Raw genomic sequence first — 129,548 nt, 5'->3', positions numbered from 1 at the left:
ACACTAAAGGCTGGGACCATCTCTCAAGTGCAGCACCGAGCTCTCACTCTAACAGGACTGACACTGACCCAGAAACACACAGTTTGCAGTCAATTTTATTTCACTGTTGTGTGTCTTTTCAAGTGTGATGTGTATGTTGAAGTTAAATGTGTTGGCCGGTCAGATTTCAGCCCAGACATAATTTTTTTCCTGTCCCTTGCGGCTCAGCTGTAGCTGTGACAAGGGATGTGATGGACAGATGAACAGATGTTCACTAAAGATATTACTAAAACTATTACTAAAATTGATTAGTTGCTAATTGAGTTTTGGTTGTTGAGGATATAACTGCTGTTTTGCAGGTTTGTCCAATGCTACATTGCTGTAATATCTGTGGCAGAGCTGAAAATAAGCCAGCTAGAGGATTAAGTTGCATATTTAAGTTTTCATTTTGTAACTTCAGAGTCAAATCTGCTATTTTTTCACGAGGGTAAATTGCGGATAAAGCATTGTATTGAACTGCTTTTGGAAAAACAATAATTAAAGAGCAGCCCTGCCGTTATATTGCACTGCTTTGTCTCAGTTATGGAGATATTCCATTTAAGTTTGCTTTGATCATAATTTACGTCGTAAGTACAACTTCAAGAAAGTTTTTTAATAAAGAAAAGATGGGCTTATTGAATTGCAGATGCGATTGGTTGATAGTTCTCAAAATCAGAACGACCTGGGAGCCGAACTGATCCATTCAGCGACCACATGGAACACCATTTTCTAATGCTTGTTTTATTATACACAAAAGTAAGTTGTTTGTATTGATTGCACTGTTTGACTGCAGCATTTCATTTCAAAAACAGCCTGCGCCTTTCTATTATTGAAACCCTTTCAATAGCAATTTACATGTATTTATCCCTTTTTTTGTCCACATGTGACTGTAGCGTGATGTGATGGATGAGACCTTCTGCATCTCTCTCTGTTTTGCCTTATCAAGCTTGTGGACTGTGGAGTTCTTGGTGAAGGACTCCATTAACATAAACTAATGACCGGCTTGATCCACAATGCAGAGCTCCTTAAAAGCATATATGAAGTTTGAATTATTCGAGTTACTTCAACTTCAATTTTAAATTTTTAATCATCAGACTTTTCTTCAAACTTGAAGTCTTTTGACTTGGAATGATCAGTCGGATAAATGAACTGTGCAGAGTTTGATCAACTCATTCAAATACATTTCTAAAGAAATAAGATCCTCATATCAGCATACTTAGATACATTGATTTAAGAGAACTTCAGGTACACTGAGCTGTTGTACTAAAAGTGTTAGCTGTCAGAATGAGAAGCCGTCGAGGCCAAAAATGCCCACCTCTCTTGGTAACCACCAAGCAACAAACAGGCAATGAGAGACTTTCACACAACAACATGAACTATCATTTTAAAAACCAACCACAGAACAGTCAGTTGAACAGTCCATTTACCTTTAGTTGTCTACTCACACAACAGGTATGGTTAACTTGGATGAAGTCATTTCAAAGCAGCCAACCTGGGAGAGCATCTGCTTGCTGCATGACACAGGGATTTCCAGACCCTGATTTGGCTGGAGTTTCTGTGGTGAATAATTGGCTTGTTATTTTCCCTGTCTGGGCCTCTACATCTGTGGATGAAGTATTTTCAGCTTTCTGTTCTTTTGCATAGAAATGAATTCAAAAGTACCAGCAAGTGGTAAGATTTTCTTGAAATCTGTGTTCCGTCAATATTTAGTTCTGTAAACCTACATGCAACAACCTCCTCTTACATGTTAGGAAGGGATCGCTCAGTCATCATGGACATGAGTGAATACCTACAGTGACCTATAACTCTCTGAACTTACATATGTACATGTGAGTACATAAACAACATACCCTTGAATGTCTTACAATCGTGCTGAAATAATTCACTGCTTCCTCAAATCCTTTTTCTTTTACATCGGCTTCTGATCTTTCATCTTCTTGTTATTCACAAATAGCAACTGCTGAAATATTTCCCTCCGAGATCCACTCAACACTCATCTTTACAGCAAAGCACTAAACTTCAGGTCAAAGCTCCGCAGGGTGCCTTTTAAGATGATGCTCAGACTCTTCAGAACAGAAAGTATTTTTCCCTGCCAGTCTGTTTAATCATCTGGCTAATCCCAGCAGAAACAGTTGAGCTTACGTACCTCTACAGCTCCGGCTGCGATGATTTTTAGAGGAGCCTGACATAATGCAAGAAGTCAGAAGCTGCTCAAGGCCCAAAAAGCCACTGCAGTCTCTGGTCCCTGTTTATGTAAACACTGTTGTAAGAAAAGAAAGGACGTTATTGCACACACACACTCACAGTACCCCGGTATTTACTCGAGCAAACATGGTGTCCTTGCCCACGCCCAAAGGAAATTGTGTGTGTATGTGTGTGTCTTTAGTCTCCAGAGTTCCTACATCTTGTCTCCTCTCTTCCTCCTTGCTGCTTCCCTCAGAGCCCCCATGGGGGCTGCTTAGCCTCCCCTTTTGGTCTCCCCCGTCTTTATTTACTTCAGCCTTCCCTCACTCTCCACAGATCACTCTTCAGGGGGAAGCAGACGTCTCCTCCTCCTCCTCCTTCTCCTCCTCCTCTTCCTTCTACTCTCTGCTCACACATTCCTCCTCTCCCTCCGGGTCCTCGGGCTCCCTGTAGACGTCCGTCCTCTCCCGTCTCCCTCTCCTCTCTTCGTCCTAGAGTCGCCGCTAATCCAGTCCCATTTCTTTTCTATATCACTTTGTTTTTCTTCCCGCTTCAGCTGAGCTCTGGTGAGTCACCAACCTTTGTCCAAGCCTGCGGGTGTGGGACTGTCCAGCCTACACACGCACACACACAAACACAATACTATGTCACGCAAACATTGAAGCACCAGCAGATTACTCATCCTGCCTCTGCCTGGCTACAGCCTGGAAATCCTCACTTCAAGTCTTCACATCATGTTAGGAGGAAAAGTTTCAAAAGGCTGTTCACACATATCACCTACAGAAAGCCGTGTAATTGAGGAGACGTCTCAGAGGTGGGGCCTCTGGGATTAATGTCAAATTTAGCAGAGGCATTAATGAAACGTGTTTGTAGCCACCGTGTTTGATGGCTCCGTGTTTCAAGCTTGTACATAACATTTCTTTGATACGTTTCATCAGGCTTTGGCTTTTATTCTGGTGAATCCTGCATCATTCCTTGGACATGCAGCATTGTCACTTAATTTTCGGTCCTCCTCGTCGCACAGTGGAGACGTCAGCAGCTCGCAACACCAGCAGAGACAGATGCCTTTTGTGCGTCTTTGTGTACACATTCATGCTTGTGGTGTGATGAATGTACTCGCTGCATAGTTAGTGAAGTACATGAGCCACCTCTGAGTCCAAAGCCGGAAGACGAGCTGAGCAGCAGCGATTAATCATGCAGCCTTTTGCACGGCTGCAGTGAAGATCTAACACTGTGCTTGCATGCTTACTCACACTCAAACACACACACACACACACACACTCATACACACTTCTGTGAGTAGTGTGGTTGCACTTCTCACAGCTGCAGCAGGCGCTCGGCTGCCTGTCTGGCCGGTCCAACAACAGCCGAAGGACAGATGGGCTCAGCACGGCACTCAATGTAAGTCTGCAGGATACACTCCTGAACACACACCGGACTGCCTGTAAAGCCAGTATGATACACATGGATGGACAAAAAATATGATGCCTAATGCACACACCTACCGTCTTGTATACTATAATACAACACAATACAGTACAATACAACACATGTATTTATTCCTGTTTTTTCAATAGCTTGTTGTGTGTAACCACATTTTGAACATTTTGAAAACTGCAATGCAAATAAACGTTATCGTTACTGTTTTATTTAAATTTGATGTTGAAGTCTTATCCATAAGTAATACACGTAGGTGTACTGATAAGGGCATGATGACATGAACTGGCTCCAACTCAAAGACAACAAGAAACTGTGATGAGTGATTGTGAGAAGACATTGTTTAAAATTAAAATTTCACAAAACCAAAAAGTTTGGAGCGGCTGCGCTTAACACTCACACATCTTGACGTCTCTCATGATTGACGGAAAACCGGTTTATTCAGCCAAGAATCCCTGTGATCACAACTGCTTTACAAGAAAATTACATTCATGCACTTTTACACAAGTAATGTAAAATAAGCATGTCCTACATCCCATTGCTGCGCCTCTCTTTGTCCCCCATTCACTGAAATCTGCCCATATTTTTCTTCTTTGTTATGTTTTATGTTTTTAGTGAGTGGGTGTGATTTAATGGGCACTGCTTTACGTTTTCCAAGGCCATTAGCTTGTTGTTTGCCTGTACGAGTGGGTGAGATATAAACCTGGCAGAGGGGTTTGGTGAATCTTTGCTAATGGCCTTCAATCAAGGTGAGTCGTAGTTATTTAAAGCTCAGGGCGGTGAAGCTGTAGTAAAATTACTGGTTCTTAGAGCTCAGGATATTTGTTTTTCGTGTGCTGATACAGCTTGATGGTCATTTTTGATGAATATCCTGTTAAAGTTTACTCGCTCAGTGTTGATGAAGGTTTCTTCCTGTTTTCCTTGTTTTCTGACTCACTTTAAAAGGCTATTGAAACTTGTTATTTTTAAAACCTGACAGAATGTGCTGCTGATTAGTATTCCACTTAATATGACTCACTTTTGTAGCCACCATTGTGATTGTTATCTACTGTAGTCGCTGCCTGAAGTGGCAGTGTACCAGTGGCAAACACTGCAAGATTAATGTCGTAAGGGGGAATATTTCAATAATAGCACAAACGGCTGCGGACTCAAACATCACCAGTTTATTCAGACAGCACTGTATTTCTGCACAGATAACAGTTCATGTTACCCTTACGTTTGTATATCTCTTCTGCCTTCCACACAGCAGACATCAAAATCCAATTTTAAAGGCCATATAAAATATTCCACCCTTTACGCATTATGAAACAATGTAATTCGCTCTTGTCTCTTATCGTGGTATCTCTGATCAGTAAGTGCAAGGGCCTGTTAAAGCACCAAGAGTTTGTGTTTTTTAAGCTTCCTGCAGGTGTGAAGCAAGTATCCAAATTATTTAAAAACACATTGATCGAAGTATCAAAAGTAATCCCTCTCGCTCTGAAGCCTGAGACTTCCACGGGTGGACTTCCTGTCGGTCATATATAACATTTTATGTAGAAAAAAATAATTTTTCAGAAATATTACATCTACAGAGCTTGGAGAAAGGTGCAAAACAAAAGCATTCATTTTCCTGAAAGATGCCGAAAGAAAGCTGGGAATCAGACTTAAATCGACTCTTCTTAGGACCTTGAAAAACATTGTTAACATTATATACATTAATGATTGTCAATCAATAATGTTCTGTTTATCTCTTTGTTAGAATTATGACCGTTGGTTCCAGCCTTTAACAAGGTTAGTGTGTGCACATTCTCTTGAGCCACAGTGGATTGTTTCGTAACTTGTTGGTTAAGAGAGTATGACGTACTCTCCATCTCAGAAACCAATGCAGAAATAGCAGACAGTGAGGCAAACACACTTAACATTAGCCATGGTACAATTGCTGCTGACTTGTTAATGCATGCCACTAGGCTACATGTTATTAGAGGCCCAGTGTAATATGCAACAAAATTTAATATAACATATGTTTAATGGCCAAATGGCATTATATTGTATATGTTGTTGGATGACTATGAAATGTTATCAATAAAATCATTACAAGAGTGAAAAAAGTAGTGAAGCTCACTAAGTAAGAGCCGTCACTTGAAAACCGCACTTACATGAGTGTACTAAACTGCTTGAGACAGCTGCCTGAGTACCACAGCGTTTGAATCACAAGACCGTGACTGTGATTTCTCCCCATTTTTTTTTTTTTTGTAACTCAGCCTCTCACACCCCCGCAGAGAAAGCGAGGGTAAGCAGTACTTTCAATTTGACAAATGACTGTAGAGTCCTATAGAGTTGATGTACAGCCTTTTCAACCTGCACAGTAGGCAGGTACATTTCCTTCATGTTTTATGTATAACGTATTTATCAACACACACCCCCTCAATACTTGTGCAGAAACCCTTAAAAATATTCAGCCGGAGAAAGCCTCTGGTACCCTGAGCGGACTTGATTTCACCGCTGCCCTCAGGTACTGAGCACGACCTGCTGATTATTACTGTGCTGTGGTGTTAATGTTGAGCTTCTACACAGCTTTTACCTTAAGCCAGCCAAGGAAATGGTTGAGGGGATAATGACATTCATGAAGGTCACTATACTACAGGCTGTTGCAGTACAGCAGTTTGGGCTTAAAAAATGTATTAACCAGTGGGCAATTTTCAGCTTGTGTAACAAAAAAATGAATTTTTCTCCATTTCAATGTTTCGCTCGACGGCCTGAAAAGTGACACTGCTCGTGTTAAGAGACCGCACATGTGGCTGCGGCACAGATAACAATCCAGCACAGGAGAGCTCCATTGTGGCTTTTGAGGATAGCAACACAGACTGTAGATGGGATGAAACGTGGCTCCATTTTCACCTGGATATGACACTCGTGCACCGCCTCGGGCTCCGATTTACGCTCTGTTAAAAAGAGCCAGTAAAATGCAAAAGATGTGTGAGGATGCCTAGAGCGAGAGTGGAAGTCTCCCCCTCCATGTCGCCGTCTGAGCACATTAAAGAGTAAAATGGGAGTCCTTGCACTTTAGTTAAGAATGAATGGGCTGGGAAAAAATGCCCAGTCTGCTTAAAACTGTAACATATCTCTACATCTCTTCAGTTCAGACTTGAAATGGTAATGTGAGATTGCTGACTGCTCTGGTATGCTGTGATTTATTTTGAGTGGTCGACTATAGCGTTAATATAGTGTACGCTTTTGTTTTCTTTGCCTGTGCTGGCTAACGGTGTTTTGGGAAAATAATTCAGCATTAATATACGGACACAATAAAAAACACAAATGGCTTAAAGGTTAAAAAACATCCACTTGGAAGTTTGCATCTAAACATATAAGCTGCACCCTGTAATGGATTTTTAAATATCCGATCTAATAAAGCTTATCAGAGATGTAAACCAACGGTAAACGTAATGTTTTGGCTCGAGTCCCACAGAGATTTAAAGAGCAAAGGCTTCTTTCTACACTGAATAAGAAATGAACTACAGTCCACCTGTCAATGATTTATAAAGGATTTAACCTTGGTCCTGAAGGGTTTATTAATACAGAGATCCAAGACTTGAGCTTGCTTGGGGGGGTATTTTGCAATGAATGATCCGCAGTACAACCTAAAGATATGAGCAAAAGTCATAACACAACATCTGGATAATATATCAACCAATCAATTCTTAAGAAAAGGGAATTTCACACTACAGACACCATTGAAATGTAATCATGACCAACCATTTGTGACTCCTCATTTATCTTTTCCTGCCAAAGTGTAACTACTATTTAACACAGTTGTATAAACAACCTTTATTTCATCTTTGTGTTTGAGTTTGGATTATTCTGAATTTGACTTACAGGAACTTGTTTCAAATAGCACATGAACTGGATGTACATTAATGTGTAAAAATACTATATTATTACACCATAATTGTGCTTTTTTGATTAATAAGGTGGATTGGTTCCACTGTTATTAGAGATCAACATGTCTCTGAGGTGAATACTTTGAGTATTGGATCAGGTCATTTTTTGTTTGTGTTGAACAGCACAAGGATATCATGTTAATCTTATCCTTGTACAGAGGGCAGTACCTGCTCTTCCTCTCTCATCTCCATCACCTTCTCTCTTCCTTTTTTCTCTCAGTCTCATCTTGTCCATCTTGTATCTCTTCCCTTTCCAAATCTTGTGAGCTTTCACCAATGGAGTCTTTGTTTTCATCTGTCCCAGTGAAGAAAGTGAACGCAGGGTCAATTCATATTTCATATTTAAATGTCAACAGCCCCCGATAACTTTGCAATAAAAGTACAAATATCTTTCATAAGGCACCACATTTTAACATGAATTTCAAACTATGAATTGAAAGAAAAGCATATAAACTTTTGTTAAAGTTTATCTGTCTACCATCAAATGGATTTAATTAATATTAGGGGCTAGAATTCACAAGCGGATGATGGATGGCTACTGTTTACCTTAGCAAGACTGCACGGGAGCCATTCGTCAGATGATGTCTGGAGATTAATGGCATGGAACTACAGGTGACACATGACAGTGAACAGATGAGCAAGTCTGTACTCTTGGTGTACAATGTGTTTGCAGCACCAAAGTAAAGTTCCTTTCAGGCATTCATTACATGACTTTTATTATTCCTCTGAAAAAATAGACCTTGTGACCTCCATGTTTGCTAAAGCCATTTAGACTCGTTTAATTTCACCCACTTTTAATTAAGTTCAAGGTAAAAGACATGAAATCTTAAATTCATGTAAAGAAATTGGGTCTTAAAAAACTTCTGTAAAATGTTAGCTAGATCAAAAGACACACCTGTTATATTTGGATGTATATTATCCTGGGGGTTTTGGATGGTTATACTGTACACCTGCCATTTTAGAGATTATCAGCCTACTGATGTGCATGTGTTTAAATGTCTTTTCATTTTTCAAACAGTCTGATATGACAAAGATCCAAGTGAGTGAGCATCACAATACCAATACTGATGTCCTTCTATGACATGTCTATATGCCCCATGCACGTTAAGTTATCCTTGCAATCACAGGAGACGTGTTCACATCAGCCTCCAATTCAAGATGCAAATAAATCCAAATCCCTAAAATGAATGAATGAATAATTGCATCAATAAATAAAATGTTTGTTTCACTGCTCACAGTTTACTATTTCGGCTCACTCTCACCACAGCAGGCAACTACTTTCAGAGCTAAATGCTTGAAAACCAATCTGTGTGGTCTCTGCCCAACACTGAACAAGAAAATGTGATAGACTAGCCGGTCAAGGAAGTGAGGCCTTAAGCTGCTAAATGAAATAGCCAGAGATTATTTGTGTCTGCTGACACTGCGAGACCAAATGTCCCACAATTTAACTATGAAGGGCTTATGTGTCCTAAAACAGCAGTTGCTAGCTAAATAAGACTTTATCTATTAGGCTATCTTAAGCTTATCAACCATTTATCCAATACTTTAAGTTACCCGTCAACCATTTATTAATTCATTTAAAATGACTATCAATCATTTATCAATTAGCCTACTTTTAAGCTTAGTATTCCAATCATTTTTCAATGACTATTAAAGAGGCTATCAAACATTCATCTAGGCATATTATTTAAGCTAACTATCATCCATTAGTCCATTTATTCATTACTTTGAAGCTAGCTGTCAACCTATCCATTAGCTACTTTCCTCTAGCTAACAACCATTTATCCATTAGGCTTCTTAAAGCAAATGATCACATATTTAATTATTTATTCACTTTCTTAGCTATCTAGCTTATCAACCATCTATCAGTTAGCCTACTTTTAAGCTTAGTATTCCAATCATTTATCAATGACTATTAAAGAGGCTATCAAACATTCATCTAGGCATATTATTTAAGCTAACCATCATCCATTAGTCCATTTATTCATTACTTCAAAGCTAGCTGTCAACCTACCCATTAGCTACTTTCCTCTAGCTAACAACCATTTATCCATTAGGCTTCTTAAAGCTAATTATCACACATTTAATTATTTATTTACTTTCTGAGCTATCTAGCTTATCAACCATTTATCTAGTAAACTATAAACCATTTACAAATTAGCATACTTTTAGCTAACTATTTCAGCTTAGACTTCAGCTATCTCAACCATATAACCAGCCGAAAATCACCCCCAGGAGTTCATTGAGATGATTGCAGACCTCAAACGAAAAGAAATACTGAACTCCACACAACTTGACGTGCTGTTACAATAAACAACAGTTTGCTAACCACATCATCAATATGTAAGTCCGGCTTTATTGCTTGTTGCTCGCCACAGGTGGCCAAAAATCAATGAAAGACGGTTAAATAAATAAATAAATAAACCACCGATTGAGGAGTAAATTCATAAATGATTAAAAAGGAGTTAGCAGGCTAAAGTCAACAAGGAATTGCCTGTTAGCATCTGAAATGAAAATGTTTGTGGAAAAAATATTAGCCTTTATAAAAAAGGCTGAATTCTTGTTTGACTTAGGATATCAGAAAAAGAATAAATGGGGAGGAACTCAGGTAAAAAGGGTAAAACAGCTACCAATGATTGTATAAATACTGAATTCATTTACATATTTGTCCATATGTGTATTCTAGTGTGTCTTATTTATACAACTTGTGGATTATTCCATACAGTGTGTCCCTGCGGAGTGGTGTGAGTGTATAGCCCTGCCACCTGAAGGCTGATTTTTTTTTTTTTGTAGGGAGAGAAAGTCGACTGGCTGTTTTCCCAACAGGACGTGAATGCAGCACAGAAACAGCCCGTGCAGGAGAGAGAGAGAGAGAGACAGAGAGAGAGAGAGAGAGAGAGAGAGAGAGAGAGCGCGAGGCAACAGTGCAGATGAGCCCCAATGAGCAGCAGCCGGGTCCTCTTTCAAAAACACACACACACACACACTGACACACACCACGCTCCACATCACACACACACTCTCACACACAAATGCCTGGACACTCATACACATGCCATCCAATAACGAGAGCACCATCAGTTCGAGCTGCCTGCCGCCGCCGGTGGCAGCCCTCACCGCTTCTCCGAGACACAAAGCTGGGAGCCCGCTGGGAGAGGAGCTCCTTGTGCCCGTCTAGCACGGAGGAGGAGGAGAGGGGAGCGGAGAGCCCGGGACTCCATTCAGGAGGCGGAAGATAATTCAGCAGCAGAGACAGAGAGGAGGAGGAGAGGAGAGGTGAGTGAATGCGGTCCAGTCCAGCTGCTGCTGCTGTTGCCGCTCCTGCTACTCCTGCTGCTGCTGGAAGAGGAGGAAGAAGAAGAAAAGGAGGAGGAGGAAGAGGAGGAAGCTCATTGGCTGGAGAGGCTTGAGGAGCAACACAATTCTGCACAGAGCCAGGAAGAGCAGACGGCCACCGGTGAGCAGAGCACCTTGCAGATGTGGAGGGAGCACTGTGCAAGTTCTAGTCCTGGGTGAGCCCAACTTCCCACCACACACACACACACACACACACACACACACACACACACACTGATCCGGTGGTCCACTGGATCTGCTCGCCTGACACTTTTACACACCTCGCTGTGACCCACATTGGCGTTAACCTTTTTCTCGTGTGTTCCTTCCCCCTCCACTGCCTTTCATCCAGTTTGCTCTCTGTCTTGTATTCTTTAAGCAGATGACCTGATGAGCGAGAGATTCTCCCTGTGATCACTGTGACACTAGTTTATCCCCCTCAGCCTCCTCTCACACTGTTATGGTGCAGTCCCGGCTGATCGATTTGCTCTCTAACTCAGACGGACACCGGGACTCATTATTTCTCACGCTGGGCTGTGCTTTTTTTTTCTATTGTCATCCTTGAGATAGTGTGTTTGTGTATCCATGCAAGCACAGCCACTATGTGTGTGTCTGTGTGTGTGTGTGTGTGTGTGTGTGTTTGTCCATGGTCACCACTTCTCAATTAGGTTTTTAATGATCTAAACATGGGGTATAAAGGAGAAGGCAGCCTTTGGTCGATCCCTGCAGTCATCTCAGCGTGAGGCGCTCGGTGCCTGTCGTCGGTGTGACACATCTAAACCTGAGTGTTTGCTCAGCCCTCTCCCTGCTCTGTTTCGACGCCTTTATTGTGGCTCTGTTCCGCTCTTAGTGCAGATCTACGAATAAGTAAGGTCTGAATGCAGTTTTGCTGTGATCTCGTTCCTCGTCTGTCCTAAGAGTATTTTTTTGGTCACAATACCTACAAAAACATGCAACAAAGGGAAACTATAACTGAGATGCAGTTGAAAAATGGTTACACACTTGCTGTGCTCTTAATGATGTCCACAACAGTGATGGGTGTTTCTTTTAGAGCATTCTGTGCCTTTATTAGAAAGTTAACAGGAGAAATTTACGGGAAAGGAGGGTAGAGAGCAACATGCAACAGAGGTACCTGTTTAAGACACTCGTTCATGGGGCACTCACACCCTTGGAGATGTGTGCCAATGTCACCGCTGGATGTTCAGTGTTACACCAATCTCAATTTGAATTTTTCACCGACGGTACATTTGTGTAAATAAAATCTCATGGCAGACTGAGGGTTTCACAAAAAAAAATGCGTCTCATGGGGACCTAGATGGATCTAGATGTAGTTCTTTTGGAGCAGATGTTGTTCAGGAAGAGGAGCGGGTCGTCCATTAATTTCAGGGTTGGTTCAATTCAATCCCCAGCTCCTTTTGTCATGTTTAAGCGCCCGTACGCAACTGAATCGAAAAATCTTTCATCGGTGCGCGTGAGATGATTAATCACATTGTTATCATGGCAGCAATATGACCACGACCGAGATTGAAATTTCTTTTTTAAAATTTAGTCCAGGCTCCAGGGTGTCACTGTTTTGGTCGGACATTTTCATTGGTCACACCGGTGCGCCTGAAATTAAGCAGTTCTGATATAAAAAAAATATTAAAAAATGAAAGAATAAAAAAAAAACAAGCAGCCTGTAAATATTCTTTGAGATTCTCACAGTTTCTTGTTGGGTGAACTGTAATTTCAATGAAGAAACAACACTTGTACAACAATTTTTCTAATGTGTTAAGAGCATTAAATTATGTGCTTGGTCACCTAAATGAGGCGCACCAGTGCAACCAGAGTAGAAAAGTTGGTCTGGAGTCCTATCAGATGGAGCCCTGGATACATGGACCATGTTTTAATTTACATTTACATTTAGCAGACGTAAGCTGCTAGACCCAGCTAATATTTGTTTATCACAAGATGTATCGCCAAGACTGTAGATCTTATCATATCGCACAGCCCTAATATGGATATATATGTGCTCATCATCATCAGATCTATATTAAGCGAGGGATTGCATATTAGTTGTCTCAGACCACATGCCGTTGTGGTCTCATGGATTCAAACCTGCTTGGTGAGAGCACAGCAGCCGTTAATGTCTAAAAATCAAGATAGAACCAGCACTGAAGTGAACGCAATTATACAACAGCACTTAATGGTACCCGAGGTGCCACTTAGCCTCCCTGTTTGGCAGATTTATGTGTCAGTAATGAAATGTCTGCTGACAGGCCTATGTGGTCCTCGGAGTGCATTGTTGAATCAGGCCTGTTAGTCTTGTCCATTACGACGCCTACACTTACCTTCTCATTTTGATCCTTTCTGCTGCACATAAAGCTGTCAGCCGTGCTCAATAGTGACATTACCTCAGCTTAACACTGCCAATGCCCGGCCTCATTGTTTTCAACTCCGGAGTATTTACGAGGGCAGTAAAGCAGAGATGCGTCCGCTGTCAGCAAGATGAGGGCATCGCTGCTCTTACGGGGAGAGAGGAGGGAAGAGGAGAGGAAGGAGGTATGAGGTGGTAAAGGAGCGCAGGAGGAAAAAGGGAGAGAGTGCCCCTGTGAGAGGCCGTCTGATACCTGCAGGCGCGCTGATGTCAGCTGTCGCCGTAAAGATGTCCAGCTGGAACGATCATCAGCCCGCATGTACTGGCCGTCCTCCCACTCACCGGCTACTGTAATGCCATTATAGATGGTCAGATTGGGTTGTAACCTTAATGCAGAGCTTAGAGAGCATCTGGGCCTTACAAGTCACTTATTTACAAACACGATTGCTTCATTGGATGTGGTGACAATAGAGGCTGGCTGACCTCGTTACCTCAGAGCAGTGCTTTTCCCTCTTTTTCGTCAGAGGGAGTGACAACGGCCTGTAAGATGAAGTCCTCATCGACACAGCTGGCCACGTGAAAAACAAGTTCATTTGAATTTTAAAAATAAAAGTTGATTATACACGATTTTATGATACAGTTTTCAGCGGTTATGTTGGTTTAGGTTCGCCCTTCTATCACTACAACTTTTTACCAGAAGTTGTAGCGATTTCAAACTTTGATTGCTCTAAAATATCAACCAATTAATGTGTCACTTTCAGCTGATATTCAACCATTCATACATTTGGCTTCTTCTAGTTATTTCAACAATCTAGCCATTGTTTTCACTAACAGTTTCCGCTATATCAACTAGGACGCTGGCTAACCAATGCAGCTAACTGTTTCAAACAATAATCTATTATTTTAAGCCAACTACCAACTCTTTATCTATTACTTTTAGCAAAAAATTTCAACCATTTATTCATTAGGCTACTTTTAGCTATTTGAACAATTTACCAATGACTTTTGGCCAGCTAGCCTACTTAAATTGAGCCTATTCATTACGTTTAGTTGAGTATTACAACATTTTTTTCTAGCTAACTATTTTGCCTAACTATTTCCACCATTAATCCATTGCTTTTAGCTAACAATATCAGCTATTTCAACCACTGGCCTGTATCAAGTAGGCCTACTTTAAGCCAGCTAGCCTATTTTAACCATTCATTGCGTTTAGCTAAGTATTTCAACCATTGCTTTAAGCAAACAGCCACTGTTTATTTGTTTAAGCCAATTTCAGCTAACCATTTAAACCATTTACCCATTAGACTACTTTTAGCCGTCTAACCATTTATCAATGACTTTAAAGCTAACTAGCCTTCTTCAATTTAGCCTATCCATTACGTTAAGATAAGTATTTCAACCACTTATTCAGCTAACTAATTTAACAAACAATTTCAACCGTTAGTTTTACTTATTCAAACCCCATTACTTTGAGGGAACTGCTTCTCTGACTGCTTGCTAACTAGCCTAGTTTTCATGTACTCAGTTGGAACATGACAACATATATAGCTAACTCAAAACGGCGATGTATACATTTTTAATCTCATCACAGTTGTTGTTTAATCCAATAATCTGAGCCACTCCACAATCTTAATCCCAGGGCACTGCAGTAGTCGACCCTGTAATGCCCTTACAGACGTTCAGATTGGGTTGTATCCTTAATGCAGGGCTTACAGAGCATCTGGGCCTTTCAAGCCATTTATTTACAAACATGACTGCTTCATTTGACATTTGTGGGGACGACGGAGGCTGGCTGACCTCGTTACCTTCCAGCACTGGTTTTTCACAATCTTAACCCCCGGCAGCTGCCGAAGTACACCGTCTGGTTCAAGCACCTCTCATTCGCAATCACTGCCTTTTGAGAAAAAAAGGACCTCAATCTGCAAAAAAGTAATTTAGTATTACTTAGTGAAATTAGACTCAAGTATGTTTTTCCAGGGCTTAATATAAGAGTTATTATTCAAATCGTGCCGTTGACCTGTGAAAATTAGGCTGAGGCTCTCAACAAATTAGTAAGGCAGTGCAGTCATGAAGCGCTGCACACTGCAGTTTGTCACCGTAGTGTCATTTATTTAGAAGACTCTAATGGAGCCACGGGCAACTACAGGGCTTTTGTTATGTTTTTTATGAAACCAACAGGATCAAAGCCAAAGCGATCCATCAACGGGAGCACAGCAGAGCAATGAAACTGCTCTGATGTTGAGGAGTCAATATATCCTCGCTGAATATGTTTTTGCTTTTTGAAGATGATGCAATTTATGCCAGTGCTCTCTGAGAAAATGTATTTGTCCATAATTTAGAACTATATTAGCTCCCATAAATTTCCAGTTGCGGAGTCTATTTATACATTGTAAGACTGAGTACACGCACTGCCGTAATGCTACAGTATCATCCAGCACAGGCGCCAGGATGGCTTTCATAGGCTTTTCTAATCCATTTCTTTCGGTTTCTGAATGCTTTCCCCAAGTTCATTCTTTCTCGATGTTTGTAGAAGCCACCCCTCAACAAAATTGGCCCATTTAAGCCGGTGATAGGCCCTGTGCGACTTTTACTGGACTGGCTCAGGAAGACTGAGGCCACGGCACAGATGAGATACAGAGAGGAAGCGGAGGGGTGAGATAAACAGTTTTTTTGCTTTTTGGATGCTGCATATTTTATGTTTTTTTCCGAGGTCTCTGGATGAAAGAATGTGTGATGAGGTGGCCGTAGTGTTACGTAAGTACTAAAAAGGGAAGCCAAGGGATCTCATGAGCGTGGGTAGGCAGTGCATCCACACTTAAGAGCAGTTCAGAGGCTTCACTGCATCTTTTGCTTCATATCTATTTGAAAGATCAACAATTAAAACCTTTCGGGAGTGATTGGTGGTGTTGGAAGCGGTGTGTGTTTGAGTGTAACAGACAGCAAAAATGTCTCCCGCTGCCGAGTTGTGTTATGAGATGAAGCGCGGGGTATTTGAGGAGTTTATATACTTGTTGCTCTCTACGGCTCATTTCATTTTATGTATTTCTATTGCTACTGGCAGCTCGAAGCGCTGCGACTGGCCAGCCATAAAACAATCCTGCCCAGTGTGGATCGACCATCATGACTGAGATTGCGGAGGAAAAATGGAGTTTGAGGCCCCTGTCTGCGCTCTCACAGGGAGGTGCCATCCCTACCAGCATCAGACATGATCTAAACGCGAGGCCAAGGTTTATACACCTTGTTAGTGCTGACTCCAGTAGTTAAATGACTGATTTCGACTGAAGTGGGCTACAGATTCTAATGAATAATCTATTTCAATCAACACAAACGAAGCAAAACAGAATGTCCGTCTTCTCCCTCTGAGGGTTCACATGAGACACTCAGCTCTGCTGCCTCACATGCTACTATGTTTACATTCACAACCTTCCCCTGTAAACCACGGAAGAGGAAATCAAGTTACTCAGAGACAAAGAGTCATGCAGAAGTAACTTAAATATTGCACATAAACAATGATAATTAAAGCACCTGTAAGCGTTGTCAACGTTTTAGCTAACTTCCTGTCCGTTTTGCAGTTAGCGATCCTTTCCCTCTTCGCTACGTCGCCACAATTGCACAACTCCTTTCTTTTTCTTCGAGGCAGCTCTCTTTGCCTCTTTGTTCTCTTCAAACGTTTTTCATCGCTTGGCCTGGTGCCATTGCTGGTGTTGGACCAGAACCTGCTCTCTGTGTGTTCCCCCCAGCAGACACGACCACCTCTGTGTGGCGTTCTCTGTCCTGATTGGATAAAGTGGACGGGGATACCAGACGTGGACAGAGATGTGGGTAGCTGACCGAACACTCATTGATTGCTGATGGAATATACAATTATATAAAAACTTATTTAAGTCAAAATGCGTCCCTCACAGCAGCTTTAATACTTAAATAGATGTAAACAACAGTGAAATAATAACTCATTAAGAAATAATAGTAAAAAATGGAATCTTGTCGCAGTCCAAAATATTTTTGTTGTGTACATTTCAATCACACTGATAATAAATTAGTACAGCTAACTTAAACCAAAGATGTAATGTTTGGTAACTAGGCAGAGCCAGACTGATATATTGGTTTGCTGATATTACTGTACATGTTGCAACTGATTTTAAACAATAACGTTTATTGTAAAACTGAAAAAGCAAAATCCTGCCACCATTACAGTTCTTTGTCACAAGTGTTTGGTAACCACATATTAGGGATCATTGCAAAACATGTTTGTGTATCGTGCCACACTGTATATCGATATCAGAATTTTTCCCTCCCTAATGTCGAGTGTCAGCATCAACCCCAAAAATCCTTTATATATCTAGGTCACAATAACAGTTATGTATTATGTATAATTCTTATACATCATTTTGGATTATCCATCGGAATTTATAGGAAATAATCAATTTACAAAAGGGATGATTCAAACTGATGATGATCAATATCAGCAGATGTTGATCGTTCAATCATACGTCTTCTCCAAAGCTGAAACAGTCCCCAAAAAAACACTAAAATACGGTCTTCCAAAAAGCCGTGTTCATGACTCAACAGGACTTAACAAACTCAGTAAACCTCCAGGGAACTTTCCTGCCATGTCACCACTACTCTAAGCTTTAGATACAGACAGTATTCATGCAGTGGCATCGCTCGCTGTGATCGCCTATTGAACTGGAAGCGAGAGGAGGCAGATAACGAGAGGAAAGGGCATTTGTACCGCAGTGTATCCGTTACATGCAGCACATCTCTCTTCAGCCCAGGTGATCCCTGCAGCATCCAGAGTTTATAGTCACTATCTTAATGCATTAAAAATAACAAACTGTCTTCAAAGTCTTGAAGCGGCTTCAGCAAAATCTATACACCATGATTAAATTAGATGTGACCTTTCCTGTCTTCAGTACTTTGAAAGGTATAATCACCGAGCACTAAAGGGCACCTGGTTGTTGGGGAGCTGTTTGTCGTCTCCCTCTCCATTGGGGATTCTTTGGCTTTATGTTTTTAAAACCACTAATTTATCTATTTCATCCATAACCCTCACACCATTAAGTGGGCTTACATTCTGTCAAAACTGTGGCTCATGTTTTAAAAAACGAATGCCTAAGTGCTTCGATTGAACTTGTGGCTAAAATTGTAAATTTAGACGAACGTTCAATCACTTGTTTACTTCCTATAGTCCAGTGGTAGATTCCAGAGATATTATTACTTCATGCCTGCAATCCTATCAGTCCTTCCAGCTCTGTTATTAACTACATTTGCAGCAGCTGAGCCGTGCAGACTCTGCATTCTGCACTTTGAACCGCCATGAAGAACCAGCTGCGTCCTGTGGGCCGGCTCATGTTACACACATCTTTCATGCCATCTCGCCATGGGCCCCGCGCGTGAGATAGCTCTTTAATCAGCTCTCTTCAATTATGTACTTGTAAGAAAAAAGATTAGATGAACGTATGACATGCAGTGTGCGCTTCACCATTTTTTTTCTTCACCTCAGCCCTGAAACATCGAACTCCTTCGTGGCCTTCAGAAAAAGGAACATTCTGGGATTTGATTAAAATACCTAATTAAGTTTGGTGCCCGTAACTGTGCGCTCACACACACACACACACACACACACACACACACAACACAATACTAGCCTCTCCTAATTGATTCCTAAGTGCTTGACGCATTTTTCTGTCATAATGTCCCCTCAGTCCTGAACCTACTAATGACTCCGGCTCTAATGAGAACTTTACGTGTGGGTGTGGTCAGACGCACTTAACTCTGTGCAAGGGTATTAAGCGCTGGATTAATTAATCATTCATCAAATGAGTCCCGTAGTCCACAGCGGTTAACAGCGTGTTCCACTCAGCTGAGCGCCGAAGCAGTCAGTCGGCCGTGCGCGGGGTGATGATGATGCATTTAGATCGAGATTAATGTGATTAGTTGTCCTCACAAGATCTACATCCGTGTGTTTTGTTTACGGAGCCCTCTCAAGTGATGTCTGCCTTGCTTTTTCCTCTACTCTCATTAAGAAATTGGTCTTTGAACCTCGCGGACCTATTTTAAATGTCCCAGTGAGCCGTCAGTATAAATGAAGATTAAAACATTCATGCCTTTTTGCATCTTCATATCAGTCCGTAACCCCAAACGCCCCTCTGTCTCTACTCTGTGGATCACACCGTGAGAACCAAAGCTGCCTTTTATGAATTACTCAGCCATTGAGCGTAAATCAGATAATCAGTTGATCACATCATTTTCCTGAAGTGGAGATCAGTAGAACTGAGAACTGCTCAGTCAGGCTGCTCTCTCAGTTTGTCTTCGCTTGATCTACCCTGTGTGTTTGTCGCTTGATGTGCTGCATTTCTGTCCTCTGTGCAAAGCTTGGATGTGTGCTTTGTGGCTTGTTTGTTTCGCGGAAGAAAAGAGGCATGAAACAGGAGGGCGAGAGCTGGGATTTAGACCCCGTCCAGGTGTCATTCCAAGTCAGCGATCTTTGCTGTTCAGAGCAATACTTCACCATTAACCAGATAACGGCTCATTTGTTTGTTTTCTGGAATTAGATGAGAGGAATATTTAGTATCACTCATGTCTGTATGGTGAATACTTACGTTTTTTTAAATAAAATTAGATGTTAGAAGTGTTGTTTTTATTATTACATATGTCTGATGGTCACCTTATACACTAGCATCTGACAATGACAAAAAAAGCTGGCGACTCAACCACCAATCAAACGCTTTCTCTAATGTTTATGATGCTTTCATAACCAGTTTTCACTAAAGATGCAACTCAATAACTTAATTCACTGAGTCGTGTGAAACTGGATCATTTTCACATATTCTATGGTTTTCCCCTTGACGACCTCCAGCTGCTCTGCCTCAACACTAGGTGATTAACGGTGTTTTTCTCATGAACAGAGAGCTTTACTTGTTGCTAAAGTAGCCACTAACTGCTGACAACTGTAGCTCTTAGCAAGTTAGCTCGGTTAGCCGTGCCACTAGCAGTCTTAATAGCTGACTCAGCTAAGGAGGTCAAAAAAACATGGACAAGAAGACAACTTCCATGCTGTATTCCCTGTATTCCCACCAACCTAATGGCGGGACAGCGATGCACATACGAAACAAGTGAAAATACAGAAAACTGCAAACACCAATCAATATCCACTAAAAGTCCCTCCCTGGCTTACTGTTCTACAGGAATCATGTAAATATGCAGATATAACATTTCACTCTGCCAGGGAACTTTAAGCTACAGCCAGCAGCAGGTTAATTTAGCTTATCTTAGTAAAAACAGGGAAACGCTTGCCTTCCTCTTTCCAAAAATATAAAAAAATCTGCCTGACAGCAGCTCTTATGCTCACTAACTGATACATATCATCTTGTTTGTTTGACACGTAAAAACACCAGAGTGTAAAAAAATAATTGCAGTCATCGCAGTGTGTTCTGTGCGGGATGATTTCTCCTATTAGTCACACATGTTCGGCCGACTGTTGCGCTACTTGTTTTCTCCAGCAACAGCTGATGGGCTTACATGAGGCTGCTGCTTAACTCTGACTAGCTAACTGCTACAAGCTAATTGCATGCTGGAGATAATTTGCATAATCATTTCAGATTTTGATCACCAGAGGGATTACATTCTTTCCCCCCTAATATACTCACTAATGATACGGAGGTCCACCGAGGTCAGTCCTGTCCCGTTATAATAACTGTGTTCATTAGTGCTTTTGAGCTTGTGGCTTGAAGGTGTTAAGACCATCTGCCTGCTGACAAAACGTGTAACACATGACTTCATTATGGAGATCTTAATTTGAGCTGGGATGCTTTTTTTAAGTGACCTTTTAGTTTTGATGAGAAACGGACATGATTTCACATGCTGGGTATCTCCCTTTGTTTGATATGTACCAAAAAAAAAAAATAACGAACTTGGCAGTTGATGAAAATTAAAGATGATGTCGGTAATGATTTCAATTTCAGAGAATTATAGAGGAAATCTAATTGTGTAAGTTTGGTTTGAGATCGCGGGACTAAAATCTGGAGGCGTTTTTGATGTGTTTGTGTACATGGCGTTTGAGAAGTGGTCTTTTCATGCAGCCCCAAAGAGCGCACAACAAATTTCTTTTAGGCAAAAGCCTTTTTCCAGTTTGAAAACACTATCAAAGCCTGCAAGAAAAATCCTCTCTTCTGCTTTGTTTTTGCATCATTTCAACCAATAACTCTGCAGCTGTATGAGTCCATATGTAAGCATGACAGATGGGTGTGATGAGATTGTGTTCAACAGACTGTGGTTCCTCTTCCTCCCTCGCCTTCTTCCTCTCATCTTCCTCTCTCCGTCTCTCTGTGTGTTTGGGAACATACAGATTGGGTTTGCCTGTCAGAAGTGTTTGATCAAACGTAGTCTGCGGAGGATTCTTACTTTGAACCGACCCGCATCTGTGGCGAGTTTCCATTCTGTTGTTTGGGGCATTATAGAGGCTATACTCTGCTCGCAAAGTAGCTGGAATAGTCTTTGTTCTCGACCCATTTTTATATGTGGGGGCGGGTTGCATGCTGTGACTGAAAATAAAGGGTTGTGTTTGTCAGAATAGATCACAATCTGTGGATCTACATGTCTATGAATATCGCTGCGTGCCACTGTGGGCACGCATATGTACATAAACACGTCTGGGTCTATTTACCGCCCTCCTGTCATATCCCTTCTGTTTGACAGGTGTACTTCCTGATTTGTGCCATTTGCCACACTTTGAGGTAAAGAGGATGATCCGCTTCTGGACATCAGGGGAACGTTATGAATTTATCATGGGAGCCGGTAAAGAGGCGTTGAGACAGCGTTGCATGAGGCTCCACTCGTCTTCACAAGCCTGTCACTGGTTAGGGATGAATTATTCATCCTTTCTTGATTTTTTTTTCTTCGAGAAACATTGATCACAGAATCAGTGATCGCCTCGATCTGCAACGACAGTCGGCCTGTATTACAGCGCGCTGTCAGAACCGCCTCATCGCTTTCAAAGGCAACCCTGCCAGCTTTCTTTATGCCTCTGTCCCATATAGTGTACACCCGTGGCTTTCTTTCAAAGAATTCTTTTTACCCTCCTGCTGCCTCTGGCTTTTGTCTCACGTTGAGGCGTCTCATCAGAACCACTTTCATTGGATCTCTCGACTGACTTGGTGTGGGGAAGGCAGCGCCTGGGTGTCACAGTAAACAGTTTCAAAAGAGCCCTTGAATAATTTGTGCACCAGGATGTAGCTGTGGTTGTGTCTGTTTGCATGGACGAGGCTTTCCTTTTTTTTTTTCTTCTGGTGCGGTGCAGTGTGTGTTTCTTACTCCATCCAGCATGCTGTTTCATCCCACTACATCCGATGCTGGGTTCCTGTGTGATGTCAGAACAGATCTATGTATGAAGTGCTGGCAGGGCCCAATTATTCTGTGCCCATAGCTGTACCTAGAGACGTTAAAGAGGCCCCTTCGCTGGCCATGGTGTTGTGCTCCGCCTCAGACTTGGTTGGTCAGATGGTGTGGTGATCCCCTTCAAGGACACTTATTGCCCATCGTCTACTCTTGTTTGCCTGAAGTTCTTCTGGCGTTTCTCCTTTAATTCAGAGACTGAACATCTGAGATGACTCTGTGAAGAGCAGAGGGAGCATGTGCCTCCTCATCCCTCTCCTCCTCTTGTAGGCCATTGGGGAATGCAGCTGAGTCGCCATCTCCTCCCTCTCTTCATCCTAAATCTGCTCCAGCTCCTCCTTCCTCCACCTTCCCTATGTTTTCTTTCACTAAGCCTTCCTTCCTCACAGACGCTGACAACCTGTGTCACTCGCCAAGGTTCACTTTTAACTCCCTGTGGAGCGTCAGCTGAGACTGTGCATGTGTGTCAGTTTTTATGCGTTTAGGACAATTTATGTGTGCATGTGTGATTTTTTTTTTTCTTTTACGGTCAGCTTGCATGTCCTTTATTAGGCGCGCCTATTAATCAAAGTTGTTGCGCGGACAGCAGCAGCACACTCGTTGATGGAATCTCTCTTTCTCTCTCGAGTTGAGATTACGCCAGAAAGATAAAAGAGAGTGTGGCTGTCAACCACCCATCCAAGGACACACACACACACACACACACACGGTTACAGTCTATGTTCCTCTGAAGTGCCTCACTTTCCACAAATCCATTTCTAAGGCTCTCTTCCTTCCATGGCTCTGTCAAAATGTATAATCCCTCATCACCTTCCCTAAGCCATCTCACATCTCTGCTTTCTGTTTTCATCTGTCATTCTTCTTTTGCTTCTATTTATAACTTTTTTTGTGCGTCTGATAAGTGCTTGAAGGCATTTCCATTTCCTTTGGTAATTTTTCCTTATTTTGTCGACTCCTTTGTATATTTATTGGTCGGCACCTTTGTGCGCGCTCCTCGCCCCTGCCCACTGCCTCCTCTTCTCAAGCGCTTGACTTCTTTTAACAATGAGCTCATTGTTTCATTAGCTAATCTCTCAGAAGACATGGCACAGATACGAGAGCTACTACTTCTCCAATTTCTGCTCATAGCTATAAACAAACATGCCTCATTATTTAAGCAGCACAAAAGGGAAAATGAGGGAACGAGCACATTAACGGTTTTTACAAATGAATGATTATCTCCGCAGGTTTCTCGCAGTCATTTTCTGTGAATGCACAGCACTGAACGTGATATTGATGACTGAAGATTAATCAACAATTAGCTGCTGTGGTGTGCCGTGAGACTGTTTCTGTGTCTGCGCGCCGTGCGAGCAGATTCAGTGCCAGCGTTGTTGCTTGAGATCCTATAATTGCCTCGGAATTCTTCCTGTAATTAACACTCTTGGATAATTACGCCTCAATCCCAGACCTCGCTATTCTCACATTATTAGGCTCAGAGCGGCGAAAAGGAAGGCATGCACATGAGCATGCAGACACAGAGCGGGATTAGACCGTTTTACTACTCCCCTCATTGATGTGAAGGCTGTGAGTTTCTTTAGAAAATAAAGAGATTCCAGCGTTTCCGTTCGTCCCACTGGTTTGCTTCTTGCAAATGTGGTCGCATTTTTAGCCGAGGCTGTTTGCGACAGTCAGCCGTCCCCAATTCCGAGCTCGCTGTCTTGGGCTGCAGCGAGATTAAAGCTGAGTAGAGAAGAGAAGGGGAAGTGGACCGGGCAGTGTGGCAGTTCCCAACGGCACAGGATTAGAGGGTGGGACAGTGAAGTAGGACATACAAACAGGCTCAGCTGAAATATGGACAGCAGACCATAACATAGACAGAGCTGGATGGCCCAGTACATTTCATCAGGATGTCATTATGCTGTAATCCCAGGCAGGCCACTGTGCTGGCTGCATGTGTGTCAGACAGGGATCGTTATTCGTCAGGGACACTTGTGGATACAGCTATTATCACCTTGATTCAGAATCACAACACTTTGATCACAGATGTGGCCTATTTTATTTTGAAATTGTTTTTTTTTTTTTGCTGCAAGATCACTTGTGTCAGTAATGAGATTCCAAAACGAAGAGTCTAAGTCAATGTTTGTCTGCATTTTAGGAAACAGAGTCAGAACAAAGCTGTGAGGGATCTCGGTATCCTGAAACATTTCGGCAATCTGTGTTTTGTTTTTCAAACTCTGATTATATTGTTTGTATTCATCATAGAAATACGAGGAAAGCCAAGTGAGAGCCGACTCTTCAAAATGGTAATGTGTGACGGAGTTTGAAGCTTTTTGTCAGGTGTAAATTGTCTTTGAAGAAGCAACATTGACAAAGCCTTTCAGCTGCGGCTTTCCATACTTTAACAAGAGGCGAAAACATATTCAAAACACCATTTTTGTTTTTGTTTCTTGAGATTCAAATTCAGATAATCCAATGATTTTTCCACAATATTCTATACATGTACAATGCAGACAAAGGGCAGTGGCCGTGAATGTCAAAAACACAATGCATTTTTTAGAAAACAACATTTCTTAAAAGCCAACAATCCCGAGAACACACTGTTTCAAAAAATACACCACGTGTTTTACAAAACACAGTGATATCTCTGCCATTGCACTGCCATCATAGATGAGGCAAGAGACAGTCCAGCAGTTAGATGCCAACACATGAAGAGGATCAGAGGCAAAAGCCAGCTGTCATTAGCATCATATCCATACAGGCATCTCAACTGAAATGTAACTTGGTCTTGAGGAGGGAAATTCTTGGTACAGATTTCCATGAATATTGATCTCGGCTCCCATTAACACAGGGACAGACTACATGTGTAAAACGGCCTCGAGGTTGTGAACCCTAATTTTAAAGCAGATGGACGTTTTAAGCTGCTGAGAGATTGGATGGTGAAAAAGCCTTTCAGAACTTCTCAGATGTGAAGAGATTTAATGCGGCTAACTACATGAAATTACACGATACACGATAAGAACGCGGCAGCATGATTCTTCGCTCCCCCAGTGAAAACGATCAGCCTGTGCAGCTCAGAGTCAGTGAAGACAGATGAAGATGAGGGGGGTGAAGGAGAGGTCAGATATGTCAGCCAGCATCATGTTACAGCAGAGAGGGACCGAAAAAGCCAGCATCAAATTTCAAATGTACACTCATGACGTGCTTTAATGCCTTATTTCACATTGTGCAACCTCAGCGTCTTGACCAATTGACACAAAATGTGATTAGCATATCTGCAAGCAGCTGATGAGGCACGTGTTGCAGGAAAGTACAGTTGCAGTGTATTTATCCTGTGTTTACTTTTTCTACCAGGCTATCTTTAACCAAAGTGAAGTGTCTACCTCACTCTGACTTGGATCTTAAAGGAAAAGTTTGACATTTTGGGACATTTTTGCAGACAGTGTGAATAAATAGAAGCTATTGCCAAATTAAATGTCCACAGAAAGAAATTCATTCACAATATATAAATTTAAATGACATAGTAACACCTAATTTTAAAATTAAACACATTTAAACGAGAGGTTAAATAAGCTGTGAAGCTAACGGCAGCTAAAGTTAGCAGCACATAGCGGTTGTTGATGTGCTGCCCCCTATAGGTTTGGAGTGGGAGTTCAACAGGTGGCCAGTTCTTACTTATTGGACCTTTTTTTAATTAATCACTATAAGAATTCAAGTAATGTTTATACCATCCACACATCACAGAAATTACTGTCACGTCTGTTTGATATAAATGACGCTAACGTCAGCAACCAGTTAGATTAGCATAAGGACTGGAAACAAGGAAACAGTCAAATAAAATAAAAAGGTGTAATACATCAAAGTTTCATGGTTCAACTATGTTATCTTTGGATCGAGTTAGAATAGTTGTTTCACTTTGTTTGCAGTCTTTGTGCAAGGCTAAGCTAGCAAAATGAAGAAAAAAAGCAAATGCACATATTTCTCAAAATGTCAAGCGGTTCCTTTACATTTTAAGTGCAAGTGTATAACCCTGTCTCATCTTGTGTCATCCATTGGGCAATGTCCTTTGTAGATCCTCCACGTCCGCCGTCTTCAGTTTTACTGTTTCCTCCCCCTCTTCAGGTCACTCCGGTGTCATAACTATGGGCGGCCACTCTGTTGCAGGGCCAGCCAACACCCCTGACAACCAAAGTCACCTCCACAGTTTACAGTATGTGTTGTCAGTAGACAAGCTGTGCGTGTTTCAGCGCAGACATTTCTGTGAACTTCTGTACTTGTGAACATGTGCTTTGAAGGTGAAAAGCCTCTGCAGATCCCCTTTAAATGTGTCCGTTTTTTTGTATCTGATGTTTCGTCTTCTTTCGTGAACTTCTTTTAACTTTTTAGAAGTCTTATAACGTTGTCTATTTCAGTTGAGTTGAGTTTAGCGAGCGTGGTCTTTGGGCTGTCTTGTCTGTCATCATCAGTCGTCTTGAATTACTGTAGCTGTACTCCAGAACTGTCAACATCAACCAGCTAGAGGCATTCTGTGTCCCATGAGCGACTAACATTTTCAGCTTTGGTTATGTTCACGCTTCAGATCTGATTTGAAATATGGCGACTGAATTGATTTGTTTCTTTGAACTTGTCACAGATGCAGCTACAACCAAAGACACATTTCTTGTGTATTAGATCCACTACTCACAAAAAGATTATCTAAATGGATGATTAAATAAGTAATAAAAACAAATCTATCTTTTGTGATGGATCCTTCTGAATTGTTTGCCGGCAATGAGTGAAAAAGGAGTTACGTCACTGAGAAGTTGGAGGTGCAACCCTTCATCAGAACTCGTTCAAATACTCCCACAAACTAAAAAAAAAAACTACTCCCTGATATATTTACAACTGATCTGATTACCATTTTTTTGCTTTGAAGATGCATTTTAATAATTAATAGCGGCGCTAAACCCACTAAAAAGGTTGCATTTCCTGTGACTAACCTGCTTCAAAATAAGAGTCAACTTGTGTTTGTCCTGTGAAGCTGCAGTAGTAGGAAATGTTCCGTTGTCATTAGCAATAAATTAATCCAGCACTGTACAGATAGTTTGCATCTTTTCTTCTATAAAGTATACCAGGTAGCATCGGTGTTGCCACAAACTTTTGCTTTGGTGGGAAAATTGCTTCACCAGCAAGACTGGTAAAGTTAGCAACCAGCTTGTGAACATTTTTTAGATTACAACTAATGAGACAAATATTTCATTCGGGAGTTGGTAGAGACCAAAAAACAAAGCTAAAGGTGGAGTTAATAGTCCTGTCATCCATCAGATCAGGCCAGATACACAATCAAAAATGAATGATAGCACTCTGTATCTGTTTTACATCACTTTAAAATGGTGATATGTCGTGTTCACAGCTCAGTTCCACTGCGTCCAAAATTACTTTATTTCAGGTTTAAGCTTCAGTAGTTATCCCTGTGTTTTCCATTTGGTTTGGTGAGTGCACTCACTAGAGGACTGAGCAGTTTGACTCTCTTGTGGTCATGCGGCCGAGAGTTTAAATGGCTCCAATTGGAGAAAAACCGACATGTGAGCTATAAAAGCCTTTGCTAGCTATGCTTGGACAGTCTCCAATTAGGCTTTTGACGGTTCATGTAAGACCGACAGTGACTCAGTCAGCTGGTCTCCCTCTTGAGCATTGCGGATGGACAGCTGTAGGATCTAATATGATGTGAAATACGCTGACTCCCAGCTATCTGCTCCATCTGTCTTCCCGCTCATAACAAGTACCGCTCTCACCTGGGACCTTCAGCAGTAGGGAGGCGGATCTGCCCACTTCCATCAGCGCCTTTCAGAGACCTCTCTTCCTGGTTTATTACGCAGACAGAACCTTCTCCACCTCGTTGCTGTCGAGCAACGAATTATGAATAGATGTGAATCCAGCAGCAGCGCCGCGCAGGCCTCAGGATTGCTTTCAATTTGCACCACGCTCCACTTGCTCCCTCGCAGACTCGTGCTGCTAGTTAGAATTCTTTCTCAAGGGACCGTGAGGGCAGTATTAGATTGCCGCCTGAAACTCTAACTTCGCCAATCACGTAAGACATTTGAGAAATGAATCTCTATAGAAACTCAGTGCTTGTATATAGTTACACGATGAGCGCTGTGGTTGACTCCGACATGAGTGGGATCGCCGCTTACGCGTAGATAACATTTCTCACTTTCCTCTGGAAGGGACGGGGAAGGCACAGCGTGACCCCTCTCAGATACGCGTTGACTCCAGATAACTGGTTGTAATTGGCCTGGTTGATGAGCAAGCAGCAGGCAGTGAAAGGGAAGTAGAAAGGACAGGGATCCTCTTAATGAAGCCAATGAGAAGGACATGGACTGCCTGCAGGCTTCAAGAAGGATTAGAGCAGGCTCCAGCAGATTTAGGCTTATGATGCTTCAACCTTGAGGGGCTGGAAAAGGACAAGGACAAGTGTCGGAGTCAGAATTCACAATGAGAGTTTACGTCTTTCACAATCTATCTGATACGTGCGATACTCTTGTTTGTGCCCTCCTCTGATCTTGAGCTGCTCTCCATGCAGAGATGTTGGTAAACAGAAGGATTTTTCTGAAGGTCAGTGTCCCCAAGAGACTAACCTTTAAATACAACTCACACACATTCATCCGCAGATTGAGGACAGTGTGTGAATATGCATGCCTCGCTCTTTCTGCATCTCTGTGCGTTCATCCGTTTCCACATGTAGATTGGAACACATAAATCTCTGTGTGTTTTTCGGCGAGTGTCTGTGTGTGTGATGATGCGAAGCGTGTGATGCCGGCCTAATATGTCCCATCTCTGCCTCTCTGGACGTGGCAGCGAGTGTGAGAGCGACGGCGAGTCGAGCCACTTGGCATGAAAAGAGCCTGGGCTGGAGTGATGGCTGGTGACATGGCAGGCAGGCCAGCCAGGCGGGAAATAGATGCCAGCGGAGATACTGATCATGCTCACCTCCACCTCTTGATGACTTTGTATTTCTGGCACTTGTCTCCGTGCCATCTATCTGAGTGTAAACTGCAAAGTGCTTTTTTGGTGTGGATAAACAGATGTAGTTATGCACTTATGGGATAAATTATTGTAAATCGAGGGGTCACAGTCATATTCAGGGCTCCTCTGTGTTTAGGGATTAAAGTTGGCTGCTAACGCAGAAGCTAGTCGTTTAAGCTTGTGAAAATGATTCTTATTAAGAATCTGACAATGCTGACATGACATAGCATTCATGCATAGATAGAAAATCACTTCTCTACGGGTAATTGTGTTTGAGACTGGAGTCTGCTTCTTGATTTATTACCTCTTACTTTTGTACGGGAAATCTGCGCTGCGCTGATTACCCAGTATTTGCTTATAATGCCGTGAGCACTGGGGCCGGATGATGAATTGTCATTATTTGTACCAATTTACAGCTGCAGGGGTTTACTGTGTCTGAACTAATTGGGGAGGAGGGAAAACACCAGAGGTTCTCTGTGTTAAATTGCCCCCAGTTCTCTTTCAGAAGCATAATGTAAATAAAAGAGAGAATTATACAGTTATGGGCTGAACAGGTGCCATGCGTACTGAAGCAATCAAGGCTGAGGAGTTGACAACCAGCCATTTGCTCCAAAGTTATGAGAGTCACACAGAAATGGATGTTTCCAAGTCATTACATTCAGTATTTGATCAGGGGGCTTTCAAGGACACAAACCTCAGTTGAATGATCCCTGACGACTTTACAGTGATTTTTGTTACCCTATCAATGTATCAGTAGTTGCCAGACGCAGTCAGGGCAGCGCCCGAATAACAAATTCTATTTTATTTCCCTTATTTTTCAAAAAACAGTCCCAATAGATTTGGAGAAGGAAAAATGAACATTTTGATCTGTTCGCTGAGCACAAACAATCCGTCCGTTCTGCCAATTTGCCAATTAGGTCTAGTCTTTCCTGGTGGTCTGTCACTTCTCATCCCTGCTGAAGTCGTGCCAGTAGCTTCAGAGGCTGCCGGGGGGAGGGAGACTGCTGGTTGACTGACACACTGATCACGGGGGCTTAAAGAGAGGATAGCCATTTAATAGGCTAGCTGCCAGTGGCAGCTTGTCCTCATGGCAAGCTGGATGAACAGGCAGACGAGTGGCTGACCGGTCGTCGTTCCACTATGACACCCATATCGCTGTGACCATAAGCGAAGGACAGCGAAGCCACAAGTGTTCTCAGATGACTTCATATCACCATTATTTTTTGTTGTCGTTTCGTGCCAAAATGTCATGGTGTTATTTAAAAGAAGTGACACAGACACTTCTGAAATGACTGAGAGATAATTGCTGTTTAAAAGGGACAGCAGGCGTCGCTTAGAGTTAGATAACAAGATGGCTTCCACTCTCGTGTTTGTCTTTTAATGTCATGGCTGTCAGTACTTAATCACTTCGAAAGAACAACTATAGATGAGTCCGGGCAGATGAAAATACACAATTAAAAGCAGCTAGAAATAAGCTTTTGAAGTTTTTTTTTTTTTTGTAACGTTTTTCTAGGTGTTCTTTTCCAGACAGCAGTTTGTTAACATTTAGAGTAACATCAAGACATTGGACATTTTAGCTACTGGAAGGAGGGTAGCTTATTTTTATTTTTTTACTGTAAGGTAGTTGGCAACAGATACATCAACTGTGTTTGGGTGTGCGATTTGTGTTTGTATTCAACTCAGTCTCTGAATAACCTCAGAACTCACCGGAAGCTTCACGTCTTTCTGTGAAATCCAGAGTCCGGCTCGCTGTTTCCAGTCTCTTGGCAAAAAGGGAATAAGAGTTTTTTATTTCATAATGTTGAACTATGCCTTTAAGTTACCTGCTCAACTGGTTCTGATTGTATTGACTTTATACATTCAGTAAGATTTGAGCCTGAATGTGACTTCTGGGCGTAACCTTGTGCTTTCTCTCACAGCAAAAGACAAACTATTGTGGACCTAACGGAAAAGCATTCAGTTCTATAATATCTAATACTTGATGCGAATCACTAATGTATGAAATTGGATTTTTTAATCATCATTAGTCTATTTACTGTGAGCTCTCAAGTCTCATGAGGCCTCAAAATAAATAAGCAAGGGATAAATAAGTCGGCCACCCACGTAATAGGCCTAAATTGATGGAGCACAGTAATGGATTACTGTTACAAAACGTTGCTAATGAAAATGTGTTGGGTCATGTGCCGATATAACACACTGCTCAGGGCTCCAGAGCCTAGACTGGCACCACCAAGAGTGTATGTGCGTTTGTGTGTTTGTGTGTGTGTGTATGTGACTGGGGGAAAAAGTGTCATCCTGCATTACAGTGACAGCCAGTGGCCCCTGAAAGAGTGGCATCGAACTTAATGTTCTTTTGAGCCACAGATCTGGTTGTATTAACTCAAACCGACCGTGTCAGGATTGGTTGTAACTGTGTGGGCGTGTTTGTGTAGAACCCCCCCCATACTAGTTTCAACCTTCAGCTGTGAACATGCCTCTGTACAAAGTGATAAATCAGTAACCAGCTCAGACCCTGTCCTCACAGTGACTTAACAAAAGCTATTACAGACCCGACTGGTCTGTTCTCTGATATGACTCAGACCGGATGATTTGGATGATGAAGAAACATGGAAGAATAAAAACTGAACAGTATTGTAATCTGTACTTTGAAGTTTTCATTCAGATTACGTGCACAGACATAATATAAGCAGCCATAAGAGTAAGCTCCCACTACACTACTTCATATTTGCGATGTAATGAGAGGATATAATTTTACCGTCAGGCCAAAGTTTCGTAAAAAGAAAGTGTTTTAACTTTCTCTTCCTTTCATTCAACCATGTGCAGTGTGTATTTTATTTTATTTATTTACTTACTTTCCCAAATGGAAACACGTCTCAGACACAGTGCATTCTGGTCTGATCTAGTTACTGTTATTGGAGAAAGTGGTAGCCTCTGTAATGATTCGGCAGCTCAGTGTTCATTTAGTATCGATACTGGATGGCGGGTCTAACGCCTTGCTCTCTTATTCCAAACGAACTGAGAGATGAAATGTACTGGTGTAATTTAATGTAAGGCCTCTTCTAAGAGAACAAAATGAATTTGAGGATTTTTCTGCAATTGGACCTAGCATCAAACTTCTGATGCAGTTTTGATTCAGTTTGACTCAAGATGATGCAAAGATTAAAGGATAAGTTCAGCCAACGATGAAAACTCAGTTATTAGCTACTCACCCCGATGCCGATGCAAAGTCAGGTGATGTGTCGGAGCAAGCAAAATGTTTCTGGTGCTTCACAGGAAAACAGTGTTGCGGCATTTTCCTAAACACCTGAAGAACAAAGAGCTACTTTCGAGTCTCAGAAACAAAACAGCAGTCATTCAATGCTGCTTTAGATACAATTTTGTTGACACAGCGACACATGAAATTGTTATAAGCCTCAAGCCTTCATTTGGCTAACTGTGTATTTGGAGGCCTGCAGGACCAAGTAATTGCTGATATTGATCGTCTCCACGCCAGGCAAATCGGTCAGTCAGTGTAGTGTAAGGATCATAATCCAATGTGTCTAGTAATGTTCTGATGATACGTGCCGCGTGCAGGTCCATCTAAGGCTTTAAAGTATTCACATTCCTCCATTCTCAACTATTCTCCGCCGGTGTTCTTCACTTCCTTCATCGGGATCATGTGGCTGCAAACAAGCTATTAAAATGTATATTGAAATTGTCCTTGTATAATGCATTCACATTCATTAGTGTGATTAATGACCTCATTAGTGCAGATGGTATATTTAGAATATGATGGAGATTATCGCCTCTTTTTCATGTTTGTCTTTTTTGTCTTTAAAAAGGACAAATTAAAAGGTGACAGGAGTGTATTATGTCTAAACAATGGAGGTCAGGTCTGTCACTTATGAATGGAGAGAGGCAGGTAGCGTCTTTATGTCTCAGACCTCGGCTGAAACTTAGACACGCCACGAAAGTTAGGCTTTATGCTGCAAAGTCGTTTTGTCTCCATCAGTCATGCAGTTAGGAGAGTATCATGTGATTGTCCCTCTTTGTCTTTGTATATGCGGCTGCAGCTCCAGGTAAGGTCAAAGTCTCCGTGTCAGTGGGACATGACCATGCAGAATAACATCCTCAATTATTTAGCTCCTGTTCCGTAGGAGGCTTTACGTCCATAAGCCCTGAAACAGTTCTCTCTCATTAAATATTCAGGGCACATGGCAAGACACATTTCTTAATCACCCCTTTTGTGTCCTTTGGTTTCACTGTTGCTGCTTTGCATAGGAGAGAAGTGCAATTTAAGAATCTCACTGTAATCCATTATTATAATTAAAATCCCATTTGGCACTCTTTAACTAGTATTTCATATCAATCTGCATGCCCTGCTAAGGTGTAATGGCAAATTCTGTCATATCTGATCACTCCACTGCGGCAGTTTCTATTCTGCAGGGCCCCCAGGGACAAATCCACATTAAATAAGTGGACTGTTTGCACACAATGCCCCTCATCCATCTTCAGACTGCTGCTGTCACCTCAGTGTGGTCAAATACTTACACATATACAGTATGCTCATGTTATTACACACTCCTTCCTCCTTCCCAACTGCACATTCTCACAGCACAGGTGTTCTCACTCCATGCCAGCAACCCCAGCTTTCTCTTCTCCACCCAGAGATGGGTGTCCTTGCCTGTGGTGGATGGCATGGCCCTGCCGGTGATAACGATCCATCAAGCAAGGTGGAAGTTAAACGGAACAAGCAACTCAGTCTTTTCTTTCTCTCTCTCTCTCCCTCTCTCTCTCTCTCTCATCAGGTGAGCGTGAATGTGTGTAATGGCCTGTGTGAGTATGTGTGTGTTACCTGGACCGTGCACTGCCAGGGGCGTCAGGGTCTCCGTACACGGATTGATAGATACTGGTGACGGCATCCCCCGGTGTAAATGAGTAATGTGTGCTGTCTCTGGTGGACACACATACCACAAACACAAACACACACACATGCAGAGAGAGAGCGAGAGAGTGTGTGTGTGCTTATGTAAAGCACAATGAGTGGGCATGGTAGAAATGAGTGTGAGTGCAGCCATTTGAGGAGTTTTTATGGATGTTATGCTCTGGCCTGCGCAGCCTTTTCTGGAGAGCGCTCGGCTACACCTACGCACTCTCAAACATGCTTCCTGCTCATTTGTCAGCTGTGTCCTACACCTGCAGCATGATTATCCGTCTCACCATCGTCTCTGCTGCGGTTGATTTTTCCAGGCCTTTACATGCTGTACATAACACACACACACATTTATACAGATCTATATATTCTACGTTCTGTCGAGCCATACACACTGAGGTTCTTGTGACGTCTCTTTCCATAATGTTAATGAACAAGTCTGTGGATATTTTATTTTTTTAAAATAATTAAATCAATCAATAAGTATCTGTGTATCCAAAGCCCTATATAGCTTATCCCATTGTGCAATAGAGCTCCATTGTTGTCCTGACACTATAAAAAGCATATCATTGAGCCCTATTGTTGCACTGGCTGACATATTTTTTCCCTTATGATTAACATGGGTACTGTGGTATATTTTAAATCCATCCCACACACACACACACCGACCTGCCGCTGTCAATACTGACTAAAGCACAAAATGTGTACTGATCCTCAGCTGCAAATAGATCCTGACAAATGCACCGTTTGCTCCTGTGTGAGTAACATTTGTTACAAAACGACAGTGCGAAGCTGGTTTTCATTAAAAAAATGTTTAAAGCATGTACAGTAGGCGTTTGCACACAGGCCGTCTTTCCACAAACACTTTGGCCGCACCCAGTCAAATCGAGCTGAGTGCTGATTTGCTATTCCATCACCAGTTTTACTGCGCCAAGTTGAGGCCAGACACGCCGGCAATGGACCTGCTCTGGAATAGGGCATAGAAAGGCCCACCCAACTTCCAAGTGGGCTGCGGTAAAGTCTTGTGACTGCAGCCAACCCATAACAAGCACCCACCCCCTCGAATCAATACTCACCTCATGTCTGTGCAGGAAACCTGAGAGAAAGACATTTTTAAAAGTCTGTGTGTTCGGCTCTCAGTACTTTTTTAGCGTCTAACCGGCGTCTTTAGTTCTGCTTGTCCGGTTTGTTCTTTCAAATATCTGCTGTGCTTTACTGTTCACTTTCTGCCGTTGCAGGAGTCATGTTTAGTTACTGCTGTGAAAACACAATGTTTAAATGTAACTCTGCCTTATAATTAAAGCTTTCAAATTACCACATAATGGGGGGCTTTGATTATGAAAAGGTTATAGTAAATGAAATGTGTTTGTAACTTAATTAGTGGAGCCGCTTCGATAGTACTGCGAGGATCAGGACAAGCGTATCATTGGTTTGAGATACACCTTCAAGCAGGCCGCCCAGTAGCAGTGGAAAAATACAAAAACGAGTGTTATGGGGAACAAATCAGGAACACAGAAGACACACAAGGACTGGGCAACAGACGAAGAAGGTGAGCAGGAAAAGGGGTGGGAAAAAAGACAAAGACAGGAAGTGGAAAGTAAAAACATGACACCTGAGGATATAGTCTACAAAATAAAACAGGCAGTGACAAAACCTAAAGCCAACAGACTATGACATTGCCTCAAGTGTGAAAGCAAGGCGAGTAAGATTAAATTTGAATATTAACATTAGTCTTTGTTGCTATTTGTCAACTGTTGATTGATTGAAAGCAATGCATTGGGGCAGGAAAAAAATGTTACCAGTAACTCTTGTGTAGCTGCAGCCCATCTTGTGAATCACCACTCACTCACATACACACACACCAGCTGACACCATTTTCGGCTTATTACAGAAACCTCATGCATACATTAATGGGGTATCTTCGTGTTTAATGTGTAGGATTCAGCCAAGCATCAGCAATGTCCTCTATCTGATCCGGTCCTAATGTCCTCATGTTGAAACATGCGGGGGCTTCACGATCTATTGTTTTGAATAGCAGAGGACAGTGTTTGCATAAGGCCCATTAGCTTAATTTGCTGTCTTTCAGGCCCTAATGGCTTCTGTTTAAACAAAAAGACACTGTAGAGGAGGTGAGGGTGAAGTAAAGGTAGTCTCAGAAATAAATTATGCAGCAGTTTGAGCAGGAAGAGGTGGCGAGAAGAGGGCCAGAGAGGTGGCAGTGCATCTCACTGAACCCCCCTTGCCCCTGCAGCTTTACAGCCCACTCCGTCATCTAAATATGGCTCTGTTGCTATATAACCTACACTTGGCTTTTTTTTTTTTTCTTCTCACACTTGTCTCGCTCCCTCCCTAACTCACCGCAGTGCTTGGATGGTAATTGGGCAGCGGTCAGAGAGCACATGAATTCCGGGTCACCTGCTCTGCCATCTGTACTTCACAGAGTCTGAGCTCAGGAGGAGCCTCGCTGACTGAAGCTGTACAGAGAGGGCAACCTAATGAGGACTGGGTGACTAATCATGGGTGATTGCTAATGGTTGTATTCCAATTGCAATTACGAAAACATCAACATTATCATTTTTTAATTTTGTAGCATAAAGACCAGAAATAAAAGCAAGGCAATTGAAGAAGGCTACCAGCCTTCAGCCACACGTGCTGCTCTGTGTGACTATACTTGGGAACAGAGTAACACTTTATGATAGCATAACATTGGCATGCTACAGTAACATCCATACAATGACAATGCTAACACGCTAATGTTTAACACTGTTAGCCGTGTTAACAATGTTGTGGCGTGTTAGATAAGCCTTTGTTAACAGTGTTCAAGATGGCTGATTGTTAGGGGACCCTGGGGCCGTATATGAGAAAGTCTGATATTGGTGTTTAATAATAAAGATTAAAGATGAGTTGAATGCAAAAATAGTTTTGGGTCGGGTTAGGATCATGGCTCTGCTACTTAGTATTACTCTTGCAAAGGTATTTCCAGATGAGACGGGAAATTCAGGAACAAGAACAGTGCAGAATGGAGAAATGTGAAACACCAAAGCTAGTGGCACTAAGCAGCTGTTATAGAAACGATCAGAAAGAGAAGACCTCAACAGCAGTTCTGTAAGTGTTTTAAATGACAATTTAAGAACATCATATTCTGAGTCGTTTCTATAAGCTTGGGACTACAGACTGCTTACTGTGTACTGAATATTTGATTCTGGCTTTTTCATGATCCAGCTGTCAGGTCATGTGCACACAAGCAATGAAAACAAAATAATGTTTTAGCTGTGAGAGTTCTTTAAAAATGCAGAATTATAGCGTTCCTAAATGTTAAATGGAAATCTATTTGTGAGACCAGAGAGGATTTCTGCACTGTGGCTTTTATAAAGCCAGAAACATCCCCTCCGTCAGTGTTTGAATGCTACATGACGTGTCGGCTAAAATTTGTATCACAATGTAAGTGTGAGCGGCAGCTTCGAGCATCACAAGAGCAGCCAACAACAGTGTGAAGCCATCTTTGATTTGTGCTTGAGTTCTGCCTTTCACTGTCATGACAGCAGTGTTTGAGTCTCTCTCTGTCATACCTACTGACAGATTCAGACGTTTTTACCTCCAAAACAGGGGGCACAGAAACTTATGTTGAATATGTAAAAATTAGCCACTTTTCCTTTGATAAAAGTATCCGTGCCCTTTTGATAAAAATTCAGCTGTCACATTTAGAGAGGTCTATAGTGCAACCATTAGAGACACTGTCTTTGCTCAAGTGCCTTTTTCACAGCAGGCATTTTGACAGGTCACAGCCTCCACTGGAAAAGGTCTATTAGCCTCCCAGCTCAATACAATCTGGTTCTGTGCCTTTTAAGTAAAAGAACTTTTACATTTTCATGCACTCGGAGGCCACAACAAACTTGCTGACGATCCTGGCCGTGTCTCTTTAAGCCCTTTGGCTTTTACAAAGTCATTACGTAAACGATTTTTCAGTCTGTTGACAGCTGAGAAGTCCAAATATATAAAGCTGGTGTGGCTGAAAGCAGAAGACTCTTAACAGAGGAGCAAGAAAAAAAATACATGTTTCAATTCAATTCACTCCCATGTGTGTAAATATTGAGGTATTTCCAGAATAGAACATTACTTCAGGCAGTCAAGCTTTTTTTTTTCAAACAGAAAATACTGGATGAGCAAATGTTGCCTGGCAACCAAAATTACAAGATAAAGAAAACTACCTCTCTCCTAATGTTACTGGACGAGTGCAAAGTCTGTTCTGACAGTGATTTCATATATAATTAATCTGTTAGACAATGACAGACATTAGCCGTCTGTCTTTTCTCACAGTTTTTGGCAGGTAAGAGGAAATAACGGCTGAAACAGACACATTAGGCAGAGTTAAGGCACAAAATAATGCCTGAAATAATACAGCAGCTCCGTAACGATCTATGAAATGCATGAAAACACCAATATTAACTGATGAGCTAATGAGCAAAATGAACAGCAGCTGTGTATGCAGGTGGCTGATACAGAGACGTTCTGGCGAGGTCAGCACACGGAGGCGGGGATGGAAGTGGAGTTTGAAGCAGGATATGCTGTCGAAGCTGATCGAGGCATTTGAGTTTATATCAGAGCTGCATATTGATTCTGCCTGGAAGACATAGCTGGTGTAGTTCGGTCTGGTGAACATCCTCTGACTTTTCTTTTTACATAACTGAACTTTACTGAATGTTACACTCTGCCAGGAACATCATGTTTATCAGATGAACCAGTGAACAAACGCAGGAGCAATGATGAGACAAGAGGGGTAAATGCAGGACTTAGAAAGGCTCTGAATGCAGAAGAGACACAAGGAGGTTAGACAGAAGAGCTTAAAAGAGGGAAACATATTGTCTAATGATGCTTGTCCACAGGGGCATTTTTTGGACCTGTTGACACGCAACGCTTCCCAGCTTTGCACCCTTTGCCAACACAGGCTACACCCTCTGACAACCACGCAAACACTTGCCGGCTGCACACGATTCGACAAACACCATTTTGGTCCGTCTGCTTCCTGATTTCAAACCAATCCAACATGGCTTGTTTGGAAACTAGGCCTGCACGATATGAGGAAAATCTGCAATGTGCGATAACACTGTTCAATATTGCGATGACGATATAGTTTGCGATAAACAAACAAATATTGAAGTTTGCATATTATTAACTATACAGTTAATGATGGCTAACGTTAGTTTTGAATTGTTCGTGTAGGTCTTTATGGTTGTATTGCAGGTGGTGATGGAGGTTGGTTGTGTTTCCTCTAGAAGTTGCAACAACTGCTCGGCATGTTCTACTTAGTACCTGTGTGTGTAACACGTCGTCTCTCCTGAATCCAAAACAAGTCCATATAGCAGAAGTGCTGTTTCTTTTCACCACCAGGTCTTCGTCGACCACATTTTCATCGCTTTTCTCTCCTCCCTCAGCCATCATAACCTGGCAATCACCACCAAACTGATGCCAATTAATTTTGTCAGGGTAGCTAATGGCTAGCTTTGGGTTTGTTCTGAATTGCTTACTATTTTGTTTCCACTTTAAGTATGTACTTCAGCTGCCCTTACAAAGTACATACTATTGCAGAAGCATACAATTGGGACACACTAATTTGTCATGACAGTTCGCCTTGAACTTTGACCCTCTTGGTTTTTCTTATTTTACTGAAATAGTTATCTGAAATGTGTTTCTGACAACATTTTATACTAGATATAAGCCATGCTGTTGGTGAATTTGTCTCATTTTGATTTGACAGACTTTTTATAGCGTTTCAGGAGATCCAGTGGAACTGTGCTGGATGCCCCTGATTTGCGTAAAGTAGCCAGAGCAGGCCACGTGAAGCCTCATCTCTCAAAGCACGACGCAACCAGAATGCATGGGAAGGATCATGTGGACAGGTATCATAAAAGAACAGTATTTCAACGTAAAAAACATAAAATAACTAAACCAAGACATAGGATCATGTGTACACCCGCAAGAATTTGTCTTTTTAGAAGCGCAAATGAAACATGAGGACTTTGTGAAACTGTTGGAGTCTCTTCCTGTATCCTGTCACCTGCATCAGCTGAAGGTCAGCGGGGAAGAGCACACAGAGTTGTGCTCCTGCTGCGTAATCAGAGATTACAGACGTTATTTTTGACTGCAGCGTACTAGCAGGTAACAGTAGCCTCTTGGACAGCAGCTCTGTGTGGAGCTGCCGGGGGGGAGATCACGCTGTATACAGTAGAGTGCACACTACTCTATCCACCTGCTGTTGACCTGTGGTGCAGTAGCTGCCCGGGGGGGCTCTGGGCTCATTAGCGAGTGACTGCTACAGATACTGGTTTCAGTAAGCCAGCCACGTGACTGACGTTTTTAAATGTGGGGTGGAGGAAGTTTGTGGTTTTCTGTTTCAGTCGCTGGCCCCCCTGATGATAATGGAGGGAAAAAAGCCTAAACTGTTAACGCTACAATTTTATATAGGTGGCTGACGTGCTGATGTGGATGAAATGTCACAACATGAAAAGGCTTGACATAAGTCTACATGCTTCTCAGGGTGGAAGGTTGAAGTCCTTGAAACCGTCCTTGAGAGTCTATCAAAATATCGATCTAACTTGACCTTATCCGAGATTATTAGTGCATGACTTTGCTGATATTGAAAATTCACTGTCAGGTGTCAAGGCATCTTAAAATCTAGCTGCACTGTGCGAATGTCTCGGAGATGGCGGGGGGTGAAATTTTGCTCCGGTGCAACTACAAGACAACTACACAGCTCCCTCACACAACTAAATAAAGAGAAATGTCCCACAAAGCATCGTTACATGACCAAACAAAAGTAATGTAGTAACGGTCTTTGGCGACTTATATGAGGAAAAAAATTTGCAGATATACGTGGAGAAGCATCTGTCCTCCCGCCTGTTGTATGGATCATTCCATTTCTGGCCGAAAAACAGCGTCCGTCAACGGCAAAAAACCTTGACTCACCAAGGGTTTGTGTTGAAAAAAATCACTGCGAAAGTCAACCCCATCATGACGTGTACCGTCACACCTCCTTAGGAGCCGCAGCGCCGGCTTTCTGTGTGAATTACACAGCGGTTCGACTTTAAGGTGGAGATGCTTGGCTCTGTGTGAACAACCAACGGCGGAGAATGCGGCGTCTCTGTGCGAAAGGGGCTAGTGCCTCAGCTGCCACATTTTGTCATTTATAAAGCCTGAACTGAAACCTGCAGGCTGCCTCTGGGTGCAGAAAGAGCTCTTGCTTTTACCATCGGGCCTTGTTAGACCTTCAGTGACCGGCTGTGAAAGGTGTCAGGCTACTGTGTCTATCATTGTGTCCTTTGTGATACTTCTAATGAGTTTGTAAAAGTCAGACATTTTTATATTTAGTGTCTCTAAGTGATTTTTAACAATGTTCTCCTCATTTGAAGCCTGTCTGCTATCAGACAGTTCTGCTCACATTTTCAGACAGTTAATTTAATTCAGTGGCAGTTCGGCTAATGGGAATATTCATCTCTGAGCCAGGGTGAATCATAAATTAGAACATGTGTAGAGGTGAGGTACATTAAAGGAGCTGTTAAATCATATGTAACAGAAGCAGGTGGGAGTTTAAAACCCTTTAACACTGTTAGTCTTCCTCCATATACCAAAACGCCTCCAATCTTGTGACTTACTTTTGATAGTGGGGGTTTAGTGTATGACTATATGCATTTCTGATGGGTTTTTCTCTAGTGTGTTTATTGTATTTTTTTCCAAATGTAGACCAACAGTGCCACAGAAGCCGCCAATTTGCTCGTCCTTTTGGCGGCTCGGTCCGCGGTTTTAGACAGAGGCCGGCAAATTGGGAGTCTGTTTTGGTCCGCTGATTTTCCGCCTCGGAGGGTACACTTATTTCCTCCTCGCCTGCTATCTAAAAATGAGGCAGAAATGTGCCGGCCTCTGCGTGAGGTGGGCGGAGGTGTCAATGACCTGCACTGTTGTGCGACCCACAGCCGGGGAGTTGTAAAACCAAGAAACAGCTGATCACAGCAGTCAGTCCATCATTTAATCCGCGGACATTAAGATGAGCAACTGGACAGCTGTTGAGATCCAGGAGATGCTAGCGTCTCCTCGGTCTCTGTAGCTGTTTGGTTGTGTTAGCTTGTTGTTGTGTTGGCAAGCTAAGACCGGTTGCTACTTTCAAATTAAAAGCCCCCCGCTAAGAACCCAGTTCTAAACTCCAATGTGGTGCAATGTAAAGCTCTTATTTTGAAGACAAATTCGTTGTCAACTGTTCACAGCCGAACTTCGAGCTTCATGTCACTTCACATGTTTACACCTACCTCAGAGGCGGCTTTTGGAAAAGGAGGAATATTATTATTAATAATATTAATATTATTTTTCTATAAAGATAGGCCGGCACATTGCTGCCCTTACCTTGGAGCAAATGTGCTGCCTTTTCTATCTAAAAAGGGCTAGAGTTGTGTATTGTCTGATTCATGGGTGTTTTTAAATCAGTGGCTTTAATGGTTCAGGTGTGATTCACAGTTTGTTGAGTGCTGTCAGTTTGTAGTGTGACCTCAGGTTAGTGTTGACTCCACTGACATCTTTGAAGGTGATCTAAGATGCAGTACCGCTAACAGCCACTAGATGTTGACACTTAAATTACACTAATGTGTATCATGATGGCGATTTTGGAAATTTGATGGTCTCATTAATATCATAGGACGACCTTCACTCAGCTGTCATGGAAGTCTTTTTGTGTTTTCTCAAGACTGAACCTTCACACTACATTTTTTTTAGCATTGCTCTGTTATTGCTAGGAGACCTCAACTGCTTTTTACCTTGGAAGACCCAAAATTTGAATTAATGTTTCCCATTGACTCAAACTAGAGAATGAACAATTGACCACAATTCTTCACATTAATGTGGACAGGAACATAACATGAATTAAAATACCACATTTTATGGAATTATGGGCATGGGAATTATTGTTTAATTTTTCCTGATTGCAAGTGAAGTGAAGAGGAGGAGGAAAATGTTTTGTCCAGATTTTGTTGATCCTCCTGTCTGTCTGTCTGTGACCTGTGGATCAGCAGGTGCGCAAAATGTTTGACTTTGAAAAATAAAATGATGTGACGTTTTTGCTGGGAAGCATTTTCCCTGACATCTGGAGCATATGATCTGTATACTGGGGCCTACAATACTTGGGTTATCCAAAAATAACAGGTTTATGATTTTGATATTGCACTTAGCTATATTGTGAATTTGATAATATTTTAATTTATTGTGCATCTCTATGTCTATTGTAATATGCATGTCTAGTTAGCACACCCATGTAATTTTAGTGACATAACCAGGCCATACTGGAGGTCAGGGACCTCCTGATGTGCGAACCAGTGACAATCCCAGGAGTCAGGACCTTTTTAAAGCGCTGCAGGCCTCACCACTCAATTATACTGATGATGTAGAATATGTTTTTCAGAGTTACTTTCCATCTCACTAGTTGGTATTTCACAATGGGCTTATAAAGGGATTACCATTCTGCTGCCAACATCTAGCAGCAGACGGAGGGGTGGTGAGAGAGGAATTGTGCATGTGTGTGTGTGTGTGTGTGTGTGTGTGTGTGTGTGTCCTTGTGTGTCATATGAAACCCATAGGCAGGTCAGGCTAGGCGGGCTCCTCTCATGATAAGCCTCATGCCTCAGAGACTTATGCAGATGATGTGATGGACCGACTTATTGTGATGCACTGAGTCGTAGCCTTCTGCTATGGTGAGTGACCTTGTCAGGCGTTCACTCCAAGACACTGTATACTGGATATACTGTGCTACATGTCTGTCGATTAGATTGCTCATATTTTATTTAACCTGTTTACAAGCTGGTACTTTCTTCTACAGAAGAGTAGAAGTCAGTATTCTGCGTCACACTGTATAAATGGACCATTTTGTGGTGCTGTTGGCCGTTAAAGGCTTCTGAGAGCCGGCAATTGTTTTCCTTTTTCATGCATTTTAAGATGTCTCACATGAGCTCTTATGAATACAGTAGATTTTCAATTTCCCCGTTTCCCTCTTTTCATTTACAATGCATGAAATGGCTAAACACCAAAACAACCATCAGATATTAAATTGACTCATAAGCTATTAGGGGGCTTTTCTGTGTGTTTGCTGGCATATCATTTTAAAACCTGGCTGTCTGCGAGGCAAAGGCGACCATTGCAAATCAAACTGTTTCAGCTGAGTACAGACCTAGTCCTCGGAGGATTATCTTGGAGCTAGCTTTAATTTCACTACTGTGCCGGGTCAATTAGAGTTTGTAATTGTAATTCCACTCATTTAGAGTGTTTGATCTCAGCTGTTGAAGGGGAATTGGGTTTCATTAATTTGTCTCACTGTCTGTTTCTTTGTCTCTCCCGCATGTTCTCCGCCCCCTTCCCTTCGCTTTGCTTCTCCCCATTCTGTCTCTTTTCTCAGGTGTCTGGCCCGGTGATTCAACCCCAGAACGGAGCAGGAGGAAGCAGCAGAAATGGGGGTGAGCCTGGGCCAGGATGTCAGTTGGCTCCTGCCGTTCCTGTTTTTGCTGCTGATGATCACGGTATCACCTGCCCAGGGTCAGACATGTCCCCAGCGTTGTGAGTGCATTACAAAACTGAAGACTGTGTCATGTTATGGCAAACGTCTGTCCACACTGCCAGACGGCATCCCAGCAGACACCAAGATCCTCGACCTGAGTGGGAATAAACTTCGCTGGGTGGAACATGGCGACCTGCTTCCATATCAACGTCTTGAAAAGCTGGACCTGAGTGAGAACATGATCAGCGTCCTGGAACCGAATGCTTTTTCTAGTCTCCAGAACCTGCAGTCGCTTTCGCTGAGGGGTAACCAATTGAAACTGGTCCCCATGGGGGCTTTCTCACGTCTCTCCAACCTAACGTCATTGGACCTCAGTGGGAATAAGATTGTGATTCTTTTGGACTTTACTTTCCAAGACCTGAAAAGTCTGAAAAACCTGGAAGTTGGAGACAATGATTTGGTTTATATTTCCAACAAGGCCTTTCTGGGTCTCGTGGGTCTGAGGGAGCTGACCATCGAGAGGTGCAATCTGACCTCTGTGTCCAGCCAGTCTTTGTCTTACCTGCATAACCTGGTGACTCTGCGGCTCCGCTACCTCAGTATCTCTGCCTTAGAGGACCAGAACTTCCGTAAGCTTGGAAACCTTAGAGGGCTCGAGATCGATCACTGGCCCTTCTTAGAGTACATTTCCCCTCACAGCCTGCAGGGTCTGAACTTATCTTGGCTCTCGATCACACACACCAACATCACCTCCGTGCCCACCTCTGCCCTCCGCAGCCTGGCTCACCTCACTAGCCTCAACCTCTCCTACAACCCTATCTCTGTGTTGGAGTCCTGGGCGCTGCGGGACCTTGTTAGGCTGAAGGAGCTACACCTTGTCAGCACAAATCTGGCAGTAGTGCAGCCATATGCGCTGGGTGGTCTGAGGCAAATTCGCCTTCTTAACCTCTCCACAAACAGCCTGGTGACCCTGGAAGAGGGGGCCTTCCAGTCCGTCAACACTCTGGAGACGCTGCGTTTGGATGGGAACCCTCTGGCCTGTGACTGCCGTCTGCTATGGATTCTTCAGCGCAGGAAGACCCTTAATTTTGACGGCGCTTCCCCAGTGTGCATGACGCCCGTCGAGGTTCAAGGACGGGCCCTGAATGCTTTCTCTGACTCGGCTCTCTTTGATCACTTTACTTGCCAGAAGCCCAAAATCCGCAACAGGAAACTGCAGCAGATATCCGCCCGCGAGGGGCAGGTTGTGTCATTCATATGCAGAGCAGAAGGTGAGCCGACACCGGTGATTTTCTGGATCTCTCCTCAACGCCGCCGCATCACTACGAAGAGCAGCGGCCGCCTGACTGTGTTACCAGAGGGCACGTTAGAAATACGGTATGCCCAGGTAACAGATAGTGGAACCTACATCTGCATAGCGAGCAATGCCGGTGGGAATGACACCTATTTCGCCACACTTACAGTTAGTGGGCTGCCACTGGATGCAGCCCTCATGGCCAACCGCACTTACTATGCTGGGGACCTTAATGACACGAATCTGAATGACACCAGAGTCTTCTTGAAGTTTACTCTGGACCTCAAGACCATCCTCATATCCACAGCGATGGGCTGTATCATGTTCCTGGGGGTGGTCCTCTTCTGTTTCATCCTGCTGTTTGTGTGGAGTCGAGGGAGAGGGCAGCACAAGAACAATTTCTCAGTGGAGTATTCCTTCAGAAAGGTGGATGGACCTGCTGCCAGTGGAGGACAGGGTGGGGCACGCAAGTTCAACATGAAAATGATTTGATCATTAGGATCTGTTTCTGTCATTAGTACTCTTTCCCTGATACTGTTTACAAGCAGTGAGGACATAAAGGGAGGAGACACTGGAGTGGACGTTTGTGCTTGCTGAACATTAAATACAACTATTGTCAGACATTTTATTGACACAAGGTTTTGTTAATGAAACTACTGTACAGAAGAGAAAAAGAGAAACTTGTATGGATTTGTTATGTTTCTATCGCTTTGTTGTGTGTTCACATTGTTGTGCAGAGCAGAGCCGGATAATAGATGTCTCTAAATGTTACATAGACTGTTAAAAGACCAAGCAACAGAAGCACTCAGAGTCCCGCCAGTCTTTAACCTCGACAAAGCTCTTGCCAACTCCATCCTTCTACACTACAAGGAACTCTGTCCTCTTCAAGTGTAAAGGACTTCACCTCTCTGCTCCGTCCGAGGTGATTCAAGCTCTCTATCTCCAAACTCATGAATACATTATAAACAGGGTGGTGCTCAATGAATGCCAAGGACTTGCCAATATGTATTTGAGTAGTTCCAGCTATATACTGCATATTTAGCCTATTTACAGTCAGGACTTTGGAGCACTTACCACCCAAATATACAGTAGAAGCTCTGTTGTTTTGTTGATGGTAGATTTGCACAGAATATAGCCTACATACAGACACCTAGAGACTACTCTCTGCAACACTGCCAATTTGACCATAAAGCACCATGTAGTATCAGTGCCGCGGTATAGAGACATTACCCCCATTGGATACCACTTAAAGTTGGTCAAAGCCGTTTTAATCACAAATGGGACTCCGCAGGTTAAGCTACAATTAAAGGACCCAACGCACATTTCTGTGGTGACGGATGAGGCCATGCAGATGTGCACTTGCTAGTTAGTAGGGATAAGCGAGTACACAATCGTCTTTATCGGTTTGATCTGCTCAATCATAGAGATGCACCGATCGACCGGCCTGGAACCAGCCGATCAGTGTCAGATATGTCTGATTCTGTGCCGGTCACATTTACGCCACACCGCTCGCCCCCCATGAGACTGTCAGCCTGAGCTGAAAGAAAGAAACAAAAACAAATCTTATACACCCAAAATACGTGCACTGTTTTTTTTTTTCAGCTCAGTGTGGAGGTTTGCGGTTTGCCGTCATTTACAGTTGCTCTTTCCAACGCCTAACTCCCCTTTATCGTTTCACTGTGGGAGTGGAGTCCAAACAGACGAGGAGCGGAGCAGAGACAGGAACTTTACTGGAGTTGCCAGTTCCAGCTGTTTTCTTTTGGGAAAGTAAAACATTGTAGACAATTTGTGAATTGCAAATTAACTGAAGCAAGCTTTTTTTCCCGCTCACATGTCATTAGCAACTCATTAAAGAAAGACTCCTTCCATTTTGGACTTTTACAATCCCTGATATATCAATATACACTGCTTTAATCCTTATAATAGGGACCTAAATACAAATACTATGCCTACTACTAACACTACTAATACAAGTGAATTTTCCATTAAAAATGGTGACAAAATATGTCTGTGTATGCTGTTAATTATAGTCCTTTGAAATAAAGAAAATTGGAATCAGCAGGTTAGACTTTGATAGAATCGGTGCATCTCTACTGAATTGTCTGTATCCGTACCTGTACTCTAAAACTGGGACAGGTAAGTGACCTTTAAATTGCTTAATTTAAGCCTGAAATTGATCTGGATTGATCTGTAGTTGCTTTTACTCATTATGTATTAGATAAATATGTACAGAACAGCCTCAGAGTTGAGCTGTGGATCCCAAGAGTGAGATAACTATTTACGTTATGTTATTTTATAAATGAATAAACTTCAGTCAGCTTGCCAATAAGGATTTTTCTTCCTTACAATATTAAATAGCATCATCTGTACCGAATACTTGTTCAGGCGAATACTCGCTCTTCCCTACTAGTTAGGTTTTCCCATTGTTGTCTATTCAGTACACACTGTACAGGACATGAACCTTCTTGATCTGAAAGAAGCTGTGTGTAAAAGACGAGTGCATGTACACAGTTGGATGCTTACTTTGAATATAGCATATTATTTGTAAATTGAACATTTGTTGGGGTGCATTTATCCCACAGTTGAATAGATGACAATGTATAGGTAGGATAAACACTGTATAAGATGTATTATATATTTTGTAATCACTTACATTGAAATCCTCGTGGTTGTTTATAGTACTGTTGAGTGAGTTTTTTCTTTTTTTCTGTTCTGCTGTGATTCTATTGTTAAAGACTCTTTTTCAAACCAATAATATCCAGCCTGGAGCTTTTACAGTTCTCACCTTATCATGACATCAGCCACACATTGCACTGAGATGCCTGCTCGCTCATGGAAATCATGACGGGCGTTCACATCAGGCTTCAGTTCACTTGCCTATTTTTGGCTGTAAGGTGACAGTAGGGAGGCTTGGCTGACCAGCGGGGGGAAAGAGTTAAGTGGGTTCTCATCAGACCTCAAATGTGTTTGAGACACGCAGGGAAAAATGCTAATATGATAAAGACCTTGCAGACTGGAACAAAGGTCATAATAAAGTGAGCTAGAGAGGAGAAGGGGTGGAGGTGTTCTAGGACGACACTAACAATATAATACACATGGGTGGACTAAAACCAACATTACATAGCTGTATAACATTTTGTAGAAGTGATTAAATGATATGACTAATTCAGCATTTAGATTATCAATTACTTACACTGCAAAACTCAAAACTTATATTTGTCTAATTTCCAGTAAAAAATGTCATTGCATGTAATATAAAAATATATAATGTAAATAAAACACATAATCACCTAAAAAGTAACATCAGTGAAATAAATCAGACTTTTTTTATATACTTATTCCAATTGTTCTATTGGCAGAGTTTCTGTTTTACTTATTACAACAACAAACACCTTGTAGGTATTGTTTTGTTTTTTGTTTTTTTTTTTTACATATTTTTGAAGTGGATTTTTATTTTCCAGGTCTACAGTCTTCTAGAGACTGTGGAGTGTTTTACCATGACTAAAGGTGTTTCTGTTGTCCTTAGAACAAACAAACAGAAAGAAAACACAGTTATCTTAAGGTTTATCTCTTTAATCTGTGGGTCTAGCCTGGGGAACACCAACAGTTAGAAAACAGCTCTCCCTGTGTCGCTTCAACGATGCCTGCGATAACAGTGTTATTCTGCCGCCCTCTGTTGGCTATAGATGAACTGTGATGTGCTGAATTTATACACACGGATGGGATGTAACCTCCCAAACCTTCAGATTTACAGAAAGCAATTTAATCCATTTCGCCCCAAAGGCAAAATGAGAAGTTGATGGAGGGCTGACCTGGTTTCAGTGGTACTGGCAGTGAAATTCATTCTTAAATGACTCTTTAACTTTACATTGCGCAACACATTTTACGGACTTTATAACTCACTATGGAATTATTAATACTTAGCTGTGAATATGTCAATGGACTGATTTGACACCTTCCTCTCTGCATTTTAGAAATGTAAACAATCAATGGTATTTTTCATTTTCCTTCACAGAACCCATCCTGTAAATATGGAAACCATTGTGTCTGCAAATTGTGCTAGACTGTTTTGTATTGTATTGTTTTGTTTTATATAAAAATGAAGCACACCGTTTATAAAGCATGCTATATTATCTGCTACAATGATGTCTTGTTCCCTGTCCCATTTTTTATAGCAGTCATCTGGTCACTCGACACTTACAAAAGTCTGAGAAGGCGACTGAGAGTCTACAATAAACCTGTGACCCCGTCACTGTGAAATGTTGTGTTGAAAATGTTATTCTGAAATGTTTCCCACTGGGGTTTTCCATTTTATTTGTTTAAACCAATCCCATTAAAGCAGACAAATGTGTCTATCCACACAACCCATACAGATATACTGTGTAGAACAAAATGTGCTTGTCTCATTTCACCTTACTTGATGATAAAAGGTACTGCATATGCTGTTTCAAGAGCTTCATTATTGATCATTTTCTAGGCATTCATCGTAACACAGGTTATAAAATAGAGGCAAATTTTATGAGCGGATAAAAAAGCTTTGCATTCTCACTTAAATGTGTTGTTTGTTTGTCATACTGTCATAAGTTTTCTTCATCCCGACTGCTGAATCATTTATGACAAAAACTGAACTGAAGCTCACATAAGAAATAGAGAGCAAAGGAAGATGCTCAGCACCACGTATGTTTAAATTGATAGACCTCTTAAAATCCCCTTACACTCAAAAATGTCTATCACTTAGTGTTACTTCACTTGGGTGTTCGACCTTCGCTGTGCAGACTGATGATTGTCACTGTTTGACAATACAGCAGAACACTTTTTTATAGTCATCTGCTAAAGGGGAGGGGGGTTTTTTATGTTCTCAACTTAAAGCTGCTGGAAATGTTGTCATCGCTTTAGCTAACATCCTGTGTGTTGCACAGAAAGCAATCTCCTCCCTCCTCTCTACGTCGCCACATGAGCACTAGCAGCCACTTCAGATTTGATCTACAAGCATGATTTTCTTTCATCACATTCAAAGCCAATTAGTCATCTAATAAGCGTTTCTCCAAACCATGTTGACACTTTACAATTCTTTTTGTTGTTTTGTCAGGTTCGATTTTCAATTTCCTTCAACGCAGTGCTTATGGTCTGTTTGGGTCTAGGCACAAAAGACATCATGCATTGGCTAACCTGGTTTTGCTGCAGCACACGACTGGAAAATGTCCTGACATCTCAGCGAAAGACCGTGTTCATCTGTCCTGAACAGTGATTTCTCGTTTGGTGGGTCAGCTCATGTCCCTCTCACCATCCCCTTCAGCCATGAAGGTCATGAAGTCGGCCATGTGCTAGGCGATATGACACATATTGTAGAAATGTTAATACAATACGAGTAAAATGTTCAGATTAAGGGTAAACGTGGTTTCGCAGATATGCGCTATGCCAACACTTTCATCCAAGGATTATGGTCATCACTCAGAGAAACTTGATATTATTGATTTGCAGTGACACAAGAAGTTTCAAACGATACCAAGAAAATGTCTCCTCAAAAGGTTACAGAAGCAACAGCCCCCCTTCGCTGTGACGGTCATGTATTCACACCTGTTTTGTGTGTGTTCACACCCCATGCGCTTGGTAGTGACTCATTGAATCATGACACCATAGCACTGCGTCCATGGTTTTGGCACCTCTGAGCTCTTAAATAGGCTTCTATGTCTTCTTATACTTTTGTATGTGGGCACGCTGGGATGTCAGTTGTAATGGAAGCATTTGTTATGATTCTTCACTCATTTACACTTGCTATTTTTACCCCTCTGTTTGCCGATAGAGAAAGATACCTATTCCCGTTCACCCATAATGGGCAAATATCTGAGCAAGAATTTCCTGAGAGCTGTCACAATGTGGGTAACAAGTGAGTGACTAAGAGGCTGAGTTGGTTTCTCGTCTACCTCCGACTGTTTTGCTCACTGCGTTCTTGTGATGAATCATGGTTACAGGTAATGCATTAGGAGGGATTTGCTCATTTTCTATGCATTCATCAAAACACAGAAAATAAGTAAAATTAAATAATTATATTTTGTGGCCAGTTAAAAACTGATTTGCATTCACACTCTGATACGAGGCAATGCAAATTTTGTATTTTTTTTTTTTAAATAGGAGAAATACAAAAGCAAAACCACTCACAAACTAGAACCTGGGGGAACACGGGCAGGAATCCAGAAACACGAGGACAGGGAACACAAGGAGCGTGCTGAGACACTCGGAAACAAAACAGAAAACCAACAGAGAGAGGGACAGACACAGATTTAATACAAACTAAACTAATGAGGTGCAGGTAGAGAGACACTGGAAACAGGGAAGTGCCATCAAGGCTGATGTGAGACAGGTGTGTGTGTGTGGGGGGGGAATCAGGCTCACGCAGGAACACAGGAGGGAAAGAGAACACTGGAAACACAGGTGAGGAGGAGGTTGAAAATGACAAGACGCAAGAGGACGTAACAACAAGATGTGGCAGCAAACAACTAACCAACCACCAAAACCATGATGTAGCCTTGGCTTTAGTGATCCTCCTGCTGGTGATGCAGGAGTATTGCAATTTGTGAAACTAGAGCGTCCAAGTCCGCGGTGCATGACGACACACTCCCAAGCTGTGTGTTTGGCTTTGTATGTTCACTGAGTAACCTTTTCGTCCATCCTGACTAAACCCACATTTGTGCAGGTGCAGTAAGTTTAAGTTTAAAATGAGATTTAAAGATCAAAGGTGCCTTTAAAGATTCTTAAAGAAATATTATGGATTTTTTTTTTTACCTTAAATAACAGCTACAAAATCATGTTGATACAGTGTTTTGTAAGAGGGTGAGTTCCCTTATCACTTGTTGCTGCACTAAATACCTTCAGTGAGAGGGTAGGATCGCAGCGCTACATACATGTTTACTTCAACATACAAGTTTTCAAAACAACATTGTTATGATGCAATGAGTTTTGTTTGTAGTTAGCACCTACATTACGTCCGACGAACTGCTATGACCTGGAATTTGTATTTACAACAGTGGTGATGCACTCAGAAACTGTGGGGGGCGCCAAATCGCACAAAGTTTACATTCCTACACAATGTTGCTTTAAAACCTTGCGTAAGGTTTTTCATGCTCAACATCCGTCATGAACGTAAGCACATTGTCAGAAATGATCTTAAGATGAAGTACAAATCTAATTTTTTAATAAATTACGCCTCAGTTTCTACCATTTGCATCAAAGTGAGCCCTTTAAACAAAACGCAGTTCAAAGTGGAATTAGATGCGATTTATTCTTTCAGTTTGTGAGTGCACCTCGAAGTAATACACCTCAAACTCCTTCCTACTTTGTCTAGAGGTGACTGTGACCGTCTGGTTGACATGTCTCAGATGAGCCACCGAAAGATGTGTCACCAACCAAACACTAGACACCAACATCACACTGTGAAATGACATCATTAACCAGTCAGATGGTTTTTATTTATTGAAAAAAAGGAATTTCTGTTACTTGGAGTAGACGGAGGTGTAAAGTGCTCAGTGCTCTGTGACTGTCCTCTCAAGTGTCTCTTTCATTTGGTTAACAGAGGAAGTGATGACAAAATGCACCCTAATGCAGAGAGACTAAACTTCTGCTTCACCAAAGCTATTTCCAGATATAACATGGGAACACTGATGAGTGACTTGATGATGCAATGCAGTGTGTGCGTGCATCAGTGTCTATAAGGTGTATGCATGTGGGTAGAGAACAGACATTTTGTGTTGCCCTGGTATTGAAAATTGTTGGTCGAAAAAGAATTGTAGTGATGATGAAAAGTCACTGAACAAACGACTGACCTAACAGGAACATTCGCACCTGCTTTCATTATTGCGTGTTGTGCCTGCAGATTAGACAATACGCTGCAACCCATGACTTACAGAGAAATTTGTTTTTCTCTGCCTCTGGTTGGGGTGTACATAATAACCAGGTAGTTTCAGTTTTGTTTTTAGTCCACTCCTTTTCATCACTTTGTCACTCAAGTTACATAAGATGAAGCTATAGGTCAGGTTTACCTACCTCTCATCAAGATTCAAGTATTCCAGGATAAAAATGACTGGGCTGTCATGAACTTAGACCACACCAAAGAACGGTGTGAGTAATTCAAAACAGTAGTTCTGGTAGTAACTGGTAACATGCAGCCTTACTGTGCCAGGATAAAAATGACTGGACTGTCATGAACTTAGATGTAATGTGAAAAGAGGAAAATAGGCTAGACCTGTTGAAGCCAGGCAATAGGCAAAAGCACATTTGACGATGACCATTTATGGCTGTAATATTCATATCTGATAGTAGATGAGTATTTTTCACCAGTAACAAGAAACAATAAGGAACATAATGCTAAGGGCTCATTGCTCTGGGCAATATAATCCTTAGGGAGTGTGTCTAAACTGCAATTTCCAGAATTTGTTAAAAAACTAAAAAGGGATATTAACTGGTTGAATTAACTATGAATTTGAAGTCTGCACATGGAGGCACAGGGGGACAGAGATATGACCATGGCCTATGCTAGGCCTTATTTATGGTTACATACTGTAAGGCTATTTATTCTCACAGCTAACACAACCACACATATTTGTGTGGGTGGCTTTCACTTTTATCAAAAGAATATCTCAACATGACATCTGTACTTTTACTCAGTTAAGACTTTTGGCTATACAACACTTAGATAATAAGTATAATACCACTGTTGGTTAAAGTATCCAAAAGTCACATTCAAGCAGTAAAATTCAGCAAAGTAAGGAGCAACTATAGAAGTCAAATACATGTAGCATGTTAAAAAACATGACATTTGCCTCCAAAAATATACAACTGCCTGATAACTGTACGTACAGTACCCGAGTAAACATACTGTATGATACACACTGCATGAAGATCCCCACACCATTTTAGTCTTCTTATCTTAAGATAGAAAACATTTTAACCAGTAAAGAGAAATGCCATATTCCTACAGTAGTTTGCTTAATGACAGCAAATATTTGTGCTGGAAGACTGCCAGCTGAGCAAAGTTAATGAAACTCAAATACACTGTTTAAACGTTTTTGGATGCTGAGTGCTTCAGGCTTGTTGTAAAAGAGGATACCTACCTTTGACGTAGGGTTGATCCATTTAAGCGAGAGGAATATATTCAGTGTGTAGGCTAACAGACACAGAAAAGGACAGTTAATAGTGTAAATGCGCCACCTGCGGCCGCGTTGATTACCGTTGGGTACTTCCGGTTTGGCCGCATGCCGTGGGTGTGCTGGAAGCCGCGGGGTGGGTCTCGTCCGTGTGGCCGCACTGACTTCTGCTGCCGGTCGGTCGCGGCACTTGGGAGGACGAAGCTGACCTCCTTTCAGCACACCCTCTACAAGTAGCTTTTTGCTTCCAGGTGAATATGTAAGTATTCATGCCAAAAGAAGAAGTACTATTCTTAGACAAAGCAGCTTGTAAGTTTAAGCAGCAGGTTCTTTCAGTTAAATAGGAAAAAAAATGGAAGAATTCACAGAAATGTACCAGTAGCTAACTAAGTTTTTTTTCGGTCTTTTCAAATGTTGACAGTAAAAAACCCAGCACAACTTGTCTCCTTAACACATACATAAGTAACGTTAAACATCTCTCTGATATTATTAAAACAACACATTTTTTCACAAACTTACATATAAGATTAATGACAGAGTTTTGTCAGGAGCTTGCTAACCTGCTCTAGTTTTAGCAGGATAACAGTTAGCACGGTGAAATATGGAATGCTAACTGTTTTTAAATGACAAAACATGAAGAATTCATTGTCATTTCACTGAAAACTGCACAGCAGAGAGCGTTAAAGGCAAGAGGACAATTATACTGAATTTAGTGGCTTAATAAAAATCATTAGCTATCCAGCTGTTAATGTTAATGGTGTTCCTATGGTTACCTGCCCAGCCTTACAACCACCTATAACTTCAGTGTCAACTATATAAAATGAACTTAATCAAGGGCACAATTTATTATTTCTAATAGGGTTGCGCAATCAATCATAATACAATTGAAATATAATTGAAATAGCAATATGGCCAAGTGCAATATCCAAATTGCAGAAGCTGCAATTTTTTGATGAAGGTAAAATGTGTGACTAAACATCATTATAATGAAGTACTGTGGTGCCTCAAAACTTGGTGAACCTCAAAGATGTCACATAGTTTGTTTTTTTGTTTTGCTTTTCAGTGAAAAGGAAAATTGTGATACATATTGTAAAAATAATCACAGTATGATTTTTTTTTTTCTTACCATATACTGCAGCACTAATTTCTAAATTACAAATAATTCACGTGGGCTTAATGCTTTTGCACCATGCATTTGAAAAAATAACCCTAAAATGTTATAGGCTCTGCATAATCCCATTGTTAGTAATCAAATTGTTATTAGATTGTTCAAATTGTGTTATCCGACAGGAATAAGTAAAAGCAAATTAGCAATGGCTTTCTAAGAATTTAATTGTTTTTGAAGTTGTCTGTAGCCGTTTTTAAACAGCCTATCCGCATTATCTCCGGAGCGGTGGTTCGCCAATTCTCCGCCTTCGCTGCGGCTCCTAAAGAGGCGTGACGGTACACGTCATGTTGATGACGTCGTGTTTTCCCTGTTAATCCAAAATCCGCGGACAGTTTATAATCATATGAATGCTGTTATAATGTGTAGTGATTGAGATCCTGACCCACCAAACATCCTGGAAAGTGACGGAGTTAAGTTTTTCGCGCTAAATTACATAATTATACATAATCACTATCAGTAAACAGGACGCTGTCTGACTCTGGCACTTGCGGGACGGAGGCTGTTTTCTGGGGGAATTGCTCCCTGAAGTCTCGGTCAGGAGAGCTGACGGTCGCGGTGATTTATTTTCATCCCAAACACTAGGTGAGTTAAAGTTTTTTGCCGGTGACAAACGCTGTTTTTTTAAGCAGAAATGTGAGGAAGAGTCAGGAGGACAGGTGGAGGACGGACAGGAGGGCAGACGCTTCTGTACAGCTGTTGTAGGCCTATTTGTTTTCCTCATATAAGTTGCCAAAGACAGTTACAGTTACTACGTTACTTTTGTTCTGTCTTGTAACGTTGCTTTGTGGGGCAATTCTCTGTATTATTTGAGTGAAGGACCTGTGTAGTTATCAGACTGTCAGACAGACACGCCCTCGCTCCGCGCCGCCGGATTATCCGTTCACACTGGGACGGCTCACCAATAATGCGGCCCTGATACTACCTCCGCATCTAAAACTTTCACACAGAGGCGGGTGCGGAGAATTGGCGCAGGATCCCCGCATGCAAACAGCAGTGTGAAAGAGGCTACTGTCTCTGATGTCCATGAATTTGCTTTTGAGCACTTCCTAACTAGCTGGTAGTAGTTGCCTTATCGGCCATGTTTAACAGCCACAGCTGCTGATAAGTTATTAAATTCCTGGCCATAAAAACAAAGGTTTATATCACAAAACCACTTAATCAGTAGTCAGCTGCTGCCTAGGTTCTGTGTCTGCTTTGACTGTTTCTTTGAGTTTGTCTTTGTGCAAGCCCGACTGGCTGTTTGCCTGCACAGCAGCGATGTTGCCGTCAGCGCTGTCAGGCAAAGAGCCAGCAACCTGCTGTAGCCTTGGGTGCTGCTGACTCACAATTACATCGAACAAAACAACAGATGCCGACAGAAGGAAGACAGTCGTAAGATGCCTTTTCTGTTTCCTAATCAAATGGTTTTACTTCTCTCTGGACCAAAGACCTTTATTTTGGAGTACTGTAGCCCACAAGCCTTATCATCCCAGGCCACGTTATTGTAGGCGTTGGCCTCTGTATTGGGACACAACTTTTATCTCCTCCAGTGTTGAGAAAGCAACTAACATTGTGATTTAAACAATGGTTATGGAGGAAGAGTGGAGTGATATTTGTTTTACCTTTGTGACTGTGGGCCATGCATGGTTTCAGATTTTTTTTTCTTTCAAAAGAAACTTGAGAACTTTTTTGCAATTCTAAAATGTATATTTTTTTATTCTTTTAAGATATATTCGACACAATGACACACCCAGACTAACTAGCATATTGGAAAAAACATTGTGGTCACAAGAAGGAGGAAGGTGACTTTCTGCCCACACTGGAAAAACAAAATAAATTCATCATCATAATGCACTGTTTCCATTCAGAGGGAGGTTGTCGCCAACAGTTTGTTATGTATTCTCCTTAAAACAGAACTGCATTTCACTGGATGAAAAAGTAGGGAAATACTTGATTCTACTGATTCTACATTAATCTAGTTAAGGCTATATTTGCTGGTTAACAGATGTACATTAGCACCAAAAAATGTTTATCATTGAAAAAAAAAATACAATCTATTTACCATACACAGTATAAAGATGGATGATGTGGCAGCTCCCCAGAAGTGAAGCTGAAATATCCGGATAGCCCCGTGATGACTGGCTAAATATAGGTCAGTTTATGAAAAGTGCTGAAAGTTGATACCGCCTTTCTAATGCCCAATCATTACTGTACATAGTCTGAATCCAAACGACCTCGCCAGCACAATATGACTGTGCTCCTATCAGAATATTTGGCCTTAATGTTCGACAGTTAAAGGAACTGGATACACATCCTCCATCTTTATGTGTGCCTATTATACAAACTGACAGCAGACACACATCTAGTTCTCTCACAGTTGTGGTCCACATTCATACATGTAAAAACAATAGTTCATATTTTTAAGTAAGCAGTCCTCAGAAGTGACAATGCTGAGCTGAGATCAGTCAGTACTATTATCTCATACACAACCCACATCTGCTGAACTTTGACATACTGAAGTAAGTAGACACAGAGAAGAGCTGAAGTAACTTGAGAGGTCTATTTTTGTGTCACAGCAGGGCGTGCTGTGAACATGTATTGACAGCCCAGTCGCTTCAGTCTGTGTGCAAATAACACTACTATAGGTATAACCTTTACATCTTCCAACTTTCGGTACAGGTGATCAGTCCCTCCCATTAAGTTTTGTGGAAAACAGCTGCTTCCAAAAACCATGCATAAAATGTCAGGTGGTTTAAAGCGTGAGAAGCCGTACCATGAGTCAGACCAGCACAGAACTTTCACCCACATGAAACCAAAGTCAGAATTGACTGAACTGACTAGAACCTACAGGTTTCTAAAGAACCTTTGTGAAGCTCTTTGTTTTGGTTTTGGTTGCCACCAACTTGGAAGTGCCAGACTCTGGCTAACTCCTGCCTAATCCAAAGTTTGATGAAGAGGTTGAGCTGAGATGGACCGAAGGAGGCCTGGTTGCTGACAGCTAGCTAGACAGCTAGTGGCTAGCTGTCAGTCACCGCTCCCACAGTCTTATTTATGTATAATTTTAAACTTTAATTTTAAGTTTAATGAAAATTCACCCCTCGTACAGTTGTCCTGCATGGGGAAATTAACTATAGAGTCAAACTGTTTTTCATACCAGGCTCTAAATATGTTTCTTTCTACTGGGAAGTTGGTCATTGCATTATTGGGGTCTTATTGGGATTGATTCACTTCTGGAGCCAGCCGCAAGTGGTCATTTAAGGAACAGTACTTCTTTTGGCACTTCTGCGTTGGCTTAATTTATTCAGCTCCAGAGGTTGCCGCTTGATTACTTGACTATGGATCTGCTCTCCACAGAACTTAATGAAAATTACTGCTACATCACCTGCATGCTTGGCATATGCACTGACCACAATTTGAAAGCATAAAGTTGTGTTATTTGTCCGAAGATTGATGAGACAGGGGTTTAAATGATTTCTATTCAAATTCTTATGAAACTTTTCAAAATGTTCTTCATTCACAAAATGTGGAGAGTGTGGAGGTTTTCACACCCTGTACTCCTTAACATTGCTTTTTTGAACACAGCATATACCATTAATTCACAAATATTGAGTGTCAGAAAGATATTTGACAGTACATAATGAGATATGACTGTTCCTCAGTCAATCTAACAACTCTACAGTCGATACACACCTCTATCAGTCTGATATGTATTCTTTTTGTGGAGGATAGCTTCTGTGTCCTCTGGAAGGGATTTTCTGAGGTGCAGCAGAGCAGGAGAGGAACGACACCCCCGGGACCTGCTGCTCCTCCTCCTCATCTGAGGCGAGTCTCGTAGGAATGGGCTTCAGTAGGGGAACTCCAAGACAGGATGACTGGGTCGGCAGGAGATTTGGAGGGAGGATAAGGGGAGTGAGGAAGCCAGAGCCAGTAGTACCAGCTGTGTTAATATATGAATAGCCTTTCATGGCATGGAGGGCATAAGCAGGGACTAAAAGAGGGTGTGATGGTTGGTGGCTTGGCATAAAAGAAGAGTCTCTATCACCCCTGGAGTAGTCCCTGTGCAGGGACGGATGGTGTGTGCTCATGGCAGTGATAGGATGGGTGCTGCTGTGGACATGATGTTGCAGGTGATTACTCTGGTGTGAAGTATAGGCCACAGGGTGCATCAGGCCATATTGCAGCTTGATGGCCATTAATTCAGCACTAAGTCTCTTATTTTCTTCTCTCAGGGCCATGAGGTGAGTCTCCAACACGTAGTCATTCATCCTTCTCTTCTCACGTGACCGTTTGGCAGCCTCGTTGTTCTTGCGGCGTTTCTCCCAGTAGAGGGCATCCTTCTTCTCATCAGGTATGAACTTCCTTTTGCGCCGGTTTCCCTTGGGTGCCTGATCATTTTCCACTTGCAAAATATCGCTGTCTTGGCCTGAATGATAAGGTGACGACAAGGACTCCATGGTAGAGGAAAATGAGTAACAACAAACAGAAGCTTGAAATCGTGAGTAGTGGAGGAGGGCTTTAAGTAATATAGGTACTTCCTTCTTGTATAATGGTAACCTTGTCTGATTTGGGTTTGACTTCGCCTTGTCTTGGTTGTCGTCACCGAAAGCAGTTTCTGTGTCTGTGACACTGTACAGCTAACAGTCTTTTGACATGTGACTTCCAAGGTCCACAGCTGTCACCTAGAGGGGGAAAACATACAAAAGGTCACCAAGAGATCATTTTAATATCAAGAAGTTTATTCCTTACTTACGAACAGCAATACTTCAGCAACTGAGTTATTGTTTAAAGGTGCAATATGTGTATGTGTGTAATATATGTATACATAATATTCATAACTATAAGTTCATTGGTTTATAATAACCTGAAACTAAGAAACATTGTGGTTTTGTTTGCTTGGAAAGAGCCTTTTATATCTGCAAAGAGAGTGGGTCATCTTCCACAGAGTTCCCCCCATTGCACCACCATGTTTTCTGCAGTATCCAAACCAACTTTATTTGTTAAGCACTTTAAAACAACCAAAGTTGACCAAAGTGCTGTACAGAAGAATAAGTAAAACATCATAAATAAAAGACATAACAGCTCACATGAGGCACAAAATTACATATAAATTACAATAATACATTTAAAGACATAAAACATGAGTAAAAATAATAGCCACACAATTAAAGCAATCAAAATAAGAAATGAAATCAAGTAGATAGTCGACATCTTACTAGGTGTCAAAGGCCATGAAGAAGAGATGGGTTTTAAGAAGTGATTTGAAAACCGACAAGGAAGAGGCCTGTTTAACGTGCAGTGGCAGATCGTTCCATAATTTAGGAGCCGACACAGCAAAAGCACGGTCCCCTCTGATCTTCCGCTTAGGCCCCCTTAGATTTAGGCCCACTCATGAGCAGCTGATCATCTGACCTGAGAGAGCGGACGGGTATCAGCCCAGATATAAGCCCATATAAGTAGCCCAGAACAGACAAACACTGACTCCAAAGAGGGCCTTTTGCTTTTTTATTGGCCACCATAGTTGAGCGTGAGATGAGAGGTGGTCATTGCAAACTGCAGCGTCAACAGTAGAGGCCACTGACTACTATACACTGGACCTTTAAGGTATTCGTAAAAATGTTATTGGATTGCTCTGTGATGATAAATTCAATCTACCTTGATTTGTCAGTTTGTATTGCTTATGTGATTGTGTTATCAATGTTAAAGCCTATACTGTCCAAGGAGTAACCAGTAACAGCCAGCTAAAGTTGCACATATTTGTTTCTTTCTCCACAAAGCTGCAGAGGTTACGACAGTGCACAAAACTTTGTCTCCAGCACTCAGACCCTCCTACTTCATCTCACCTCACCTCACCTCCCTCCTGTCTAGACCACATGAGAAAATGTGACGGGAAACATTAAGCAGACAAAGAAGAATGTGGGCTTCCGTGTTTGATCATCAATATGCTGTTGTAAAGTCAATTTACAATGATGAAATAGCCACTGTACTGATCTGCACTACGAGTTTGTGCACATTATCTAACAGATTGGTTTAGAACTTAAACTTTTAACCATCCAGTTTTTGCTAAATAAATAAAAAATAATTGTAAAAATGAACAGAAAATGTCTCGATATCGCAAACTGCATTTTGCACAAGCTTTTCAAGTTCAGTTTAGTGGAGGGGTGATTACTTGAGCTCATCATATAGAAATTGTTGACTGTACATACACCTGTTCAACATCGACACAGACTCACTTTCTTGGGCATTATAAAAGATTCTGTAACTGAGTTTTAGGTCTGACATAGCTTTGTGTTTCTCACTTTATCTCTCCCATCTACCTCTTTGATGGACCCGGTCACCACTTCCCCCTTCTACTTCTCTTTTATCTACCTGCTCTACTTCGATCTTTTTCTTCTAAGAAAAAGCAGGCAGTAAAGGTTTGTCCATTTCGTTGTAAAGTGCAGAAGGCAAATTCAATATTTTGAATAACCATTCTGAGAGGAATCTTTAATATAGTCTCTTTCGTTCACGTGGGTTTGTGGGTGGTTTCATGGGAAGCGCTGCAAGAAGGATGAGCATTGTGATGAAACCACAACCAGCCCTGTGTGCGTGCAGCCATACGCAGCAACACACCCAAGTTCACACATACATTGAGCGTGCACATGACTTTTAACTTATTAATCTTTCCCCCACACTGTGGCCAATATCATTATGCTAGCAGTTACATGTGACACCTCATAAAAGAGCTGCACAATGAACTGTAACTCACACATTTCACACATGAGGGAGTGAAGCACTCTGTTTAGCACAAACCATTACTTTACAGTCTACTACCTCACAAATGATCATGCAATGTCCTGTTCACTTGTACGTTTTTTTGTTTTCATTTCTATTCTACGCACTGAAAGCAGCTTCTCAGTATATTCTCTGACCATGCAGTCGTATTTAACGTGCCAGTCGAAATAAGCCAGAGCCATCAAACAAAAGTTTCAAAGGGACCCTGTGTGCTGTGGTGAGAAGGCACATGAGTTTAAAAATATTCAAGCGTGTGCCCAGTGAGAACGTAGACGGGAAACCCTTGTTTGTTTGTGTGAGAATGTGCACACCTGCATACTGTGTGTGTGTGTGTGTGTGTATGTGTGAGACACAAAGACAAAGCTGTGTATACTCTGCACAAGCAAGGTCCAAAAAAGGCAACAGCAGGAAGAGAGAAAACAATAATCATATAGGGAGACAGAGAGAGAGAAAATAAAAAAAGAAGAGAGTTCCTGCGTGAAATCTCTCTTGAGGCCGAGCCTGCTCAGTCCTCTGCGGCACATTTGCACCTGTTTCTTATTGACTAATTATAGCCAGCCCGCTTTTTAGTAAGGAACTCTCAAACTTCTTCTTTTGGTCTCTATCCGTTTTCTCATACCTCTACCATCTGCTGCTGTGTTGCTGTGCGCCCTGCCAGCCATTGTTAAAATAACTACCCTTAGGAGGACAAATTGGTCAGTCAGTTTTCAGCTCAATGTACTATGCTCATGTCTCTTGTAAACTGCCAGTGAGGAAGTTTGAGTAAATGAATGCTCTCTTGGGAGAATAAAGACTTTGCCACAGTTCTTGGCCTGAATTTTCCGTTAACGCATAGATTCCTTGAAGATCAGTACTAATAACTCTAGCACCATATTTCCTTGTTTTCTCGTTATATATTGTAAGTGGAAAGCACCATAAAACATAACATTAACCATTTGTAATGGCTGATTATGCATGGAAATTAATCTGTAAACAACGTATTTATGGCATCATCAAAAGAGGAAGCAAGTATGTATTCTCACGGTACTAAGCTGTCAGTGTCATCGTTATCTTTTATTTAGGTCTAAACTGTGTTTTACCATCATTGAATGTACTGCATACACAGTGTTTAACTTTGAGATCATGTGGAAGATTCTTCTACCTATAAACTTATACACTGTGGGAGGGGTTATATGCTTTATTTTTTGGATTCCTCTGGATTTGCTCTTAAACCCGTCAAGATTAGATGTGATGTACTGAGAGCGTTTGATGATAACTTATCTGTCAGACAGGTGTGAGGAGGGTTGTTGAATTTCAACTAAGCCAAAATCCTTGAAATAGCACATAATTCAAGCTTTTTAGAGACTATAGAACAAGAACCATTTCTTTCAGTTCACACACTGCAGCCAACACAGTAATCAACAAAAGACATAAAAACTGTTTCTCATGTGGTGTTTCCAGCACATCACAATGTTGATTGTGTGTATTATGCAACCAGGACCAAATATATCATTCAATTAATCGCTTTTATTATTAGTTCTAATTGCACAGCAATAACTACCACCATACTTTGTGTTGTTTTTAACGTACAGTATTGTATATGTGTGGTTGTGTGTGTGTGTGTGTGTGTGTGTGTGTGTGTGTGTGTGTGTTTGTGTGCGCGCATACATATGCGTACGTATACTGTATGTGTGTGTTTGTGTTTGTATAATAGGGCTGCAATTAATGATTATTTTCATTATTCAATTAACCTGCCAATTATTTTCACAATTATTTTCATTATTTTCATGTTAGACTATAGAATTTGAAAAAATGCTCATCACAATTTCCCAGAGCCTAAAGGAAAAGCCTCAAAGACTCCAGCAAACCAGCAAATGTTTGACATTATTGCTTGAAATTACTGAACTTATTTATTGATTATCTCCGACATAGTGGCAACAAAAACTGGACATTAACAGCTTTATAAAGTATTTATTGCAGCACTGTTCTACTCGACAGCATGGAGCCATTTCTACTTCTAGGATGTAGATAGTCTGGGTAGATGTCGAAAAACTCGAAAACTTTCTTTTATCATAAAGCCTTCTTAATCTCTTTGTTGTTTTTGTTTCCCAGCTCTATGTTTTGCACTTTCTATGTTTTGACATTTGTAATGCCAGCTTTGTCTGCATTGCACTTTACCTTGTTGTTTTTATCGTCATTTTTACCTGTCATCCAGTGTTTTTATCTCTTGTCTGTAAAGCATTTGGAAATTTGTTAAGAAAAGTGCTATACAAATAAAGTTTATTATATTATATTATTATATGTTACATTTTCACATTTTCGCCATGACCTTGGTAAATGGTTTCCTACTTCTTTCTAGATATGCTTCCATACCCTAATTGAGTATAACATTATTTTAATTAGATATATATCTAAAAGATTCAGTTACTCAACACCTACTTTGGCAAATTTGTACATATAAAAAATACAAATATTTTACATAGTAAGGACATTTACAACGGAAACACACCATGTACCAAAGTGCCACTCTAAATTATCTTGCAGATATTTACGAGGCGCTAACACTTCCTCTTCCTCAAACAATTCTTGACAGTTAATAGAGTACCATTTTCTGATAATATATTCTAAGTGAATTGATTTAGATTTATAAGCCCAGTCCCTTAATCCTGTATTTGAACACATGAAAAAGAATGACATCAAAAGTTTACAGAGTTGATCCTAGATTTAAATTTTAAAAACCATCAACCGTTTGGCGACCCGAACCCTCCCCTACACTGAATCTATTCGGTCTTTACACAGAGTCCAAACAGCTTTATATGTGAAAATGAGCTTGAGGCCTTACCTTTAACAGTTGGATGTAGGAAGTCCTCCGCCACAGAGGTGCCAAAGACCTAATTTAAAGATTTCTCACCCTCACTGGGTGTTTATATATAATAAAGAGCAGGGGGCTCTCCTTTGAGTATGCGTCATGAGATCGATGCACATATCAGCAGAGGGGGGCTGAAGAAGTCTGTCAGTCCTGCCCTCTCACCTCCCTCTGTCGTTGCTTTCTGTCACTCTTGATGTGTTGTTTGCTTGTCTTGAACTTGGACTGTCCACCTCTGCTGTCACATGGAAAGTGTCTGACTGGCCCCCTTGATCTCAATAGTGTTGTGGTGTCGGTGGCTTGCCCACACAGGGTTCTTGTTTGTCTGATGTTGCTGTTAAACAGACATATAGCCTGTATTGCCTTGTATGCTAGAGTTGAGAGCAGTTAGCTGATGCCTCCTTTTAGAAAACATGTAACAGCAGCAGTAGTAGTACTAGTATTAGTATTAAAGTCACATAGTTAAGAAATAGTGATGTGTCTTTGAAAGGAGTAAACTGACTTAGATAAATCTTTGACACCTCAGATTCACAGAAAGAAGAGAGGTGCTTGTCACTCGAAGTAGATGTCAAAATTGCGACTACATATCCTCACACTGATCTGCTTTTTGCAATAATCTGTAGAACAGCTTGTTGTCCATCATAAGTGGACAAATTAACTTTGAAATAAGAAATTATAACTCATACTTTTATTGTTGCTGTAAATTCTTATCTCACCCCTCGTTTCTATGTATAGACATGTCACAAGTAGAGAAGTGAGAATTTTGCTTCCTGTTGTGATGTGCTTAAGCCATTCATTAAAAAAAGAATATACCAGAGGTCCATGTGGACACCAAAATGCTTTGTAGCTTGTTGTACAGCCGAGAACACCTAACATGCATGTCTACCAAAGTCATTTTAAAGCTCAAGCTCAAAGCTCTTTTGTGTATGTTCAGACCTCTTTTCAGTCTAAATGTCAGTTGTGTCTGTGCGATGGACTAAACTGTAACAAAGTCCTCTTGTCGAAAACTAGAAAGTCTATTAATAAACAATCAAACTAAGCATGATGTGACATTAAGCAAAGTAGAAAATAATTTTGAACTGTATGACCCAGACTTAATGATTTAATGGACTGACATTTTGCAACAAGCAAACTAACAAACTAATTATTTTGTGTTGATATTTGGGCCCAAATTAAGATGAGCCTTGATGTCAGTTCCAGGTATGGTGTTTTACAAATGATTGTGCGCAAAACACATCATATTTTTAAGCTTTATTAAGAAGACTTGAAAACCTCTTTTAAAAAAAAACTTACATCCTTTCTAACAGGGTCAAAACTCTTCAGGGGTTAAAGGGGCTTTGTGGAACAGGAGTGTTGCGCTGGAATCTGCTGGTTAGCTTATATTAGTGGACTCCATTTCTAAAATAACTTTAGCTGCCTTTACTCTCTGTTAGCAGTGTGGAGAGAGGCACTGAGACGACGTACTTGAGAACGTGCATAAAGGCACATCCTTTGGACCGTCACAGAAATCAGAGAGTCCTTCACAAAGAAATCCACAGTCAAGCAACATTAGATAACCTAATCAAGCCATCCACAGGCTTGTATAGGAAAACCGCGAGAGATGTTGAAGATCGAATTTTTTACATTATTTTACAATCCACTCACATGTGGCTATAAAAAAGTGACTGATACGTGTAAATTGCTACAAATAGTTTAATTTAGCCCTTTTACACAGTTTCATCAGTGCACCAGATTAATTTTAAAAACAAATTTTGTTCCAACTCTTGTTTTATTTTCTATAAAAAACAGTCTAGATGTTACATAAATATAGTAACAACAGTTTTAATTCATTTACTTTAAAAGTTAATTGTTTGCGTGTCTTACACCAAAAGAAAAAAAATACATACAAATGAATTTGCCTACTGGTGTGAGTTGTGCATTCATCACTTGCAGCGTCCTGACAGAGGAAATTACACCAATCTTGTGTTGCAGCGCCCTCTGCTGGCAGACTGTAGAGGACCCCCCCCCCCCCCCCCCTTACAAAGGCAATACTAGGTCTGGTCATGATAACTAGGAGAAAGAAAACAGTTTTAAACGACACTTTTGTCTCAACAGTCATAAACATGGCATTTCAAAAAGTAACCTGAAAGCAAGTGCCACAGAAATCTGAACTTTTAGACTGATTTACAACTGCAGTGAAGAAGTGAAACTTGAAGACAGCGAAGCCGATAAACCTGATTGGCTTCTAATAATTAATCAGTATAGACTACAGTTTGATTCAAACCTACTTATTGGCAACGCCAGTGGAGAGACATTCAGGATGGATTTCCCCTCAATGCATACAGGAGCATGAAAGATTTTAGATGATGCAGTCACAAAGTTGACCATCATTTTCTCCTAGTGATGGAATGTAATGGAAGTACGTTTACTCAAGTGGAGATCTTAAATACAATTCTGTTCTTTACTTGAGCATTTCCATTTTCTGATACTTTATACTTGCATTATGGGGCAAATATTGTACTTTTACTTCACTTTCTTTATTTGATAACTTTAGTTACAAGTTACTTTGCAGATTACATGGTGTGTCAGGGCTTTGTGCAATTTTCAATTTATTTATTATATTGGCAAACAGACAAACTGTTTGACTCCACAGTATATTTAATTACACTTGTACTTTGGATACTTCAGTACATAAATAGACAACAAATGTACTATTAATATCATACACATTAAGCCTTTTACTCAAGTACTGTTTATATGAGTAACTTTCACACTTCACCAGAGTCATATTTCAACACGATATCTTTTACTCATGTATGACTTTTGAGTAATTTTGTCAGCCTCCTGTGAAACAAACATAGGCTCCAGTAATGAAGAATAATTTATTAGATTATTTTGTTTGGGATCATTTCTTATTTCAAATAAAAATGTGGGTATATTTTATTTTTCAAATTATCATCTGTGTTTTACTTTCCCAACAGCTTAAGAAACATTTTGCAGAGAGATTCCAGCGAAAGGTGGAAAGTACCTCACTTTTTGTTTTTACGGTACACAAGACTTATTTAGCGATCTAGTTGCAGGCATTTAGTTATTGTATGAGGGTGATATTCTTGACTTGATGAAGCACTGAAGAGTGGCACAACCACATGCAGTAGAGGACTGTGTCTCATGCAGAGCTGTTGCACACCAATGAACGGTTCAACGTTTGGTTTTCCATTCAATCGAAGTCTGCTGGGAAATCACGCAGTGGGGATAAAGGGAAATACCAAGTCACCCAGTTTCGCTGGCTCACTTCGTCACCGCAGATAAACGGCAAAGAGTCCCAAACTTAAAATCTGAACCCCCCCTACAATCAAATATACCGGGTGGATTGATAAATGTCGCTTTCATCCCGATTTATGACGAATAAAATAACTGGAATGACGTGCTGCGTCTTTTGCCACGATGTGGATATAGTACAGTTTAATAATTAAACAACTTGTTGAGTGAAGGACTCAGATTAGCTGTGACATTATCCCTTTTTGTTATAAAGGTTAAGAGGAGCTCTGACCGCACTGGTTGGTGCGTGCGATGTTTCACTGTGATGAACACATTTGAAACCACAGCACGTCAGGCAGTAAATCTGAATTTCTGTTGGCTGCAATTAAGTGCCTTCTGTTCATCGGAAAATATGTTATATGTATGTGGGATTCCTCTGTATCGTTAGATATTTATCATTTTTTCCTGTTTTCACTGTGACCAGATAACAGATTGAAGGGCGTTGCAATCAGGTGTTTCGTCTAAATTATAAAACATGTTTTGAATTCGCTGTCGATTTTGAACATCAAAACACAGCAATTTGCCTTTTTGGCAAGACAATTTCTTCCTCTCCACGTAATGAACACCATGACAGTCAAACTGTCCCGTCAGTGTCCATCTGGAGTGAGGTGCATCTCTACTGGAGACAGCCCTGCCGGCGCGCTGCTGAGGCGGCTCTTGAGCCCCCTCTGAATGTCTGCATCCACACCCATAGCCAAGCCTTGTCTCTCCTGGACGTAGAGAGGCAGGCCGGGGTAGACGGCCGGTGGAGCCCGGTAGGAGGAACGCCAAGGCAGCAGGAAGTTATTGCACACTGCCGGGTGGTTCACATGGGGCACCAGCCAGTTTGGAGGCGGGTATGACAGGATGGAGGCATGGTGGAGTGTGTCAGGTGTGGGCAGAAATGCGCGGGTGGAGGACGCATCGGTGGTTTGGGGGATGTCGTCGCTGCATGACACCTGTCGCTGAGCCTCCATCTCGGCCTCAAAGACCGCTCGGGGGGAGCGGACACGGAGCCCGGGGAAGTGGAAGAGACTTTGCTGTGTGAGAGGACTTTGGGTATCAAATCCACCAACACCTCTGGTATTGGACTCAAATGGGTGGATCGCTCTTTCTTGCTGCCCCAGATAAGAAGCGGGGCTGCTCACGCTGCTGAGTCCAGCCTGGAGGAGGGCCGGGATGTGAGCCGGTCTAGCTGATAATGACCAGGCAGAAGTATCAGCGGAGGCAGCTTTGCTCTTCTCTGCGCTCAGTCTGCTGTGATACTGCAGGCTGAGCACCTGAGCCCGCAGCCGCGCGTTCTCGTCGCTCAGAGCCAGCAGCTGACCCTCCACCATCAGGTCGTTCAGCCTCCGCTTCTCCCTTGACCGCTTGGCTGCCACGTTGTTCTTATGTCGCTTGTCCCAGTAGGCGGCATCCTTCTGGTCGGGTGGGATCATCTCCCTCTTGCGGCGCGCAACGGGGACGTGGCTGCTGCAGGCTCGAAAACGCAGGAGACGTCGAGCCAGCAGGGAGGACGGTGATACCGGGAAGAGGAGGCCAGGACCAGACTCTATGTAGGTACCGCTGTCCACTGAGGAGGAAGACTCGCATGGAGAAGGACGGTCGGGGCTCCTGGAGGTGGACATGGCTCAAGACTGGAGGAAGGCAATAACGCAGCTTTTTATTGCATCTTAAAAAAAAACGAGCTCAATATGCTTTTAAAAACGTCTCACTTAGTCTCTCATTATATCTTAAGCTTCAGATGACTTTATTGTCTCCCGAGGGAGGAAGGGGACTGCTAAATCGAGCCAGACTTTACAATAAAAGTAAAACAAACAAATAAATAAATAAAAATTACATTACCTTGTGTATAACATAGTTTAAAAGAAAGACAAAATACCGACCGGCTGCAACCTTCAATTATGCATACATATTAATGCGTTAGTAACAATTCTGTAAACTTGTTTTGAATGCAGGATTTAAACATGTTGCGTAATGTAGTATTCTGAATACTTCTTGAATACTTCATAAACAAATGAGTCTTAGGGTTAACATGACAGACGACACTGTGATGTGAAGATTTATTTAAAGTTGCAGGAAGTAAACGATAAAATCAGATCAGATTAGATTATATTAGATTAAAGTACTAATGTATTGTTTTATTAATCAAATCAAAAAGGATGATGAGACACTGACCTGGATGAAAAGATGGCACCTGTGGAATGATTTGAAGGACGGGATCAACTTTTAGAGAGTGTGTTGTAAATCTGCAACACAACACAGCAGCGACTAACGTTTGACATGGCACTCAAATCATTTGTTTAATTATACGTCGGCTACACGTTTGAGGACGCTGCGTGTCCGCCCGGAGAGGGGCTGAGCCTACCTGTCAATCACAATGAGCGGTGCTGAAGAGAGCAGAGCTGCTGGGCGGTGCTCGAGGTTCGCAGTCTGCATGCAGCCAATCGGGTTGTGACCTCTTGATGACTGTTTTTTTTTTTTTTTCTGTGGAAACTGTTCAGGCGACTTCACTTGGGAGTGCGGAAGTCCAAGACAACAGTGTGGTCAACTTCAAATCGACAGGTGATACTGAAATGAGTCACTTTGGATAAACTGACCTACTTTTCTGATTCTTCCTGTTGCTGCACAGCGCCTGCAGAACATCACCAGTGCGCTGATGCAGATGTGTATCCACTAAACTTTATGTACATATAACCACAGCAGACTTAACACAGGAGTTTGCATGTGAATGTGAATTATATAGCCAGTAAAACAGTATTCTTAATAGCTTGTAAAAAATAAAAAATAAAAAACATAAATAAAGAAACAGTTTTTAAAATGAATGTAAAAAAATGAAAGAAGTCACACAGAATATACATTCACATTTGTAGAGATGTTTACTTAATAAGATGGTTTCAAGATGAATTGACCCCATTGCACCATAAAACATCGACGTGCACGCTCGACTGTACATTTTTGGTGTCTGTGACTCCTCCTCCCTGCAGCGATCTAGCACATATTACTGTAAATGTACCCGCAGTGAAATTTAAACAGAGTAACGAAAGTCTACATCTACTTTTCAGTTTAACCACGTGTCGTTATGTCATGCTGCAACATTTTAAAGGGACCGTTCATTCCAAAGTCCAAAATACATATTTTTCCTCTTGACTGTAGGGTTATTTATCCATCTAGATTATTTTGGTGTGAGTTGCCCAGTTTTGGCTGTAGAGAATTTTGTCTTTTCTCAAATACAATGGAACTAGATGGCACGAAAACTCAAAAGCAACGTGTTTTTCCACCAGCCAACTGTGTCCCTGCAGAAAAGAAAGCGTGCAGAAAGCTCAGTCGAGGAAAATGTTAGTGTTAGACAAGGATACAAATTAGTGTTTACATCCATCACTGTCATTCGTAGAAAGCAAATAGTTCCTACGTGAAACTGCTCACAACAAAGTCAGCGGGTTATCCTGAGAAACCGCATCATGATTTCTGGAAAGAGACACTGCTGTTGTGTTTTTCAAACTTATTTGTTTGTCTTATGTCTAGCTTTTACTATTCTCATTCACCTTCACTGGTCCGGATAGCATCCATTGCATGGCATATCACCTTTTTTAATATTCATGTGTGTTCAATCCATATATCTTTCTTTGGAGAGTCCTGGAGTCGCTTTCCCACAGCCACACATGCTAACAACAGTAGTTCATGTAGTCTTCAATCAAGTCATGCCTCACGTTATCAGTAGCATTGGAAGAAGGCATCTTGTCACTTGATAATACCAGAAATATCAGCTGCAAACCTGCCCATCATTTCAAGACCATATCGAGTTCAGCTCAATAGAAGAAGCCCCATCCTTGCAACCTCCTCTTTCAAGCTGGGTGATTGTGAAGAGAGACAGCCAGGCATGAAAACAGCTTCACCCCACAGGAGGTGAAGTCTCCTGATTTGCAGTACAACCGCACTAAACATCAATACCAAATAGCAAAACCAGACTGCGTCGTACGAGACCACTCGTGTACAGATTTCATTGTGTTTTGCTGAGTATGGGGGCTGTCCAGATCATGAGGGGAATGTCCTCTGAGCTATCAGCTCTGTTTTGTAGAAAACTTCGGCAGATTTTTCTCTCTGACTCACTGTAACCACAAAGGCCACAGCCAGCCATGCCCCAACAGTCAGGTATGACTTTCAGTCATCCTTCAGATTTTTAAAGAGATAGTACCATATCACATCGTATTGATTTCTGCTGATAAGTCTGATGGTTTTGTTGTGAAGGAAAAACATAAACATGGTCACAAATAAACACAGTATAGATAATACAGCAGGGTTAATTGATAACAGCATGACTCATATATTGTTGAGACAGCAATTAATCAGCTTTGACTGAGTGTAGTGCATGGTGGGCTCCTGTTAACATATTCACTGTTCAAATAGACATGCACAGAAAGCATCATGGCAGGCCTGATTTTTTTACCACTGCCACTTTCTCATTGTGCGGCAGCACCCACATCCTGACTGCATGTTGCACATGATCTCTCTGTCAGTTGATGATTTATCTTGAACAATATTATGTCCGGTTGGTTTTATCACAATACAGTAAACAGTTCAGTCAACACTTCCATTTAAAAGAGAACCACACAGCTGACTACAACCTGACCAAGCTTGTTTATATTTCTCTGATATGGATGCTTTTCTGATTAACATATTACAGCAAATTTATGTTGTGGCCCTTCCCCATGAACCTTTGTTAAAGGGTATGACTGGTGTTAAGTTCTATTTTTTACATCTCCGCGCTGACAACAGCATTAGTCATAGACATGTTTTGGGGTTGCCCGTCCTTCTGTCCCATTCTCGAGAATACAGTATCTCACAAACATTCACTTGGACTCAAGGGTCAACTGACTAGATTTTGGTGGCCAAAGGTCGGAGAGAGAATTCACCGTCACCTCACCAAAAAAGTTTTGGCCATAACTTGAGATTTCATACATTATTTTATGATGATAAAATTTCACACAAATGCCTACTATGACAAATACTATGAGTGAGTTACATCCAAAAGGTCAAATGCCAGGTTCACTGTGACATCATCATATTCTGCAAATACCCTTTTTTTGGCAATAATTTATATCATAACTCGGCAACAGAAAGGGATATTGTGACCTTATATTACATTTGGTCTTCTTAGTTTACTATTCTTCAATCAATATTCAGTATTCCATATAATCTGGTAGGCTTTGCTTTCTACATAACCAAAACAACATGTCATAACTATTTGAATATCCACCCAAGATGGATAACAAATTAAATCAGAAACCAACATTAAGTGTCTTAGTATGGTTACAGAAAGCACTGTGTAACATGTTGATCCAAAATTTCCCATAAGGCCACAGCACATGACTCGCATCATGTTCATAGTCTCAAACCATTCTGTGAGCCTTTTTTCCTCCATGGATGGGGGCACCACTCCCACTAGGATAGAAATCTTTCATGAATAAAAGGCAATCACTCATGACAACTTTGTCCCCTTTTGAAATGCAAAAAATCCTTATTTCTATGTGTAGTATTGACCAATGACGTTTGAGTGGGCTTTGGTTGCACGCATGTAAACAGTCTGTGTTGAGAGCAAAGAGTCGGAACTCAGAACACACTGGCTGAGTTGTAATGTCACAAATGATCAACTATTGTCTGACAACGACTTAGTTTTTTATCAGCTTACACAGATTAGCCAGTGCCGTCTCCAACTCTATGCTCGCATCTTAAATTGCTAATCAGACTGCAAAAAAACAACCAATGCATGGAAGAGGAGGTCTTGGCTGGCCTATTCAGGTATGAACTAGCTACTCTCATTGCCCCAAAACGTTGAACTTTGTCACCAGAGAGCATTAATGACTTTGTTTTTATTTGCAGCGATCTCCTCACTGCATGGCTCAAGCCTTTTTTAGATGCCACATGTTTTCACCCACTTGTTGAGCGTAATGTGAAGGATGACTCATTTGATCATATCACATTTTACACCTCTGTAGACCAGCGCCTGAGGTTTTTAACACCACTGAACTCTCAAACGTGCATTCATCTTTGTAACGATAGTATTATACTACAGCCCTACTGTCAGTCACAGTAGTCACTGTCTGCATTGAAATTTTCATTCAACTAAGGAAGAGTTGCTCTTCTGTTTTTGGTAATCAATTTTGCGCTGTCGACCTCAATTTCCGACTGTGTCTTACGGGTGTCATTCCAATTGACAAAAAACGCGGATGTCATTTTAGTCACTGTACCTATTAACACTGGCCAGTCAGTTGTGACTGAAGCTGCTGCCATCTGTGCCCCAAAAATGAACCCTTTTTCAAAGTCAGCAGGATCTTGCCCTCTTTCCGTTTGGGCCTGCTCAGATTTTTAAACGTCACAAAGCACAGCTGGATGTTATTTGCTTAATTGTACCTGGCAGTGTAGCTGTGTGTTGTTATGTTTCCTCAGTGATTTCTACGGGCTGTCCCTTTACTTTTGTCACCAGTGCTGTGTTTCAGTGCACCCACACATTTCACTGAACAATGTGATGCCTGGTTTTTCAAGCGAAAGTGATGGAGTGACTCATCAGTGGGGGTTCATCGTATTAGTTGGTTCCCATAAGCTTTGATGTTGTTGTCATCAACCCCCCACTCCTCACACACAAAAACACACTCTCACCTAAACCCCGACAGTGTTCTACTTTCGCCGAGTTTCTATACATAAAGTCCACTTCAATGGAAATACTAACACAACTTTGTATGTCACGTTGATCCCAATTTATTTTGCAACCCTCTCCAGGAGAGTTGTGTGATTCTTGGGGTGATGTCTGCTTGCCTGATTCCTGCTCCTTAAGTCGCATCTGAGCTGTCAAGCACGTTGTACAGGAAGTTGAGCCTCAGCAAGCACGGAGGGTATCGCCTCTTCATTGTCAGCTGTAGTGCGACTTCTCTTCGGGGCTACATGAAAACCTTACATGGCAATGTAGGCCAAACAGTGAGAAGCTTACCACAGCAGAGGGCTTTCTCACACTCACTGTGAGGGGTGGTCTGAAGGTCGTGTCCTGCTGAGATCCTGTGAGATACAGAACAAGATGAGAACAAACAAGCTCACATTAAATACGTAGTGGAAACTTTGCCTGTATTTTTGTTAGTGTGACAAATTGCAGATAGATAATGAATGTGTTCGCTTTTGGGTGGATCTTGCTAATTGCGGTTTTCATTGTCAAGTGTGAGGTTTGGTTCAAGTGATAATTATGATACAGTTAAAATAAACGCTTCCTGCTGACATCTCGCTGTGCTCATGAATGTTTTGTCGTTGTGTCAGTTAACAATCATTTAAGGGAGCGAAAAAAGCTAAATTGAATTTCAAGAAAAGTGCGATATGATAAATTGACGACACTGATGTGTAGTTTTACGATAACTGCAGAGGGTTGAGTGGATTTCAAACCTTTTATGGTTTAGTAGTTTGTTCATTTTTCCATTTTGCATTAAACAAAACATGAGGAAGTTAGGGTTGTCATCTCCTCCTCTTGTAATGTTCTCACTGTTGATGCTGTGGTAAGAATGTGAATCTATATAACAAATGACGCTTTTGTCAATAGGCCAGTTCTAAGAATTCAATAGGTGTAGAAAGAAATAAGAAGTGTTATAAATGTTTGCAGTACTTGGTTCCTGATGGCAGCTGGCCCACAAGAAACAGGCATGCGTAATATGAGATCATCTTGGTATCTTTGTGCTTCCACTCATATGATTTGTGTTTTTTATTTTTAGCTGTCAGGGTCTCAGATATAGCATAAATGTATAGATTCACATTTTTAAAGTTTTTCTCAAAATATAATTCACATATTGATGATACATGAATACTTAACATCAAGAAGCCTGCTATGCACGCTGCTAATAAGATAAAGCTAATATAAGGCCTCAGCAGTCTGAGTTTAGATCATTTTGGTAGAAAGAAACATTTTTGTGTCCCCGGCCGGTGTTTCCTTGCAGAGTGGCAGAGGAAGTATAAACCAAGACGGAATTTTTCACATGAAAGACCATAGCTTTGAAAGATACCCACTTGACTGCTCAGGCCTCCTGTTAGCATTAGCTTACCACTGGCTAAAATACATTTTTGCAAAAGAGGACTGTGGGTTTGTCCCCCATCTCTTACTTTTGAATAGTGTCACGAGGGGATGTTTTACAGCCAGTATGGACGGAAACAGCAATAAGAGCAACAACTCTTTCAATGTACACATGTGATCATTATTTTAAGAAAAAAAGTTTTTTAAATGTTTCATTTATTTTTCCGTCTTTTTGCTTTAAGATTTCCTTTTTAAGTTCTCATGCTGCTCGTTTCTGCTTTTAACAGTCTTATGAAATTGAACACTTCTCTATTTTGATGAAAGAATTAAATATTTGGTTTAGATATATTATAATATGAATTCTATTTTTGTTTTTAAATTAAGATACTGGCTAGAGATTGTAATATATATATTAGTACTTGGGGAAGCTTGATCCTCCCTTTTGTCGAATTTGCAGCGTAGAAAATTCAACAAAAACCCACAGGCTCAAAGGGACTATTCTCCTGTGTGTTCACAGTTGTGAGGTTTTACAGTCATGATGGGCAACGGTTAAACTGTGGTGGAAAAGCCTGGCCTGTTGACTGTCATTGTTCGTGGAGGCCTGAGAGCACGTATGCCACGCCACCGGCACATCACCCTAACCACTCTGCTGTGCAGCCCAGCTGTAAATACAGATAGGAAAGATTGCCCTAGATATGCACAACCACTCACATACACACACATGTAAGACGTAAGATACAGACACCTTCAGGTGTTGATATGTGGCATTTGTGGGGGCGACCTCACTTTCATAGGGAAGAGAAATGAGACATACAGATATGAAACCACAAAAAGTAAATTTAACTGACAATGAGTGGAATTCAGCAAGCTGCCTTTTGTCAAGACGTGCGATCGCTGTCAACTTTATCTTTTTGACCTTCGTTTGATGGTTAAACTGCAGTGGATGCTGACCTCCACCAGGTGGCATTAGATTCATGAAGAAGGCAGAATGCTTAATTGAAGCGCTCAAATAAATAATGTGTGGCTTGACTTTAGTCTAAAGATGAATATAAAGATTGAAAATGTCAAAAATATATTATTATCTTCATAACCGTGACAGTGTGTATTTTAATCAATTTTGAAGTTTTATTTTGAATGTATACCTGATCTTTTTCAGAACACATGAATGACAAACTGCTGTCAGTTTTAAACTTTTGGTTCAGTATTTTATTTTAGTGTTAAAGTTCACATCTTATCCATTTAACACTAGAAGCAAGGGCACATTTAATTCTTCTTGGGCTTGTTTCACATACAGTACAAATACAACTTTGAATATTATCAAACTAAGTCATATATAGGATAGTTAAATTTGCATGTTTTGAAGCACAGTGTTAAATGGCTCAGGGGGATTTGCTCATTCAAATGACAACCATTCGGCCACTCTTGCTACTTAATATGAACTAGATTGTCGGCAAGACTGACTTCAGTCTAATCATTATTATTATGTATGTATAGAGAGATATTGTTTGGGAAGGAAACGAATCGCTAAATGTGACCTGGTTTGGTGTTGGCCTAAATGCTCCTGCTTTCACTTTGCTGTAAACCAATACTCCCACTGTTGCATGGTGAAAAGCTTCCTTATCGTACCATTACAAATACTTTCTAGGACAGTGAAGTGATTTAGGTTAGTTAAAAAGTGAATTTCACCCATTGGGTATGCCTGGAATCATAATTTGTTGTAGTTTACTTCCATCAACTAAAAAATGTCAGTTTGTACAGTTAATTAGCTACAGAAAATAAGATAAACAGAACAATGATTTGATTTGAACAGTGGCCTTATTGCCCCTCCTCCATTCCTCTTTCCCTCCTCAGGTGAGCTGCTCTGGGAGTACATTCTGATACCGGAGCCTTCACCTGGGAGCAAGAGAAGGGCGTGTCTGGGAACATGTTGCACAGGGATTCGCAGAAAGAGAGGTGGAGGAGGGGTATGGATGGGTGAAACAGGTGAGTGTTAGGAAAAGCAGCTGAAGAATGGTTATGAAAACAACCGTGTGAATCTCTGGCTTTGGGCAGTAGGACTTCATGATTGATGGCTCAGCTATGTCACCTGGCTGCAGGTGCTGTATAGTGCTCGAGACAGTGCTGCCGAACAATTAAGGTAAATGCGTGAGTCATTGTTGTTGCGTGGGTTGTTTATGTGCTTCTGCTCATGATTTATCTAAAAAAAAAAACTATTAACAGCTCTACCAACAGGAATCATTAATAGTGAAATCAGAATGCCCTCACAGTATTGCTCTGTGTTTGTTGACAAATGTGGTGTACGTGCTAATTACTTGGCGACAAGTAAAATATATCATGACAGCCATTTATTACAGCTCTTGTGCTTTTTAATCCTCGCAGGTTTGATGCAGATTGTTAGATCCAAGAAGCCTTGGTCCTCTCTCACCAGGATTGCTCATGCAGCCAGAAGAGTTGGTATGTCTTTCAGAATTTCATCACATGGAAAATGGATTTGCCTAAAATTTACATCACTAACATTTTGTTTATGTAAGCAAGTGGGTATGGTTTATAGAGATGCAGCCGGAAGCAGAGCCTGAGTTGATCAACAGCTGTGATAACTTTGTGTCTGTTTTGCTCTGGTGTCGGTATGCATGGCAATGCGCTGTAATGAGTAACTAGGCTGATAAATGAATCGTTGAGGGGGACCTTTGCAGCTATTTTACTCTGTTGTCTCGTTTGTGTAGCACAACTGCAGTCTACAAACGTTTGAGTCACGGCAGCGTCATGGCCAAGGAGAGTGTTGAATCTGGTACGTCTCTTTCTGTCTCCATCCTGTAATTCTCTCAACTGCTGCTCGCTGTCTCTTCATCTCACGGTGTTTACTGAAATGCTTTCAGAGGCGACTTAAGATGAGCCAACTAATCGGCCGATTTTCGCCTGCTTTCAGCCTGTCTGCAAATAAGATGAGATTCACAGATAGCATCGGTTGATGTTCATCTTTTGTGTAACATCAATTTTGTGCCTACACATTCATGAGCTATTTGCTTGTGACATAACTTTGTAAGGTTATATAAATACTGAAAAATTGTAATGATCAAGTAGGTAGATGTATAGCAAGCTAAAAAGACTTTTGAAGCAAATACTAAAAAAAAGGAAAGTAAACTTTGTCCATTTGAAAGACAGTCATATTAAAGGTTGTCTCATAAATGTCATGATAACATTTTTCTTTTTTAAAAATAGCATAATGAAATGTTGATTGACTTTAAAACAGTTACATTTTTTAAAGATTTCTTGTTTTCCCTAGAATAAAAGAGGGAATAAATAATAGAAATCAAGATAAAGTGAATAAAAATAAACAACAATAAAACATTACTGGCATTGGCTTTGGGCCGATTATTATTTTATACAGGGATACATGATATAGATCTTTTTTTCAGCTGATACTGATAATATTAACCTGCTTCTCACAGCCAATACAGTATGAAAACAAGTTTCTTAACTGTACCTTTCGCAAACCGTAGGCTATTCCACAGCTCCTAATCAGCCTTTTTTGTTAAGACTTTTTCCCTTCTCTTAACCCCTGTGAAACATTTGTCAAATTGCAATTGCGTTGTGATCCTCTTCTTCTTTTTCTTCTCTTACTCGTAGTCTTCTTCTTTGTGTCTTTTTGCGGAACGCAAACCAACTTTAAAGGTATATACCACCACCTACCGTATCGGGGTGTTTAAACGTTGCTCTTGTCAATGAAAGCAATTTGCTTTAATATTATCAGCTCTATTTGATTTCATTATCGGCAGATAATCAGTATTATTAATTTACCAATATATATCATGCAGTTTTAAACATCGGTATAGACCAAGAATTGGTTGGTCAGACGCATGAAATTAAATTAAACATACGATAACATTCATATAACATGAACTATTAGTGTCATATTTGCATAGCAGCCTTCATGTGATCTCGATGGAAATGTTCTCTTTTAGTTGATCGTGTTTCTTTAACAGATGTTATGAGAGTCAGTTTTGCATTCTACAGGCTTTGTATGGCTGATGCAAGAATCCCTTTGAGATATGGTTAACAGCAGTCCCATCCACACGCTGGGATATTGATACACATTCACGACAGCATACACACACACACACACACACATCCATCTGCTGCCTGCTAATGTAAACGATACATTAAATCATTGTGTGTAAATGGTCTCTGAGAGCTAAGACTCAGCTTTACATGTGTCTGACAGGCCTCACATGGGAGGTTAGAGCCAACAGCTGCCACTACCACAAACCCAAACAGAAGAAATCCTTTCTGTGCTTCCGCTGGGGGAGATATGCAGTGAGTCAGCCACACATGCTTCCTTCCCTTCACACCAAACCCAACAACCTATACAGTATGTATATGTATATCTCTCTTGTCCCTTTCTCTCTCACTGTTGCACTTCTTGACGGTCGCCAGGACAATTTGTTGCGCAGCTACAAATACTCCCCCCTGACCTTCCTGCCCCTGACGCTGTTTGAGCAGTTCCAGCGAGTGGCCAATCTCTACTTCCTCCTCATGATGGTGATGCAGGTCAGATGAAGGCTCTACCATTCTCTCTTACTCTGTCTTATCATGCTCTGACTCAAAAAAAATCATTGGTTTTGGTTTGGTTTTGACTTCTTTAACAGGTTCGCCAGTAGTCGCTATTGTGTAATGTTTACGATATCCAAAGAGGCGTAACTGTCTGGATTTTGGGACAACATTTGTTTTTGTTTTTTTGTAATGTGCTGACAGTCTGAAGTCATGGGAATGATGCTGATATGTTCCTGATACTGTGATCTACATATCCAGTTCTTCTAGATTAAATGTACCTTACAGATTTGTGTGTTGTGATCAATGACATCTAGTCTGTTAAGACACAGCTATAAAAGCATTAACCAGCACTAACACTAAGCCCAACTGGCCTAATCGGTGACACCTTTTACATAACATTTTATAAATCGATATGTGCTGAAATTTACTGTAAGTATTTTTGCCTCCATCGCTTGGAAATTTGAGATGCGTTACCCTTTTTTTTTTTTTTTTTTTAGAATATACCTTATGTAAACTCAGTTACCGCTTTAGAAGAATGTCTAAAAAGGGTATACTTGCCACATTGCTATCTTAAAGACAGCACTGACATGATCCAGAATCTTGCTATAATTCCAGTTCTCAGATCACTACTTTGGCAACTAGTTTCTCACAGTTTCAACTTCAAAATGCTATTGCTTGTCCACCACAGACCTCACAGGTCACCTGGTTCAGAATTACTTGCTGGTCCCAGTGTCAAAACTGATCATGGTCAAGCTGCCTTTACCCTCCATGCTTCTCAAATGTGTTTTTTTTTTTTACATTTTATATGCATTTGTTTGATTGTCTTTTATTGTTTAAATTATTTATTTCGCGTCCTTATACCTGTGTAATCTTCAAAGCACTTTGGGTTGCCTTTGAACATGAAAAGTGCTAAAAACAAAAACTAGAATGGTCGCATGCCTCTGCTCAGGCCCAATAGACTCCTGTTGTTCTCACTCATAAATACTAGCCATGTAAATATGCCAGATTTTTTTCCTCCACATCCATGCATTATTCCCTGATAAATTAATTAAAATAATGAAAAAAAGAATGCCCTAGTTCGCAATGTTAAATAAAGTGGGAAAAAATGTCTTGATCCATCCCTTTATACAGATCCACTCCGAAGGGGTCTGTTCTTGGCTTAGGCCCATCCTCCATCCAAGTCATGTGGAAATATGTTCAGTATTTTTTCTGTAATCTTGGTGACAAACCAACAACAAACTATTGTGACTTTTTGAAGCACTTTGTGTATGCATGTATATGCTTTAAATAGCATGTGTGACATTTTCTTGTGTATCCATGCTTGCATGTGATTTTCAGTGTGTCCCTGCCATCTCATCCATACCCTGGTACATCACCATCATACCACTGATCACCGTCCTTTCTGTGCGAGGGCTAAAAGACCTTGCCAACGACATGGTGAGACCACCAGTCACTCCATAGACCCCCCACCTCCAGATATACTTCCGCTCATGAGCTTCATCACAAATATACGACCCGTCTCACGCATGCATTTATGCACCTGACACTTAAGCATGTGCACGCTCTTTTCTCTCCTTCATTGTCCTCATTGACTCATTGTCCTCTCCTCACTGACAGAACCAGTCAACCCAGTAGCATTAATTTTCTCTCCCATCATTAAAGCTTTTCCTTTTAAATGCAAGCGTGATGTTTTGCATGGAGAACTCTCTGGTTAAGTGCATCACTGAGTTACGGTCGTTAACAGCTCTGGGTGAAACGCTTGCTTGACCCCTCTCTATTGACTAATCATTTAGTGGAGGGTGTAAATCTCCCAGCTGGTGTCACTGTCGAGCCCCGTAATGGCGTTTATCCTTTCTCCTTTCTCCTGTTCAACCTTTCACGGCCACCCGCACTCCCTCTCATACGCTCCCCGTCCATCACTCTTTTTCTCCATCCTTGTCACGCTTCTCAAATCTATCTCTTTCTCTTCCCTTGTTCTCTTTTTCGGCTTCTCTTTCTCCATCTCTGTTCCAGGCACGGAGACGCAGTGACGCTCAGATTAACTCCCGACCCTGTGACGTGCTCGTCTCCCAGAGGTGAGGACAAAGAGAGTGGGTTATTCTCTCAGGACTCAGCTCCAGTTCCAGTTTGAAACAGCCCTCTAATGAAGCTCTAATGAAGTGCGAATGAGTGAATCCCTTGATGGTCCCTTTTGTGCATTAAAGAAGGGCGAAAACAGAGCATTTTCCACACGTGTCAGAGGACAAGAAGTATGACCAAGCTCATCTTCTCTTGCCTTCAGAGATACCTTGGGTTCCGTCTGTTTCTGAGACTGTTATCCCCTGCGGACTAACTCATCATTCCAGTTTCATTATCATTTGTGCAGTACCCTCCAGAGAATGGTCACTGTTCTTAAAAATGCAATAAAGAATAATGAAAGTGCATATCATTAAAGTTTAAGACCCACCCAGAAATGTTTTGCTATACTGTAGACTGTTCGTATGATCACATATATGAAGATTAATTTGAAAGTTTACTCATTGTTAAAAAGTACTTCAAAGTAATTTTTTTAGTGTAGGTGGTGAAGCCTAAGTCTGACGCTCTTGACAAACTCCCTCGTGTCCACATCCAACGAATCCACAGAGACCACTAGGTAAACTTGAAATGTTTACTTCAAAAATGCAGGAAAAATACAAAAATAAATTGTCACAAAATGAAATGCAAATCGCATCCTACACATGTAATGAGAGAAATAAATGAAAGTGAGAGTATGGGATCAAGAGCAAGAGGTCAAAAAATTATATGGCTCCACTCTCTGCTTGTCCTGACTGACCACAAATTCATGTTACCTACCAAACACTCGTAACAGAGTGACACATTAAAGGTGCAGTCTGCACAAAACAAAATCAACTATATCCCGTCCACCATAAAAAATACCCCAAATAAACTATAAAGGATGATTTTAACTGTCCATAAATATTGAAATTACCCAAACATGTACATATTCCCTTGCTATAAACAAACCATATGTATAAAACTGTAAATAATGTAAATATTTTTATCCTTATTCTTTCTAATGAACTCTAATGGCTCGTACACTTAGAATGTGTCATACTTGAAAATATAGGTCTGCCCTGTTCTTGTTTATGATGAAAACAAATCACTTCACAGTAGAGATGCATGATAATCTGCCAGTATGATATCTGCCACTTTAAGAGTGAGCATAGTAACATTTTGATTCTATTATAGGAGGTTTAATATTCTCTCTAATTAAATAGGTATAATGTGCATTTGGTATCAGTAATTGTCCAAAATAATTGACCTGCAAAAATATTAAGCATCCCTACTTCACAGCATCTGAAAACAGTGATTACTTAAATGTAGTTGTTGTGTAGTGATCGTTTGTGTAATAAAAGACAAACATATTGGGAAGTTCACGTTCTATATTTTCAATCTGATAGTATATTTTACTTACATTTGGATAACTGATCTCTGCCTCTTCAATATAAAGCCGAGTAAAACATTACTACATAAAAAAACAAAGTGCAAAGTCATTGTGCTTGTATGCATGGTAGCATTGCATATGTGAAATTTCAGCAGATTAAAGCTGTGGATTATTCTGTCTGTGTGATCACTCTCAGTTTGTTCTGTTTCAGTTTCAGTACAGCTCAGTGGAAGGATCTGTTTGTGGGAGATGTACTGCGAATCCACAAAGACCAAGTCATCCCTGTGAGGTTTTGAATTTACACAAGTACTGAAATTAACAGCAATATAGATTGTGTAAAGACCTGTGTGATTAATCTTGTCCTGAATGTAGAATAACATTGCAATCATTTTTTGTTGACCTTTTCTATAGATGAGTACTTTCATAAAGTGAAACATTCCAGCATTGCAGCACACAACAGTAGTAGCTCGAGATATTTGAATAAATGCTCCAAAGCTCTATTTGTATTTCAGGTAACTTTCCACTGAGACATCTCTCTTTTATTTTTCTATTTTCTCTCTCTTTCTTCTCAGGCTGACCTTCTCCTCCTATGCAGTTCAGAGCCTCACAGTCTGTGTTATGTAGAGACAGCGGATATCGATGGGTAAGAAACACAGTCTCATTCTGTTGATAACTCATATAAATGTTTGTTTTGTATTTACTTGATAAATATACTAGTCATGTAGTAGTAGTGGGGCATCACTTAAGCATTATATTAAAATAAGTATCATGTAAGATACATGATATTAAAAACAACTGCAGGAATAGGAAGTTAAGAAGTGTTAGGATGTGATTTACATGTAAAATTGATTTGAGGTCCAAGCTTTGCATGTTGTTCTTTAGCCATGATGGCAAAAAAATGCGGTCCCCTTTAAAGGTCTTAAAACATTTATACAATCTGCAACAGCCAGAGGGTCCCGTCCTGCACATCTGAGGTTTAGTAGTGGCTCATCAAAGGGTAAAAGGGGTACTATACATTTGGGTTCAGATGTTGTAATGCTGGGATCAGAGAAAGAACAGAATCAGTTTGTTTAATGAGGGGTAGGGGTAACAGCACCTTGTGGTTTATTACAGAGTAAAGACCTTTTAATGAAGTTATTTTAGAGACAAAAAGCTCAAATGTATTTCTCCAGACTGCTAAAAATGTGGAAATCCCACTCTGATTCTGAACCGAAGAAATGAATATTGCATAACCAGCTGCACACTGCCTTGACTTCTAATTATGTCTGATGAATGAATCAACTGTTTTAATGTTGATTTAATGTGTAAGTGTGTTCTCGTCTTTACACAGAGAGACTAACCTCAAGTACCGGCAGGCGCTCAGTGCTACTCACAACGAGCTGACCTCTCACCCCTCAGAGGAAGCGCTTGCTGCCTTTGATGGTAAATAAATGTTTTTGAAATGCAAATTCAGCCATGCTCATTTTTACTAAAAAGTAGAGCAAACTTTTAAGAGAACTGAATGCTTGTCGTAAGAGCAAATATAACCTTACATTTTACAGGTGTGGTGCTCTGTGAGGAGCCGAACAATCGCCTGTACACCTTCAGAGGCCAGCTGCACTGGAGAGGAGAATGTCTCCTGCTGGACAACCAGCACATCCTCCTGAGGGGAACAGTCCTACGCAACACACAGTTTGCCTACGGCTTGGCCATCTACACTGGTACATGTAGAAGAATTTATTCAGTTTAGACAAGGGGATATCAACATTGATTTCTGTGGAAATGGCTATGCCTAGGAGATGTTAGTGAGGGGTAGGATGATACAGGTTGTTTTTCTTTATAAAATGGATGCTAGCCACAGTCAAACTAGTCTGTTCAGTTTATAAATGACACTGAGGAAACAGGATGAAGAGAATCCCTCATATGTGACTCAATGTCCAAAAAGATGGACGATAACAGAGGCTGCGACTAATGATTATTTTCATTATTGAGTAATTTGCCCACTACTTTCTCGATTAAGGCTGTGCGATACAGATGAAAAATTGTGATTGTGATTCTTTTGATAAATTTCACAGTTGCAAGAAATATATCAAAAAATGATAAGCGAAATTTCCCAAATCCCAAAGTCATGTCTTCAAACAGTCCAAAACCCCATATTTGCTGTCATGAATGACAATAAAAGCAGAAAATAATTTAATTTTGGAAGCTGAAATGACTGAAACAAATAATCAGTTATCACAAAGTTGCCAATATTTTTCTTCCATTCAAATACTCAATTCATTTACTCAATTTTTCATGTGTATATAAAAGTATTACAAAAATGTTTTGTGTCTACCAATCCTCATTTAACCTTCGACTATGGACTTCACACGTTTCAATGACACATTTTATTATGTGGAATACATTATACTGCTCATTATGGACAGTACTTAACTCTTGCAGCTGTGTCTTAAATGTGGGTCTGTTAACGTCTGGCAGATTATGGGCTCCTCCTTTCTTCTAAGTGATCATTGATCGGATATTACTGGACCAGGCAGAGGTGTCATGGATCTCACTGCTATGACCCTTTCAGTTCTGGTAAAGTAGATCAATAGATCAAATTCTTCCAGAGAGGGGTTTTATACCGTTCATCAGAGACTGTCTATTGGAGTGACCCCCAGTTCAGCCTGCTTTATAACTCCAACCCTCCTGACACACACTTGACACGGTCCACTGTGAATTATCAAGGTTGACATATTGTTGTTGTAGTCAAACTTGGTTGGAATCGGTTTCTGTCCTTGAAAACGCTCTCAGTTTTTTTTTCATGTTTTCTTACACATGCAGCTAAATGTCCCTCAGCAGTCTAAGTAAGAATAAGAAAACATCACTGGAAAACATATTGTGATACTTTATTGATCCCTGCAAGGGAAATTCTCTCTTCCAACTGACCTCTTGACAGTGAGGTCAGACACCCCTGGAACTGGTAGGGATTCAGCATCTTGCTCAAGGGCACATCAGCAGATACTCACTGACATGAGGGCTTGAACTTTCGCCCTCTGGCTGCAGAATGGACTCCCAACTTTGCTCGGCCAGGCCGCCACAGCTACAGCATTTAATAGTTGTCTGTTCTGCACCAGGCACGGACACTAAGATCCTGAGGAACTGTGGGAAGATAAGAGTGAAAACGACTCGGACGGAAAAAGTTTTCAACAAAGTGGTTATGGGGGTGAGTGAGTGAAGGGCGGGGGGATGACAATCCGAACGCATCCTGTGTAGTTATTGTAAATTGTGTGTGTGTATGTTCTGGATCTCTAGATCATCCTGTCCGTGCTGCTGGCTGCTCTGCTCCTTGCCATCGGCAGCGGCGTGTTTTCCAGTTGGGTCATGAGCCACACAGGGGTTCTGACTCCTCTGGTGGTTGGCGGCAACCCCATTTACACGGGGTTCCTCATCTTCTGGAGCTACATCATCCTGCTGAGCCCGGCCATGCCCATAGCTCTCTACATCACGTCAGTTCAGTCAACAACACTGCACCTACCTAAGTAAAGGCCAGAAGGTGGGAATACACCTGTGTTTTTGCACCTGCTGTCATAATGTATGTGTGTGCGTCCACAGGTTCGAGGTGATCCACACAGTCCACAGCAAGTTTATTGGCTGGGATCTGGAGATGTATTGGCCGCAGGCAGACAAACCGGCTCAGGCCAGGAATACTTCACTGAGCGAGGAGCTTGGCCAAGTGGGATACCTGCTGAGTGACAAAACTGGAACGCTTACCCAGAACCGTCTGCTCTACAGACAATGCTGCATAGCTGGAGAAATCTATGGTAAACCATCTCTAATCTGATCTAATCTGGTGAACTAATCTTCAATATCAAAAAGTTACATTTCTCTGTGCTATTTTGATTTGTGATTTTTTTAGAAGAAAGCAATCCAATGCCAGCATCTGACCTCAGTTTGCGCTGGTAGATAGAAATTAACATTCCAACCACTCAAAGACTTTTAAACAACCTCAGCCTCTGCCAAGGCCAACAAATACAATCAAAATTACCTCAGCATTCATTTTCATCACTCCCCATCACTGTGGGGATGATTATTGAGACCTGGTTCCAGTAGGAAACTGGTTCCAAACTGTCTGATTGATTGGAATCGTATGCCTTGGAACTTGTCAATACTTTTTCCTGATGCCAGCGTGTTTTTCTAATGTCAAACTCATGCGTCTACGCCCGTGAAAACTCGTAACAAGAAGGCGTCATGACAGAGAGGAAGGGATGGTTTGAGGTATGTTTTATTTCTACTCTGTTTCTACATTGTATTCAGACTCAGGCATAATAAAACAGTTGTGCTTTTCGATCGAGAATCAAGAGGAAATTGATAAATTATCTGACCGATAAGTAGAATCTCTAAAGGGCATTGTTATCAATAAAATGTTATCAATTCCTGTCCATTTTCAACAGGATGTACATAAAAATAAAGAATGCAGCATGCTCTCAAGATGCATCTTTACAGGACTTTTAGCAGTTTTAACTGTCCCCTGTGTCAGCATTTCAGTAGGTTAACTGTCCTGTAAGAGGCCATTATTAATCAGATGACCTTACATAATTCAGTAGAAAGAGGTGTTTATAAATATAAACAAAAATATAAGATTGCTACATAGAAAATTAGTGATGCCAATTTGTCAATTATCTTACCTGTGTTCACTCAAGAGTGCTTGTTTGACTCTCAATCAGAATGTGTGAAGTTCCGAGACTGTATCCAGTGCAGTAACTTGCTTCCTTAAATATTAATTTATATAACAGGGTTTTATAATTACCAGAGAGCAAAGTTGCCCCACTGGATTAAAGTGGAGCAACGATCCCCCTGGGGAGGCAACCTCACATAAACGTTGGATGAGGCAACAGGAGACACTTAACATGCTCATATCCAACAGCCACCAGTCCATCTACTAAATATTTAACACAGCTCTGCCCACTGAAGACAAACTGTAACTGAAACCTTGTCTGAATCACAGCAACCATATGTCGTATGTCTGAGCCACTTCCTGGTTTAGCCAACATTTACTATTTCTGTCTTTATTTCTGCATTTCTTTCTGCTTGTCTTTCCACAATTCATTCTCTCTGTCAGCATTTCTTTCACTGGCACATGTTTCTCCTCTATTTCACATGCTTTTAAAAGTCACTTATTATAGTAATTTCCCTACTTTCACAGGGGATGCATCAGTCAGGGCAGAGGACGTAGAGGTACCATATAATTTCTCTAAAATCATAATCTTTGAACTGTATTGTCTTCTTTCTTCACCTCCTCCCTGTATATTTCCAACCTAATTCAAAGATATTGTCGTATCTCCCTACAAGGCGCATCTTTTCACGTCCAATGTGCCTGATTTAATGCCCTAATTTCTGCTTCCATCAACATTCAACTCTATTAGCCACAGATGCGACACAGTATAATTTCACGGCACAGTAACATTTGGTGTACCATCTTTTTCCCTTCACATGTGCAGCCTATGGACTTAAGCTGGAATCCCTTCTCACGAGGTGGACTGTTCATGTCGGCTCCCCGCCTGGTGGAGACACTCAGAGGACAGAAGTGTCCACTCAGCATACAGTTCTTCTCAGCGCTGTCTTTATGTCACACTGTCATGGCAGAGTGGAAGGAAGGTAGTGTCTTTGTGTTGCGTTTCTGTAAAAACAACACTGTTAGTCCTCAGGTTATACTTCAGAGAACCCTGGTTTGTTTTTGATGAAAATTCACTATGTGGTTCATGTTTCCACTGTGTTTTTGTCCGATCAATCGACTACAATTAAAGATTATGTAACCTGTATTTTTTCATTTCAGACACTTTTTTTATGTTGCCAAAATTTGAAAGGATAATACATTTTTTAGTCGTTGTTTTCATCCCCGAAATCACCAGTCTGAATCTGATATCTCAACATATAAAGTTACTGAATGACACAATGAACCGTTCCCTTAGGATGACATGTTTACCTCCACTTGCATGTTGACTGCATTTCTCCAGAGGCTCCAGTTTACCAGGCTGCGTCCCCAGATGAGGAAGCCCTTGTTGGTGCAGCCAGGGAGCTGGGCTGGGTCTTTCTTTCCAGGACAAGAGATTTTATCGTTGTCTCTGAGCTGGGTGTTACCCGCCAATATCAGCTGCTGGCCCTGCTGGACTTCACCAGCCAGAGACGACGCATGTCTGTACTGGGTGAGAGTAGCCCTCTAAATACACATCAGCAACATGATTTCGATCTTACCATCTCTTGCAGTCTTTTGCACTCACCTCCTTTTTCTGCACTTATTCTAAGTTCTCTCATGTTTTGTTGTTTGTTTTTTCTTTCAGTGCGGGAGCCAGAGGGTGGGTTAAAGCTATACTGTAAAGGGGCCGACATAGTAATCCTGGAGAGGCTGCAGAAGGACTGTCCATATCAGGAAAGGGTTGAAAAAGCCTTGGAGGTGAACAATTAATGTCTGCTGCCATTTATTCTACTATTAATATTAAACTTTGTTAGTTAGTTTCTGTTTCTTAATGAAGCAGTTTATATTCACACTTGTGTGGAAAATGTATAATTTTAGTCTTAGTGATTTTTCAGGGATGCAGTGATATATCGGATGAACATTGGTATCAGCTGATCTTTGTCTTGTTGACTACTGTCAGCCTGTCAGCAAATCAGATGACACTTAACCAACTGCAGCAACCGATGTTTATCTCTCGTGTCACATAAATTTCTTGCGAGCACTTTCATGAGCTTCTGGCCCACGACATCCCCACCATCAGTTCGCAAGGCTAATATAAAAAAATCTTATTATTAATGACATCACCACCTCTAAGATCACCTCTGTATATCTTTGATTTTTATTACCAATTGTCTCATCAATAGAGTTTTGCAGAAAGGATCTGACCCATGGATATGCTGCTGAGATAGTTGAGGCATGCCATGAGGGTTTAAATCATGTTTTCTTTGTCAATTCTTCACTTTCGCCTGAACAATCACTCAGTAAATAATGTGCAGCCTATCAAATAATGTGTGAACTTCTCTTCCGTCAGTTGTTTGCCCAGGCCTGTCTGAGGACTTTGTGTGTTGCGGTTCGATCGGTTCCTGAGGCATCGTGGGAGCAGTGGAGTAAAACTCTGGCCCAGTCTGCTGCCATGGAGACCTGTGACCGTGAAGCAGTGCTGGAAAAGCTATATGATCAGATGGAAAGAGACCTGCAGGTGTGCTTTTCCTCAATGTCATGTTGATTGTAGGTTATCTTTTTAAAATGCTATAGCTGACAAATGACATAGAATGAGCAACACAGATAATGAAGCCTGTTTTTTTTATTTCTGCCCTTTACTCATTGACAAATGAAATACATTTTTGTATGTTATAATGCTGAACGATGCTCATATCATCTCTTTGTCTCTTTGTTACAGTCATGCTATTATCTTCTAAATCCATTATTTAATAGAAATGCTGTAAACAAAGGTTAACTTCCATGTTTTGTAGCTCCTGGGAGTGACAGCGATAGAGGACCGGCTTCAGGAGGGCGTTCCTGAGACTATTGCTCTGCTTCAACAGGCTGGGATTAAAGTATGGGTACTGACTGGGGACAAAAAAGGTATTGTTACATACGGTAGCAGGAGGTGGGAATGGCGCCATTTTGAGAGTAAACAAAGTCTCACTGTGGTCTCTGTCTTTTCCTCCTCTCTTTCGTTCTCCTTTGCTCTTCCTCAATGTAGAGACTGCAGTGAATATTGGATACTCTTGCAAACTACTGGATCCTGATACCAGATTACTGGAATGGCAGGAGCTGAGGTTAGCAATAATAAAAATACTCAAAGACACACACGCACACACTCATGCCATCTCATTGATCCTTGTGTGTTTGCCCCTACAGACAGATACTCCAATCCCCAGACCCGGGGGTCAGTTTCTCCAAGGCCAGACAGACGGACCTGTGGGTTGTAGACAAGGAGAGGGCTGGAGCAAAGACTGCTGTAGTCCTATCTGGACTTGAGCTGGTAAACACCAGTAGTTTACTCATATAGTTTTTAATGGGTCGAATATATCTGCTGTCATACAGTTGCACATGACTCAGTAAAATGAAACTTTGTGTTGTTAAAGTCAGAGAATGGGATAGGATAGAGGAATTCATAAATGAGAGGCTCCACTACTGTTTCGACGGTAATTTGATGTTGGTCACTTAGTATAATTTTTGTACATTTGAATCAGTTATACCTCAAACCGGCAATTCTTTTTGTTTTTTTTGTTTTTTTGCTTTAATTGATAATTTTTATACTTTCTTTCTTTCACTATGCTGTTTGTCTGCCACTGGGCATGAAATCTCACAGGAAGAAGAGGGCTGGCTGCCGCTATTTCTGTCTACTCTAACATCTCCATTATGGACTAAATGACTGAAGAAAATTAATAAATATCATGTCCTGTTTATTATGGTAAACACTACTGTGAAGAAAACAAAACGAAACCCAGATGTCTTTGTGACAGCAGCACCAACAAAATCTAGTGGATAAGGGGCCACATTAGCATTCATTTGGCGTCATGTTTGTGCCTACAGATAATTGTAAGTCTAATATTCACGCTCCTTGTAGTTCTGTATTTGGTCTCCACCAACTCCTGAGAGGAAATGTCAAGCGTGGTCATCAGAAAGTAGCGAGCCATGTCTGTCTGTAAATAGCAATAGCAAATAGCGTCCAGTGTGTTTATAGATGTTGAAGAGCCGCTGCATCTGACAACACTACTGATGAGAACAGTGAGACCGAACCACACAACAGATTAATGTGTTAAAACACTTGATCTGAGGGAAACTGCAGAGTCCAGTGACAAATGTTTGTGTTTCTGTAACTCCAAGCGAACCCCTTCTTATTTCACAGATACACAGATCTGACCCATTGTCACTATAAACATATTGATAATAACAGCTTTGAAAGATATTGGCAGAGCTAAAATGCCTTAAAGGAACATCTGTGAAATTACAAAGCTGTAAACAGATAAACTAAACATGGAAAGCAAAGGCAAAGTCTCCAATAAAGTTCCACTGAGTGCAAAGGGGCATTTTATTTAAATATAACCTAAACTGAGTTGTCTGATGGTGTCATTCTCCAGGCAGAGTTCGACCAGAGACCAGAATGGGGGTCCACGTTCATGAGACTGGCAGAACAGTGTCAGTCGGTGCTATGCTGTCGTGTAACACCTGGGCAGAAGGCTGACATCGTCACACTGGTCAGAAAGCACACCACCTCAGTCACATTGTCCATCGGGGATGGTGCCAATGATGTTAACATGATCAAGAGTGAGTCAGGTTGAATATAAAGAAGTGTTTTTAGCTCTAAATTATAGAGAAAACCTACTAATCAAAGTACTCTGCTTTCTGTTCTCATGTTTTCACATTTCCTTCTAATATCTCAATCTATGTCTTTTCTTTCCCCGACACCAGCGGCTCATGTTGGTGTGGGGATAGCAGGAGTGGAGGGAGGTCAGGCAGTGCAGAACGCAGACTTCGCATTGTCCCAGTTCAGATTCCTGCAGAGGCTGCTGCTGGTCCACGGGCGCTGGTCCTACAGGCGCATTTCCCTCTTCCTGCGCTACTTCTTGTTCAAGACCTGCAGCTTTGCTCTCGTGCACATATGGTTTGGTTGCTTCAATGGCTTCAGTGCTCAGGTTAGATGTTTATGGATGAAATTAAATGAAATGAGTCTTCATGAACTGACGGAAGAAAACATTTATTCCAACATCCGTATCTGTCTTGCAGTCTCTGTATGAGCCGTGGTTTATCGCTCTCTACACTGTCTTCTACACAGCGACCCCAATTATGCTTGTGGCCTTCTTCGAACAGGTCAGACGGTTTTAGAGACAATGTTCCTATTAACTCAATAGTTATGTTTATATATTTGATCATCAGCACTCCGATATATTGGGTCATAATTCATCCTGCCTCTGGGTGTTGTAGGACGTGAGCGCAGAAAGCAGCCTGAAGTGGCCGGAGCTGTACAAGTGTGGACAGAGACAAGAGCTCTCCAGTCCTCTCATGCTGGCCTTGTCGCTCCTGTATGCCGTCTACACATCGCTTGTTCTATTCTTTATCCCGTTTGGAGTGTTTTACAACACAGCCTTCGACTACCAGACCATGGCAGTCACAGTCGCCATGGCGGCCACGTTCACTGCCATCATCGAGGTCAGAATCACACTTCAAGTGAAGTACAGAAACTTTAAGAGATAAAAGAAAAATAAATAGGAATTTTGGATTATCAAAACATATTTGACCCACTACAGTCTTTACCAGTGTTTGTATATCTGTATTTCTCTGTGTGTCTGTGGACAGATTTTTGTCAGCACATTAATGTCACAACCGTGCAAGATACAGTCACAAACTTGTGCAGGCATACAGTTGAGATCAAAATGAATGGTTCGAAGATAGCCATGGGCCAAGCAATTCTATGCGGTCCTGATCCATACAGTTCTGTTATATTTTATCCAATTTTCCCCTATCTATTTTATTTTGTTCTATTCTACTGTCTTTTCTTTCATCTGGTGCAGGAATGTTTGAATCGAATATTCTCTTATAAGTGTTGTGTTAGTTGTATTTTACTGTTAATTGTTGAAATCCTATTTAGAGATTCATTGATACAGAATTGTGCTGACAAATTCTTCTTGATTTTACGTTAAAGAGAAGATCCAGTCTCAATTAAACAAATAAAAAGTAATTATTTTAATCATCTTATTTTGTGAAGAAAATACATTTGTACTCAACTTTATTGTATATCCAGAAGTGCATATCTCTTGTGATTCTTTCTGTTTGTCTTTCAGGTGGTGTTGGTGACCAAATACTGGACCAAGTTCAATGTAGCAGCCGTGTGTGTCTCTTTTGTGCTTTTCTTCATTTGTACCAGGATCACCCACAGCACCCGCCTGTTTCAGAGATCACCCAGGGACTATGTCTTTATCGGTACACTTCTGCTCATCTCACTGTCAAATGAGTGATGTTGCTCCTGGCTGTGGCTATTTCAACATCTATTACGGCAGGAGCTGCTGGAATTGATTCACATGGAGACAAATAATATCAACACTGTGGACAAAAATATACAACCTAACACTCAAGATGAAATGTCCATTTGAATCCCTATTCATTTTTTCCCTGTTGATCAGCTGATGTGTCATAATTCCTGTAAACAGGTTTGACCGCTTTGTGTTTGTTTTTCATTAGGTGCATCTGATAAGGCCTTCGTCAATCCAGTTGTGTGGCTCACAGCTCTGCTCACTGCCTGGACAGCTGTTTTGCCTTCCTTGACTGCCTACGCTCTCAATGTTATTCTCACTGTCCGTGACAAACAGAAGGTAAGACATCTGCATGACACACACACAGATTATCGGGACAGTAAAAAAGAGAGGTGGAATGTCAATTTACAAAGGGAAGAGTGCAAAACTAAATATTAAAATTTAAACATTTGCCAATCACAATTATTGAAACAACAAAGCACACAACAGGTCAGCTCCTGTACATCAATTTCAACAATTGAAGACTTTTACGGTTTCATAAAATGTCTCCAAACAACCTGCAGCTGTCTCGCGTGGGTGTGCAGAAAAAGTTACGATATATTTTCTGTTATTTTCTCTGTGATACTTCTCTAGTTGTTTGAATCCTACTGGGTTCTGATGGGAAAATGTACTCACTGCTGTTGGCAAATAAAAACAAAAGTAAATGTTTGACATAAGAGCCAACTCAATAAGATGCTGAATTAGGTTGCTATTCTGTTTTATTTTGGAGACTGAGCTCATGCTCCATTCCTCTTATAAAATCTGAGATGAGGTGAGTTGTTTCCCGTTCACCTTCATATATTATTGAGGTTTCACTTCTGAGGTCTCACTTCTCTAGAACTAAAAGCATGAACAGTTGTAACTGTAAATGGCCGGTGACTAAGATCACGTGCAGAAAATATTCCAGTTTTTGCCCGTATTATGAAAATGACATTATGTCTACAAAGCTGTCTATGGCTAATGAAAATGAATACATGCAGCTGTGCACACTCTGATTAATGATCAGCTTCTTTTTGAAAAAGGTCTGAGTTGCAATATTTGTGCTAGAGCCTATCTCATATTATCAGCCAATATCATCCTGTCACGGATATAACAGCATCAGTGTATATGTTATCCGATATTCAGAAATTCCCTTATATTGCTGTTAAACTGTAAAATGTCCTGCCTCAATTACATGTACTTGTCCCAAGAGTTTGATCACCACATTGTTTATCACCCAATATATTGATATCAGAATGTTTTACTCCCTGATATCTATACCAGAATCAGCCACAAAAATCAAGTATCTGTCACGCTCTAATTTGTGCATTATTTAAACTCCAGCTGATATACAAGTATGTCATAATGTTTAATAGGAGGCATGAAATGTGGGCTCATATGTGACCCATATCTGATTTGCTTTTGACAGTGTGAACAGCACAAGTCGCATTGAATCTGACATTTTCTCATCAGATTCAGGCCACATTTAAATGTGGTACTAAATCGGATACGTATCGGATTTTTTTGAATGCGACCACAATCTGAACAGCCAGGTCGCGTTCAATGCGACTTTGACGTCATTCTGACCCGCGCTGCACTGTTTTGTAAATGAATGACAAATAAAGTTGATTGAAAAAAAATGTGCCACAGGCGGGAGCGAGCGGGAGCCCCGAACATATCCTTCGTGATATCACCTGCTCACAAATTTGCCGGCTGCCGCCACACTGTATTTTTAGCATTAAGCCATACAGTCCCACGTTACCTGTTGCCGTTGCCATGTTCGCTTCCGTAAACACTGCTGTGGCGTGATGTCATCAATGATCAACTGCGCATGTGGGTCACTTCAGGAGCGTGAGCTGTTCACACAGCAATCCGTAGACAGGCCGCATTTAAAGAGGTAATGTGAACAGCCAAACAAAAAATCGGATTTGAGCAATAAATCGGAATTGTGCATTAAGACCTGCAGTGTGAATGTAGCCTTAGTCAGGCAACACACTGCGCTGAATGTTAACAGGGGAGAGACTATGTGCCACAAACTGAGTTAAAAACCCCAATTGAGATCCAAAGTCTAATGTTTGCCTGTCCAAAGAACACTGTACCAAATACAATATGCTGTTCACATAACCTGCATTAAATTCTGAATGTTGTCATATTCTTGATAATTGTGGAAAACTGGTGTGCGAGAACATAACGCAACTCTCACCTGGCTGTGATGTAGGTCCACAGTGCGTCCAATCAGCCGATGGAGCTGAGGTCACAGATGAGGAGAGGAACGTCTCTCCGCCGTTCCTCTTACGCCCTCTCTCAGGGAGCCAGGCCTGGGCGCCACATCATATCAGCAACCTCCTTCCGCAGCACAGTGCCGACGGTGGATGAGAAGGTGACTGCAAGTAATAACCTCACAAGGCCTCTCTCTGCCTTCAAATGAAGGACAATAGCGATGCACCAAGCGGAATCTGAATAATGACTGATTTAGGTTTTTATAAGGGAACAAATGTGATCATATAGTTATTATATGCAACTTAGAGTTAAAAAGATGATTCATATCATGTCTGTACTTCAAGTTGAATATATGTATAAAATACATACTGTACATATCTAATTTAAATCGTGTTTAATGTTTTTACATATACAGTGTACCTCAGCAGGAATATATCTGATCTTTGTTGTTCGAGACTGTTGTGGTAAAAAAAAAAAAAAAAAAGAACTAAAAGAAAAAATATTTTTTTATCTGCTGGGGTCACGGGGGATTTCCTTTGAAGATCAAACCAAACACAATAAACCGACAGCACAGCTTTGTTTTACAATTGTTTTATTTGTTAATTTATTTCAAAACACGCAATTTTACCCATATTATCCTTTTAAGTTTTTATTTTTCTGTAACAGTTATTACTCAGATTTTTTTCCTTCTCAAAAGTCTCAACTAGAGTGAAACTTAAAGTCCTCCACAGGCTCTCCGGCTTCTGCAGTGGGAGGAGGGAAAAGAGGCTTTCTGACCAGACGTCGTGAGTGGGTTTGTCCCTTGTTTCTGTGTGGGCGGAGGAGTGTGTGTGTGTGGAAGTTTACACCAGGGTGTGTCTGCGTGTGTGTGTAAGTGCAATAGGTGGAATATCCACATGGCCGGTAAATCACAGGACCCGTAGAGCAGCCCAGAGAGCTGAACATTGTCTTCTAGGTTTGGTAGCCAGATTGTCATACCTCTGATTTCATCTTTGGTTTCAGCAAACACTCTCAAAAGGCAGACTCACCCTCTCCAGCATGTGCCTGTGTCTGTTTGTGTGTCTGTCTGTCTGTACGAGTGCAATATAAGCCACCATCTCCAGACGACTTTGTAAACTTAAGTAAATACAATGTAAGCGTCTTTGCATTGATTGTGGCCCTTCCTTGGCGCTGGGGACAAAGACAGTCAAACATTGTAGTACAATGGAGCCATGAGTGGGGGGGGGGGGATCAGCTTTGCAAACATCAACATGGACTCCATTTTGATGTCAGTGGCAGTTTGGGGCATTCGTGTAAAGCTGTACGACATCAGCTTGGTGAAACGTGTGCCGCTGTAGTGCTCTTCTCCCCCCAGCCACTCTCTACTGTAGCCTGAGTGACTGGGGGGACGACTCTGCCCGCTCTGGGCTCAGGGGAGGGAGGAGAATGGGGAAAGGTCATGGAAGTGTGAGCGGGAGTGTTTAAATGTCGAGGGGAGGGACGGGAGGGTGAGGGTTGTACACTCTGACCCAGCAGCAACGATTAAGATTGGGGGGGTCAGGTGTTTGCATAGTTCTCTGTGCAAAAGCCACCAACCGGAGCCATTTTTTTATTCCTCGCGGCTGGTTACATCATCATTAGATTAGCAGGAAAATCATGGCGGGTGATGGGAAACATGGTCTTTGCACCACATGTCTTCATTTCTACTCCTGCAGTGCACTACAGAGTGGCAGTAGGAGTGCAGGAGGGTGAGATGTGACTGGGAGGGAGTGGATTTAAAATGTGTAGTGAGTTTTGGTTTGGAGTGTCATGAACAGATTTGGACGTGAAGGGATGGGAGATGTGATGTTTCGGATAGTGGAGGGGCGGGTGGGGCAGTCGTTCTACACTACAGCTCGCCACAACTCAGAGAGCCTCTTTTCCCTTGGTTTTGCTCTTCAGTCCTCCCCTTTCTCCTCCCCACTGGCCTGCCCTCTCTCTACCTTTTTTCTTGTTTTGAAACTGATTGTCTTCTACCATCACAAAGACACTTGGTTCTGATTGATTAACAGGTAACAGAAGAGGGAGAGCACAGTGTGACTGGGGGTGTCTACGCCAGTCCCATCGGCAGCCTCTGATCCCACAGTGAAATGAAGACACGCACATGCTGTTTGACAGCAAATGCTGGCGACATTTCAGGTCGGATTATCGGTTGCCAGATGGTTCTGCGGTTGGTTGGTCGGTCAGTCAGTAAGAAATGGTTTCAAATTTTTTCGCATGACAAATATTGCAACCCATAGCAAAGGAACATAAAAAAGAAACACTTTGTCTTCCACAAAGATACAAATGAGCACACATACACAGATTGAAGAAAAGCATGTAGACAGACATACAGGTATATTCAAGGCCGCTCGGGCCTGTGTGTGTCCCTCTGATTAACTCCAAGTGAACAGCCCGTCTTTGGAAAAGCAAGACACACATCTCAGGACCCGAGCGAGAACCACAAGCTGAGGAATGAAGATTGAATGCTATTGATTGGGAGGAGAGGAGTTTGACCTCCCCCAGCACACACTGCCCCCTACTGTCTGGGTTTATATACATCAAAGAAACATGGGGAAAAGGGGAAGGGTTGCAACAACACATGCACACAACCAGTGAATCCAACAGTGACGGAAATTTTAAAAACAAGGACCCCTCCAACGCCTAAAACCCAAATCCTCCCACCCTTTTTTTTTCGTTTGTTCTGATAACCAAAATATCCCCCACCCCTTCTCCACCCTCTCCCAAGTCTTTCCATCCTCCTCCTCTCCCCACAAAATCACAGGTCATTCCTGTTGGTTTCTATACAGTTATACAATATCCATGCACAAAAGAAAAAAAAAGTGCACCTTCTTTTCAATAGGAGGTGCTGGTCTTTAATATTCTAAGAACATCAGGAGCACTTGAACACACCCAGGAACCTTCAAAAGTAACTGTGAATTTTTTTTTTTTTTTTCAGAGAAAAGACAACTTAAAGGCAGAAGAAAGCTAACAATGACTAAAAGGTTATCCCTCCTTTGGTTTAACATCAAATTTTTGGTTTAGAATTCAGCCCAAATCATATTTTTGTAATTTCTTTCTTTGTTTTTTTCTTTCCCTTTAAAATGTACCCGCCTTGGAGAGAGCTTTGAACTCATCGTGTCTGAAATAAGCAGCTCTTGCCCCTCACTCTCTCTAGTCTAGCCGTCTCTTCTTCTGTCTCTTCTTTTCTCGTGAAACCCTCCACAGAAACATTCACAATGTCTTTTCCTTTATGAAAACAGTAAGTACATGCCGTAGCAAAAACAAACAAGAGAACGTACGAGAGAAATGAGCAAACAAATAAAAGGAATTTTAACAGTATAAAGCTTCAAGTCACAAGTTCCAAAACTAACTATCATAGTATCATAGTTTCATAATCATTGTTATCATTAGCAGTATTATTTTCAGTCTAAATTACATAAAGTTTACATGAAAGGTTTTTGAGGTATTTCAGAATTAATTGTCAACACATGCCTACCGAGTCTTAGCACTAGCCAGGGGGAGAGGTCGACTGGACAGACAAGGTGGAGGGAGGAGAGAATTTGTGTCTAGAAACTGTCAGTGAGTCTTCCGCACTTTGCTAGTGCAGCCTCTGTGCTTGCACGCAGTGGAGAGAGCGAAGAGAGAGACATTTAGTGGTAAGATTTTACAACTACAGCATCCCTCCGAGCGCTCAGAGCCTCGGCCTTTCTACCCCCCTCTTTCTCTGTTACACAAAAATATCTCTGATGCGAGAGAGGTAGAGCGGCTGAGAGTCTGAGCACAGCGGGCGGACAGAGGAAAAAATAAAAAACACAAAGGCTGCGAGCTACTAGAAGATCAACGATACAGTAACAAAGACTGACAGAGTAAGGAGTAACATATAATTTTGTTTCAAATAAATAGTGTATAGAAAATGTTTTATAGACTTTCTACATGATAAAGTGCTTGTATTCTAGTGTATCAAGATGGAAAGTCAATATTTGAGAAAATGCTGACACAGCCCCCACTATGTGTCCCTCTCTTTGGCCCCCCTTTCTGTCCATCCAATTATGGGTGCATTGTCTGAATGTGTGCATGTTTGTAAATGGGTGTGCAGCTATAGGCGTGAACCCACATTGATGTGTGTGTGCGTGTTAGTGTGTGTTAGTGTGTGTGTGTGTGTGTGTGTTTGTGTGTGTGTCCAGTGCAGTCCCACCCGTGGTTGAAGGGAAAAGGCACTCAACTCTGTCTGCAAGGCAGCCACCTCCTCCTATGTGGCAGGATGCAGTCCGACTGCTCTGTTAATACAAATGTCTATGTGTGTGTTAATGTGTGTGTGTGTGTGTGTGTCTGTGTGTGTGTGTGTGGAGTATAGTCGGTGTGTTTGGGCAAAGAGGGGGGGCTTTTTTTTTTTGGTTTTTTTTTTTGGTTTTGTTTGTCCCCCTAGGCAGTTTGGGACCGGTAGGCTGCAGTATCTTTGGTATTAGTGGCGGTTTCACAAACCACTCAGCTTAGTGAGGTAGCCACATTGGTTCTCACTACAAACAAATGTCATTTCGTCAGCCTAATACCTAGAGCTGAATCTAGCTATTTACCTATGCTCGCTGAACTGTATACCACAAATCGATTTTAGCTCATCATCCTTTGGCGACGTTAACTCACTGCTTACAGCGACGTGAAGTTATAGTCCGTACCTCTCCATCAGCTCCCATACAATGACCACCTCTTATCTAATCTGCACCTCTAATCTGACTACATTGTTGGAAATGCTACAGTTGCATCTTAAGACCATACAGATAACTATTGAGTCCCGAGCTCCCCCCCACCCCTCCCAACCCCAGCCTCCAATAAAACACATGGAATCAGCCGGGGCATTTGGAGGTCATGTTTTCGTCCCCCTCCGTTTTACCCCGTTCTTGGGGCTCAGCTTGAAGGGGGCTGAGAGTAGCACAGTCTCTGACGTGAAATGCCAAAAGAGAGAGAGCGTCCGTCATTTATTTCTTCTCTTCAGCAGCTCCCTGTTTTTCTTTTTTTTCTCTTTCTCGTAGTAAATGTCTCATCCGAGTCTATATTCACACAGAATGCAAAAAACAAAAAAAAGAAAGAAAAAACATCCTTCATTGGTCTCGGTCCTTGCATCCCTCTTTTTTTTCCTTTTAAAAAGTCCTTCCTTTTTTGTTTTTGATTTATCAACAAGGTGCCTTACTTATGCACAACAGAGCACAATAGTAACAAGAAATAGAAACTTTGTGTCTATGGTACTAATTAAATACCCGCATCAATATAGAGAGGAAGAGAGAAAGAGAAAGGGGCAATGGGAGTTAGAGGGATAGAGGAGGTAGAGAACCAAAGAGAGAATGAGAGATTTTTTCTTCTGCTTCAAAATGTGTCCAGTTATGTGTCGGAGACATTTCCTTTTTGTATTTGTAACACATACCGTGTGTGTGTGTGGTATCATTTGAGGTTTGGTTATTGTATGCCTTAAAATCTGATTCTTTTTTTCATTGTTTTACTAAAAAAGTATATTTTAATTCAGTTAAAAGCTGATTGTTGGTTGCTTTGGCACACACCGCCCGTCATCAGTGGGGGCGCACTGTAGCTGTGTGTGAACCCTAGTACCATATTCTTTGATTCGCATTAAGGCAGTAAGCATTGGCACTAATTATTGTAGCATTTTGACGGCTGAGTGTGGTGGTAAGCTTCGGGTTAGCTACTGATAACCCTTGTGTGGGAATAACCAGGAGATTCGGTTTGATCACATCCGTTGAGAGCCTTTTTTTTTGCAAACAGATGGGATGAAAGAATGGAAGAATGATTTGAGAAAATATGAAGCCTCCAAAAAACAAAAAAATTAAACCTCCACTGCTCCTCAGTTGTGTCTGACTCGATAAGCTGTTACTTTTTACTCTGTTGTACTTTTCTATCCCCTCCTCGTGTTATTTCTGCACTTGTGTTTTATGGATTCTTTAAGATTTGGACTGGCTAAATAAATCCCTGCCTTTGCTAAATCCCTGTGTTTTCAGCATTCAGTTTAACCATCCCCCCTCCTCTGGCTTCACCAGTGCTGGTTGGATGAGGAACAACAATAGGATAATGGTTAGCTATTGATCTGCCTTCAAAGAGCTGCGAGGGCCTGAATGTGTTGTGCCATGACTTCTCCTCAGCATCTAGTGGCTCTTCCCTCCCTCTCCTCCACTCTAAGCCCCATTGCTCTGCTGGATGCAGGTCTGTGCTATCGACAGCAGGGGGCACTGTTGCTCTGCCGGCACAGGCAGGCAGGCAGGACCGGGGAGGGAGAGGTGTGCTGCTGCTGCTGTTATGAGGCCTTTGTGTCCCCATCTCCAGTGGGTTCCATGTGCTCCTCTTACATTCAGCTTTTCATATGCAGCTGTAATGTAGTTGGCTGGATGCCCGAGCGTGTTGTTGTCGCTCGGTTCTCAAGTTATTGATCAGAGGGAAAGCTCCCAGCAGAACAAAGAGCATGTCCAGACATCTCGCCCGCCTCTCCTGTTGGTCAGAGAAACACAGACTCTAGGCTCAGGCGAAGAGTAACAATGACATGTCTCCCTACAGGCCTCCAACATCTGTGCAAAAAAATATAGACCTGGGCCTGGAAGACCTGAGTATCTACTGCCGAGCATCTTGAGTTTCACCTTCAGGAGGAGGTCAAGGCCCCGCTCTCTCTCTCTCCGTCTGCATCGATTCATTTTTCAATTCATTAGTTTGCCGTATGATCAGGCTGAGCTGCTCTCTGAAATGGCTGGCCATCAGGGAATACCTTTGGCCGAGGAATGAAGGAGACTACGGGAGGAGGGGGAGGTAGAGGCGGAGAATTGGAAAGCCTTGTTGTTTTTTTCATAGGCTGCGTTGTTTTCTTTATGACGGCCTTGTGTGTGCAGGACGGGGCTCGGATAATAAGACTATGTGCTGTTCTGTTGTCAGATTTATTGCCGTTCTTTTTCGCCCTTCCGTGTGCCGGCGTAGAGGGGATGAGAGAGAGAGAGAGAGAGAGAGAGAGAGAGAGAGAGAGAGACAGAGAGAGACTCGTAAGAGGCAGACACAAAGGAGGTGAGTTGGGAGAAAAAGCAGAATCTGTGGCTACTTGGGTGGTGGAAGGAGGCCGGCGTATATGTCTGGTACCGTCCAACAAAAAACATCAAATCTTTGGTGTCTCTTTACTTTGTCAGATGCCATAAAAATGATTTTCTTTCAAAAAAGACAGAATCAATGATTGTCCTTATGTGAGTAATGCAGAGTGGACCTGACTTCACAATACACCTTTAGATTATGCTTGTTTCAGGTGAGCGCTTGAAATTCTGACTGACAAAAAGATGATTGCATGGCACAAAGGATTTATTTTTTTTCGGGCAGAGGACACATTCAGATGGTTCGAGGCCAGGCTGGGTTGTTAAAGACAGGTCTCACAGCCAATTTCCCATGTCGCCTGTGGTTCCAACCTGGTCTCTGGGCCCTCTGAAGGTCCTCACCTCCTCTCAGGCCTTGGAGAAAGTGGTGGCGGATGTGCCCGGCTGCCCGGGACTGGCACCATGGTCATCGTGCCAGCGGTCCACGCAGCGGCGGCGTGCGTTCATGAAGAAGTTGCTGACGGTGCTGAGCTCCAGGCCAAGCTGCTGGGAGATGGTGATCTGCATTTCCTTGGATGGACGCTTGTTTTCCTTGAAGATGGCGATGAGCGTGCGGCGCTGCAGGTCAGTGAAGACCAGGCGCTGTTTCTTGGGCGCCGTGTTGCGGTCCTTGTGTTGCTCCTGTTCTTTGCGCTTGCAGGCTTGGTGTGGATGGCAGCGGTGGGAGGGATTGGGATGAGAGTGGGAGGCAAAGAGGGGAAAAGAGAACACAAAACAAGGTAAATATACAAAAGTGACGCGTTGTCCTGATTAAATAACAAAGACAGAAGAGTGGAGGGAAGTTAACTAAATGTATCATTAGCCAATACTTAAACACATAAAAACTAGTTTATACACCAGCAGAGATTCTACAGCTCCATCTCTATTGCCATATTAAAGTTGATTTAAAGCTAATCCATGCCTCCTGCCCAGTGGGAATATTCCTTCCATCCTGCAGAGTGCAGACAGGGAGCCAGCCTGCGGTGAGAGAAGGATGGGGTGAGGAGAGGGGGGATGAGGGGGGGAGTGGGACTGGCTGTTGCCTGCTAGCTGGAGACACTGCTGTTTGATTCAATATTAATGCAGTTTGAGTCGCAATGGGGGACTGAGTGACTGTTGCACAAAAGTAAGCATTTTGTGTGAGTGTGTGTGTGTGGAAATGAGAGATAGAGGAGAGGCAGGGAAAGAAAAGGTTGGAGAGAAAGGAACCGAAAAGATGGAGGAGGAATACAAAGTGTGTGCATTTGTGTATGTGTGTGTATCTATATCTATATCTATCTCTCTCTCTCTCTCTCTCTCTCTCTCTCTCTCTCTCTCTCTCTCTCTATATATATATATATATATATATATATATATATATATATATATATATATATATATACACACACAAGCTGCATGATAATATATATTTATATATATAAATAAGAACCAAAGAGAAGAGCTGAGAAGAGGAGGGAGGGGCAGTGAGTGAAAGAGAAAGAGAGATATTGACCGACTTTGCTGTAGGAATTGGGGGGTTCTCTGTAGGGACTGAGGTCAGAATCCCCCCCCAGCAGGTCTACAGTCTGCTACTTCAAACATAGCCCACTGGAGCCCACTCTATTGAGCTCTGAGAGGGTATTTATAACCCACTGCCCCCCTCCCTCCCTTCCCCAAACACAAACACTCGAGAGTTGCATGCACTGGCTGCTACGAGCCCCTTCCCATACGCAGAGCAATTTTCAAAAGAAAACACACCGAGTGCACTCTTTTTACGTTTGGGAGGGGGTCCGAGGGGTTGTTGTAGACAGGCGAACACAGAAATTAATAGTTAATAGAATGCTGTATTGTGGGTAAGTGTGTTGTAACTCAAAGTATTTGTAGAAGACGGGTGGAAAGCAGCAGACAGGTGGAGGCACAGCGTTCAAAAGAAGCAGAAACGGCACCCAGAGATGATGTAGAAGGAGTATGTGTGTGTGTGTGTGTGCGTGTGTGTGTGTGTGTGTGTGGAAGGTTAAGGCACCACCTCTGCAGCCACATGTTCCCCTGCTGGCCGAGGATCGAAATCCTGCCTGTGTCGCTCTCAGCTTCCCTACTGTCTCAATAAAACGAGAGCAAATTGGAGAGAGAGAGAGAGAGATGCCATCCCTGTGGGGTCTCCACCTGCTGCCGTTCGTATTGTTTGATACTCTCATACTCGCCTTCAATAATGTCTCACTCCCACGCTGTGTATGTGTTTTTGTGTGAGTGTGTGTCTTCATGCATTTAAGGACAGACTTTTTTATGTGCTACTGTGTGTGTGTGTGCGCGCATGTGTGTGTGTGTGTGTTTGCATGAGTGTGCGGATGTGTGTGTTTAGGGGGGGAAGGTTGTGATTATGCTGAAGTGGCTGGAGCCAAGCAGTGGCGCTGTGTGTCTAATTACAGTGGAACAGAGCCCATTGATCAGCCATTGCAGTCCAATCTGTTTACTACAGATGTCTAACCTGCACACGGGCCCATCCATCATATTCATATTTCACATCAACACTACGGCTTTGTACAGTACATCACACAAACACACACATGCTAATGTGCCACATACAAATTTGTCTAAATGCATGCTTGTAGGGTACAGTGTGTATGTTATCATAAGTGATGCTGTGATTAATAGTCGGATTAAGGGTTGTCATGACGATGAGGAAGTGGAGGGAGATTTTCCATTTTATCCATTTAGACTGGATGTTTCTTGAACACTGTATGATAACCATCATTAATAAGTGGTACATTCATAGTTAATTAAACTTTCTGTTATGGGTTATTTGAGTGTTAGCAACCTATAAATTGTTTTATAAACCACTTCTTAACCAATTGTATAGGTTTATAGAAATAATTTGCAGCTTGATAATGGCCATCCAGGTAATGTTTAGATGAACACAGTTTTTATTAACCATTTATAAAGTACTATAAAGATCAGGTGCAACATACCACTAAGTAATTATTAATTAACTATAAATGTACCATTTATTTATGATTGTCATCATGAAGTGTTACCAGCTCTTGTTATTTATTTTTATACTAAAGAGTTTTATGCTAAAATTCTCCCAAATGTTTCCAACAATGTTCAAACACAGAGAAATCTGTAATTTGACTCAAGGTAACCGTGCGTTTCAACATGAGATTATACGTCAATGAGGGAGGAAGGAAATCGGCGAACGTGACTAAACGTAGCACGAATAAAACTTCAATAAATTACATCCATTACATGAACATTTCTAACACAGATTTTTTTCCATCAGCAATGGTGGTTGTTTAACAGTGAAGACAACAATTGCTTCATGACATCATCACACTATTTTATTTCCTTTGTTTTGAACGACAGACCCCAGCGGCAGAAATTACATACGGTGTGTTTAAACTGATATATTTAACATTGTCACAGTGAGTTAAAATCTCTACAGGACGAGCAGGACAAAACATTAAGCTGTAGTGAGTGAAATCATTCACATTATGAGGCCTGCTTTCACTAAAATTATAATTTCTTGGTGTCTTTTTCTCTCAGTCTAATGACATCACAAGCTGCCTTCAACCACATGCCAACAAGATGTTATCCATTGCTTTCAGGGACAAGCGCTGGCAGGCCGACTTATTAGAAAATAGATTAATCAGTATGACAACAACATCTTTAAAAAGGCATTCTGGTCTGAGTCCACCACCAAGATATGTTGTTGGTGTTTTTTAAATTTAAAAACGCAGTTTAGTCAGTTTATACTTCTTATTAAGGCATAGGAGTGCTGATTGGCTGAAATGTGTTCTGAACATTAAGCTTTTGAGAAAAGCTTGTGTAAAAATGAGCTATTTCCCTTCTTCCACACATATTTTTGGGGGGTATTTTCTCAAATAGTTGACACCAAACCATAAATGCTTCTCGTGTTAACTGTTTTTGTAATGTCTCTACCTTTAGTCGAGACACTGACCAAATTATAGAGTCATATGTTTGATAAAAAGGCAGTGTTGTTCATTAATGCATGTTAGCACCTTTCCGAGGTCAAATCTCTCTCTTCAGGTTCACCAAACTGCACTTTTACTGAAAGTTTACGGTCTATAGAAGCAAATATAATACACACTCTAGTTGGTTCGGTCACCTCAGTGCCTATAACTGGCAAACAATATATTGAACCTACATCTTTACGCAAACCGAACATTTGAATCCACTAAATAAAACCAGCAGAGCAAAACACACACATTAGTCACTAAAACTGATAAGACGGTCGGGGATATGCAGCCAACAGTTTTCTACAAACTTTTCAGACACGTTTGTACTCCTAAAACTGATACGATTGCAACGGCATCTTTTATATCGCACCTCCTTCCTTAACTGTTTCTTCAACAACAAAGCGAGTTTGACATTAATTATTTACCAAATAAAACCAAACTTTTCACAAATTCTTGTTTACAAATCGCAGTTTTTAAATGTACGGCTACACACACAAACCTCAAACACCCACATGTGAGGACGCTCTGCTTCTACCACATTCTTTTGCGGGGAGGACTTTGCACTGCATCAGCTCCCCACTGACCTGAAGAGAAGCAGCCACGTCGACTCGTGCAGAGACGTGGCGTCCCGTCCGGCTTTAGCTTGTGTGGGAGAGGATTTGTTTCCCAGCAGGAGGACGAGCCTTAAACAGCAGCGTCGGCCCGTTTGGAGACCGAGGAGGAGCAGCGTGTGCTTTACCTTCCACAGTCACCAGACGACCTCCACCTCCCTGAACATCTGTGGGAAACACCACACAGTCTCTGGGAGGCTCGAGAACAGCCATGTGAATTCTCTTTGATCACTATAAAAGGTGAAAATCCTGCATATTTAACAGATTTTAAGATTTTACATATGACTATTCAGACACGTTTGTACTCCTATAACTGATACGACCGCAACAGCATCTTTTATATCGCACCTCCTTCCTTTTTGTTGCTGGAGCTTTTACAGTTAATATCATTACCAATATAGATTTATGAGTTTACATTTAAATGTATGCAGCTTTCAGGACGTCTGAATAGCTTCAGTCCAGTGTGTGACCTTTGCCGTCCCTTATTTGTCCGTGTGTGTGTGTGTGTGTGTGTGTGTGTGTGTGTATGTTAAACACACACACACACATACTGGCCAAACACCTTTGAATTGTGTTTGATAAATACATGTTTTTCTCTCCTTTAATGATAAATGAGCTTGATAAGCAGCAACGGTTTTGCTTACGTACGAATGGAGAACATTTTACTTGACACTGTCATTGTGTGTGTTTTTCAGGCAGTAGAAATCAACATGAGTCAATCTGGTCACAGAAAGAGGATTCTTCTGAAATCTATGAATGGATTTGTTTTTTTGAGGAGCTGAGAAAAACCAAGGAGCTGGTCTGTGTTTTTAATTACAATTGTGAGGACTTTCGACTATTTAAACCTCAAGATTAAGACTGTTTTTGGGGGGGGGGGGGGGCGTTTTGTTCAAGAAGCACATGAAAAGTGAGCCGGTGTTTGTGCCTCAGACAGTGCCAGCTTGTGTCTCCACCGGGCCCAGTCATGTCCTGCCACCTCATCGACCCGCTTGCTTTGTGCCGTTTCGGTCGGCAGGTGTCGCTCTCGCCGTGGCCCCGGCTGCACAGGGGCGCCATAGTGCGCTGCCTTTGCTACAGGCGCTGGATTTAGTAATCAATATCGATCGATCGGTGAGGAAGGGGGCCCTGATTACTGAACCAAGCTCAGCGTAGAAAAGAAAAAAAAATCGATCATTGCAGCTTTTAGAGCTACAGTAGGCACCGAGCAGAGAGACGCGCATAAACTCATGCACAAAGAGCGAGCCGGACAAGAGCAGAAATCCTGGTTTGGTGTTTTCTGAGGTGTGCACCCTCCTCTTCCTCCTCTTCCTCCTCTTGCTCCTCTTGCTGCTGCTGCTGCTGCTGCTGCTGCTGCTACACACATGTGTGTGAGGCTGTGAACAGGAGCAGGCCTAGTTTGAATGAATCCCTCAGGCTCCTCACAAAACACACAAAGACTGATTAACAAATGTCCATCTTGGGTCCTATTCTGTATTTTTATTTACTCGAACATTACACGAACACAATTCTACACCTTCCTACATTTTCTTTTTCTGTTAAAACTATTCAATTCTTTAATGAGTGATTTCTCCAACTTTGTCCTCTCCGCTCGGGTGAAAACGGCCCAAACTCGGGCCTATTTCTCTCCCACTGATGACATTAATATTCCTCGCTTCACGACAAACCAAGCGAGGTTAAGAGAAAGGCCCTGGGTGTTCAATATCGATCGATAGATTCGTGAATAATTCGTGTGTGAAATTCAGTTCGTCCAATTAATTATGCCTCGGAGGGGAGGGGAGGGGTGGTGTTGGTGGTGGTGGTGGTGGAGGAGGAGGAGATTCATGACGGGGTGGTGGAGACGCGAAAACACACCAGGAAAGAAGCGGGATGATGGTTTACTTTTTAAGAAATACATAAATTGAAAAAATAAATCCGAGAGAGTAAAGAGAAAGGAAAAATGAAGGAGTGAGTGGTGATCACCTGTGCGCAGCTGTCTCGGGCCTCCTCTCTGTCCCTGCAGATGTGAGTCCATCTTGAGCATTAATCACTTATTGATCACCGCTGCCCTTCCTGCTCATAATGAGAAAGTCAAACGGCCTAATATTGCGCCTGTAGTGCTCCAGGAAAACCACGATCGCGCATCTGCATGTGGAATTATTCCAAACACTGTTTTGAAATGCTCTCCTGGAGCCCTGTTGGTAAAAGCAGACGGGGGTCAGCGTCTACTGATTTAATTAATTTACCAATAAACATGTTTACCGGTTACGGTTCGGCGCGTTTATACGCACACACACACACACACACACACACGCAGGCACACACACACACACACACACACACAAGCACACACACATTCACATACACACACACACACTCACATACACACACACACACACACACACAGGCTGAGTGAAGCTGCATGCAAACACACGATGAGCGAGGACAGCAGCTTCACTCCTCTCCTGGTTTGCACGGAGCATGATCGGGCGGTTTGACGTGTGAGCTTCGGGTCTATTTATTAAATAACGTGGATGCTGTTTCTCACGGGCTGTTGCCCTAAAGATTGATGGCAGCGTGAATATCCACACGGCCTCTCCTCTGTCTCCATACTGTGGCATTTATTTCAGCCTGGCTGCAGGGCAATGCCAAGCTCCCCCTCCCTCCCTCGCTCCCTCTTTCCTTCTTTCTTTCTCTCGCCAGGCCCAAACACTTCCAGCTCGATACCCCTTAATGTAATGAGCGAGAATTGGTGTTAATATACTGATAAAGCGACACGATTTGTTTGTTTGCCTTGTGCCGCGACTCAGCTGCGAGGCATTTTCTTCTGCAGCACTTCAATAACACTCAACCTGAACTCAGCTACACCTTCGCCCACATCCAACCTCACTTAAGTCCCCCCGCCTGCGTTCCCTGTCTGCCTGCAACACTCCTTCTCTTTTAAATTAATTTACAACACAACAGCCAATGTGACGCGCTCAGTCAAAGTTTGAGAATCGCAAGATGCACCTGAGAAAATATGATTTTTAATCAGCTCTGTTTTCACACCAACGTGTTATTAGCAGCCCGGTGGTAAAGCTAAAAAATTGCATAGTGCTAAAAAAGAAAATCAATAATCAGTAAAGGCTGCTGCCTGTGATGATCACGCTCCTTATGAGGTTTTAGATAATTAAATGCACTGAGCCATTGAGAGAAGCCTCTGACTGAATTCTCAACGTCCGTTATTATTATTATTATTATTTTTTTTTTTCCTGTGCCGGTTTAATAGCAGCCTTGGTCTGCATGTGCCACTTATTTGTGCGAGTGGCCCCATTGTTAGAGTGATACTCTTATCTGCGATTATCATTGATTCCATTCATAATTGCTTTGACCAGTTATGCGTGATATAGCGGTAATGATCGTGACGCTTTATTTGGAAGCCTGTGCGGTTCCATTCGCCCGCAGACAACAGGTGTGGTTGGCCCGCTGTGCGTCATTTATCAGTTCATCAGGAGAGGGATCATTATTAGAAACAAGTGTGTGTGTGTGTGTGTGTGTGTGTGTGTGTGTGTGTGTGTGTGTGTGTGTGTGTGTGTGTGTGTGATCTTAGAGTGAATATATAGAATAGTGAATAAAAGCTCAAAAAGCCTATTTATAGCTGCTTTAAAATTGAATCGACCTCATGATCAATTTATTAGGATCATTTAACATTTAGAGGAATATTTCTCCTCATATTTGTTGTTTCATGCGGGAAACCTTTGCCACGACTTTAAGCTCTTTTTACAGAGTTTACACACTTTTTAAAAGCTGCCAGATTCACATGAACAGAAACAGACGAGCGGGAGACAATGAAGTGACTGAACTAATTTATTTATCTACTTATTAAGATGATCAAACCTGTAGATATCCAGAAATCACTCAGGTCAGATGTTCACCTTCTTCTGAATTTTACACCGTTAGTGTAAATAAAAGTTGCATCAAGAGATTTTTCTTTATTTATTTATTTTTAATCTAAACGTGCTCTAAACGTCAGCTGTCAGTCTCCTCTGCTAATTTCTTATGTGTCGCAGGAGAACGAGCTGATCTGCAGTCAGATGACGGGCCACTGTTGACAGACAGACAGTCAGACAGCTTTTCAATATGCAGGATTTTTTTTTTCACAGATTCAGTTCAATACGAGTTCTTCACTCAATCATGCGAGCAGAGAGCCAACAGAAATATTTCTTATTGCGCTGACGTGTAATTGCATTTGTATGGTTTATTTCTCCCCGCAATGCTGAACAAAGAATATTAGATTACATGGTAATAAATAAATAAAGCGTGGTTATTATTCTGCAGCACGTTTGTCTCTTTTACTTTAGAGCTTTTTCAAAATTATTGTTATTATTATTAAGGTTTATTATTTTGAAAGAGCTGCATTTATTGTCTTTTGCAAATCAAATTGGTTTGAAAACAAGTGTATAAATCATTTATTTATTTATTTATTGACTATCACAGATATTTTTAATAATTAATTCTGCGTGTAAAAATTCTGACCACAAATGATAATGATAGTAATAATAATAATAATACAATAAAGTTATGTATTGTCTACTTATAAAGAAATAGTGATATAATAAAAAAAATAACAAAAACAGCAACAACAAGAGTGTAAATAATGACAATTTTTGGATTTCAATAGTATGGTGTAAATCAGATTATTAAGACTACATAAACTACGACATGTTCTTTTTTTCTGGCGATAAAGAAGTCAAACAAACACACACGCACACACACGTCTTGCAGTGGTGTTTTTCCACGACATGCAGAAATCCTGAATAACTGGCTGCACAAAACAACAGTCAGCGTTTTTTGTCGTTGTTTTTCACACCGGCTCAGTACAGCAACAAATTGAAACGCAAATTATTAATTGCAGAATAATCCGCGTGCTGTTCGTTATATTTAATAACATGTGATATGAAAGGCTGTGCGCGCGCTCACATCGATTCATTCATCAATTGATTTCACAGTCGTTTTGTTCCTTTGTTGATCTGTGTGGGGTTGCCCAACCGGAGTTTCGGGTTGCATCTGTGGGCACGATAAGCTGTGTGTGCGCGCGTGTGTCTGTGCATGTGTGTGTGTGTGTATGTGTGCATGTGTGTGTTTGCGGTTTTGTTGTGATCGACCCTGTACAGAGGTTCCGTACAAACCATCTGCAGTCTCTCATTTCAAAAAGGCCCACTGAGCTCTTCACCTGCTCTTTGATTTTTTTTTTTTTTTTTTTTTTTTACATGACTCAGAATTGATCGCAGCTCCGACCTGCGTTGCATAAATTAGTATTTTAACACACATGTCATCACGTACTGGCTCTTATAATCTCGTATTTTTTTCCTTTAATGGGTGAAATAAATTCTGCAGAAACTCGTGAATTAAAGAGGAGAGTGTGTCTCCAAGATAATGTCTCGTGTTTTGTCTCAAATTAAAACGTAAGAAACAAGCGTGATAATCTGAAGTCGTCCCTCTTGATTTGAGAGATTTCGCAGAGATTAAATGACTCCTCGCTGCTGCAGTGCTCAGTTGAAGTGGAGCCTCCTCGCTCTCTTTAATTGCGTGGACAATGTCCTTGCCTTGTATTCTTAGGCTGCGCATTAAACAAGCCATTATCGGCCCTTTAATAACCGATGGCCTGTCAGGGCTTCAGATAAGATGCCGCCTCGCTGCTGCCCCAGCGCCACTGGATGCAGATTTATGACCAGCCCCCGCCCCCCCCCCCCCCCCAAAAAAAGTAATCCATTACTTGTTTACCAGTGAGTGTTGACATCTCAGGTAACTTTTATTGAAATCAGAGGGTGAGATCACCAGACTCCACTGGCTCAGTGGTAGCTGTCAGGTGAAGCAGAGGAGACTGTGGTGCAGACCCAGATCTTTTTTTTTTTTTTTTTTGGGAGCATCCCCTCGTTACATAACAGCGGGCTGCATCCACACAGGTCAACATTTTGTTCTAATTGCACAACAGCTCTGCTCTTTGGAGCCGCCAGTTGTCTCCCCCCCATCTTTATGCAAACCGCTGCAGATTGTGTCGAGGTCAAAAGCCACCACGGGATGATTTGTTTGTTCAACACGACGGCACACATTTCAAGAAAAACAAAAAAAGAATCCTTGTTTTGTTTTTTTCCTCCCCCCTGATTGCGAGAAGACGAATAATGACATTTAATTGGGATTATTTTAAACCCTTTTTGTGAGGGAGGGACACACTCACACACAATGTACCATTAACCCTTTGATGCAAGCCGCGTGCATTCAGTCGACTCTGCCAGCAATTTGATTTAAAGGTCATTCTCTTCTATCGATCCGGTTTGGCGAGGGGGCGACGGAGTAGCGTAGGAATTGATCATCTAAAATAGAAGAGACGGTATCCGAGACTGTACAGAGCCCAGACCTCTACTGCATTTATAATTGCTAAGCACGCCCCCCGTGTGAATTGGATCGAGGTGTGTGTGTGTGTGTGTGTGTGTGTGTGTGTGTGTGTGTGTGTGCGTGTGTGTGTGTGTGTGTGTTGGAGAGACTGTGTGGCAGGCTTCGCTTCTGTCGCTAATCTGATTTCTATTAAAATTACATTATTTTTGAATAATAAGGTCGACTTGGTGAGAGCGGTGTGCGCGGGACCGGAAGAGTGTGGGTGGGATGTATAATGAGCGAGAGAGGGGGAAAAGAAAAGAGGTTAACCGTCTGTGAACTTAAAGTCGTCTCACGCTGCTAAATCCGTCTCGAGCTCGGTGGAGGCAGCGCGCAGCCGCCGACGCGTCAGCGACTCCGACCGGCGCGAGGGGCAGAGCGCGCGGGTTTATTAGTCGCTTCGCTCGTGCGTTTTGAAGGGTGAGACGTTAATGGGAGAAATGGTGTTGCATGGCGGAGATGGAGGGTGGAGGGGAAGGGAGGTGGGGTGAGGTGGGGTGGTTGGTGGTGGATTGGGGGGCGGGGGGGTTGCATGGCTGCATGGCGCAGCTCCAGAGATGGAAAGCAGAGGCCGGGGAATGGAAATCGATACAGATTCAGGGCTCGCCAGATCGGCCTTAACAATGTGGCGCAGACGCACTCTACATCCCGATCACATACACACACACACACACACACACACACAAACACACACACACTGGAGGAGAAGGAGCGCGCGCGGGGGGGCGACACGCATACGAGGCTTTACTCTCGTGTTGTCCTGCGTGATGCGGGAGAATCAGACAGGAAGCCTCTTGTCGTTTCATATTTCTACATATGTGCAGACTCGGGTTCACTGACACACACACACACACACAGCCACCATCACCACCACCTTTCTCCTCCTCCAGATAATGATGCAAAGGCCGTGAGATGTCATTTCACGCGGAATGAGCTACGCATGAACCCGGGATTTTGAAAAAAAACAACAACCAAATAGCCTGGAGGTGAAACCTCAAGAAAATGACTGTTGCTCTCTCTCCCACCACCACCAGAAGCACCACCAGAGGATTTTCAAAGGCGATGCTTGTACATGCGTGTCTCGGTACTTAACAGCACACGTTGCTGTGCTTAACGAACAACGAGGGCTCTGAAAACCGCAGCTGCACTGTTTACCCCCCTATCTTCCCCTCACACATCAATTATTAAAGTGGCAATCGATCATTTCGCAGGCTAACATCAAGCCATCTCTTCATGAAGAAAAAAAAAAGAAATCCTGTTTTAAGATTCAATCACATCTTTAATGCCCCCCGTACAATTAAACACATGAGCCTGGATTAAATGACCCCCCCCCTCCCAAAAAAAAAACAAAAAACAAAAAAAACAGGAAGAACACTCTGGACTATTCGTGTTGCTCTCATCGCCAAAATAAATAAATGAACAAACAGCTCCAGTTTGGATTCGGCAAGAAGAAGCAGAAAATGATTTAAATGGAAAACCCCCGGCTCGTTCGTGCTGGACTGGAAAGTAGGGTGCAGCAGGGTGGTGTGATTGACGCGATTGTGGATTGTAATATTGATCGATGGGAGGAAGCTGTTGGATGAAATAATGGTGTTTAGGGCCTACACGAATGCTATTAACTATGTGTTGGGGAAAACTCCTGTTCGCCACCTTGAACTGTCCTCGAAACAGAGAGGAGGGTGCTGCAGGTCAGCGAGGATGAGGAGGAGGAGGAAGAGGAGGAGGAGGACGTGTGTTTCAGCACTCTGGACAGCGCCGTGGCTCCTTCAGAATAAAAGCAGGTTGTAAACCCTTCAAATCTGCTTCGTTTTAGATTATTCATCTTTTAAAGAGTATGATGCAGCCAAATGGAATGAAAGGTGTTTAGAAATATGTTTGGCAGAGGAGCAGGAGGGGAAAGGGCACAGTGTGGCGGCAGGAGGAGGGGGATGGTGGATGGGGAGGAGTATTGCTCCGGGATTAGGCCTGTGTAAACGGCGTGTAGTCCATTGAAACATGAATAGAGGCCTCTCACCCCTCATTCTCTACAATGTTTCCCCTGCGTGTCCTGCGGGTCCTGACCTGAACACCCTGGCACGTGTCTCTGGCCATTCAAATGGTAATAAACCAACTGCGCTTTTTTTTTTTTTTTTTTTTTTTTTCTTTTTGGGGAAAGAAGGATGCCATGGCACCCCATCACTGTCACACAGAAGAATGAAGGATATCACTTTAAACACAATTTAAGGGGATGATTTGTGATATAACAGAATATTTTGTGTTTACAAAAAAACATGTTTTATTCTAACCCAAAAGCCTCAAAGGACAAATGAGTGACACCACGCAGAACATGATTACAGCAAAGATCTTTTTTTTTTTTTTTTTTAAAAAGAAGTGCTTTTGTTTTTTCTTTAAATAACAGCTGTCCTATTTCCCCTCTTGTTCCGGCTCCAGCCTCCCCTCCAGCCTCCCTCCCTCCTCCTCCTCCTCCTCCTCCTCTGCTCCAGGGGAGAGACCAATGGGAGAGAGTGCTGAGGCGGGATAATTGATAGATGCACTGGCTATCCTTATCGATCAGGGCGGTATTGACCCGACCAAATACATTGAGATGGAGTGTGGAATTCAACACAGATGCAAAGACGAATTGTTTTCATCGTTAACGCGATCTTTAAACGCCTCCCCAAACCTCACCTCTCTGCGCGCGTCCTCCTCTTACATGTGCACTTTTAAAATGAAGCCGAATATTTATTAATGAAGTCGGTTGAGATGCGGAGAAAATGTATTTATTAATGTGTGTGTGTGTGTGTGTGTGTGTGTGTGTGTGTGTGGGTGTGTGTGTGTGTGTTTAAAAGCATCCAAAGGTTAAAGCTGGCCTCAACACAATAGGTGGGGATGCCTGTGGCTCTTTGCCCTCGTTGCATTAGGAGATATTAAGCGTGAAGGGCACACGTCGCCCCCTCCCCTCCAAACGGGCCTATCTCTGCTCTGTTTTTCGTTCCAGGGGTTGGATTGTCATGTGTGTGCGCAGACACTGGCATTTTCGCATTAGCTAAGCAGGGCAGCTGCATTGATTTGTGTGACTGTGATGAATTTGGAATAGTAATTTGAATTTATTGATTGATGTGGCCGAGCGAGTATGGCCCAGCCTCACTTTCAGCATCACATCCCCCCCCTCGACCCAACACACTCACAAACTCCCACTCCCAGCCAGTCAGCCAGCCCCACATGCGCGCTCCGAGGAGGATAATGCTGATTTTTAAATGCAATAAGTAAAATGTTGCTCGGCTCATTTACATACGCTCCCATTTGTCATCTTCCGCCCTCGACTGGGATTCTCTCCGAGGCTCTATTGTGGCGGCAGGTTAATGCACAACGCACAGTACGCGCTGGAAATTCTGCTGATTGAAGGAGGGAAAAAATATAAATTAATTGAACGGATGTGTGTTTTCAGAATGAAATCCATCAACCACTGGAGCAATTTTTTTTAAGATGAGAGCGTAGCCCTGATTTCCACATCTTTACACCTACGTGTGCATATCTGGGGCCTGTCCGACCTCTAAGATATGCAGGAGGTGTGCACTCCGACATGTCAATTGGATTGGGGGGGTTTTTTATCCTGACGCCGGGTGTGGAAGATATAAAACCCCACAGCCCAATTAGCTTTAACAGCAGTGGCACTTAAAGAGACAATTGTGGAGTGTTTAAATCTTTATTTACCAGAACCCCACTAAATGCGCAAAGGAACAATTTACATGCCATTAAGTGCTTTTCAATAGGGCATTGACTGGAACTAAAATATGCCACTATATCTGCTTAATTGAACTGTTCGCTGAAATACGACACAGAAGAGCTGATTGACGTTTGGGAGCGCGGCGCGTCTAAACAGCGGCCTTTACGCAAACATCGATGAGAGAGGGGACCTCGCTCTCTCTCTATCACACACACACACACACACACACACACACACACACACACCTCGGTTTCATTTGCCTCCTGTTAATCAGGTGTAAGTGTTTAAAGGGGGAGGAGAGGGACAGCTCAAATCACAGCGTTTCACTGGGATAAAAAAAAAAAAATCAAAACGGAGGTTGAACCGTTTCATGGGGACAAAATGGAGACCCGGTGTCACAGTGTGTTTCCTGTCCTTTCACATGATCACAAACCACGACAAATATGTCTGAGAAAAACAGGCCCCAGCATCCAACTTTGGAGACAGCACAGGCCTGAGAAAGACGCATCTGTTTGTGTCTCTGTCTCTCTGATCCAAATCGATCATTTATCAGTGTGCTACTCTGAAAGGGGACGCCTGGACCTGAATTATTGATCCATAGGAGGTCATGCTCCCCCCTCCCATACCCCACACCCCCCGACTCTTTGGCCAGGCCTCAGATGAGCCTTGTTTGGCGACAACGCGCTGATTTGACAGCGGGGGCAACAGAGTGTTACATCAAGTTTGATACGAAGGATTTGAGTTTGTTTTACCTTTACAGAAAAACCTGTGAGATGTAATCAATTCTGCTCGCATCCTGCTTTGATTTCCTTTGTTTGGTTTCTGGTTTTGTTTGTGTGTGTGTGAGAGAGAGAGGGGAGAGAGGCAGAGAGAGAGGGATGTGTGTGTCCATGCTCTAGCCTTGCGTAAAACCTCTATATGCGCGTAAAAAACAGCCACATCCGCGCAGACTGCTGCTGAGAGCAGCCTCCTCTCTTTTGTTTATAACACCTCCACCGTTGCACAGCGTCTGTTTATACTATCATGGATTGTAGCATCAATCAAAATATAGATTTCCCCCAACATTTAACACCCCAACTGTCGTGATGAAGTTTTACTCGATACAATCGACTAATAACTTCTAGTAATGTCTGTTTGAGCAGCTATTGACAGTCTCGCCACATTGACTTCTAATTGATCCCTCCACATCACTCAGGTTGGGAGCTGTCTCCTCACTCACCTGCAAGCCTGAGCGCCGACATCCGCTGGAACTCGGGCTCCTGGAGCCACTTCCACATCCTCCTGAACGTCTCCCGGCCAGACTTGAGTTTACTCCACGGTTTAGGATTCCGCAGCAGGTCAGACAGAGTTCCCTGGGACCGGCACAAGATCCTCTGAGCAAAGATGGCCTGGGGGATGCTGTAGCGCTTGAGCTCTGCCGTTATTCGCTGTGCCACCTCCTTGGTGTTTATCTCCTCCACCTGCCCTGACCCACCTCCCTGCCCGCCTCCCACCACCGTCTGCCTGTCCCGGTCTGACAGCATGGACCCGTTTGCCTGAGAGTGCGGATGGCTGTGATGGTGTATGCCGTTCAAGGATGCCATGAGCCCGGCCCCGTGGCCCCCCAGACCCCGGGCCAAGTGCTCCTCGCCCCGGGACAACATGGCTGCGTGGGACTCGAAGCCCCCCGAGGAGATCATCTTGTCGTTGGAGAGGTGAGCTCCGGGACCGTAGGCGCTGAGAGTCTGCTGGGAGCTGTGCAAAGACCCCAGACCGTTGGACAGCGGGGACAGGGGCTGCCCCATGCCGGACATGTCTTTGGGGTAGTGGCCGTAGAGGTTGCCCATGGAGGCGAGGCTGCGGTCGTCCCTCATCAGGGTGAAGCTGCCGCTGACGTTCCCGGCCGCGAGTCGCTGGTGCGCCGGATGATGGTGAGCATGTGGGTGTGGATGGTGAAATTTCTCCGAGACGGTGGATATGGGAGGCAGGTGCTGCAGCGGCGTCAGCGTGGTGTAGGTGCTGCTCAGGCTCATCCCGGAGTCGCACGACATGGTCATGGCCGGATGCAGGGGCCCAGACAAAGCGTGGTCTGTGCGGTAGTCCCCTGCTCCCTCCAGTATCGAGGCCATGCTGGACACCATGGCTGACCGTCCGTGCGACACCAAGTTCCGATGCGACGCCGACGACTGGCGCGCGTGCGGGGAGTTCATTAAGTCGCTCGTCTGGTGGGAGTGAGACACGCCGTGCAGATTTCCAATGTTTTCCATTGTAAGCTCCATCGTTGAAAATGATCTTTATTTCCACCCCTCTCGCCACTCTCTCGCTCTCTCACTCGCTGCTCTCCCTCTCTCTCTCACTGTCGCTCTATCTCACACTCCTTTCCAATAAATTTTGAACGATTTCAAAGCCAAGCCATTGATTGTAGTTGCCTTTCTGCAGTCAATCCAGCATGGTTTTAAAAGATCGGGTCCCGGCCGCCACACAAAACTGCGCCGCTAAACCTCAGCTCGGTGTGTGTGAAGGTGCCTGGATCTCTCGCTGGTGGAGCACCTTCCTGTGTACCCACAGCGCTGCTCTGCTCTCTCTCTGTATATTGACGCGCTCGCGCTCATGTTAAGATGAGACCGAGCCTGTGCGCATGTGCGCGCCCCCGCGGTGTATCCTCCTCGCACTCGCGCGCTCTGTCTGGGGCCAATCTGACGTCACTGACCCCTGTGTCACGGGGTTGTTGCACAGTGAGCCTCGAATTCCTGAAAAAGATTGCATTAGACACTTGTTAAGATAAAACACAGAGTTTATCCTCTGCAGCGTGTGCAACATTTACACTGGGGCGGATAAGGAGCGCTCGCGTCTTGTTTTCTCTGATAAAGGCGTTTGACACGGCGCCAGCAGCGCATGTGATGCCTCTCCTGAAGGTTAAATATTAATTGACATGTGTCACATCAGGCCAAGAGTGAGGAGGGGGAAACCGCAGCTTGTCTTGAAGAGGAGGTCAGAGCTTACAGCCTCTGCCTTCGTTCTCCTCACTCATACATTTAAGATCTATTTGTGGATGTGAATTATGTCTTTGAGAGTTAAAAACATGAGATTCCGCGCGGTTTGACCTTTGACACGTTTAAATGATAACCAGCTCCCCGAACCAAATCACATTTGTCTCCAGACTGGAAAGTAGAACGCTCAAATCTTCCTCTCTCATAACTTTTTCCTACAAGTGATTTTTTTTTTTTTCGCCCTTCGCTGAATAAATCTGTGCAGTTTCATTTCACCATCGCCTCCAGGCTTTGACCCCTTTGGCATCTTTTTTTGCTCCTCGGATCCAGGCCACGAGAATCAAACTCTCCCCCTCACAAACTCTCACATAATGTTTTCGTGCCTTGACAAACTTCTGTATGAAAACTTGCTGCTAGCTGACGTCAATCCAGGTCAGCAATCCATCAGTGTCAAAGTATGTATGGATCAGGAGGTGCATCGATAGGCTGGTGCCTATTGCAGGAGCCCGCACTATGGATGCGATACAGCAGGCAGCACGTTGATATCGAGGCATCGTTTTTATGTGGAGGGCCAGCGAAGGAGTCACGCGTTTTTTGGTTGGAAACTGAGCTGCAGTGAAGTTGTCAAAATACTTTACCAACTGGTGTGAACACCGGATAAATGTAGCTTTATGTATTACAGGTATTAATCCGTTCATTTAAGCTGGTGACGTCGCAGCGCACGGCATGTAATTTAGCGGTGATGTGTGCGTAAAATGTGCGTAAAAATGCGATGTTTAAGAGGTCACACGCATTTATTTCAGGATCGCTAACATGTAATTATCCGTGCGTGTGTAGGGCTATATGGTGAGATACTGACACGAGTAATGACGCATGGCAGTGTGCTGAAAAACTGCAAAAAATCACAGCATCGACACCTCCGTGACATGCTTGAGACACGTTTGAACACACTGTGGAGTGTGTGTGTGTGTGTGTGTGTGTGTGTGTGTGTGTGTGTGTGTGTGTGTGTGTGTGTGTGTGTCAGCCGGCCTTTCAGCTTGCTCTGTAAACTATGTGAACACAAGTGTGAGAAGGAGCCTTGGCATTTCCACCGATGTTATGTAAAATGAGGCCATTAGGCTTTCGACCCGCAGCTGGGGGAAAAATAGTCTAACAATCCAGGAAGTGGCATCACTAATCATTTGCAAATTGCATAAAATAATTTCCCTGACCAGTGTTTACCAACAGTTAGGTCAACGCCATCCATAACGCCACTGATGAATTGTGATATCAGTGGCCTTGGCACACTGTAACGACCCTAAAAAACTGTGTCTTCGCTTATTGCCAACGGGGGATGGTGGCTTTTGGCTTGTGCCATCAGGAGAACAGCAGTGTCCGCTTGGGTTAATGTCCCTGTATTGATCCCAGCAACCACTGCTATCGAAAATGAATTACCGAAGCCCGCACAGCAGCGAATCCGTCATCTGTGCTCAGCCAGCCGGCCAGAGCAGCTTATTGGTCGCGGTGGTGATGGATGTTAACTTTCATTGCCGGCTCCTTGCTCCTAATTCACCGGGGTTTACAACCCAAAACAAGGCGCTGAAAAGTTTTAGACTTCCACCAGGAACTTGTAGACCTGTCTCTGATTTCTTTTCATATATTATTTGTTCTCGCCCCTCTCTGCTCGTGATGCCTCTACGTGTTGGGGTCAACAGGGCGGGGTGGCGGTGGTGGTGGTGGGTGGGGGGGAACTGATCAGAGCACTTGTCTTCTGTTTCATGCAGTCCAGCCCAAATAAAATCTGAATGCAGAGTGAACCCGGCCCCACCAAAAGAAGAAAAAAAATCTATGGATCTGCCTAGAGCTCAGTTTTAATTTGTATTTTAATGTACTGCTTTCGAATACTTAAATAAGCATATCCTATGGCAAATACAATATGAAATATTAACTGTGTCGATATCTGCGGTGTGACTGAGGCGATGCCGCAGAGACCCGGTGATTTATTTCATATTAATAACAGCGGGCGAGCCGGTGGCCTCAGCGCCACGCTGGCATCGACTTTACACACACACACACACACACACACACACACACACACACACACACACACACACACATGCGCGCGCACACACACACTGCAGCGATTGTCCGGCACTCTTTTTGTGTGTTTTAATTCATTTGTTAATAATATAAAATCCCATGAAGCTGTAACATTTTATGATATTTCACGCAGGACTTTGGTTCATTCGGCACCGTCAGGTTTGAGTCCTTTACGTGGCCCAGGGCGTTTTGTTTTTTATCTTTAAGCACTGCTGTCGTTTGCTGATCAACTAATCAATGCTGAACCCGGAGCTTCGCTCAGTGCATTTCTGAAGGATCGATAGGGGGCCAAAAATGCATTCTGCTAAAATGGCTGAAGTTCTGTTATGTGCTTGACCTGTCTCAACAGGCAGTTTCATTACAGGAAGTGACCACAGAGCACTCAGCTGAAAACTTTGAGCTGAGCTTTTCATTTGGCTGAGTGCTGTAAAAAAAACACACACACATTAAATTTACATTTCCCTATGTTTACTTTTAACTAAATTGTAATTATTGTTGTTATTATTATTATTATTATCAATGAAAGTGTGTGAGTGTGTGTATCGTTATTTTTCAAATAGAAACTGTAAAAAAAATAATAAAAAAAAAATGTATACAGTGACATTTGTCACGCAGCAGTCACCCACAGTTATTTTTATTTTATTTCATTTCTTTACATCACTATCCTGATCAGCTTAATTGGCCGAGCATGTCGGCTAAACACACATCCAGGGAAGTTTTCACATTGTTGTCAGTGTACCTACTCACACAAGACGAGACTTAACAGCTGAGAACAAGGAGGGCAACACAGCTACACAAGAAAAGACAGAACTGTAGTGTACACAAGTGTGTGAGAAAAACAGGTGTACATACAAAACAATAAATATATAAATATAAAAAATAAAAATATAAATCATATATATATATATATATATATATATATATATATATATATATATATATATATATATATATGTATGTTTGTGTGTATATATATATATATGTATATATATATATATATATATATATATATATATATATATATATATATATATATATATATATATATATATATATATCATTGTGATATTTCTAATAGTGCAAAGGAAATAAATAGGCTATTGGATGGATATACATGAAATTGATAATTGTACAGTATGCATGTACTCATGTCTGTGTATTGACAGTGCGTGCTGATGTATATATTTTGAAGACGGTGCATTTCAAACTTCCCCTTCTCTTTTATTTCCCTGCGTTTCTATGAAACACTGGACGTCAATGAGAGGTGTTTCCACTGGGCTAGCTCTCCCGTATATAAGCTTGTCTATTTTCCCAGGAATCACTCGATAGAGACAGACTAATCTTTTCATGACTTCTTGAATGACTCCGTGGCTGATGCATCACGCTTAATGTATTCTAAAGTATATTTACTTGAATCTGGCTATTGGCAAAAGTTAAGTAGCAGTGTTTAGTAATGTCGCATTGATCAGGCCTCTGAGCAAGTCAGCGGGACGGACAGGGCTGCTGCTGCTGTGCTGCTGCTGCTGCTGCTGCAGCTCTCATCCCCGACACACACACACACACACACACACACACAAACACACACACACACATTGATATGGCCTTGTTTGGGGGAGAAACACTCTCAACATCTGCCTTGTTTGCCTATGGCTCTACTTTAAGTAACCGTGTGTGTGTGAGTGTGTGTTTGTGTGTGTGTGATGGCGAGAGGCACTTACATGACTATTCTTAACATCTAAGTGTAAACATGTAAAAAAAAAAAAATACAAATTTTAAATTCAAACACATACATCTCACATATAGATTTAATTATGGACTGTTTCTTTCTTGCTCATTATCGTCAAGTTATTTATTTATGTATGTATTTGTTGGTTTCTTTCAGTGTCACTACACCTTTAACTTTATCACCTCGCCGTCAAACACTCAAGTTTCAACAGGCTACAGGCCAAATCAATGTCAGCCTGCATTCTGAATGTTACCTGTTTGTCCTGTTAAATCTTTAAACGGCGGCCCACTGTTAAAGCTGCGTGTTTCACAGTCAGAGCTCATTTAAAAGGCCTCGGTTTAAAAAATAGATAAGTAAAAAAAATAAAAAAAATAAAATAAATCCTGCCCGTGTGTTTGTAAAGCGTTTGCCTGCAGTTTGTTAAGGAATTAGTGAGTGGCCACAGATTATTATTTAGGTGCAATTTGCATTTGAAAGCGCCCCGGCAATAGAGGAACCGTAGTGATCAATAGCCCTGGTGCCATATCGATCTATCCGCAGCCTGATCGATCGTTAGAAAGAATTGGGCGCACATCTCCCTGCTCTGCTCTTGGTTTCACTCAAAATGAAAGTCAGCAAATGTAGAAATAGACGCGTGTTTAGTGCAGCAGCAGCAGCAGCAGCAGCAGCAGTAGCAAGGCCTCTAAAAATATTTAGGACAACAGGTGCCACATGAGCCTGGCATGACCTGCAGATCGATAATCAACACGGTAAGATGTTTCTCGATTTATAATCTGTCAGAAATAATTCTTAGTCTACATAATAAACTTGGATATATATTATAAAGGATGGTAAATGAAGGAAAGCATCCAAAAAATAATAATCAAACAATCTTTGTTGGTCATTCAAACAAAAAGACAGGACTGGGGGAAAAAAGGGGTTGTTAGTGTGGCAGCTTTTATTTTGTTAATTTGTTGTCTAACTGATTTCCCCGTGTTTGTGTATCCTTCACAATTTACTTCTCAATTCGACAGTTTGACTAAAGACGTATTTAAACAAAAGCTGTTTTTTTTTTTCCTCGTCCAATTGATCGAAACGTTACGAAACAATACAGATCTATGAAAGCGCACATGATCATTTTGGCCACCGAAGCCTCCAGAGGATTTATTCAAAGGTCCCGACAAGCTGTTGGCGAAATGACCATCACTCAGGTGCGTTCACGTGATGTCACCGCGCCGATCAATGGAGCTACTAATCACAAACACATTCAATAGGCTATTGATCCGATCGGGGCTGGATTACTAAATGTTATACGGATTAACTCGCTTTTTTCCCCCCACTTTCTTCCGGACACCTCCAACTTCAGCTGGCGAGGCCTCGGAGTGTTAATGAGACGGCTTCACCTGGCGACAGCACACAACACAAATAAAATATAAACAACATACAGATGGATTCAAAGGCGTTATTAATAAATACAAAGGTATCCGCGAAATTAAATTGGTAGTTCACCCTGTCTTTAGAGTGCCCTGACATTTACAAATATTTACTAGAAACATTTTTTATTTATTTATTTTTTTTTAAAGAAAGGATTGAAAAATATAAACTCACACACACTCGGACATAATGTGGAAGATAATGACACAGACTGTGTAAAGGCTTGTGCAAAAAGACAACAGATGTGCATATATGTGCGTGTGCAAAGATGAGTTCGGAGGATTCTGTTAAAATGAGAACTATTAGATATTTTACTTTATTTTATCTGTTTCTATGAATTTTCTTTTATCATGGAGCATATAAACACCAACTTAACTTCCACAAAAAGAGTCCAGGAATAAAAAATTATAAACACTTGCTACACAGCGACTGAGAGAAAGTTTGAGAGACTTTCAATTGTATTATTTTGTGTGGAAATGTGTGTGTGTGTGTGTGTGTGCGTGCGTGTGCGTGTGTGCGTGTCTGTGTATAGGGTAAGACACTGACACAAGTAATGACACATGGGACTGTGCTGAAAAACTGCAAAAAATCACAACATCGACACCTCTGTGACATGTTACCAGACATGTCCGAACACACTGTGGAGCTTTGTGTGTGTGTGTGTGTGTGTGTGTGTGTGTGTGTGTGTGTGTCTTCTTCCCCATCTTTACACAATTGTAATTTGGTGCCAATACTTTTGTACTATTTTGCTTTGTTTTATCCAGCTGTATAGTGCTTTTGTTTAGAAGATAGATAGATAGATAGATAGATAGATAGATAGATAGATAGATAGACATCTATCTATCTATTTATCTTC

The 129,548-nt window shown here is 41.9% G+C and overlaps 5 protein-coding genes across 11 annotated transcripts; 2 read left to right on the top strand and 3 right to left on the bottom strand.

Moving 5' to 3' along the window:
• The first annotated feature begins 10,464 nt into the window (after nucleotides 1-10,464).
• Nucleotides 10,465-50,793, top strand: lingo3a (leucine rich repeat and Ig domain containing 3a). The gene is made up of 2 exons (XM_030433881.1): nucleotides 10,465-11,068; nucleotides 44,961-50,793. Exon 2 carries the CDS (start codon nucleotides 45,013-45,015, stop codon nucleotides 46,843-46,845), a length of 1,833 nt encoding a protein of 610 aa, XP_030289741.1. The 5' UTR covers nucleotides 10,465-11,068; nucleotides 44,961-45,012; the 3' UTR covers nucleotides 46,846-50,793.
• Nucleotides 50,794-58,367: 7,574 nt separating this feature from the next.
• nfil3-4 (nuclear factor, interleukin 3 regulated, member 4) lies at nucleotides 58,368-66,487 on the bottom strand. The gene is made up of 2 exons (XM_030433791.1): nucleotides 66,233-66,487; nucleotides 58,368-61,319 (listed from the first exon to the last, which is right to left on the bottom strand). Exon 2 carries the CDS (start codon nucleotides 61,092-61,094, stop codon nucleotides 60,336-60,338), a length of 759 nt encoding a protein of 252 aa, XP_030289651.1. The 5' UTR covers nucleotides 61,095-61,319; nucleotides 66,233-66,487; the 3' UTR covers nucleotides 58,368-60,335.
• Nucleotides 60,871-99,250, top strand: atp8b3 (ATPase phospholipid transporting 8B3). Of its 5 annotated transcripts, none has more exons than XM_030433785.1 (31): nucleotides 60,871-60,988; nucleotides 79,428-79,559; nucleotides 79,673-79,713; nucleotides 79,956-80,030; nucleotides 80,300-80,364; nucleotides 81,799-81,890; nucleotides 82,011-82,124; nucleotides 83,466-83,564; nucleotides 84,141-84,202; nucleotides 85,763-85,835; nucleotides 86,124-86,194; nucleotides 86,882-86,973; nucleotides 87,093-87,251; nucleotides 88,647-88,735; nucleotides 88,825-89,018; nucleotides 89,125-89,333; nucleotides 90,716-90,747; nucleotides 91,011-91,167; nucleotides 91,527-91,715; nucleotides 91,851-91,963; nucleotides 92,556-92,723; nucleotides 92,998-93,109; nucleotides 93,231-93,306; nucleotides 93,389-93,512; nucleotides 94,615-94,801; nucleotides 94,946-95,169; nucleotides 95,261-95,344; nucleotides 95,459-95,683; nucleotides 96,316-96,454; nucleotides 96,713-96,843; nucleotides 98,741-99,250. In XM_030433785.1, exons 5-31 carry the CDS (start codon nucleotides 80,340-80,342, stop codon nucleotides 98,948-98,950), a joined length of 3,450 nt encoding a protein of 1,149 aa, XP_030289645.1. In that variant the 5' UTR covers nucleotides 60,871-60,988; nucleotides 79,428-79,559; nucleotides 79,673-79,713; nucleotides 79,956-80,030; nucleotides 80,300-80,339; the 3' UTR covers nucleotides 98,951-99,250. The 5 variants fall into 5 exon arrangements, with proteins under 5 accessions (XP_030289645.1, XP_030289643.1, XP_030289642.1 ...); XM_030433783.1 differs by having other exon boundaries at nucleotides 79,654-79,713; XM_030433782.1 differs by having other exon boundaries at nucleotides 79,629-79,713.
• LOC115591635 (uncharacterized) lies at nucleotides 68,810-71,771 on the bottom strand. Its single transcript, XM_030433790.1, has 2 exons — nucleotides 71,711-71,771; nucleotides 68,810-71,169 (listed from the first exon to the last, which is right to left on the bottom strand). Exon 2 carries the CDS (start codon nucleotides 71,158-71,160, stop codon nucleotides 70,141-70,143), a length of 1,020 nt encoding a protein of 339 aa, XP_030289650.1. The 5' UTR covers nucleotides 71,161-71,169; nucleotides 71,711-71,771; the 3' UTR covers nucleotides 68,810-70,140.
• Nucleotides 99,251-99,317: 67 nt separating the features above from the next.
• Nucleotides 99,318-123,058, bottom strand: onecut3a (one cut homeobox 3a). 3 transcript variants are annotated; one of them, XM_030433787.1, is made up of 2 exons: nucleotides 121,725-123,058; nucleotides 99,318-106,555 (listed from the first exon to the last, which is right to left on the bottom strand). In XM_030433787.1, the coding sequence occupies exons 1-2, from the start codon at nucleotides 122,761-122,763 to the stop codon at nucleotides 106,215-106,217; spliced, it is 1,380 nt and encodes a 459-aa protein (XP_030289647.1). In that variant the 5' UTR covers nucleotides 122,764-123,058; the 3' UTR covers nucleotides 99,318-106,214. The 3 variants fall into 3 exon arrangements, with proteins under 3 accessions (XP_030289647.1, XP_030289649.1, XP_030289648.1); XM_030433789.1 differs by having other exon boundaries at nucleotides 99,318-106,521; XM_030433788.1 differs by having other exon boundaries at nucleotides 99,318-106,507.
• Between the last annotated feature and the right edge of the window lie 6,490 nt (nucleotides 123,059-129,548).

Source organism: Sparus aurata, chromosome 11, assembly GCF_900880675.1.
Source record: "Sparus aurata chromosome 11, fSpaAur1.1, whole genome shotgun sequence".
Taxonomy (NCBI): Eukaryota; Metazoa; Chordata; class Actinopteri; order Spariformes; family Sparidae; genus Sparus; species Sparus aurata.
Note: the sequence above shows the minus strand (reverse complement) of the source record. Positions and strands in the feature narration are given on the sequence as shown.

Bases quoted from the DNA above. Each gene is read 5' to 3' on its own strand.
- lingo3a (XM_030433881.1), top strand. From the start codon at position 45,013: ATGGGGGTGAGCCTGGGCCAGGATGTCAGTTGGCTCCTGCCGTTCCTG.
- nfil3-4 (XM_030433791.1), bottom strand. From the start codon at position 61,094: ATGGAGTCCTTGTCGTCACCTTATCATTCAGGCCAAGACAGCGATATT.
- LOC115591635 (XM_030433790.1), bottom strand. From the start codon at position 71,160: ATGTCCACCTCCAGGAGCCCCGACCGTCCTTCTCCATGCGAGTCTTCC.
- onecut3a (XM_030433787.1), bottom strand. From the start codon at position 122,763: ATGGAGCTTACAATGGAAAACATTGGAAATCTGCACGGCGTGTCTCAC. The intron at 106,556-121,724 runs GTGAGTGAGGAG...TTCCCCTCTTTG, and splicing joins GTCGGCGCTCAGGCTTGCAG to CCTCCCACTCTCATCCCAAT.
- atp8b3 (XM_030433781.1), top strand. From the start codon at position 80,340: ATGGCCAAGGAGAGTGTTGAATCTG. The intron at 83,565-84,140 runs GTGAGACCACCA...TCTCTGTTCCAG, and splicing joins AAGACCTTGCCAACGACATG to GCACGGAGACGCAGTGACGC. The intron at 94,802-94,945 runs GTGAGTCAGGTT...CCCCGACACCAG, and splicing joins TGATGTTAACATGATCAAGA to CGGCTCATGTTGGTGTGGGG.